This window comes from Anolis carolinensis, chromosome 1 (genome assembly GCF_035594765.1).
Source record: "Anolis carolinensis isolate JA03-04 chromosome 1, rAnoCar3.1.pri, whole genome shotgun sequence".
Taxonomy (NCBI): Eukaryota; Metazoa; Chordata; class Lepidosauria; order Squamata; family Dactyloidae; genus Anolis; species Anolis carolinensis.
Window position 1 is genome coordinate 280,195,232 of NC_085841.1, and position 144,179 is coordinate 280,339,410.

Below are 144,179 nucleotides of genomic sequence, written 5' to 3' on the forward strand. Positions count from 1 at the left end.
ATACAATCAGTACTACCATTCCACTTCAAATGTCATGGTAAAAGTTTATGGAATCCTGAGATAGGCAGTGTATTAATGGGTATTTGCAATTCTTAGCCAACAATCTCCAGTGTTTTACCAAACTACAAAAAACAGGATTTAGTAGGATGTAGCCATAGCAGTTAAAGTGAAATTAGAGTGTTATTATTATATAGTACTAGCTTGGGGACCCGGTGATACCAGGGTTATTTGAAAAAGGCATTATTTGTCTTTGAATGTTAGGTATTCTTAAAAGGTCCCAGGTTCAAATCCCGGGAGCGGAATGAGTGCCCGCTGTTAGCCAACTTAGCAGTTCAAAAACATGCAAATGTGAGTAGATCAATAGGTACTGCCCCGGCGGGAAGGTAACGGCGCTCCATGCAGTCATGCTGGCCACATGACCTTGGAGGTGTCTACGGACAACGCCGGCTCTTCGGCTTGGAAATGAGCACCAAACCCCCAGAGTCGGTCACGACTGGACTTGCAGTCAGGGGAAACCTTTACCTTTATTCTCAGTTTGGAGTGGATTAACTACAATTCCAAATATCGTCTGCCAGTATTCAAAGTTGGCCATTTTGGGTCTGTGTACCAAGTCTGGTCCAGATCTGTTGTTGGCTGGTCATCACCTCCTTGCTGCAGTGCTCTCTTGATGGGGGTGAACTACTATAACTCCCAGATTCCCAAGGCAATTGTCCCGAAACATCTGTCAGTATCTACAGCAGGCTATGTTGAGTCTGTATGCCAAGTTTGGTCCAGATCCGTCATTGGCTGGGTTCAGTGCTCTTTGGATGCAGGTGAATTACAACTCCCAAAATCAAGGCCCATTCCCACAAACCCCTGCAGTATGTTCAGTTGGTCATGTGGCTTCTCTGTGCCAAGTTTGGTCCTGGTCCATTGTTGGTGGGGGCCACTGTTTCTCTGGATGCAGGTGAACTATAACTCCCTTTTCCCCAACTTGTCCAATATGTTCTGTTGGTTATGGGGGCTCTGTGTGCCAAGTTTGGTCCTGGTCCATCATCAGTGGGGTTTGGAGTGCTCATTCATTGCAGTTGAACTATAAATCCCAGTACCTACTACTCCCAAATGTCCAGGCCAATTCCCCTCAAAACTCACCAGTATTCAAATTTGGGCATATCGGGTATGCATGGCAAGTTTGTTCCAGAGCCATCATGGTTTGGGTTCATAGCGTTCTGAGTGTAGATGAACTACAACTCCTCTAAATTCCCCAGTAGGAGTCACAGTGCTCTGACTTGATGCAGGATGAACTACTGGGCTGTGGCGCAGCTAGCTAGTAACCAGCTGCTATAAATCACTACTGACCGAGAGGTCATGAGTTCGAAGCCCGGGTCGGGTTAAGCCTCCGACCATTAAAAAAAAAAAAAAGCCCCGGCTTGCTGTTGACCTAGCAGCCCCGAAAGACAGTTGAATCTGTCAATTAGGGAAATTTAGGGACGCTTTATGCGGGAGGCTAATTTAACTAATCTACAACACCATAAAACTGCTCATGAGGAAAAGAAGAGGAAGAACAGCCACCAATGGACGGTGAAGCAACAGCTCCCCCTGTGGCCGGAAATCGTGAAGCTGGAAGATGTTAAAAAAAATGCCTCTGTGTCTGTCTAAAACTGAATGTTGTTTGTCTATTGGCATTGAATGTTTGCCATATATGTGTTCATTGTAATCCGCCCTGAGTCCCCTTCAGGGTGAGAAGGGCGGAATATAAATACTGTAAATAAATAAATAAATAAATAAATACAACTTCCACCATGTGGAGTCAATCCCCAAACTCCTCCAGTAAGTTTAGTTCCTGCTCAATTTTGCTCTGTTTGTTATGCAGACAGATTTGAAAAGGAAGGGCAGTGGGCAGGGTCATCCAAATTTCACACCAATGGAGAACCCTGGGATGCCTGCCTGTGGTGGAGGAAAATGCAAAATCTAGGATGAAATGGTTTCCAAATGAAAGCATTCCTTGGGTGGTGGGCCATAGTGTTTGGGAAGGACAATGGCAGGGGTTGGGCTACATGTTTATGGCACTTGCTGTAACCTGCAATGTCCTGGGAGGGAGTGATTTGGTGGCTCCTCAGCACTGGGAACTATAGCCTGTTTGTGGAGGCCGGAGGCTGTCTGTGTGAGCAGACACCCGTGCCACATACACACATGCAGGTTTTCACTTTTATTATGTGTATAGATGAAAGAGCACTTGACTGAAGTACTGGGAAACATAGGAGGAAAGATTGATGTGAGTTTCCATCTGCTGAGAATCCTACATAATATTTTCTGTAATCTAATGTTGGTAGATCTATATGATAGTTTACATATAGTGGTAGGCGGATGAGAAAAGATGTTCTAATTCACATTTTATGTGAAATTGTTAGTGTTCCCTCCTGGTAGGATAATCTTTCAGCTAGATCAGTGGTTCTCAACCTGTGGGTCCCCAGATGTTTTGGCCTTCAACTCCCAAAAATCCTAACAGCTGGTAAACTGGCTGGGATATCTGGGAGTTATAGGCTAAAACACCTGGGGACCCAAAGGTTGAGAACCACTGAGCTAGATGAACTGAAGGTAGATGTGCATCAGAACTCTTTTCCTCCTCTGCTTCTTCCTTCTTATTTTACCATTTCAGCATAGTGATCTCACACAGGTATTGATAAGGGATTTTGTGAAGGACCATTGAAAAGGAGGACTGCAAGATAATTGCATGAATTACAATGGTGGGGACAGTCTGGCCTGGCAACACTGTGGGTCAAATAATTACAGATAAGGAATGCAAACAATATTCAGAAAATATTGGACATGTTGTAACATGTTTTTGGAGTGTCAGGGAACCTTAATAAGGAGAATTTCAGACTAATGAAAGTCTTTGCAATTCAGGACTTAAAATGCACAACATTTGCACACAGTTATTTTAAACTCCCACTCACAGCATGTTCTGTGCAGAAAATAATGTGTGAGGCATGTTCTTTACAAAATGCTGTTTTCTGTGCAAAAGAGCCATGCGTGAACTCTGTGCAGAATAAGTGATGAATTGCTAATCATATTTGAAAACTGCAGTTTTCAAATACTTTCTTGCAATTGTAAGAAAATTGCTAAAATTACTCACTGCTTTCTTCAAGAACAAAATTAATAAATAATTACATAAGTAATCTGGAATTAACTGTGACCCAGAGATGTAACTAATGGCATTTTAGCAGACAGGTCAGTGTCCATAATACCATAAGGACATTTCTCTTCATGAATCCTGCTCCTTCTTGGTTGCTTTCCGCTTTCTGACCATTGTATCACAGGCTTGTATCCCTGCAGCACAAACCTGGAATACAACCCACAATGCTTGGATATGACTTGTTTGTTAAGACAGGACTTTTTCCCCTCTGGAAATTCATTGCAATGACCAATGATTCTTCATAGAGTTGGATAATAATTTTGAATCCCAACTGTTCATGTACAGTTAAAAAAAAAAAAAAGGACTCTGATACAAATGAGAGTCAGGTTCTTAATTTGAAATGAGGGGAGAATTCAGAAGGAGGCACTCATCTCTCTACATATATAAAATCAGATTGAATTTTTGGCAATGCTTTTTTTTGCCTTTGAGTTGACTGAATATTGAACAGGAAAGTGGAGGAACGGTGGAAGGAGTATTCTAATTCATACATACTTTTTACGGGGACTCCATTTCACTCGGTTTACATTGTTTTTTTTGCAAAGAAAAAGACTTGTGCTAACAGTGGGAGTGAATGCTGCACACAAGATGAAACTGAAGTTCAATATTATTAGTCTCACTCCACTCCTAAAAATAAGCACATTCTGGGAGACTGACATGGAGAGGCAAATAAACTTTCCCAATTTGTCCAGTAAAAATGTTTTATATGCTTTTCTGGTATTATAATGTGTGTAAGACAGACGTGCCACTACTCAAAGGTAACAAGAGGGCAGTATTGGAAACAATACATTTTCCTTTTATATTTTGGCATTTTCCCTTGTGCTTGTTATCCCTAAATGGCAGGGCAAGAGATCCTTGTGAGTTTAGAGGAGCTTTTGGGTAGGAGGTATCTGCTGAAATATTATTTAAGAGTGGTATCGGGTGGGTGGGGGAGTAGGACACATTAAAATGGCACTGAAAGGCTATTATAGATGGGATTTAACAAAAGAAAAGAAATGAACAGGTGCATCCAAGCACACACACAAACATCTTTTGAAAGATTGCTTTAAGGAATATTTAGATGGGAATATTCGTGAATTACAGAGGTAGAAACCATGTATCCCTCCAATTTTTGTTGGACTGCAACTTTTATCAGCCCTAGCCAGCATAGAAATGATGAAATCATTCTGGTGGGAGTTCCAGTCCTACAACAATTGGAGAATTCCATGGTACTCACCTGCATATACATGTTTTCCCTCCAAACAGTGTTACACCTCTTATACTTTTAAAATACTCACAAGTTCCTCCTTGATGTTGCAAGGAAACCTCCGTTTCAAAAAAAAAAAAAGACTGGCAAAGAGGTTTTTTACATTCTTTTTATACCTGAGCTCCATTACCTCCTTGTCCTTTGTCTAGCTAGACATTGTTAAGCATTGTCAGCATTGGGAGGACAGTGAAAGAATGCTGGAGAGACAGATTTTTGGTGTTGGGTTGTAACAGCATGTAGAAAAACTGTACAATAAAGCTAGAGCTGTGAAAGGCCAAGATGCCCCTCTGGCTGATATTACTGCAACTCCGTGTTCCTGCCTATAACAGGCAGGGTAAACAGGAGCTTTTTATCCAGAACCTCTTGATGATTATGAGTGATGAGTAATGCAGAAAGGAAAGGGAAAAGCAGGTAAGTCTGCCTCACAAGCTACCTCCATTATACTAAGGAAGCATAAATCTCTATGTCTGGTCACCAAAACTGAAACCGCAAGAAAAGGGGAGACTGGTAAAAGAAAAAAAAGAATCATTATTAGATACATTTTGGAATAATAGTTCACGCTTTACACTAAAAAAGTAACTTTTCCAAGCCCCGATGGAGATGTCAGCCAAAATAATTGATTATGTTTCTTTGATGGTCAATCAATTCATTTTTCTCTGATAGGCTCAATAGTCCAGCATAAGACTGGGAGACAATAGGCAGATGGAAAGTAGGTAAAATATGTGGGGTTGGACGTAATCCACTATCATGTTTAAAGAGCAATTTCAACCTAAGCCCCAATTCCTAAGTATGAAACACTCACGCATAGCTCAGTAACCCTATTGGCTTGCTCCTATATGAATAATGCATTATATGAACAAGAGCTGTTCTTCTCCATAGCAACATCCCTGAGACAGTCATCACCACCACTTGCTGCCTGGAGCAATTTGTTTTATTTATTACATTCATTCTACAAGCATCTTTAGCAGGATGAACAATTGAAGCATGGCTGTTTATACTATCTGTTTTTAATAATACTTCCATCTGGAATTGAAGATTATTTGCATGTGAAAGGTCCTTTCCCAGTCAGACAGATGAAGCAAAAAAATAATAACATAAAATCATGTGCCTTTGAAGTTTCTCATTTTATGTGTGCTACAGTGATAGTCATCAAGTAATCATCCTACAGTGGAAGATGGTTATGAATCCTGATAATTGTGAATGAATTCTGCTTTGGGTGGAAAACTGGTTTAGGGCCTTAAAAAGCATCCCTTCACTGGAAGTATTTGTCAGTTGTTCTAACAATAAACTCAGCTTATGAACGCCAACAGAAACATAGTCCAAACAGGGCTGTAATATTTTTTAAACATTCTAAAGGCATAAATGGATATCTCTGGATTTTCCTTTGAAAACAAGTTGCATGGACATTTGCCTGGAAACCTCCTTCAAAATGTGTGGCTTTGCTTTAAAAGATGGTGCCCTCCCCAAACACCATGATTTAAGGGATTATTATGTATGAACAATGACTACGACAGCATTGCTGGATTTTGATTATATATCAGTGGCAAGTTCAGTGTCTCCTAGAATTTGTTGGCCTATGCTTATGCAAGTAAGCCTAAACTTTTTAAAAAGACAGTCCAATGAAGATTTGGTGGGTTTAGTAACCACTGAATATTGAGTGTTACCGCTCGCCTCCACATTTGCAGATTTAACTTAACATTTAGGGATTTCCTTATTTGCAGACTTAAAGACCTAAAGATTCCTAGGGCTTTTCCACACAGCCATATAATTCAGAATATCAAGCCAGAAAATCCCACAATATCTACTTTGAATTGGATTATCTGAGTCCACACTGCCATATATTCCAGTTCAAGGCAGAAAATGTGGGATTTCATTCAGCGGTGTGGAAGGGGCCCTAGAGAGGTGTTCTCCACTTTTGTGGGAGTCCTGCGCCCTTAACCCCAGCAAATGTGGAGGGCCGATTGCAATTGGAAAAAAAACTGTAAAAATTTGTAGGGGCTTGGGAAATTCTGGAACTTGAAAGGGGACTCCTTCTATCAGCATGTTAGGAATTTTTGTTTATTTGTTCAGTCGCTTCCGACGCTTCGTGACCTCTTAGACCAGCCCATGCGAGAGCTCCCTGTTGGCCATGGCCACCCCTAGCTCCTTCAAGATCGAGCCAGTCCCTTCAAGGATACCATCCATCCATCTATCTTGCCCTTGGTCACCCCCTCTTCCTTTTTCCTTTCATTTTCTCCAGCATCATAGCCTTCTCCAAGCTTTCCTGTATTCTCATTATATGGCCAAAGTACTTCATCTTTTCCTCTAATATGCTTCCCTCTGGTGAGCAGTTGGGCATTATTTCCTGGAGTTTGGACTGGTTTGATCTTCTTGCAGTCCAAGGGACTCTCAGAATTTTCCTCCAACACCACAAGCGATCAAAAACGTCTATCTTCCTTCACTCAGCCTTCCTTATGGTCCAGCTCTCGCATCCATAGGTTTTTATGGGGGATACCGTTGCCAGTGTGATGCCTCTGCTCTTCACTATTTTATCAAGGTTGGCCATTACTCTCCTCCCAAGAAGTAAATGTCTTCTGATTTCCTAGCTGCAGTCTGTGTCTGCAGTAATCTTCGCACCTAGAAATACAAAGTCTGTTACTGCCTCCATGTTTTCTCTCTCCACTTGCCAGTTATCAATCAGTCTGGTTGCCATAATCTTGGTTTTCTTGATGTTTAACTGCAACCCAACTTTTGCACTTTCTTCTTTCACCTTGATTATAAGGCTCCTCCGCTCCTCCTCACTTTCAGCCATCAGAGTGGTCATCTGCATATCGAAGGTTGTTAATGTTTCTTCCAGAAATTTTAACTCCAGCCTTGGATTCATCAAGCCCCGCTGGCAGGCATGTAGCTGGGGGGGGGGGGGGAGGAGGAGGGGGGGTTGAGGGGCTTTAGCCCCCCTCCTGAAATTCTCAGGGTTCACCATGAGAAGGCCTTACTGGTATTATTTAAACTGTTATGTTTATTCATATCACGATCTGATCACCATGCTCAATATATCCCATATGCATGGGGTATTGGGATAAGGATACAAAAAGTTTGCCCCCCCCCCAAATCAAAATCCTGGCTATGGGCCTGAGCCCCACACATCGCATGATGTGTTCTGCATACAAGTTGAATAGGTAGGGTGAGAGTATACAGCCGTACTGTACTCCTTTCCCAATCTTGAACCACTTTGTTGTTCCGTGGTCTGTTCTGACTGTTGATACTTGGTAATTATACAGATTCCTCAGGAGACAGACAAGGCATTTTATAAACAAACTTTATTGTTGCTATACATGGGATAGGTAGAATAGTTTCAGGTTATAGCAAATATTGCTTCAAATTGAACTAATTTGGTATGACATGTGGTTGGGTCAGAGTACTTAAGAGTAAACCTAAGATAAAAGGAATGGGACCTGGTAGCAGTTTGAAGAAGACACATCTGAAGTGGTCACATTGATGTCTGTTGCTGTTTTTCTTTATAGAAAGAGAAAGGAATTTGGCTTTGTATCTACTGTGAAGTATTGGTCTTTCACTTACTGTTTCAATATGAAGTCAGGGCTAAGACAGATTTCCTGTGTTGTGCTCTGTGCACGTATTTTCCTTTTCAAAGAGATAATGGCAATGCTCATTATGTCTCCATTTGGAGAGGCAAGATGCTAGCAGAGTCAAAAATATGTAATGTAATGTATACAGTGCGGTGCACTGCCAGCCACGGTTCTTTAGTGTTTGGTTATCCTGTTTAAGTTGCACTGCAACATACATTTATCTGGAGTTGAGTAATTTTATAGATCCATAAAACCTACATTTTCTCCTGGGTTCCTTTCTCCCCCCGCCCTTCCTTTTAAAGTCAGACACTCAAAGCAAATCTAAAACCCTAAAATAAATCTTCAAATACATGGCTTTTATTACATATCTCTGCAATTAGAACTAATTTACTGCCTTGAGAGCTGGGGGTGGGGGTGGGCACTGGGCAACCAATTTCCTGGATAAATATACCTGTGTAGGACAAGCAGAGCCTCTCTTCGTGAATGTTATCTCCTTGTATTCAACAAGTACCAAGGTCATTCTTTCTGCTACATACCACAGAACATTAATTAATGGTCCTGCAGCTGGCCGTACCACCTTGGCTCCTTCATCGAAACTCTTATTCTATGTTTTTCTGGTTCCTGTGTGAACAGACTTGGATGACTTCCCATCGCTTGCTTCCCCCACAGCCCTCGCTCTCCCCCCGCCCCCTCCCCTCCCTTGCTTTTATGCTGCCTTGAAAGTACAAAACATACTTTCGTAGTCTCTGTTGGAAGAATGCCACGTGTTCACAGAAATTAGAGGAAAAGTTATGTCTATTTCTATTTATATCCATTTATAAAAAGTAACCTGTTGCACTGTCATATAGTGTAAACTAGTCAAGTTTTGTCTTCATAGGCAAAAGAGAAGGACAATGGGCAACTTTGGCCTCTTGATGCTTTTGGACTGCAACTCCTACAGTCTCTTGCTATTGGCTATGCTGGCTTTTGAAAATAATACACCAAAAATATCTCAAATGGCACAGTTGCCAAGATAATGAATTACCCTATTCAGAAGTTGGATCTTCTGTGTTCACTGCAACTGACTCTGATGTAAACACATAGGATTGCAGACTCAGTCACTCATCTCACATCATGGAGCTTTTAATCTCAGATCATGGAGCCACAACATGAGTTTTTGGTTCCAGCAACATTTTTGTAGTAAACAGTACAATAAAAACTTGAACTGGGAAATAATGGGATTCTGCTCTAGCTGAGCCTACTGTAAGTGCTTCTGCATGCCTATAGTGGGAAGCTTCCTCCAGAATCCCATTATTGAGCCTGTGGAATTGCCAACCAGCCTCATGAGCTACATCTAGTATGTTAATAAAAAGACACTGCTGCATAAATTTGGCTGTGAAAATGGAAATCATAAGAAAATTTGGTTAAAGAAAAAGTCATCCCTGGAGACATTTTGAAAGAAATTTTCAACTGGTCTCCAGATAATATGTTTTTTTATATTTATGAAAGGCTTATTCTATCAAAAGGGAAAAGGTGGTATATACAGGTAGTTCCTGAGTTACAAACATCCAGCTTACAAACAACTGACAGTTAAGGGCAGGGGTGAAACAATAGGATGGGAGAGAAATCTACCCCTTGAAAGGGAAATTCACTCCTGAAAGAGTTATCATGTGGAAAAGGTTTCTCCACTGAAGCTTTATCACTAGTCCTTGCTTCCACAACTATGACCTTGTCACATGGCTGCTCTCTTAAGTGTGAGGCATGGAGCCTTCGCCTCGCATCACCTCATCTTGACTCGATAGCCAACAGGGAAATCACAAATTTCAGTGGATTACCTGACATTGTTACCATTTGATGTACACAAACTAATGACCCCATAAAGATATAAAATAATATTTATTCTTGCATAAAAATAAACAAAAGCTCATTGAATACGATTTCACCAGTTATAGATCTATGCACATGGCATGAATAGTTTATTCCATTAATCAAACATAGTCAAACCAGAATCTAAAAAAAAACATTGCAATTGATCCCTATTTTATTAAAACTACAACTTAAATTCAGTCATATGATCACAGAACCACCATATGGTATTGGAACTGTATCAACTTTGGGGAGGGGGTTATAACAGCATGTTGTTGTTGTTGTTGTTGTTGTTGTTGTTGTTAATTGCATCAAGTGAACACTGACTGTTGGGTATCCTAGGAATGCGAATCCTCCAAGATATCCTGTTATTAACAATTCTATTAAGATCTCACAAAGTTATATTTTTTTCTAATCAGACATGTTATATCATCATACATCCAAAGTACGATATCCTTAATGTAGTCATTTTAGCTTCAAATGAGAACTCAGGGTTGATAAGCTCTAGGACCCATTTATTTTAATGTTCTTTGTCTATAGTATATTTAAAACTCTTGTCTAGCACCATAGCACAAGAGATATTTTTAGGAAAATTTCACTATTAAGTCTAAAAACATTTTCAATATTGCCAAATGTTCTTTTGAAAAAACATAATTCATTTCTATTTGGTATATGGATGTGTGCATAGTTTAAGATTTTATTTTTTGCACCCAAATCACATTCACTGTTTTTGTTGTTTCATAAGCTTAAGGTTACTTGGAGTGCCTTCATCTGAGCGACTTTTCAAGCAAAGCCAAACCAACAGATTAGAGATTTTTTTGTAGACAAAAATACATTAAAACAACCAAGGGAGCTATTATTCTTCCACATAATTATTTTTTATGTCTCCTCAGACATGTACAAAATGCCTTTTCCTTCCTTAGGGAGCAAAAGTAAAACAGGGAGAAGTATTTTTTGTTTTTACATTTCGCAGTATAGCCTTTGTTAAATTTGGATTTGTTTTTTCATTGTGCAATGTTCACCCCCCTCAAGACTTTAAAAACACTTTAGGGTTCTCATGTGTGGTGAAATGAGCCATTTTCTTTAGAGACTCATCACTTCTGCAAACTTTAAGGCTCATGCCTTGTTCTTTGGACTCCAAGACATGTGGCATATAAATCAGGTTTCTAAGAGCCATGAAATGAAATAGCCCCAAATAACCAGTCTGGGAATACTATGTCCCTTACCAGCAGGTACGAGAGAGAAAGAGAGAGCTTTCCAGTCCCAGCAGATTGAGAGCTAGAAGATGATGCAACCAAGAGTTGAAGTATACATATGGAAAACAAAAGAATAATCTGGGCAGGAATGTCAGCATGCAGGTGGCTTAAGCAGCCCTTTGATATGCATATCAGTACAGAGCAGAACCCTGGATTGTGGTGATGGAAAAAGAAGTGACCAAAGAATGGAAAGACTTCAAAGCACAATGGCACATAAGACATCTAAACCAATGGTTAAAAAAGAGTAACAGTGCAATGAATTTTCATACTACATACTATCAACTGTTGAAGAGGGAAAAAAATAATTTGGAAGACTGACCTGTCAACCCCCCCCCCCCCCCCACACACACACACACACTCCGGCTCCAATCAAGTCTTCTCTTCACACTCCCTAATTTGCTGTTAGAACAATGAGAGCTTTAGACATTGTAAGACTTTCTGTTCTATTCCACTGTCTCTCAACCTTTCCTAATTTGCTCAGCTATAAATTGTATTGCATGATCATCAGTGATGTATGCAGACAACCAAATCATGTGACCTCAGAAACACTCAGATAGCTATGATCACAGGATTCCTCCCTTCCCTTTATCTCTTCTTTCCTCCCCAATTTCTTCTAGGTAGTGAGTTCCGGCAATGCTGAGCTCTTTCTCTATCTAAAACTTTGATTTAGTTAGTTAGTTACTAAGCAGTTTCTCTCTCTATATAGATATCAATAAAATGGTTCAATGTCATGACTTATGAGTTGCATGCCAATCTTCATCTTTCTCAAAGAGGGGCTAATACACTGGGGTACTATGTTATTTCTGTGTTGCTTCAAGTAAGTTCTGACATAAGGAAACAAATAATAATAATAATAATAATAATAATAATAATAATTATTATTATTATTATTATTTTATTTCTTACCCCCCTCTCCTCGTGGCTCAAGGTGGGTGACTACATCACAACCCCTCCCCCCCAACATAATCATCATAAACATAAAATGCAAAATATTAAAATATATTTCTACAAAATACCTTTCATGGGGTTTTCTTGGCAAATTTTATGTAGGGGGGTTGCCTCTGAGGCTGAGAAAGTGTGACTTGACCAAGGCAAGTAGGTTTCCATGACTGAGCAGGAGTTTGAACACTGGTCTCTTAGGCCGCTTCTACCATGCCATATGAAATCCAAATTATCTGCTTGGAACTGGATTGTATGGCAATGTAGAATCAAATAATCCAGTTCAAAGCAGATGTGGATGATCTGATTTGATAATCTGGATTATATGGCAGTCTAGAAGGGTCCTCATCCAACATGTGAACCACAATGCCACACTGGCTGTCATGCACCGACATACTACCCTTAATCCAACAGGAACCATGCCGGTTCTTCAGCAGTTTATGTCTTGCTTATCCTGATTCTTGAATGCCAAGGCCATTGTTACATGTTGGTACATAATGGAGTCTTAAAAAAAATCTGTTTTCAGTCTTTTTGTGAAGGCAAAATGAATAATGGATGTAATTAAGGAAGGGAAAGGAGAGGAAGGAGCCTAAGCAAGGTGAAGATCTGTTAGATTGTGAACTCATTTCTTCATGAACTTGATAGAAGCCCCATAGTGTGGGAAACACAACATTAGGCTTGACAAAGAGTTGAAATGTGTGCCATGGGGAACAATCCTGCATTGTCACGTGGGACTTGACCTACATGGCCTGGCTGCTCTTTTCTACCTCTTTAATTATTGTGAATTTGGGATCAGGGAGCTTTATCCGACGTGATGTAGGAGTCTGGAGTTAAGGCCCCTTGACCACATTTCCATGACTGATGCTTCCTCAGTGACAGATATAAATAGACACATATTTTCAAATACATTTTGGTGTAGCTATTTGCTTTATGAAGGGTCAGTTAATTGCTGAGTTAATTTGCACTAGCAGATTCTTACACTATCTTCATATGGAAATTAAGAGAATGTTTGTGTGTGTGTACTGTTTAGGAGTAATGATGAAGATGCAGGTTATATTTGTTACATTATGTATGTATGTATGTATGTATGTATGTATGTATGTATTTGATACATGATCCTTCCTCATAAAGAACCTAGGCAAGCTAACAATTCTTTAGAAACACAATAACACTCATATCCAGGGATAGCACACAGCAAAATATACTATCCCAAACCCACAATACCTTTACTGGGCAAACCAAAAAATGTGCAAACTATATCATACAAGCTTTTTTTTAAAATGGTTTTTATTAAAAGAGTGTTTACAATACAATAAAACAAAACTTTGCAAGGAGGGGGAGGGAAGGAGAGAAAAGGGAGAAAAAGGTGGAAAAGAAATAAAAAGATAAAAAAAAGGAAAAATATAGATACCGGTATGTATATTGACTTCCATCTACTGTACTTCGTGTGTTCTATAAAACTTTCATAATTCTTATAAGTTCAGTAAAGTCTTATCCAAACATCCCCTTTCTCTAACATACAAGGTTTTGAAGGGCCACTGGCTTATCCATCCAGCAATGGAGTTAAAGATCTTACAGGAGAAAAAAATGATGAATGTAGTTACAGACCAAAATTTTGTCAAGATGTATTGCCTAATTATATAATTCACAGAGCCCCCAGTGGGTTAAACCTTTGTGCTGGTAGGACCGATGACTTTAAGGTTGGGGTGCTGACATGAAGGTTGCCAGTTCAAATCCAACCCGGGTAGAGTGTGGATGAGCTCCCTCTGTCAGCACCAGCTCTGAGAACATGAGAGAAGCCTCCCACAAGGATGGTAAAACATCAGTGCGTCCCCTGGGCAACGTCCTTGCAGACGGCCAATTCTCTCACACCAGAAGCGACTTGCAGTTTCTCAAGTTGCTCCTGACACGAAAAAACACGAAAACAAAGAGCCAAGGAAAGGAGTGATTTCTGCCTACATGGATATCCCATCCTGACAACAACAAATACATCTTTATAAATTGTCGGCTTGTGACACTACATTGTCATTTTTTTCCTTCCTGTGAGATTTCCAATACCTTTGCCTGACAAAGAAGTCAATGGAGCATCAAAAGCTTGCATAATGTATTTTGTGCATTTTTGGTTTACTCAATAAAGGTATTGCTGTTGTGTGGATTTTGAATATCATTGTGTAATACCACACACATGCAGGGTTACAATTATGATTCCAAATCACAAATTCATGTACATTTATTTTAAGTATTGGAGGTCTTTCTGTATTTAATGTTATATCTAATATTTTAATTGTGGGCTCTCAGTGAAGGAAGGTGGCTTTTAGTTTATTTATACAAAAACATTTTTGATTCCTAAAATCTTTCTTGTATGTGTGTGCTTACTTGTAACCTCATTTACCTCCATTCAGTATGTGGGATGGTCGGAAATTGGGTTTGCAAAAAATCAAGCAGCTGTATCCTTTTCTTCCAGGGACAGGACGGAGTAAAATCATAAATGTAATTTTAGATTTTTCTTCCAGTATATTTGTATTGCAGTAATATAATCTAAACCCAAACACCAACAAACTTAAATTAAGGTAATAAATGGACTTTTCTTTGATGTAAACACAATTAATATAATTTTGTAATATATTTAATTGCTTTTCAAAGTCAGAATTCATAAGCAGAATTTTGTGAGTAGGTCTTAAATCCCAGACTGGTTGCTGCTAGATACTTCAGGTCTTTGGACCCAGAGCTATTTAGTGAGCCATATTCTTCCCTTGTGGATTTTGATATTTTTCTCATTCCATAACAAGAGGTGTGATATTTCTGTTACATTACTTTCAATCTGCTCCTTTGTGCACGAGAATCCCTACCAGATTCTCCCTCCACCTGTATTGCCTGCATGATATCCCATACTTTTCTAAATGGTTTCCCCACACTCACGAATATTTTAATGTACATGCAAAATGAAGGATGAAGCAGAAAGCTCTGTTCCATGATTGTGAACTGTGTTCCACTCTAGGAATGACATGCAGAAATGAAACAAATATAAATAAGGGTATGCATTGCTCAATTCAGTTATGCTGAATGGGTTGTATTGGTAACATTACTTCATGGGACCATTATTTTGACTTTGCCACAAATATTATCTGAGTGCAAAAAAGTACTATGGCAAGATATGTGCTGAGCAAGAAGAAGATAACACAGAGGCTATTTGCAACATGGCGAAATTATTTAAAACTCTTGGAACTAATAAGCAAGGATGAGATAAAAATGTGGTTTCCAAAGTGCTGCAGTTATAAACATGGTTTTGGATTGTTTTCTTATAACTAGCAGAGTAATAAGAAGTGATGCCTGAAGTGATGTACAAGATGTCACATCACTGTGGAAACTGCTGCTTTGTGGCTATTTCCTTGCCCCACTCTGTTACCGGCTCCATGCCATGCTGGGAAGTGATGCCTCAACAAAGACAAAAGTCCACTTAGAGTTATGGAAAGTCATATAAATTACCCTATATCCTCATGTATAAATCGCAAACCTTTAATCAAAAATTAATCCAAATAACTTGGGCCAACTTATGCATGGGTTAATATGAATACTGTACATTAACCCACATCAAAAAAAAAAAAGAAGGAAAAAAAAAGAACTCTTTTCAATGAGTGGACTGGCAAAAAGTGAGAGCTTATTCTGTCTTGGGAAAACCTAAAAGAAGCACTGATGGCAGCAGCACTGACTCACTCTACCCTTTTTGGCCTTTTTGAATGCTTGGGTGGGGAAATGGCAGCAGGGCCCAGGGGCTATTAGCCCCATGAGGCAGCATTAGTACTTTCTCCTCTCCATAGAATCTATGGAGAGGTATAGACTAAACTTTGACTTATTCACAGGTCATATTAAAATCCATTATTTTGGCTCCAGAACTTTCTCTTCTTGAACATGAGGTTGACCTATGCATGAGTATATATTGTATGTGATGTAATGGTTAGACCAACCATCACCAACTTTCTGCCCTCCAAATGTAATAATGTATGACTTCCATTCATATGTAAACGTTCTCCCGCTAACACCAAACTCATAGCCTTATCACACGGGGCAAAAAAGCGTCCTAGGATGCTTCTGCCCCAGTTCACCCATGGAGCCTCACAACACCCATCAGATGGAGGGACGCTGCTGCCACCAACACAAAAGCTCCCCATGACCCATAAGGAATAACGGGGCTTCTGCAGGCATCAGCCGCATGACAACTCTTTCCCATATGTAATGGGGAGGTGTCAGCTGCTGGCTGAGGCACCGGGATTGCCCTGCTGCTGCCCCATTGATGCCCAGATTCACCACGAGGCTAGCAAATCCATGTGATGTAGTCCATGAAGACTGATTGTTGATATCACTGCTGGGAGGAAGGCATGTGCTCCAAGTCAAGTTAGAATGTAGCTTTTCCCAGCTATAGGTCTTCAGATATTGTCTGATTACAAATCCCTTCATTTCCATCCATGGTGATCAGTGATGGTAAGATCCTTAGTCCAACCTCAGCAATGACATTGGGAATTGATTTTTTCATCCTTTACTGCAGAGTCATTGGTGGACCGTGACACTTGGGGCCAGTTACTTGTTAGCCCTAAGATCATGAGTTTAAGGAAGCAACCCCAAAGAATGAAGCCCAGAGGTAGGGTTGCAAAGGACTGAAAACCACAGAAACTCACATCTGCTCTGTTACCGGGCATTAGAAAAAGAGCTCCTCTGACTTTTTGAAACCCATTAAACAGAAATATGAGTGGCTTTATATGAGCTAATTCATGAATAAATCAAACTGTCCACGTGATGCAAGTACTCAGACTTTCAATTATCTTCTTATTGGAATTTAATATTTTTGTATCTCGTGGGGTAGGTGATTAACTTGACATCAGTAGACACAGTCTTAGACTTCCTTCTAGGAGTCCAGCTTTTTGTCTGGATTAAAAAAAATCCAGCGAGGGAATCGCTTTATTCTGAAAGCAGGTTTACAATGGAAGGTTCTGTTGAGCAGAATTTATGGAAATCTAAAGTCAGCATTAAACTGAATAAATGCTGTATTGACCAAGATCACATTTCTGTTGGTTTTATCTCACTTTTTCCCCTAAGTGGTTTTTCAGAGGCTTTATGTATAATGACCAGCTAATTTATAGTGTCCTTTAAAATATGTTTCCAGAGCTCTCAATACTATTGTATTGCAGTGAGGAGTAACAAAAGAGAACAAAGAAGTTCTTCAGTGGGTTGATTTGCAGACAATAACAGCCTTTGGAGAACAATCCCATTGTGGAAGAAAGCTGGGGTATAAATCCAATAAATAAAAACAACCAACCGAAGGAGACTTAGCTTCTTTTTCTGATGCTTAAAACCAGAACTGAGAAGAGGAAATATTTTAAATCCATGCTCAAGTTGACATTGTTTTTTTGAACACTGTTTTCAGCTAAGGATAAAGAAGTAAATCAATCTGAAAAGTGCATTGCTGCTTTTGTGAAATATTTGTGTTTAAGTATTTATTTGTTTGTTTATTTAAAAGGTTTTATGTCCTTTCTTATTTCCCAAAATGCAAAAACCACATATTTAAAAGATTCTTATTAAAACTCTTATATTTACTGTTTTCACATTCTTTTAGTACGTTTTCCTGCCACTTTTCTTTGGATCCTTAAACAGTTCCAAATGCTCAGCTGAAGTTTTAACCACATTGTATGGCTAGAAATTTGGAACTGCATGAAAATTTCATGGGGCAGCAGAATACTTTTTTGGGGTGGCAGTGCCCTCATTTTGAGCCTTCTGATCAGACACCCTTTCACCTTAAGGATCCAACTCTCCTTGGATTATACAAATATTTTTCATTATCAAATGTCAATGCTAGAGATCTTTAAGAAGTGTTCACAGATTATATTCAACACAGGTGTAATCTACATGCACAGATTATTAGCATGTACACAGATTATTAGCCCATATTGGTTTTCAACAACGCTCAGCATATGAGAACTTCATTTTTCACTTTTAAGTGTTGACTGCCAACTGTAGAAAATTGCATGCTGTCATTACCATTTCCTTTCTTTCCCTTGCCTTGTTCTTCTTCTTGTTCAGCTTCACTGCAATGTGTGTATAAATGTCTATTGGTTGATACTAACTGAAGCTTTGCTCCATGCATCTGATGAAGTGGATGGAGTCAACAAAAGCTTGTTCCAAATACAATTTGTTCATTTTAAGGTATCACAAGAGTCCTCATTGTGTTTTCTCCAACAGTACCATCACCACAACCCCATTTAGGAGCTGTATTTTTGTCTTTCTCCCCTGGAGTTTAGCAGGATGAGCAGAGAGAATTCCTTTTCAGTCATTGATGTAACTCTTCTCTGACCTGAGCCAGAGAGACTCCAGTTTAACCAGCAGGTTTCACAGGAAAAATACCACAGCACATTGTACAGAATGCAGAGTTTGGCAAGAATTATGAATCAGCAGCTCAGAAAAGAAGAATATATCCTCTCCCACCTTCTCTGTCAATATTAGCGGTGCCAGGCTAACATCTCTTGAATTAAAGCTTAGTCCTTCTCTCTCTTAACCAGCCACCTCATCTGTGCTAGTAATAGAACCCTAAGAAGAGTATCTGCTAATGGTTTGAATGGCTGGCCAGTTCATTGGAAAGAAACTAGTACTAAAGATAGGCCATCCACGTATACAGAGAAAATTGAGATTCAGTTTTTGGATATTTATGTAGGTGTACATTTTAGTCTTAGACATCATTGTTGAATAAGAAGACAGCAAAAAAACAACAAACAAAAAACAAAAAACAAACAAATAAGATCAACATTTGCCTTGTGATCCTTTAAAGTAATACATACCAGTAAAACTCAGATCTTCTATACACGTTATGAGGTTTCTACACATACACCACATCTCACTTCTGGGTAATGTAATGTATTTAAAAACACAAACAAATTTAAAAACTTGATATACTAAATGTCCTTTGACCAGTAGCTGGCCACTTGGAGTGCTTCTGGTGTTGCCATAAGAAGGCCCTTCATTGTGCATGTAGCAGGACTCAAACTGCATTGTAATAGGTGGTCTGTGGTTTGCTCTTTGCCACACGCTAAAGTTAAACTCCAAGAAACTAGTATTTGGACAAGTTACATTACCTCAGCCTCAGAGGAAGGCAAGAGCAAACCCCTTTTCAACCAATTTTGCCAAGAAAACCCTATGGTAGGTTCTTTTTGGGGCTGCTGTAAATCAGAAATTACTTAAGCAGCAACAAACCACTTTTTCTAGAAGTCCTGAAAAGGTGTGATTTACATGTATCTAGGATTCAAACAAGTTATAATCTTTGTACATGTAGCACAAATTCTTGCAGAACTGACAATGCAATGCATTTTTTAAGATCTCTTATCACTGCTGAAGTAAAAGCTGAAACAGTAAAAAAAAATTCAGTGCACTGAATATTCACTGTATTCACTGCTTTTTGATTTCTGCACATTTTGTTTTTGTTACAACTTGAAACTGAAATGGATGTAAGTGACATTGCTATCACTTGATGGTAAGGTGCAAAACAGTTTTATTGTGACACACAAGTCATGTAAATAAAAACAATCTGGAGAAGTAATTTCACAGACACTATAATCCAGTTCGAAGCTGGCTTGGGGAGGGGATTGTCCACAAAACATAGACTTCAGTTGCTCGCTGTAGTACAGTCAGAAACAGTGCATTGAAGAACTCACCAGAAAGTCTGGAACAAGGCAGATTCTGCTCGGCTTGATTGATCAGGGCTCAAAACTGGGGTGATCCTGAAGGACATGGATATGTCCATCAGTGCACCTCAGCAGACTGGTTAAGGGAGGGGACCCTACATTTTCTGCAGCTGTGTAGCCATGGATAGTGAAGTTCCGGTGTTCGGTTCAGATTTCCAATCACCAGATACTGTGGCCACCACCTCAGCCTCAAACTGGATCCTAGAGTATTTATATAGGCATTCCACAAAGGAACCAGTTTGGCTTAATCCATTTCCTAACTTTATTTTAGTGTCTGACAGTTATTGGTTGCATGAGTATTCACTCCCTATGTCAATTCTTATCAAAAGCACACATGGTAGCAATTATAGCTGTGAGTCTTCTCAGTTAAGCTTCTATCAGTTTTGTCTGGTCTGGGGCATGAAACCCACTGGGTGAGCCGTAGGCTGGATCTACATTGCCCTATATCCCAGAATCGATCCCAGATTATCTGCTTTGAACTGGATTATATGAGTCTTTACTGCCAGATAATCTGGGATAGGAAAATAATCTGGAATCAGATCCTGGGATATAGGACAGTGTTGATCCACCCTCAGAGAAAGGCAAAGCAAACCCTCTTTGAGAAAATCTTGCCAGTCCTTTTGTGGATTCACCTTAGGGTCACTACAAATTTTTTAAATGACTGTAAGGCGTAGAATTACATAATGTGTTATTTGTTGTTGTTCCCTACCTCAATCTACAGGGATAGGTGGGTAAGAAATAAATCATCAGCATCATCTATCTGCCTTTGTTTACTTATCTTTTGTTTACTTACTTCACTTTTTACTGTGCATTACAATAAAAATATTTTGCATCTTTACTGTGTTGAGTATTTTGTGCATAGCAAGTGGCAACAGTGCTAATAAAAACCTTTTCAGTTCCTGGTTGTAATACAATGGAAAATGGAAAAAGATGAAAAAGTCAAAGGCGGGTGCATATTTCTGCAAGGCACTGTATATCATTACCGGGCTGACTTCTCAAAGATCATGTCCTGCACTAATAAATTTGAGAAGAGTTGGAGAAAAACACCAAATAAATGTCATCTTCTGAAAAAATATTAAGTATTCTTGATACTGAATCAGCCCTACTTTGGAAAGAAAAAGATTCTTTTCCTGACAGATCTGTGTCCAAGGATACTTGAAAAACATCATTCCTGTTGTTGCCATTGTCCCCATTCCATCCAAGTGGAGGAATCCGTCTCCTCTTACCAGAATTCTCCTCCTTAATAGAGATTTAGCATGCTGAATAATATAAGTGTGTGTGTGTTTGAGTCTCCAATCTCCCAGCATTTTGAGTGTTTCCACTTTAAAGATTTGTAGGGTTTCAGTAACCCTTACAGTTCCCCCAGGCATTCTGATAAGTACCTTTAGTTTCTCAGTGGTCTTGTATTTGGCATCATGGCCATTGGCATTCATCATTATAATCTGCTGTGAGAAGAAAGGTTGTGATGATGATAATTTGGATTTGCAGAACTGCTCATTCCATTTGTGGAAGGCTTGGCAGTCTAGTAGAGCCTCTCATACAGCATAAGAACTTAAGTAAAGTCATACTGGAGCTACGTTCTGCAACATTTTTTGCACATAATGGCTGACCAGATACTTATGGAAAGCACAGCAGAATGTTGTTAATCCTCCTGTGCTGTTCTAGAAGGCTTTCCAGTCCTCCAAAATAGCTTTTCGGGGATCTAGGGTGTGGGGAAATTACAGAATTTTGAGGAAGTTAATGAAAATGAAGAAGAACAGGAGGTGGTGATTATAATAAGAGTACTCAGTATTTGTGTGTGATAGATTTTTAGTTTCTGGGATATCTAAAATCTCCTTCCAGAATCACAATGAACCCCATCATTAATCATCTTCAGGTGCATCTTCACTATAGGGTTCATGCAGTTTGACATGACTTTAACTGCCATGGTTTATTGTTATGGAATTCTGTGATTTGTAGCATGATGAGGCACTGGTATTATTTGGCAGAAAAGGCCAAAGATCTTATAAAACGATACCTTCCATGATTCTGTACATTGGGCCATTGTAGTTAAGATAGTGTCAAACTGCATTAAATCTACAATCTATGGAGAAGACTTTTAGATCACGATGCTGGGGGAAAAGGAAGGGAAAAGGAAGAGAGGCCGACCAAGGGCGAGATGAATGGACGGTATCCTTGAAGTGACTGGCTTGACTTTGAAGGAACTGGGGGCTGTCAGGGAGCTCTGCCGTGGACTGGTTCATGAGGTCACGAAGAGTGGGAAACAACTATGCGACTGAGCAGCAGCAGCATGAAGAAGATTTATAGAGAGGGGGTTGGACAGATTTTTAGAAAAATCTCATTGTCCCATGAAGATAATATAATAATGTTTCATATTCTCTCTGTCTCAAAACGTATTCCAGTCTAGTTATGTCCTTAGCTATTGTGGAATGCATGCACCAGAGAACGGAAGAGCAGGGAGGCCTGAGTCTTCCAGGATTTTGAAACATCAAGGATCAGGGCTACCAAGACTTCTGTGTAGTTGGGTTCCTTGAGAAATTACTAGTCAAAAGTGTCTTGATTTATAGCATTCACCTAATAGGATTTTATATATTTTATTATTTTATTGACATATCAGTTTTATGCTGTAAACTATTTTACATCCTATCAGATACTTAAGGAGGACAAAATCATCCTCCTGGGTGAGTTGCACGAGATTTCAACCTGTGGCCAGGGACTATAGAGTATAGACTATAGACTATAGAGAAAGGTGGGGTTAGAAACAGCAACTCAAATAGCATCCTACAAGACAGCCCCAAGGAAAATGCAGGGAACAAAATCAACCACTCAATCAAAAGCATTCAACACAGTGAATCATAATGCTTTCTGGACCAGCCTCTGAAAAATTGGATGCCCTGATAAATTTGTGAACATCCTGTGGCTCTTCCATGATGCCATGATGATAACAGTCTTGGACAGCAATGGCTCCCAAAGTGACCCATTTAAGAATGAGGTCTCAAATAGGGATGTGTTATTGTTCCTACCTTATTTCCCATCTTCATAGTGATGATTCTGCACCTTGTTGATGAGAAGCTTCCCACTGGTGTAGATAATTTCCTATTGGACCGATGGCAAACTATTTAACCTCAGCAGGCTGAAAGCCAAAACAACGTCTGTTATAGAATTCCAATATGCTGATGATAATGTAGCCTGTGCTCATTCAGAAGAAGACCTACAAGCCACTTTAAACACCTTTGCAGAGGTAACAAAAAACTTGACCTTGCACTGAACATCGAGAAAACCAAAGTGCTCTATCAGCAGGCACCAGCCAATCCCTCTGCAATGCTATAAATACAGCTTAATGGTTAGAAAATTGTGACAATTTCTGCTACCTTAGCAGCTACCTCTTCACAAAAGTCAACATCAACACCAAAATACAACACCATCTGAATTCTTCCAGCACAGCATTTTTTAAAATGAAGCATAGAGTATTTGAGAATCAGGACATTCATAGAAATACCAAGATGCTTGTTTATAAAGCTATTTTCCTCCAAACTTTGTTATACACCTACGAAACACAGGCCATCTACAGATGTCACACTCAACTTCTGGAATGATTCCATCAGTGTTGCCTTTTCAAATCCTGCAAATCTCTTAAGAAGACAGGCGGACAAATGTCAGTGTTCTGGAAGAAGCAAAGACCATCAGCATTGAAGCAATGATCCTCCACCATCAATTTTGCTGGATTGGCCACATTGTCCGAATGCCCGATTGCAGTCTCCCAAAACAGTTTTCTGGTAGTCGTAGCTTCTTTTCTAAAGAGGGTCTCAGGGGTTGAAAAAAGTGGTGGGATAAGATGCATCACTGCAGGATGGGAAATATTTTCCCTGGAAAGGACAGTTTGGGGAGCTTAAGTTTTGATAGAGATATGTGTTGATGAGATACTGTATTTGTTAAAGAGAAAGAGCTTTAACAGTTTGAAAATAACCACTACCCTTTGGAGCACTTGTCCTAAAGGAGAAAAAAGCACAAGCACAAATAAGGACTAGCCAGTCTAGTATTTTATTCAGGACATACTCCCCCTTACACTCCTTTTCTTAATATTATAGTGAAGGAGCTACAGTTACAGGAATTAAGTTGTAAAATATCAAGGCATGTCAAATAGTCTTCTAAGACAACCCCAAGAACAAAGAATCTCACTGTTTTCCAGACTATTGGATACATTTTAGAGCGGTCTTTAATCTGTGCTTCACTTATGGCACAGACCTTTCCTGCCATAAAATTGAGAGTAGGGGAAGAGCATTATGATCTATCCTATATGATGGAAGATGACTTTTATTATAGTGGGTCCAGAAGATGAGGAGTAATTTGGGGTTTTGCTCCATTTTTTGGATAATTTTGCTCTTGTTCTTCTACGATCTTTTAGAAGAAGTGCTTATGAGAGTCTCGCTCACACTACTGTTTGTATTCATTGCCAGGCACAATCCTAAGCATATTTTCTAAAAATAAAATTCTGCTGGTTAATCTACATTAGGTACATTCAGTTAAATGGAACTTATTGGTGCAGACTTGAAATGCAGCCATTTCTTTTCAAGCAACTTCAATTTCTCAGCCACTAGCCCTTTAATTAATTGTTTCCTGTTCTTTGAAGCAGGACCATTTAATTGCTCATTTCTCTGCTGCTGCTAAAACAATTGCTCATGTACACATGTACTTTCAAAGTTCATTTGAAAACACACTCTTTGGGCTCATGAAATTAATTTTTGTTCAGCTCTTTATCTCTCTCTCGCCTGCCCCATTCATTTTATCCTGCCCATTCTTGTATTCTATTATTCATTGTTTCATTTGACTCTGTTTGGCTTTGGAGTTTGTCCTGGATCTGGTAAATTTCACTCCTGCATTGCAGTCACTTTGGTACTATTAGAGTTGTTCATGGTAATAGGAGCAGTAAATATGCTAATGGCACGCACAAGAGATTAATGTGCAATGTACTAACAAAAGGAAATCCAAGGAGACCAACCCAGTCAATGTGAATTGAACTACAGAGATTAGAAAGCCTCGGGTGAGAACAAAGGGATTCGCTCTTACAGCATACAAACCTGGTGCAAAACCCATACCCTAACACCCATGAAGAAGGGATTTGGGATTTCATTTCCCCTAAGCCAGTGGTTCTCAACCTTCCTAAAGCCGTGACCCCTTAATACAGTTCCTCATGTTATGGTGACCCCAACCATAACATTCTTTTAGTTGCTACTTCATAATTGTAATTTTTCTACTGTTATGAATTGTAATGTAAATACTGATATGATATCAAAAATCTGATATGAAGGATGTATTTTCATTCACTGGACCAAATTTGTCACAAACACTCAATATGCCCAAATTTGAATACTAGTGGGATTTGGGGGGGGGGGTGATTTTGTCATTTGAGAGTTGTAAGGATAAAGGTAAAAGTTTCTCCTGACATTAGGTCCAGTCATGTCCGACTCTGGGGGTTGGTGCTCATCTCCATTTCTAAGCCGAAGAGCCACCATTGTCCATAGACACCTCCAAGATCATGTAGCTGGCATGACTACATGGAGCGCCGTTACCTTCCAGCCAGAGCAGCACCTATTAATCTACTCACATTTTCATGTTTTTGAACTGCTAGGTTGGCAGGAGCTGGGTCTAACAGCGGGAGCTCACCCCACTCCCTGGATTTGAACCACCGACCTTTAGGTCAGCAAGTTCAGCAGCTCAGCGGTTAAACCCACTGTGCCACCAGGGGCTCCATTGGGAGTTGTAGTTGCCGGTATTTATAGTTAACCTACAATCAAAGAGCATTCACCAATGATGGAACTGAACCAAACTTGGCACACAGACCTCCTATGACCAACAGAAAATATTGGAAGCGTTTGGTGGGCATTGACCTTGAGTTTTGGAGTTGTAGTTCACCTACATCCAGAGAGCACTGTGGACTCCAAACAATGATGGATCTGGACCAAACTTGGCATGAATACTCAATATGCTCAAATTTGAACACTGGTGGAGTTTGGGGAGAATAGACCTTGACATTTGGGAGTTGTAGTTGCTGGAATTTATAGTTTGCCTACAACCAAAGAGCCCCTTGAACCCCATCAACAGGCCAAACTTCCCAAACAGAACCCTCATGACCAACAGAAAATACTGGAGGGATTTGGGTTCCTAAGACTATTAGAACTATGTGTTTTCCAATGGTTGAGAAACACTGCCCTGAGGAATAATCACAGTTGATATGAAATAAATATTTTAATTATTTTTATTTCTAAAACTATGCCTCCTTAGCTATTAACGGTCAGGGATACAATTCAGGTAATTTTGAACTCTGGATTTAGTGCTCTTTGGTTCTTCCCTCTCTCACTCCCCTGCCACCCAAAACATAAAGTGATTTATTTCACTTATTCCAAAATATGGTTAGCCCTGCTGCCATGAGGGGCTCTCCTTTCTGTTCTGCTCAGAGGGCCCCTGGACCTCTGCCCCATGTCTCACTGTTTACACATCCCGGTGCAGCCCGCTGCCCTCCTGACAAGATCAGAAATACGAGCCTGCTTTTTGTTGGAATTAGCTTTGTGACAAAAAGCTACAAAAGCCAGCCTGATCTTCAACTGGAGAAAAATTATTGGGTGCTTCTCTAATGAAGACAATGCAGGCCCATCTCGTGGGACACTCAAGGATAGTAAATTGATAAGAGGCTTGGCCTTGACTTGCTACAACAAATGTTTCTTCTTTGGGGAAATAAAAGAGAGGCAGACTAAGCCTCACATGAACAGGTGTTGGTCCTTAATCTGGGAATGTGTGCAGACAAGGAACATTTCCTCCTTTTCAGTGCATATTTGCTACAATGAAGCAGGCCTTGACTTTTCTTCTATCTCATCCTCTGTTTCAAATGGATTAAAATGACTCATCACAATTCTCTCTAAAACTCTAGTCTTGCCCATAGCTGACACTGACTCATCAAGTCTCTTGGGGTGCATTGACACTGTAGAATGAATGCAGTTTGATACCACTTTAATTGTCATGCCGCAATGCTATGGAATCTTTGAAGTTGTAGTTTTACAAAATCATTAGTCTTCTCCGTCAATGAGAACTGGTACTTCACATAACTAAAAATCCCATGATTCCATAGCAATGAAAGTATTGTCACACTGTATTAATTCTACAGTACAGGTGTACAGTGTTCCCTCACTATTTTGCGGTTCACTTTTTGCGGATTCGCTGATTTGCGGTTTTTCAATAAACTCTGAAAGAGTATTATAAATAATAAAAAATTACAATTTACAGCCTAAGGAAGGGAGGAAGGAGAAGCCAAACGGAGAGAAAAGGAGCCCAAGTGACAACAGGAGGAAAGGGAGACGATTTATCAACACACGATTGGTTGATAAGACTTAAAATAGTGTAAAACTACTAAAATAATGTAGAAATATTAAAATAAATATAGTATCCATACTTCACGGATTTTCACTTATTGCGGGTGGTCCTTGAACCTAACCCCAGCAATAAGTGAGGGAACACTGTACCCTATGGTAACTAGAGAAGCATTGTGTTGTTTAAGGGTTTCATGGCCGGAATCACTGCATTGCTGTGAGTTTTCCAGGCTGTATGGCCAAGTTCCAGAAGCATTCTCTGATGTTTCACCCACATCTATGGCAGGCATCCTCAGAGGTGTGAGTCAGTTGCAACATTCACACTTGCCTCAAACAGGCAAGAGTTCTTTCTCCTAACCTGGACTTTCCACAGATATAAAAACCCCACTTGCCTTAGTTCTCACACCTCTAAGGATGCCTGCCTACGGGTGAAAGTTCAGAACAGAATGCTTCTGGAACATGGCCATACAGCCCAGAAAACTCATAGTAACCTAGAGATGCATTTCTTTTCTATCACTGGAACCTTTAGGACTGCAATGTGATATGCCTACTTTGGGGTAAAACCCCTTAAATAAAAAAAAATATTTTCAAATTGCCCTTCCCAGTAACCTTCAGTCAGAGCATTCTGGGATCTCTAGTCCAAAAAGGTCACTTTCCTGAGATCTGGAGAAAATGTGTCTCAGGAGCCCTGTCAACAAAGCACAATTTTACTGCATTGAAGTTGCATTTTAACTGCAACAACAACAACAACAACAACAACAACAACAAACTTTATTTATACCCCGCCACCATCTCCTCATGGGGACTCGGGGCGGTTCACAATGTTACAAAAGTAACAGCGCAAATACTTTAACAATATACACAGTTTAAAACACAAGAAGATGATAAAACAGAAGTTGAAACAAAGGTTTATATAACAGTAATAATATCAAACAACCACCAATGCAATTCAGTCAACTTCAAAGGTGTGTGTGTGTGTGTGTGGGGGGGGGGGTTGCTATAGCAGTAATATAAGATAAAATCATTAGATTAAAATACCCTGATGAAAGGAACCTAATAGGATGTTGCAATGGCAACATCGTATGAAATACTGAGATTTGCAGTTTAGGGAGGGGTATTTAGAAAGCCAGAGAGCACTAGTACCACCACAAACTACAGATCTCAGGGTTTTATAGGATGCAGCCAAAGCAGTTAAACTACAGTCCTTGTGCCATAATTCTATGATTCTTGAATTGCACTGACATAGGTTTAAATTATCATATTATTAAAATTGACTTTAGGAGTACTGTTATGGATGTTGTAAATCAATCTAATCAGGGGAATAGGGAGAAACCACAACTGAATGGCAGAAGAGTGTTGCTACTTAGAAGCCAAATGCTATCAAAAAGACATAAAATAATACATTGAGGATGGATAGATTCTGCCCTAAAATTCTCAAGGAACACCTTTTCTCTGTTCATTTCAAACCTGTTAGTGATATAAAGGCTGGAATTAAATTGTGACTGGCTTAGGCTGCATCTACACTGTGATATTAGTGTAGTTTGGCACCATGACTCAGTGCTATGGAATATTGGAATTTGTAGTTTGGTGAGGTACCAGCCCTCTTTGGCAGAAAAGGCTAAAGACCTTGTAAAACTACCACTTCTGTGATTTCATAGCATTGAGTCATGGCATTTAAAGGATATATGCATTAATTCTACACTATATATGAGCGCCCATGGACCTATGCTTGCCTTGTCTAATGGAGAAGGCCAAACCACTAATACTAAGCTCAGTCACCTAGATCTGAAAGATGTTACTGATACCTTCTGCCTATGAACTCTCATTCCCCAGAATCTTAGCTGGGACAAACTGCAGAAGGGTATTTTATAGCCTCATGCAGCTGGGTGATTTACATGCCCTTTTGCCCTAGCAATATGCTAATAAATTTAACAAGATCCCTGTAGTACCCTTGTGCTTCCCTGAAAATGAAGCTCTGGTGCAAGGTGAAATGTCGGTGCATGTGTATGTGTGTGTGTGGGGGGGGGGGGGGGGATAGAGGAGTGAGAGGAAGCTGCTGAAAAAAACTGAAATTCAACTGAGAGCGCTTTACTGTGCGACCAACAAATACATTAGGTTGCATTTTCTGCTACTAATAATTGGTGTACAAATTGAGGAGGAGCTTCCATGCTTGGGTTGGATGTACACTGTTAAATAATACCATTTGAGCTGCATTGTATGGTCAGTGCCGTCTCATATAATTCAGTTTGAACTGCACTGAACTGCATTATATAGATCTATTATTTATTTTTATTTCCCATACTTATATCCCGTCCTTCTTACCCCAAATGGGACTCAGGGCGGCCTCACAATGGGCAGAAATTTGATGCCTGACATACAATTCCAAAAATCACAATTACAATTAAAACCAAACATTAAAGCATAAATTAATTAAAACAACAATTAAAATCACACAAGTTCCAAATCGTAGTCCAGGATAGGTTCATTAGTCTGTCACTTTAAAAGATCTCAATTATTGCACTGCTATAGTCTACACTGTGATGTGTATGTTGATTGTTGTTGTTTTATGTTATTGTTTCTGCACTTTTTGTATTTTGTGTGTTGTACCTTTGAGTGGTTTTGTGAGTCCCTCTGGGAGGTGGTAGCAGGGTATAAATAAAGGTTATTATTATTTATTATTATACAGACTATATAATGCAGTTCGGACTGCACTATTTGGCAGTGTGTTGTTGTTGTTGCTGTTGTTGTTGTTATATCCAGCCTTAATTATTTCTCTGAAACAGCCAAGAATGCTTTCCTAGGGTGCATCTGCACTGTAGAAATAAAGAATTAGAATTAAAGCACTTTAACAACACTTTAACTACCATGGCTCAATGCTAAGGAATCATTGCAATTGTAGATTTAGAAAGTGTTTTGTGTTTCTTGCAAAGAGTGCTAGTGCCTCACCAAACTGAACCAGGACTGAACCATAGTACTGAACCAGGACAGTTAAAGTGGTGTCAAACTGCATTAATTCTACAGTGTAGAGGCACTCTTAGAGGGAGGCAATAGCAAACCCCTGCAGAAATCTTGCTAAGGAAACATCATGACAGGGTTGCTGTGAGTTTTCCGGGTTATACGGCCATGTTCCAGAAGCATTCTTTCCTGACATTTCGCCTGCATCTATGGCAGGCATCCTCAGAGGCAATGAGGTCTGTTGAAACAAGTCAAGTGGGGTTTATATATCTGTGGAATGTTCAGGGTGAGAGAAAGATCTCTTGTCTGCTTAAGGCAGGTGTGAATGGTGCAATCGCTACTTCAAGGTCTGGCTGCTTCCTGGCTAGAGGAATCAATCAGGGCCAGTTCCCAACACCTCCCAACAAAGGATGTTTTGTACAGTAGATGTACCCTAAGATGGCTTCCTCAGTTGCTTCAGATAAACAACAACTGAGCAAGACAGTGTCCTTGCCCCCTCAGTTTGTTGTGGCCCTTCCCGAAGGCGTCTCTTTCCTACAGGTGCCAGGGCCCACCTCTTTCCCTCTCTGGCAGGAGCCTCCCTCCGCTCGTTTTCCTTCCTTCTCTCTCTCTTGCTCCCTCCTCCCGTCTCTCTCCCCGCCTTCCTTTCTTCCCCAAAGTTGAATCCGGGGTCAGGAGTGCTGCTGCGGGGCCCTCAGACTGGAATTCCAGATGGGCCGCGCGCCGTCGTCTCGGGGCGCGAAGTCTCAGTCCATCAATTTCATGGGCTCCGGCGGCGGCCCCGACTCCAGGCCCAACCCGGCGTTAAGGCAGAACAAATTGAGACATATCCTCTCCGTAATGAGTTCCAGGGCTTGCCCAAGATTTACGGGGAAAGAACGGTTTCCACCAAACAAAGCCGCCGGGAGAAATGGGCCGCAGGAGAGGCTTAGCTGGTGCGTCTGCACCAGGCATGAGCAAATTTGGGCCCTCCAGGTGTTTTGGACTTCAACTCCCCCCATTCCTAACAGCCTTAGGCCCTTTCCTTTCCCCCCTCAGCCGCTTAAGCTCTAAAATCAGGACAGTAAATAAAGAACAACATCTGAAAACAGGGGAATTCCAGACAGGAAACAATCAGGGCCAGCTAACACCCCTGAACACAGGATTCCCCCGGCAGGAATCAGCCAGGCTTTGAAACTGCAAGGCCATTCAATGCTAATTAAGCTGGCCAATCGCAACATTGCCTCAGGCAGACAAGAGTTCTTTCTCCCACCTTGGACCTTCCACAGATATATAAACCCCACTTGCCCAGTTTCCAACAGACCCCACAACCTCTGAGGATGCCTGCCATAGATGTGGGCGAAACGTCAGGAGAGAATGCTTCTGGGACATGGCCATACGGCTCGGAAAATTCACAGCAACCCACTGCATTTATACTAATAGCGTAGAGCTGAAATGCAAGTACAGCACTTACTATGGGATTTACCTTTATTAGGGATAGGGATTCTGTTTCCTATTTTGACACGACTTGGCTTAATGCTATGGAGTCCTGAGAATGGTATTTTGCTGAGGCTCCAGGACTCTGGCAGAGAGGGCGAAAGACCTTACAGGTCAGGCACTCTTCGGCCCTCCCGGTGTTTTGGACTTCAACTCCCACAGTTCCTGGCCTCAGGCCCCTTCCTTTCCTCCCTCAAACGCTTAAGGAAGGAAAAGGGAGAGAAGGAAATGGCCTGAGGCCAGGAATGGTGGGAGTTGAAGTCCAAAATACCTGGAGGGCCGAAGTTTGTCAATGCCTGTTACAGAACTACGACTCTCAGGGTCCCACCGCGCTGAGCCATGGCAGTGAAAATGTTGCCAAATGGTCCTCTCTCCCACTTCGCAGGTCTGGACTCTCCCGGCAGAGGGAGGAGCGTCGGTGTCTTAGTCCCACCTCTTCGCTCGGGCTCGCCTTCGCCATTGGCCGCCCAGGCTTGAGGGTTGCCCGGGGCTCCCTTTCGTCTTCCTCGCCTGGGGCCAGAGCCAGGTCAGCGCCGCTATTTCTTCCCTTGTTAAGCGTCCTCCGCCGAGGAGCCCCTGAATCTTGATGGATTGCCTTCGCCTCTTGTCTGTTTTTACAGTTGGACGCGGCTGGTTGAAGTTAAGAGAGGAAGTGGGGAGAAGGAGAAGAAGACGACGACGCTGTCAATCCCCTGAAGGGGATGAGCTCACAGCAAGGCCGCCCTCGGTTCCCCGCCCCCTTCCCCTTCCCAGGTCGGGACAAGATGCCAAAATCCGAGGGAAGGAGCCCGAGGGGATCTCCTCCCTGCTTCCGTTTGATCTTCCCAGACACAGAGACCGAAGGGATCAGCCTGAGCAGGGATTTCTATCGGGTTTTGACTTTCTCGGCGATCTTGTGCCCCTAACCTCACGCCCCAGTCACACTCCAAAAGACAGAGATTCTAGAGCAGGCGTGGGCAAAGTTCGGCCCTCCGGGTGTTTTGGACTTCAACTCCCACCATTCCTAACAGCCTCAGGCCCCTTCCTTTTCCTTACTGCGTCCAGGTTGGTTCATCAAGTGCTCTACGATGGGTGATCTCTCTGGTTGAGAAGTCAAGGAACACGAAAGGCACTGCAGACTAACACAGCATATTATTTGAGAACATAGAAATGCTGGACCACTGTGACAACCACTATGCCAGACTACACAGGGAAGCCATTGAAATCCACAAGCATGTGGACAATTTCAACAGAAAGGAGGAAACCATGAAAATGAACAAAATCTGGCTACCAGTATTTTTAAAAACTCTAATATCAGGACAGTAAATAAAGAACAGTAAATAAATAAAAGGGGAAATCCAGACATGAAACAATCAGGGCCAGCTAACACCTCCCAACAAAGGATTCCCCCAGGCAGGAATCAGTCAGGCTTTGAAACTGCAATGCTAATCAATGTGAGTAATTAAAACATTCACACTTGCTTCCATCAGACAAGAGTTCTTTCACCCATCCTGAACCTTCCACAGATATATAAACATCCCTTGCTTAGTCTTCAACAGACCTCAACCACCTCTGAGAATGCCTGCCATAGATGTGGGCAAAACGTCAGGAGAGAATGTTTCTGGAACATGGCCATACAGCCCGGAAAACTCACAGCAACCCAGTGATTCCAGTCATGAAAGTCTTGGCCAACACATTGATAATAATAATAATAATAATACCTCAGTTTTTCTCGCCACAAGGAGACTCAAATCGGTGTATAGTCTCTCTTATTTCTTTTAAGATTAAAATCTTAACTGGGGACTTTTTCTCAGGCTCCAATCTTACCTTGCTTTCCTCGAATCTCTTGAAAAACTAGAATAACAATTCTTGCGTCAAGAATCATTATCTTGGGTACAGGAAAAGCGACTTTTCTCCCAAGAGAAGCACAACACCCCAGAATCCCCCAATTAGCGAGGTCAATGATTTTGGATTCAAAGACAGAGCCGTGTTAATCTGGGTTAGTATGCAAACAGGTCTTTCGGGACCCTGGAGACGAACGGAAAGAAAGGTTGGGTTTCGGATGTTGTGGTCCCAAAGTTCTCCCCTTCTGCCTGCACCTTGCTCCAAAGTAAAGGAGATCGCTCATGATGTTGGTGGGGTGAGGTCAGAACAACACAGAGAAGAAGTAAATATGGAGAACAGTTAAAATTTGCTTTCAAATTCACTGTCGCTCTGCTATCCAAGAGCTGGCTTTACTTAGAGTGGCAGCTCTGGGTAGTCCTTGGATGGGACGCCAAAGAATACCAGGGCAAGCCACATCCTCTCAGCCTCAGAGAAGAGCCCCTTTGAACAAATCTTGTGAAGAAAGCTTTGGGTCACCAATGATTTGAAGGCGCAAAATGAAAGGCATTGTTTCAGAAAGAACTGGGGTCGCTATGAATCGACAGGACATTCGAAGGCACCTATAGAGATAGAAAATAATCCATCTGCTTCCTTAATTCGGAACTTTGAATTCAGCAGTTCAGGACAACGATATTGTCCAACACTGTGGTTTGATTGAATAAAAGGGATGAACGCAACACAGGAGTGAGATCCACCTTTTCTGATGGTCTCAATATTGCCTCTTTCCTTCGGAAGAAATCGGATGGCTACATCTTTCCTTCGCCACGCAAGCTGATCCCTCTTTCCTCGATGAGAAAAGCTGATTTCCCAAACCGGATTGACGCGGAAGGCAGTGCGTTGAGCGCCAAAGCACCTTCCTCACTCGAGGAGAGCAATGGATTTTTAAAAATAATCCTAGAAAATAGATGTTTTTGCTGTCGCGGTTGAAGTCTTCCTCTGGAATTCCTCTTTTGCAGAGTGTTAGCAGTTCTGTTAGCATTCCCATACCGACCTAAGGTGGATCTACAGGTAGAATTAATGCATTTTCACTCCACCTTATTTGTCATGGCTCAATGCTATGGAATCATGGAATTTGTAGTTCCAAAAAGTGCGGGTGCCTCACCAAACTACACCGCCTAGGACTCCATAGAACTGGGCAATGGCAGTTAAAGTGGTGTCAAATTGCATTAATTCTACAGTGTACATCAGGCATGGGCAAACTTGGGCCCTCCAGGTGTTTTGGACTTCAACTCCCACCATTCCTGAGGAAGGGGTCTGAGGCTGTTAGGAAGGGTGGGAGCGGAAGTCCAAAACACCTGGAGGGCACAAGTTCGCCCATGCCTGATGAAGATTTTGGAGTTTTAATTAAATGTCAAGAGTCTACAAATGCAATGTTTGGGATAGGGGGAAGGAGGGGGTTATGACCCACATGAAAACACAACAAAACATTAACAACGGCAATAACGACAATCCAGAATTTCCCTGTCAGAAGTTAAGTAGGCATCTACCAGTTGGTTGGAACAGCAGGAGAACACTTGTTTTACATTGGGAGAGTGGCAAAATGAGGCATTTCCACTCCCAAATAAAAACATTATCTCCCCCCACATGACATTTTCCCTCTGGCAGTAATTTAAAGCTTAGGGACAAACAAGCAAATTGACCTAGGGAATGCGAAAGCAGCAAATATAATAGTTGTGTTGCTGTGAGTTTTCCGGGCTGTATGGCCATGTTCCAGAAGCATTCTCTCCTGACGTTTCGCCCACATCTATGGCAGGCATCCTCAGCGGTTGTGAGGTTTGTTGGAAACTAGGCAAGTGAGGTTTGTATATGTGGAGTGTCCAGGGTGGGAGAAAGAACTCTTGTTTGTTGGAGGCAAGTGTGAATGTTGTAATTAATCACCTTGATTAGCGTTGAAAAGCTTTGCAGCTTCAAAGCTTGGCTATATCCTGCCTGGGGGGATCCTTTGTTGGGAGGTGTTAGCTGGCCCTGATTGTTTCATTTCTGGAATTCCCCTGTTTTCAGAGTGTTGTACTTTATTTACTGTCCTGATTTTGAGGGTTTTTTTTAGTACTGGTAGCCAACTTTGGTTCATTTTCATGGTTTCCTGTAAGTGTGGAAGATTTTCCTCCTTGCAATGGATAGTAATTTGGACTGGAATGTAACTAGAGACCTCAGAAGCTTATGTAGGTGGCAATGTCCTTATTGTGCTCCCCTCTCCATAGCTACATCCCTGCTTCTTTCACTAAAATGATTTATTTTCAGAACCATAGAACCATAGAATAACAGAGTTGGAAGAGACCTCATGGGCCATCCAGTCCAACCCCCTGCCAAGAAGCAGGAAATTATTTATTACCTTGGGAGCAATTAAAATTAAAAAGTAGGGTGCGTCTACACTGAAGAATGAATGCAGTTGGACACCACTTTCACACTACTTTCACTGCCATAGCTTTGGAAGCATGAGTTTTGTAGTTAGACAAAGTCTCTAGTCTTCTCTGCCAAAGAGTACTGAAATACAACTCCCGCTATTCCATAACATTCAGCCATGGCAGTTAAAGTGGTTTCAAATTGCATTCATTCCACAGTGTAGATGCACCCTTGGATATTATTATATAAACTCATCAGTCGAATTAAAAGTTCAGGGCATGCTGTGCTGGAAATTATTAACACACACACATGCATACACACACAATTTTTTAAAAATAAAAAGCGCAAAACATTTTTAAGTCCTAAAAAGTTATTAATCAGGAGATAAACTCACTCGGTTGACTAAGAAATGTCTTTAACTGAAAAACATAGCAGTGTTACACAGAGAAAGGCAATACCTGAGAATACCGTTCATTATATAACCCTTTACTGAAAATGGGAAGGAATAGAAGTACTATATCAACAAAGAAAGCGATGGCGAATACAGTATCTCACATATGCTTAAAACAAGCAAAGGAGAAATTCATACCAGACATTCTGCATACATATACTGTCAATGGTGCTCTTTTTTTTGTGAAAGAGTGAACATTTTGACATGAATTGTGGATGTTATTGTGGTGATAAGGTCAGCCTGAAATTTTAGACGCTGCCCTTTTGATGTACCAAGTAACCCGGTCCCCAAGAGAGTGCTGTGTTAACGAGGGGTCTTTAATACTCGCTGAAAAATTGTAAGTGACACAAGAAGAGTGATTTGCAACGTTTTGCTTCCTCTCCTGTAACATACACCAGTAAGTTTATGGCATTATTATTTTTTTCCTGCTCCAAGCTGTCATGGGAGCCAGATGCTGGAAACAGCCCAGTCTGCCATCTTCAGGCTCGCAATAGTCACAAGTGGGACTCACCCACTTCCACAGGCCTTTTCACAGGAAAATGTGTCTGTGAATGGCAAACTTGTCGCATCCACATCTACAATGCCGAATTAATGCAGTTTGACGCCACTTTAACTGCTATGACTCAATTCTTTGGAATCCTGGGTTTGTACTTTGGTGAGACACTTGAATTCTTTTGCTAATGATCTTGTAAAACTACAACTCCCGGGATTCCATAGCATCCAGCCATGGCAATTAAAAGTGGTGTCAAAATGCATTCATATTACAGTGAAAATGCACACATGGTCTATGTGTTGTTGAAAGCTTTCATGGCTGGAATCACTGGGTTGCTGTGAGCTTTCCTGGCTGTATGGCCATGTTCCAGAAGCCTTGTCTCCTGACGTTTAGCCCACATCTATGGCAGGCATCCTCAGAGGTTGTGAGATTTGTTGGAAACTAGGAAAGTGGGGTTTATATATCTGTGGAATAATGTGGGAGAAAGAACTCTTGTCTGCCTGAGGCAAGTTTGTCTGTTGCAATTGGCCAGCTTGATTAGCTCTAACCACCATGTCAGACTACACAGAGAAGCTATTGAAATCCACAAGCATGTGGACAATTTTAACAGGAAGGAAGAAACAATAAAAATAATGAAAATCAGGACAGTAAATAAAGAGCAACACTCAAAACCGGGAATTTCAGACAAGAAACAATCAGTACCGGTTAACACACGCCAACAAAGAATTCCCCCAGGCAGGAAGCAGGCAGGCTTTGAAGCTGCAAGGCTGTTCAATCAAGCTGGCCAGTTGCAACATTCACACCTGCCTCAGGAAGACAAGAGTTCTTTCTCCCACCCTGAACATCCCACAGATATGTAAGTCCACTTGCCTAGTGTCCAACACCTCACAACCTCAGAGGCTTTCTGCCATAGACATGGGCGAAACGTCAGGAGAGAATGCTTCTGGAACATGGTCATACAGCTTGGTAAATTCACAGCCACCCAGAGTGGACGTGGCCCACATGTTTTCTTAGCTAGATCAGAAATCTGGATCAGAAAAATACACGACTTTGTTTCTGGGTATGTGTAAGAAGAACATTAAATAAATGCATCTCAATGAGATCTGGATATGGGGTTATCTTCTTTACTGGAACCTCTCCCTCCTTCCTTCCTTCCTCTTCCTTCCTTCCTTCCGATAACCCAAGGACAGTCAACCTTAAATTAGTGTTGGTTTAGACACATTTAAATAACTGAATTCAACCCCTTCCCATCGAGGAACTTGCAGTAAATCTGTTGTCCAAATGTAAACCGCCCAGCTAAAGGCTCTCCCTGCTCATTACTTCCCAGGTTCTTGTATTTCAGTCCCTTTTAATCATAAATTCTTGTGTGAAACTGGTGTGGAAACTGAATCCTGCTTGCAAGCTTGGGCTCATCGCTTTAGAACTGATGGAGTCTGACTCTACTTGAATAGCCATTCCTCAATGCAACTCCAAAGATTCCATAGCACTGAGCCATGGCAGCTCAGGTGGCGTTGAACTGCATTAACTGTACATTGTAGATGCATCCCTAGAGCTCAAATGCAATTCCTTGCCGCCCAAATCCCAGATAACAACAGGGTCTTACAATGTTTTTCCAGGAGTTAGAGTAAGCATTGCAGCTTCAAAGCCTGGCTGCTTCCTGCCTGGGGGAATCCTTTGTTGGGAGGTGTTAGCTGGCCCTGGCTGTTTCATGTCTGGAATTCCAGATATGAGCGTTGTTCTTTATTTACTGTCCTAATTTTAGAGTTTTTAAAATACTGGTAGCCAGATTTTGTTCATTTTCATGATTTCCTCCTTTCTATTGAAATTGTCCACATGCTTCTGGATTTCAATGACTTTTCTGTGTAGTCTGACATAGTGGTTGTTAGAGTGGTCCAACATTTCTGTGTTCTCAAATAATATGCTGTGTCCAGGTTGGTTCATCAAATGCTCTGCTATGGCTGACTTCTGTGGCTGAATTAGTCTACAGTGCCTTTCATGTTGCTTGATTCGTGTTTGGGCAATGCTGCGTTTGGTGGTTCCTGTGTAGACTTATCCACAACCAGGCCTGTAGCGAGGGGGGTTGGTTTAGGGGTTCAAACCCCCCCCCCCCGAAATTTTTCAAGTTATAAAAAAAATCTCGTTTACTCATGAATTTTAACTGGTTAACCAAATCCCCATGCTAAGTCTATGAGATGCAAAACATTAAAAGTCCCTCCAGGCACTATCTCAAGCAGATATTGACAGGTTTGTAACGGGGAGGGGTATGTGCTAGGGGTTCAAACCCCCTCCCCCCCGAAATTTTCAAAACCCCTCCCGAAATTTTTTTCTGGCTACGGCCCTGTCCACAATCTTCTTTGAATCAATCTTGCCAAGAAAACCCTATGGCGGGGCTGTCCTAAATCGGAGATAACCTGAAGTCGCTTGAATCCCGATGGTTATTCTCCATTGGCGTCTTCCCCTGAAAGTAGTTGTATGGCGACCCAACGCTGTTCAAAGCATTATATGAGGCTCTTAGAATCATAGAGTTGGAAGAGACCTTATGGGCCATCCAGTCCAACTCCCTGTCAAGAAGCAGGAAATCGCATTCAATGCACCCCGACAGATGGCCATCCAGCCTCTGCTGTTGCCAGGGATGGACGGAATGGGGAAAAGACTTCCTGCCATTCTTTAAAAAGAGAGTTTTCCCACTGCTGGCTCCGGGCGAGATTCATTGAAGCTCAATCCTTTGAGCCCCACCAGCTCCTAAGATACCTATTCCGCCATTTATTGAGATCGGATCCACACCGACAGAACTGTGAAACGCTTCACTGGAAGCAGGATTTTTTTTTTTTTACTTGAAGGGATGGAGTAGGATTTGGGAAGAGGTCCGAGAGTAGGGCAGGCGGCCACCTTAATCCTTTTAGGCAGAAGGTGAAAATAATGGAGGCTTATTGAGACGTCGCTTCCCTCCTTTGCGCACCTCATAGCTAATGGCATACTATACACAACCATCTCATAGAGATCCACAACTACTTCATGATATATACAACCAGGCGTATAATTGGGATTAACCATCAGGATTCAGATCAGCGTTAGACGTTCTGGGTGCATCTACACACCAGGCACGGGCAAACGTGGGCCCTCCGGGTGTTTTGGACGTCAACTCCCACCATTCCTGACAGCCTCAGGCCCCTTCCTTAAGCTTAAGCGCTGAGGGGGAAAAGGAAGGGGCCTGAGGCTGTCAGGAATGGTGGGAGTTGGAGTCCAAAACACCCGGAGGGCCCACGTTTGCCCATGCCTGATCTACACTGTAGAATCAATGCAGTTCTTACAGTTTTTACAAGGTCTGCCCTTACCTGCGCCTCACCAACGACAACCCCCATAACAGTTAAAGGGGCGTCAAAGTGTATTAATCCTACAGTGAAGATGCACCTGAAGACCATTCCTGATGAGGTCCAACGTGATTCTGGAAAAAGACCTAAGATCTCCCAGAAACTGAACATCTATCACACACAAATGCGGAGACACCTTATTATAACTGCCACCCCCTATTCCTTTTCTCCAGTCTTTTTTTCGCCTTGAACTCAACTCTTGAAAGGAGAAGGCGCTGGCTTTTCATTTTCTAGCTACGATAGATATCCGTCAGGTTGGACGCGGAAAATCCAATCTGACGAAGACGCCGCCCATAAGTGCCAGTGTCGGGATTTCCACAAGTGGTTGGACAGAAAGGGGAGCCTTGGATGCTTCCCAAGAGGCATTTCCCCTGGCTGTAAGGTTTAACTCACCCTCCACGGAGGAAACCCCATTCCCACTTCCTCGTTCTCCTCTCCTTCCCTTCCTACACTAAACCTTTGGAGTCCATGGCCCCATCGACACTGCTAGATACAAACCAGATTATCGGCTTTGAACTGGAATATATGGCAGTACGATTAATACAATCCAGAGCAAAGCAGATAATCTGGAGTTGCTGTGAGTTTTCCGGGCTGTATGGCTCCTAAAGCTTCGCCCACATTTATGGCAGGCATCCTCGGAGATTGTGAGGTTTGTTGGAAACCAGGGAAGGGATGTTTATATATCTGTGGAAGGTCCAGGGTGGGAGAAAGAACTCCTGTCTGTTGGAGGCAAGTGTGAATGCTGCAATTAATTACCTTGATTAGCACTGAAAAGCTTTGCAGATTCAAAGCCTAGCTAATTCCTGCCTGGGGGAATGCTTTGTTGGGAGGTGTTACCTGGCCCTGGTAGTTTCATGTCTGGTATTCCCGCTTTCAGAGTGTGTTTCTTTATTTACGGTCCTGATTTTAGAGTTTTTAAAATACTGTTTGCCAGATTTTGTTCATTTTCATAGTTTTCTCCTTTCTGTTGAAATTGTCCACTTGCCTCCTCAAAGGTTGTGAGTTATATTGGAAACTAAACAAGTGAGGTTTATATATCTGTGGAAGGTCCAGGGTGCGAGAAAAAACTCTTTGTCTGTTGGGGACAAGTGTGAATGTTGCAGCTTCAATGGTTAGCTCTTTTGTATTGTAATTTACCTTAAATGTGCATTGATTTCTATTTATACACGGTGTATTAATATGGCAATGTGGCACTGAAGTGGCCAAACTGTAAGCCACGCTTCTGGGTGAGAAGAAGGGGGTAGAAATATAGTAAATAATTAATCAATGTGATTAATTGCAACATTCAAACTGGCCTCCAACAGACAAAGAGTTCTTTATCCCACCCTGGACCTTCCACAGATATATAAACCCCACTTGCCTAGTTTCCAACAGACCTCATAACCTCTGAGGATGCCTGCCATAGATGTGGGCGAAAAGTCAGGAGAGAATGCTTCTGGAACATGGCCATGTGGTTGTTTATTCGTTCAGTCGCTTCTGACTCTTTCTGACCTCATGGACCAGCCCACGCCAGAGCTCCCTGTCTGCCAAGGCCACCACCAGCTCCTTCAAGGTCAAGCCAGTCACTTCAAGGATACCATCCATCCACCTTGCCCTGGGTAGGCCCCTCTTCCTTTCTCCTTCCATTTTCCCCAGCATCATTCTCTTCTCCAAGCTTTCCTGTCTTCTTATGATGTGGCCAAGCTACTTCATCTTTGCCTCTAATATCCTTCCCTCCAGTGAGCAGCCGGGCATTATTTCCTGGAGGATGGACTGGTTGCATCTTCTTGTTGTCCAACATGGCTATACATCCCGGAAAACTCACAGCAACCCAATGATTCTGGCCGTGAAAGCCTTCCACAACACAAGAACCAGAATATCGGCTTTAAACTGGAATATACGGCAGTATGACTAATACAATCCAGTGCAAAACAGATAATCTAGATTTTCTCTGGCAGTGTAGGGGCTATTATCCTTCCCTTCAGCAACCTCCGGAGCCTGGGACTGTCACTTTCCCAGCAGGCCAGGCAGTGGCAACCTAGGCTCCGTTTGGGAAGCCCACCCACCCCAGTTCCGAAGGGGCCGAGCAGGAGAGACGTGTGTGTGTGTGTGTGTGTGTAGGGAAAGCAGTGGGTTTGGCGAGTGCGACGTCCCCGTGGTGGGCACCCTCAGCAAGTCCCTGGGCGAGAAAGCGCGCGGGGGGGAAGAGAGCGTGTCCCGTGGCGTGGCCGGGTGGCGGCCCTTGCGCCGGAGGGGAGGCCGTGTCACCGCCCACGCGCGAAGGAGGAGGGAGGGAGGGAGGGGGGAAGGGAGCGTGCCTGGGTCTGGCTCCTCCCCCGCCTCACTTGGGGACTCGGAGGGCAAAGCCGGCTCGGCGAGGAGAAGCCACTCTCCTCCTGCCTCCTGAGGTGGGCGCTTCCTTCCCTTCTTCCGTGTTTCCTCCGTTCCTTGCTTGCTTCCTTCCTTCCTTTGGACCCTGGAGGCCAACCTCGCCCGGGCGCTCTGGCCGCCCCCCGCAGCAGGGCTGGAGCCGGGGGCTGGGCTGCCCGTCCCGAAGGGGCTCCCGAGCAGCGCCGCCGCCTCCTCTTCCTCCTCCGCCTCTTCTTCCTCGGCTTGGTGCCTCCCTCCGGAGCCCCTCAGCGCCTGGGGCAAGTCTTCCTCCTCCTCCTGCGGCGGAGAGTGGTTCCCATCGCGGCGCAAAGCGGGCTCCTCGGCGGAGGCCATGGGCTCCGACGTGCGCGACCTCAACGCGCTCCTGCCGCCGCCTCCTCCTCCTCCGCCGGGCAACGGGGGCTGCCCCATGCCGGTGGGCGCGGCGCAGTGGGGCCCAGTGCTGGACTTCCCCTCGGGCGCCGCTTACGGCTCGCTGGCCGGCCCCCCGCAGCCCCCGCCCTCGGCCTTCATCAAGCAGGAGCCCAGCTGGAGCGCCTCGGACCCGCACGAGGAGCAGTGCCTCAGCGCCTTCACCGTCCACTTCTCGGGCCAGTTCACGGGCACGGCCGGCGCCTGCCGCTACGGGGCCTACGGGGCGCCCCCGCCCCCGCCGCCGCCCCCGCCGCCCCCGCCCTCCAGCCAGGCGCCCCCCGCCCAGACGCGCCTCTTCGCCCAGGGACCCTACCTGCCCAGCTGCCTCGAGGGACAGCAAGCCCTCCGCAACCAAGGTAAACACGCCGCCGCCGGGGAAGGAAAAAAAAAGAAACGGGGGGAGGATGTAACACATCTCGGAAGCTCAGCAGGGCCCGCCTTGGTTGGTATTTGGATGGGTGGCCGCCAAGGAATACCGAGTTCGGTTCCCTAGGCATGTTCTTGAGTTGGATTTGTATGTCTGTCTTAACAGGAACAGTTTTCAAGTGTAACTCCAGCCAAATGTATATGACCTGCTGTCTGTGCCTCTGTTCAGCAGAGTTCCCTGCACTTTCCGGAGCCCCCGGTGGTGTAGTGGGAGTGATGTAGTGGGTTAAACCCTTGTGCCGGCAAGACTGATGACTTGAAGGCTGGGTTGTTGACCTGCAGGTTGCCCCTTTCGAATCCAACCCCCGCCCCCCCCCCCCCCATGAGCTCCCTGTATCAACTCCAGCTCCATGCAGGGACATGAGAGAAGCCTCCTACAAGGATGGTAAAAACATTAAAACATCTGGGCGTCCCTTGGGTAACGTCCTTGCAGACGGCCAATTCTCTCACACCAGAAGTTACTTAAAATTTCTCAACTAGCGCCTGACACGGAAAAAAAACCCCCTGTATTTTCTGCGAGAGGGGGTGAGCTCCCGTCTGTCAGTTCTAGCTTGCCAGGGACATGAGAGAAGCCTCTCCCACAGCAGGATGGTAACACATCCGGGCGTTCCCTGGGCACCGTCTTTGTAGACGGCCAATTCTCCCACACCAGAAGCCACTTGCAGTATGTTCTCAAGTTGCTTCTGACAGATTTTTTTAAAAACTGCCCTTTTTGTCCCTGTGACAATTGCGTTTTGAAAAAATTGGATTGTTGTAGAAACAATGACGGGTTTTTTATCTTGTCAGAAGCGAATTGAGGCAAGTCGCTTCTGGTGTGAGAGAATTGGCCGTATTCAAGGAGGTTCCCCAGGAGACGCCTGGATGTGTTACCATCCTGTGAGGGGCTTCTCTTAAGGATTGGTGAGAGAGCTTCAGTGGAGACCCCATTCCCCCATGTTCACTCTTTCAGGAGGGAATTTCCCTTCCTAGAAGTAGTTTTCTCTCACTTCCTGTTGTCTTACGCCGTTCTTAACTATGAGTAGTTTGTAAATCGGATGTTTGTAACTGTAAGCTGTATTTCAGGGAAATCCACGGGGTCGCCATAAATGGGCAGGCAACTGGTAGGCACACATGCCCGCCGGGATCCATGGAGCCAATGGGTTGCATCAGCTTTGGCATAACTGGTCTTATTATTATGCTATGGAAGGCTTTCATGGTCGGAATCACTGGGTTGTTGTGAGTTTTCAGGGCTGTATGGCCATGCTCCAGAAAATAAAGAACAACAATCTGAAAACGGTGGAATTCCAGGGGTCAACTAACACCTCCCAACAAAGGATTCCTCCAGGCAGGAATCAGCCAAATCTTGAAGCTGCAAGCTTTTCAATGCTAATCAAGGCGATTAATTGCAATATTCACACTTGCCTCCAACAGACCAGAGTTCTTTCTCCCACCCTGGAGCTTCCACAGATATATAAACATCCCTTCCCTGGTTTCCAACAAACCTCAAAACCTTTGAGGATGCCTGCCATAGATGTGGGTGAAAGGTCAGGAGAGAATGCTTTTGGGACATGGCCTTACAGGCCGGAAAACTTACAGCAACCCGGTCTTATTATTCATTATTATTCATATTTATCATTATCATTATCATTATTCATTTATTCCAACTGGGAGGAGAGATGGGATTTTCCTCAGATCCTGTCTGTTATTGGAAGCTAAGCAGATCTTGGGAGCTGAGCAGACTTGGAGGGGAGACCGCCAATGAACACCAGGCGGGGAATGCACTGGCAAAACCATCTGTGACATGTCTTGCCTAAGAAAACCTTGTGAAATTCATGGGATGCCCTCCTCTCTCAAATCTGCTGGGGACTATTAGCAGTTGAAAAGGAGAAAAAGAATTTCAGGCAGTAATTGGATAAAGTGAGTGTGGAGGAAGACAAAAAAGAATGCTTTTTTAAACAAAAAAAGGTGGAAAGAGGAAGGAACTGGCCAAACCTTCTCTGACCATTCCTTGCCTAAGAAAACTCAATGAAATCAATGGAGTTGCCTTCAAGTCGCCTCTCCACGAACATCCTCAAACATAGATGATGGTGATGATGATTATGATTATATTATGATTATGATTATTATATTTACGAGTATTTATACCCCTCTTTATCTCACCTGAATTGGACTCAAAGCCACTCAACACAAACAGATTAATTGAACCCATGGGTTACATCTCAGTTTTCATCTATTTGGGACCAAAGAGTGGATTCAGCCCCCAATTTTTATGAGAACCCCCCTGCCCCACTGATTAAAAATAAAATTAAATTTATTGGTTGTGTAGCTTCGAGGGACAGACACAAGTGAAAAGGTTGCCACCCCCAATGAGGATTCTGCCCCATCAGATAAAATGTTTCTCCAGTCCCACATTTCTAGCATTCTGGTAACATCGGGTCATTAAAAGCATTTGGGAACACGGTTTAGGCGTGCAAAGAAAAACAAAATTACCCAGAGAATGCGAAGACAGCAAACTATAAGAGTTCTAAGAGTAAATGATGTTAAGTGTCTCTAGAAATCTGAGAAATGAAGGAAATAAAGTACAACAGCCAGAAGACAGGAGAATTCCAGACAAAAAACAATTAGGGCCAGCTAACACCTCCCAACAACGGATTCCCCCAGGCAGAAATCAGCCTGGCCTTGAAGCTGCAAGGCTATTAAATGCTAATCAAGCTGGCCAATTGCAACACTCACACCTGCCTCAGGCAGATAAGAGTTCTTTCTCCCACCCTGAACATTTTACAGATATATAAACCCTAGTTTCAAACAGACCTCACAACCTCTAAGGATTTATTTATTTATTTCGTGTCAAAAGCATTGGTACAGCAAATACATTTCAAATAATGGAAATAAAATAAAAAAGAAAAGAAATCACAAGCAACTAAATAGTTTTGGACCAAAAGCGGGCAACAGCAACCGCATTGTCTGTAGCTTTAAACAACTCCATGAGGCAGGGCATTGTGGGCAAGCATACATATGCTGAGTTGTTTGTTCAGCTCGACAGTCACACAAGGTGGAGGATTCCTCCAGGTAGTGCCACCTTGCCAAGTTGTCTTTAGATCTGCCCACTCCACTTCTGAGTCTGTTCAGGGACTTCCAAGTTGCCCATTCTTGGTTTGCCCCTGGAGGAAGACCTTCTTGGGGGGCCATCCAGTTAGAATTGCCAGGTTTAGCTGCCCAGAGGGACACCCTTGCTGCTGCTGGAGGAACATCAAGAGGAGTGGTGGTTCTCATAAAGCCCTTCCTTGATTTGAGTCTGGTGGGAGGAGGCTGATGGTCATGCAGTGGGTGGCTTTCACAGTGTTCGACCTTTTTTCTCTCACCGTTAGCAGCAACTTCCCGTCGCACATCAGGAGGGGCAATGCCAGCTAACTTGTAGAGTTTATCAACAGGTGTAGGTTTAAGGATGCCTGCCATAGATATGGGCAAAACGTCAGGAAATAATGCTTTTGGAACATGGCCATACAGTCCGGAAAACTCACAGCAACTGTAGTCATTCCAGCGGTGAAGGCCTTCGACAACACAATGAAGGAAAACTTCACAGGGGCAGACTTAATTCAGGGGAAAATGTGCTTAGAGAATGAGTGGCTAGAGGTGGGGATCTCCTTGTGGGCACCATCGCGGGTGGGTCTCTCCCCCTCTAATATAGGGAGACCCCCCTCCCAACATGGGGAACTCCTCCTCCTCCTCCGCCATCGTCTTCCACCAGATTAATAGACAGCAAAGGCTGGGATCAAACCTTGCCTTTGAATGAGACCATCCCTGATGCGAAATGTCCCTTGAAGGCTCCTCAGCGTTTATTAGCACGCACAAAGGTTGTGTGAGGCAAAATCTACATCTCTCAAAGAAAAACCGAAAACAAACCCTGTCGTCCCTGTCAATCTTTTAGATTTTTTTAAATTAGGGGTTTTAATAGTTATGAAAACAGTTGTGTATACTAGCGTATCTTACCACATGGCAAAGGGAACCGGGCTAAAAAGGCGGTGGGTGTAGCATCTGCACTGCAGAATGAAGGAAGGCCCTTGGACATCGCTTCAACCGCCACTACTCAATGTTATGGCATCCTGGGAGTTGTAATTCTACAAGGTCATTAGCCTACTCAGCCAGAGTACTGGTCTCTTATCAGACTACAACTCTGGTAAAGCAATGGGTCAAACCCTTGTGCTGGGGAAAGGTCGCGGTTTGGTTCCAGCGGGGTGAGCTCCGGTCTGTCAGCTCCAGCTTCCCATGTGGGGACATGAGAGAAGCCTCCCACAGGATAGTAAAAACATCTGGGTGTCCCCTTGGTAACGTCTTTGCAGACGGCCAATTCTCTCACACCAGAAGTACATGCAATTTCTCAAGTCCCTCCAGACACGAAAAAACCTATGATTCCATAGCATTGGCCAGTGGAGGTTAAAGTGGTGACCAATTGCATTCATTCTACCGTGTGGATGCAACCTGGACTGTGAGTGGTAGCTTTGCATTTAGCGTTTGGAAGAAGCCTGATTTAAAGGGTTGTGAATGTAGGGGTTTGAGGCATCGACAAGCAGACACAAGGCTCTTTTTTGGTGTATAGATATTTCCGTTTTTTCCACACACATACAAGGTGTAAAAGCCGGGTACAAAATCAAAATTGAAGATGAGGGTAGTGAAGTTCTTGTTAGTAAATTAAGTCTTTACCGACATCTAATATTTCGCAGGGGGAGGGGTTTTTTGTGTGTCAAGAGCGACTTGAGAAACTGCAAGTCGCTTCTGGTGTGAGAGAATTGACTGTCTGCAAGGATATTACCCAGAGGATGCCCGGATGTTTTGATGTTTTGCCATCCTTGTGGGAGGCTTCTCTCAGGTTCCCGCATGGGGAACTGGAGCTGACAGAGGGTGCTCACCCACTCTCCCGGATTTGAACCTCCGACCTGTCCCTCAGCAGTCCTGCCAACACAAGGGGGAGGGGGTGAGGAGAGAGGAGATCACAAAGCTCTTTAGAGGAAAGAGGATTGAGGCTGGATCTACATTGCCCTATATCCCTGGATTTGATCCCAGATTGTCTGCTTATCTCAGATTATCTGGCAGTGTAGATTCATATAATCCAGTTCAATGTCCGTAATACGGGATCATGTCCTGGGATATAGGACAGTGTAGATCCAGTCTCAGACTAATTTCCAACAGCCGGTTGTTTAGCATAGGTTTCAGTGGGTAGGGGATCACACTAGTAATTTTAATAATTCTTCTCAATTTTTCTTATTTTGTGTGTGTAGAAATATACATGTTTTTATTAGCATTGTTTAAACACGAGGACTGGTGTATAAATTCATAAAAGTCATCCCAAAAACAGTGTTGAATATTGTCCTCAATTTTTCTTGAAATTTTTTTTTGCTGTTTTGACTTACAGTTAGAAGGCTTATGTTTTTGTCCATGTTTCTCAAGAGGAAATGAAGTTTCAAGAGTTAGGTGTGTATGGCTAATGCCCCTTGTAGGCACACCCTTTGTTTTGAACCAGGTCGTGATTACAGTAGAGTCTCACTTATCCAACACTCGCTTATCCAACGTTCTGGATTATCCAACACAGTTTTGCAGTCAATGTTTTCAATACATCGTGATATTTTGGTTTTAAATTCGTAAATACAGTAATTACAACATAACATTACTGCGTATTGAACTACCTTTTCTGTCAAATTTGTTGTATAACATGAAGTTTTGGTGCTTAATTTGTAAAATCATAACCTAATTTGATGTTTAATAGGCTTTTCCTTAATGCCTCCTTATTATCCAACATATTCGCTTATCCAACATTCTGCCGGCCCCTTTATGTTGGATAAGTGAGACTCTACTGTATTTGTTTTTGCTTGCACTTAGCACCAAATCTAGGCTGCAGTTACTCTGCAGAATTAATGCAGTTTAACTGCATTATCTCAATGCTATGAAATAATGGTAGTTGTCCCATTGGTTAATTAACAATTAACAATGGGTTAAACCCTTGTGCTGGCATGACTGGTGAGCTCTGGTCTGTCAGCTCCAGCTTCCCATGTGGGGACATAAGAGAAGCCACAGAATTGTAAAACATCAAACATCCAGGCGTTCCCTAGGCAGCGTCTAACAATTGAGCACGCCATTGATTCAAGGGGTCTTCTGGACTCGGAACTAGCATTGGGGACCCCCACAACTAGCTTTGGGGACCCCCGGGGAGCCGGGACTGTGGAGTAAACTGGAGGCGGCGGCGGCGTCCGCACCTCCTTGAAGGCAACAGGTTGCAGTCGGTCCTTTTCCTTGAACACATTTTGGCAGATTGGTCACGGAACTCTGGATGACCCCGTGAAATATTTGGTGAAGGTTATGAAAAACGAAACCGCGGAAACGGCATTTGTCAGCAGGAATTTAGGATCGGTTTCCCTCCAACTCCAGAAACAAACTACGGTGTGAAACTCATAAGGGATGTCGCAACTTCGTTGCTATGAAGGATGCAAGGAGACATTGGATTCTCCGTGTGTTTAATAACACACCAAACCCCGCACAAAACCACCATTCGCCTAGCATGGATCACAGGCGCCTGGTCCTTATAAGAAACCAAACCTTCACTGGGTATATTACCTGATGTTTGCGGAAATGCAAGAGTTGATACTAGGCATGCTTACCCTACTACGTTGCAGAAGGAATGGCTAAAGCCGCTCCTTAAAGTGCAGGATACTAATGGTCATTGGGCGCTCAGACTCTGAAAGTATCAGTGTGTGGATGTGTGCCTTCAAACTCCACTTGTTTCATAGGGTTTTCTTAGGCAAAGAATACGCTGGTGGTTTGTCAATTTCCCCTCTGAATATAGGCTACAGCATTACCTGGTATTCAGTGGCGACCTCCCACCCAAGTCCTAACCAGGGCTGGCCCTGCTTAGCTTTCAAGATCAGACAGCATCTGTTTTTTTTTTTGGTGCCAGGAGCGACTTGAGAAACTGCAAGTCGCTTCTGGTGTGAGAGAATTGGCCGCCTGCAAGGATCTTGCTCAGGGGACGCCCAGATGTTTGGTATTTTAATATCCTGTGGGAGGCTTCTCTCATGTCCCCGCATAGGGAGCTAGAGCTGACAGACGGGAGCTCACCCCGCTCCCCGGATTCGGCACAAAGGTTTAACTCGTTGCCCCAGGGGGGGGGGCTCCTACAGGATCTGGTGCCTTTAGGGTATCTGAGTCTAGACCTCATTGAAATCGGTGAGACTAATCCACCAATATTATACACATGTAGTAGGAGTAATATCCACTCAACTCGGAGACTTAGTTCTGGGCAAATACACCTAAAATTGCACTCTTAAAGTCGCACGGATTTATAATATTTTACCTTAAGTGGGTGGTAAGAATAAAAGGTCTTCTATTTTGTTTTGTTTTGTTTTCACTGGGAGTCCGACTAGCGATTTCTGGAAGCAGCTTTCAGCAAAACCGCATCTACTGAAGGCGGTTTCATTTAGGTTTCTATATACGGAGGAGAAAGCAATGTGTGGGACTAAAAAGTCTGCAGCTAGAATGAACAACAAATATCACAGCCTTGAAAAAACCAGTTTCCAAATCATTCTGTAGGCAAACTTTCAGGTGGGGGACTCTCTCGTTGTCTTATTGGGGAATGCGTTTTTCCTAAATAATAACTTCGCCTCCCTCAGCAGATACAGGGAATTCCGGGAGGTAATTTGTTGTGAATGTCGGAGTTACTTGTGTTTATTTGGTAACCTGACCTGCTGCAGTTCATCCCTGAAGAAAATCTGAAATGGAACCCTTCGGATTCACTCACTCACTCACTTTCTAATTCATTTTGGAAAATGGAGTGGCTGGACTAAGTTAAAACGACAGCGAGAAGACATTACTGTAACAGAAATCTATGTCATTGCATTAACTCTCCTACCTGTAAATAGGGCAGAAGGAAGGAGAGGGCCTTTTTCATTATTCTAAAAGTTCAAAAACAAATGAGTGTTGTTAGAAACGCACAATGGTTCTACAGAAAGCTCTTACTATCCTTTATTATCATCTTACATTTTAAAGCTATCTCCCCACCGAGTTTCACAATTTTGACCTGTTTTATATGATCTGCTTCTATATTTGTCTTAATCTGTCATTTTTTATACTTTCCTGCATTTATACCCTTCGGGGAAACTGGAAAACCACCACTCCTTCGTGGTTAAGCCTTCTCTGGAATGACTAAACGATCAAGCAATAATAAAATAAAATATTAAGACAGCAGTTATCCTTGAGCAATCCCAGGAATAATGAAGCCTGCCTGTACAGATTTACTTGGGAATAGGTTACACTGAACAGAGAGGGGGAACGACTAAGTACACACACTCTTTGAATCTTCAAATTTAAAGATATTTTAGTGATGGTGGATTGGAAAAGCCATTTGCCTCCTGCCTGCAAATAGCTTCAAGTATACAAAATTAGCAATAAGGTGCCTGCCCGATCCACTTTAAAACAGTCACTATAAACAATCTTCCTGGTTTCAAGATCTTCCTCTGTTTTATATTCTCTAAATAATCGGGTTGGGAAGGCAATCCCCTTTATTATTTCAGGAAACCTTTTCTAAATAATTGTTCAACTGCTTTTATATGACTTAATGCAGTAATTATACTGACCAACGCATATTTTGGTGCTTCAAATGTTAGACCTGTTTCTGGATATATTTGACCTGCTGGTTCCAAAAATTGCACCCCTTTCTCCCGATCAGCTCTAGTTTTTGACATCCAGATCATCTGCTATCTACTGTGAAAGCCTTCGGCAGCACATTATCTACTAGTTGCCACCTGCTTGCCAATAGCAAACCATAATATCAAAGAAACTAGAACTGATGCTGTCTATCCAATGCAATTTTCTGAATCAGCGCCCCAAATAGCCCTAGAAACAGGTCTAAAAACAAAAGAATTTTATTTTTGGTTGGGCTGGGTTGTTGTGGCTGGTGCATGGCTTTTGGGTTTGGCAATCCCTAAGACCATTTATTCAGGTTTAGTTAATTTTATGGAGAAAGGGTTTCCATGACGAGGTCTCTATGTGGGGAAAACCAGGGATTTGACAAAATTGTCAGAATGAAACCTGAGACTCTCCTTCTTCAGAAGTCAGTGGTCAACCTCCAGTTTATTTTAATAGGTCAAGATCCTAGATGATGTCTATCAGTATCTTTGGCAGATTGTAACTGCCTGTAACCCTTTCTCTAAGAAGAGGCATATTTTGGGGAAACTGGCATCATTTCCAAAGAAAGAAAGAACAAATATGTCTATTTACTTCCAAGAATCTGCTTTGGGTAGCTGTTTGAACGTTGGTACACTGCCATGACTCAATGCTGTGGCATCCTGGGATTTGTAGTTTGGTGAGGCACCAGTACTCTTTGGCAGAGAAGACGAAACACCTTGTAAACTACACTTCCCATGATTCTACAACATTGGATCATGGGAGTTAAAGTTAATTCCATAATGTAGATGCAGCCCAAGAGACCTGTGGTGCAGTCTTGGTCAACCATGGTGAGCCACCATCTGACCCTGCCATTGGCACTCTCTCCTCAGAAGAAGGCAAGGGCCTCCTTAGAGTAAATCTTGCCGAATATTCTATATTAATATCGATTCAAATTCACTCATCTTCCCACATTTCTTTCTTTGTAACCTCGCTTTCCTCAAAAGCTGTACCACGTTCCTTGAGTGTTGTTTCTGGCTGCTGAAAAATAGCATTAATAGATTTGATAAATTTATTTATTTATTCTATTTATTTACTGTAAAGAGTTAGATACAAAGAAACAGAAGAGAGAAACCAAATGTGTATTTAGCAGAGAGTATGAAAACAATTTAGGAGAACCCGCCCACTTTATCTCCAATCTATAGTCGCCCCTTAAAAACAGCACTTACATTAAAACAAACAAACAAACTCACAGTTTATTTTTTTAAGGCACAACCTGAAACTTTCCTTTTGGGAAAATTACATTCCCAGTTCCTTTCATAATCCTTGTTGGTGAGAGGTACATTGGTCATTTTTACTGGAGTTGAAAGAAGATCCGTTTTCGTTGGCGATGGAAGCGCATTGGCACCAAGAAGATCTGTGTTTGCTGCCTGAATTCATATTATAAAAGTGCATTTGTGCTCTGCAACTTTTTCTAACCAGAAAAGAATGAAATTTACCCCCCCCCCCCTATTTATTTACACTTAAAAGCTTTGTTTCACTCCTGATATAACGGAAAATGGGAAATCTACAGAATTAATTCGTTTTGTCACCACTTTTACTGCCATGGCCCAACGCTATGGAATTCCGGGAGTTATAGTTTTGTAGGTTCTTTAGCCTTCTCTGTCAAAAAGTGCTAGTGCTACAAATCCTATGATTTCATAGAACTGAGCCAAGGCAGTTAAAGTGGCAGTTAATTCAGCTCCACCCTGAGCGCTATCCCAGGGCGCCTGTCACTCTTCTTGAGTGATGGCTCCCTCAAAATACCTTGGATTCAGACGGAGACCCATCTTTTCAGAGGTTGGTAAGCAAAGGAGGGAAGCAATAGAGAAAGTGTAGTAACGAAGGAAAGGTAAGGACGCACTTTTTGAGTCTTTTTATAGTCAGAGAGGAAAAAGAGATCTAAATATAATCCTGACAATACTGGTGAGAATAATACACATTCCTGGGTTGTTCCTGGGGATTTGTGTTATGTTGTGTTGTGTTTGGGCGGGTGAGTCTAATCCGGGGCAGCAGCTGGCACAGGGTGTTTGGGCGAATGGATAGAATGTTCTGGCTTGGAATCACTCAAGGTTGAAGCTGAGCTTTCAGGCGGGTTTTCCCGTCGTGGGAAAGCCGTTACCTTGAGGCTTGTGCCAAGTCTTGGGCGGAGAGGAGAGGGGAGGGGAGGAGGAAGGAGACGGGGAAAGAAGGAAGGGGGTAGCCTCACCCCACCCTCTCCCTCCCACTCTCGCAGCTGGCGGCCCTCCTCCCAAAGGGATCCCTTCAGAAGATCCGCTGCCTGAGCCAGATGTCCAGATTCCCCCATTTTTGTGCAGCCAGCTTTAATCAGGCCGGCCTCCGATAAAGGTCCGAATGAAAGAGAGCCAGCCTTATCGCCTTCCCGGAGCAGGGCAGCCCTGGCAAGCCCGGGGAGCCCCCAGATGGCGAAGGTCACGAAGCCCCAGCAGGTCGAGGCAGGGGCAGATCTACACGGCACACTTAATGAGGTTCAAAGACAGATTGGCAGCGGGGTGTTTAGAGTAGGCACGCCCGCAGCAGTAGGGCATCAAAGGCTTTCAACCAGGACGAGCAAAGTTGGGGGGATGCTATGAAATCAAGCCCTTACAGCACATCAGCCTGCAGTTGGCTGTAGCCCCATTGTGGTTTACACCATGCATGGGCAAACTTGGGCCCTCCAGGTGTTTTGGATTTCAACTCCCATCATTCCTGAGGAAGGGGCCTGAGGCTGTTAGGAAGGGTGGGAGCTGAAGTCCAAAACACCTGGAGGGCCCAAGTTTTCCCATGCCTGGTTTACACAACGAAGCTAAACTACATTATATGAACCTGCAATGAAGATTCAAAAGGCATTATATGACACTGTAGGTGGGATCTTAGGCTGGATCTACACTGCCATATAATGCAGTATGAATTGCGTTATACCAGTGTAGAGCCATATAATGCAGATTAGGCCAGTTCAAACTGCATTATATGGCAGTGTTGATCCAGCCTAATCTTAAACCGTGGTGACAAAACCGATCATGGGTATTTTGAAACATCTCTACTGTGTATATAGGCATGTAGGTACATGTAGGTATCTGCACAATTACATTGCTTTCTTTTTTGCCAGAAAACGCTGCTTGGGGAGAGGGTGTAGCTGAGAGCAAAGTGGGGGTATTGCCTTCCCCAAAATAAGAATTCTTCCCTCTCATGAAATTGTCTCCAGCCCCTAAATTTCTAGCATGGCGGGAATGTAAAGCTTCTGTGGAACCATTTAGAAATGGACTTTAGGCAGGCAAAGTGGCCAAGAGCATGCCAAGGAAGGAGAAGATATGGGCAGTTTTCATAGCCTTCTTCTCTGCCATGTTAGAGCCACAGCCCTGAAAGAGGCCAATGCCTTTCTCCCTCCCTATGCGGAAACTCTGCCTTTCCCTCTCTGACCCCTCTACATTTGCATTGTGTCTGCTTTGAACTGGATTATATGGCAATGTAGACTCATATAATCCATTTCCAAGTAGATAATGCGGTTTATCTGCTTTGATAATGTGGGTTATATGGCAGTGTAGAAGGGGCCTTCAAGAGTTAAAAAAATTCTGAGGCTGGGGTATTAAGTAAATGTATTTAGGATCAGAAGTCCTGGCTAGAAGGTGTGTGCATTCAAGTCCTTCCTGACTGATTGTGACCTAGGTGAAATTTTCTTAAAGCGGGTTGGTCTTTCCCTGCCTTTGAGGTTGAGAGAGAGTGACTTGCCCAAGGCCACCCAAGGAGTTTCTATAGCCAAGTAGGGATTCGATTCCAGAGTCCCAGGCCGCTTCTACACTGCCATATAATCCAGATTATCAAATCAGATAATCCACATTATCTGCTTTGAACTGGATTATATGTGTCTACGATGCCATATAATCCAGTTCAGAGCAGATAATCTGGATTTTATATGGCAGCGTAGAAAGGGCCACAGTCCAAGCTCAAACCACTATGCCACTACGCCATGGGTAGGCTAAAACCCAACTATTCTGCTGTGAAATAATGCAGTGTGGATTTTGGCGAGGACAACTTGGATTGAAAGCGCTCCCCTCCAAAATCTACACCACAATGAAAGCGTGACATGGGGTCGAAGGGAGCCCAGTTCAGATCCCCACAAACTCCTGAAACCGGGCATCAGCACCCGCTTTAGCCTGAGATGGCAAGGCAGTGAGCTCTCGTGGAGCAGGGCATTTTCTTCCAGGGCCATTGGCATTAATGCGGCACTAAAGTCCTGCACTTTAGGACAGCAGCTTTGAATTGCTATTTCAACCGTCTGGACGGGTGGCAACAACCCGACGAAAGTCTAAGCGGGTAGTTTTCAGGCAGGGTGGTGGTCGTATTAATTCTACTAAAGGCAACAAGGGGCAACTCTCTAATTTCCTAAATATGAAAATGCCCACATAAATTCAGAGAGATTTATTTTTAAGCGATGAAGAGCCCCTCCCCCCACGAATTTTTCCACCGATGGGTTTTATTTTCCAAGGAAAGTTACAAACAGGCGTTCTTACTAGAATGATCTTAGACTCACTCAGGTATATTTATTTGTACGCGAACCTGTCTCCCTCTATCTTTTGATATATATTTTTAAAGTCAAGCAAAATCTTTAAAATGTCTTTTCTGAAGGCTTCTACCTTTTTCTTTTAATTCCAGCAGAAAGTTAACTGATAACAATAACTCTAACTCTAGACATGCATTTGAATAGAGCAAGTTTAAGCCGGGCTCAGTCCCTAATCTGAGGGCGAATCTATAGGAATCCAAAGAGGCTGGTTCTACACTGCCATATAATGAAGTTTGAAGGGCATTATATGGTCAGTGTAGAACCATATAATGCAGTTTGGTCTGCATTGAACTGTAGTATATGATTCTGCACACTGACCACATAATGCAGTTCAGTGTATAGAACCATATAATGCAGTTCGATGCAGTTCAAACTGCATTATATGGCAGTGTAGAACTAACTTAAAAGGCCGACAGTTCAGAAGAGTCTCTAAATATGGGGCCAGAATTCGGAATATCCTTAACTTTGGTTGATGTGGGGCAAGTCTAAGGTGGCACTTGCTCCTCTTGGCTGCCAGGAGGGTCCCATCCGACCTAAGTGGTCAGTGTAGATGTCTCTTAAATCCTACCATGATCCTTTCTTCTGTTTCGAAGCAGCTGATGGATCGGGTGGCAGGGTAGGAGTGTTGGTGGAAATTCTTCTTGGCTAGAAATTTCCCCACTTTGTTCCTTCTCCAACCTGTCCCTGCCAGAATAGGCAACCATCCTCGCCTGCTTCATATATGACACTTAGGCCACTTCCACACAGCTGAATAAAATCCCACATTATTTGCTTTGATCTGAATTATATGGCCGCGTGGATTCAGATATCCCAGTTCAAAGCAGATATTGTGGGATTTTCTGCCTTGATATTCTGGGTTATGTGGCTGTGTGGAAGGGCCCTTAGGCTGGCTCTGCACTGTCCTGTATCCCAGGATCTAATCCCAGATTATCTGCTTTGAACTGGATTATGTGTGTCTACACTGTCAGATAATCTGGGATAAACAGATAACCTGGGGCCAGATCTTGTGATATAGGGCAGTGTACATCCAGCCTTAATTAAAATATGTGGATGTAGATATTAAAATAAATAGGTCAAAATATCCTCTAAAATCATTTGCAATCTGCGTCCTTAATTATATAGGATTATTGCATAACCTGGACCTTCTGTTCTTAATGTTTCGAATTTCTGATCTTAATGTTTTTCTTTTTAAACCCTCTGATTTTAATATTTTAAACTCCTGGTCTGTGACTGTATAATGAAATCCATTCGCTCTATCCCTCCGCAGTCTGTGGGTGATCTATTGATCCTCTATTTCTAGCCTGGTCCTGCTGTGTGCAAAGAAGGAGGTGCTTGGTGTCGGGTGTTAGTGAAAGATCAAGAAAGGTGCCTAGGGCGTAGAGAGAGCTTCCCACTCCGTGGCCAGGGCTGGGGCGTGTGGCTGGGCGAAGCAAACCTGTAGCCAGCCTCCTCCTCCCAGGGACGGCTTTCCCAATCTTCCTTCCCGCGTTGTGCCTGCTTTCCAAAGTTTGGGGAGCCGGGGCAGCAGCTCAGGCTCAGGCCCACATTCCTCGGGTCTGGGCCGAAACGCTGATGAGCCGAGAAGCTTCCGAGATAATATTACTTTGTAATTACTTTCTAGCCGAAGTTGTTTAACTGGCTCCAAGTAATTAATGAAAGTGGGTGTCTAAACGCCTGATTTACGAGTCGGTGTCACCTTCGGGTCAAGAGAGACGATTCTTTTCCATCAGGATCTGCTCCGTTCCTTTTCTTTTTTTGTTTGTTATTGTTCGAGGGAGCAATTTTCACTTAAAGGAGGAGGTTATTTTTCATTTAACGGCGTGCCATTTTTATTGCAGACGCTTCGGAAAACTGATCTTATAAAACCAGTGAGGAGTTCGGGAGCGAGAGATTAAAGGACAGCTTTTACGTGTGAAACTGCAGGCGGGTTGGCTCAACACTGGGGAGGGGGTTGTTCTCAACTCAGGGGGCGATTCAGGAAAACAGCCCCGCGTTCCTGGCTTGTACCTACCCTGCCTAGACTCATAGAGAGTCAGCCCTCCACCTTCACTGGGGTTAGGGGCGCAAGACCCCCACAAAAGTGGGGAAAACACACAAATAAATAAACGCTAGGAATCTCTATGTCCTGCAGTGCAACTCTAGAAATGGAAGACCTTGAAATTCCTAGAGATAACATATTAAGCCAATCCGAAAAAAATAAATCCATCAGTACTCAGATGTGGAGCCAGTCCCAGTTTAGTTGTGGGGTGAGGTTTAAAACTTGCAGCCTATATAACTCTCCTCCAAAGTCCCAAAATCCTCTCCAGGCTATCCCACTATCATGAAGAGACATATAATGATATCTAATGTAAGCAGGTCAATGGATACTCCACCACAGACATCAGAAGAGCTGCAAGGCTAAAAACATGCCATGAGAGTAAAGACAAAGATCCACCCGGAGGAAAAGGGTTCTAACCATACACCAACTGACCACATAGGGAAGCTGATGAAGAAACACAACCTAGAAACTATCTACAGACCCACGAAGACGTTCAGCAAAGGACAAGAGGGATCCTCTCACCTCTGCAGAAGTCTACCATATACCATGCAGCTGTGGACAAGCCTACCACCAAACGCAGCAATGCCGAAACAGGAATCAAGGAACATGAAATGCACTGCAGACTAACTCAACTAGAGAAGTTAGCCATGGCAGAGCACTTGATGATCCAACTTGATGGAAACAGCATATTATTTGAGAACACAGAAATGCTGGACCACTGTAACTACCACCATGTCAGACTACACAGAGAAGCCATTGAAATCCACAAGCATGCGGACAATTTCAACAGAAAGGAGAAAATCATGAGAATGAACAAAATCTGACTACCAGTATTTTTTTTAAAATCTAAACTCAGGACAGTAAATAAAGAACCAACACTCTGAAAACAGAAGAGCCATGAAACAATCAGGGCCAGCTAACACCTCCCAACAAAGAATTCCCCCAGGTAGGAATCAGCCAGGCTTTGAAGCTGCAAGGCTTTTCATTGCTAATCAAGGTGATTAATTGCAACATTCACACTTGCCTCCAACAGACAAGAGTTCTTTCTCCCACCCTGGACCTTCCCCAGATATACAAACCTCTCTTGCTTTAGTTTCCAACAGACCTCACAACCTCTGAGGATGCCTGCCATAGATGTGGGCGAAACGTCAGGAGAGACTGCTTCTGGAACATGGCCATACAGCCCGGAAAACTCACAGCAACCCTATCATTCTATTATTTGGCTATATAATGAGAAGACACATTAGAAAAGGCAATAATGCATGGTAAGGTGGAACACATTGCAGGTGAGTGAACTCAAGCAAATAAGGATGCAAGACCTGATGACAGGTTGACAAGGAGGTCTCTCATTCATAGGGGCGCCATAAGGGGACAACAACTAACTTTCCCCCTGATCTCCGATATGTAGCCTCGCCCTATAATAGGCTCATGGTGTTACGTCTCCTCCTTTGCCTGAACATCTGCTATTCTTTCCCTGCTTCATATTCCCAAAGAGACAGAGAAGTAGATTTAGTTTTACTGTCAGGACGCTCTACCAAAATAAAGAGGCCGAAACTGGATTCATTTTGAGAGAAGTAGACGGAGTTGGTGTCTTGCAGGATAAGTCATTCGCCTTATAGGCCTCCAGTTGCAAGGGGTTTCTCTTAACCACAAGGTCGTGTCCTTTTACGGGGGGGGGGGGGGGAACTAAAGTGTGGTTTTGTGGTGAGAAAGAGGAACAGAGCCTGTGAACATTCCCTTCGACTCCTTTTCTTACTGGGTTGCTGTGAGTTTTCCTTGCTCACATCTATGGCATCCATCCTCAGAAGTTGTGAGGTGTTGGAAACTAGGCAAGTGGGGTTTATATATCTGTGGAGAGTGGGAGAAAGAACTCTTGTCTGCCTGAGGCAAGTGAGAATATTTCCAGTTGGCCAGCTTGATTAGCACTGAATAGCCTGGCAATTTCAAAGCCTGGCTGTTTCCTGCCTGGGGGAATATTTTTGGGAGGTATTAGCTGGCCCTGATAGATTCATGTCTGGAATTCCCCTGTTTTCCGAGTGGCTTGACCTTGAAGGAACTGGGGGCGGTGACGCCGACAGGGAGCTCTGGCGTGGACTGGTCCATGAGGTCAGGAAGAGTCTGAGAGGACTAAACGACTGAGCAGCAGCAGTTTTTATCTACTGTCCTGATTTTAGAGGTTGTTTTTTTTAAATACTGATAGCCAGATTTTGTTCATTTTTATGGTTTCTTCCTTTCTGTTGAAATGCTTATGCTTTTCCACATGCTTGTGCTTTTCTTACCGTTTTAGAATGAATGCAGCATGACACCACTTTAATTGCTATGGCTCGATGTCAAAGAGGGAGTTGTAGTTTTATAAGGTCTTCAGCTTTCTGGCCAAAGAGTACTGGTGCCTCACCAAACTGCAAATCCCAGGATTACCTAGAACTGAGCCATGGCTGTGAAAGTGGTATCAAACTGCATTCATTCTCCAGAGCAGACGCACCCTACAACTCCCATGCCTGCTGGGGAAAATTCTGGGAGTGATACTGAAAACATTTGGCCATGTTTTCAAAGGTGGGGAAAAGGGCTGCCTTCCGGCAGACTGACTTGGAAAGCCACGAAAGGGGCGCCAGAAGCACGAAAGTGCGCAAAGCCAGGCTCCCGCCGCAAGGCGCTATTTCGGTCCTTCCTCTCGCTCTCTTTGGGACTATTTGGGTTCATTGCTCTGGGCAGCAGAAAGAAAAAGGGCGCGGGGGGGGGGGGGGGGTTCAGGTATCCCACGCCTGCTCGCAGTCCTGCCTTGAAGAGGAGGCTTTTTTGTTGTCGCAGGAAGCCCAGAGAGGCAGGGCGAGTTCAAGGGCAGTCGCTTCAACTCCCGATTCCTGACCATCTTTGCTCTCTTGGCAGGTTACGGCACAGTGGCCTTTGATGGGACTCCAAGCTATGGACACACTCCCTCGCACCACGCTGCGCAGTTCACGAACCACTCTTTCAAACATGAGGATCCCCTTTCCATCGGCCAGCAGACCTCTCTAGGTAAGGGCATCAGGGCACAGGAGAAGTCCCTTGGCACCAGCTGGGGAGGGAGCGGCTTTCCTCCCCAGGAAAAGAGGCCTAGCTTAGCAATGAACATGCACACACATGTCGCTCAGGTTGCATGGACACCAAGCATGGGCAAACTTTGGCCCTCCAGGTGTTTTGGACTTTAACTACCACCTACCGGCTGTTAGGAATTGTAGTATTTTATTTATTTATTACAACATTTATATCTTGCCCTTCTCACCCGAGAGGGGTCTCAGGACGGCTTACAATAAACACACATAAAAAAATTATACAATACACTATAAATCAAATTAAAAATTATTAACTTACATCAACATTCATAAAAACATTCTAAAATACAAATGGACATGTTCAAGTTCAAAAGACTGGGTCGGTCAATTGAGTTCTGGAGTACATAATAATAATTGGCGCTGCTGATTCTTATTCGAAAGCCTGGAACATGGTAGTTAAAGTCCAAAACACCTGGAGGGCCAAAGTTTGCCCATGCCTGTAGAAGTAATGCAGTGCCTGCATTCTATTGTTATTCCTAGCAGAACCACTGGATCCATTTATGTGCTTGTTCCTTTTTCAACAATTGATTCAATTGTTTCCTCTAACCAACTACTATACCTTGCCAGCCCAAGTGTTACAATTATGGAAGGGAAAACCGATTTGAATACTCAAGGCCTGTTGTCCTATCTGCATGATGTCAGGGGTTGTCATTGAAGAAGAAAGGTCTGTGGAAGATATCTCAGGAAGCTGGAGGGCGAAGAATTGTGCACATAAAAAGTACAGTTTAGGGCTTCAGATTATATGGGGTTTCTAATTTTTTTAAATTACAAAATTATGTTAGAATAGTTTTTTTTAAAGAAAAAGGTAATAATAATATAGGTCCTGTTTCATGCTTAGTGTTCCTTAGTCCACTTCTCCTATCATGCAACCTAACTTAAGGTTTGAGAAGGGATAGGCTTCTAGTTCTTAGGATGGCTCAGGATTGCAGAGTCAGAACTTTTGTTCAAAAATATTTATTTGAAGTTAAAAGAAATACATTCTTGATAGAAAAGGTCTTGGAACTAACTACTAACTAGCTTACTAAATATCATCTTCTAAAGAAGGTAAAAGGTAACAATATCCATGCAGCTACAATTTGCTTATGGTAAAGGTTTTCCCCTGACATTAAGTCCAGTCCTGTCCGAAGAGCCGGCATCTCCAGGTCGTGGCATCTCCAGGTCGTGGCTGGCATGACTCCATGGAGCGCCGTTACCTTCCCGTCAGAGCCGTACCTATTGATCTACTCACATTTGCATGTTTTCGAACTGCTAGGTTCCTTAGAGAGAGGCAAAATGTGCGTCCTCACAGGGAGAAAGGAAAAGCAGAAGACCTCAAAATGCTGGAGACTGCCTGGCATGGCCAACCCAGGGCAGTTTAAACTTAAAAGAGGAAGTTCCCTCACAGAAATTCCATTACTAGGTTGTCAAAGGGAGAGGAGACAGTGGCTAGCAGGAATGACAAAGACAAAGTCCTTTAGGGAAACATGCATAGGAAGGTGGGGGAAAAGGAATCCGTCATCTTAGCCCTGTCTCTAGTCTAGCTATTCATTGAGGACTAGAAACTTGATTACACAAAAACTTGTGCAGTCCAGGGATGAAACCCAACAGACTTCAAAAGCAAGGTTCTATATATGTTACAGTTAATGGGATTTCTTCCCGGTAAAGTGTTTGTGATACACTATGTAGGCGCACACTGACCTTTAACCAGTTTTCATTAAGACACTGCTCTTTCTTTAGAGTTGGAAAGCAACCTTGAGGGGGGTTAGTGAGTGATTTTTTTTCTGGTTTGTCTGCAGGTGACCAGCAGTATTCAGTGCCTCCTCCTGTCTACGGCTGCCACACCCCCACAGACAGTTGCACAGGGAGCCAGGCTCTGCTCCTCAGGAACCCCTACAACAGGTAAGAAGCCTTTCCTCAGTCATCTTTCCTCCAACCGTCTGGCCTACATTCCACCTTTCTAGCCTTGGCACAACAGCAAAAAGGCCTCATCTACACTGCCACATAAAATCCAGATTATCTGCTTTGAACTGGGTTATGGGGCAGTGTAGACTCATATAATCCAGTTCAAAGCAGATAATGCGGATTGTCTACTTTGATAATCTGGATTATATGGCAGTGTAGAAGGGACCTAAAACAGTGATATGAATGTGCTCTAATCACACCTAATCACACCCCATAACTTCCTTAATTACAGGAAAATATCTCGGTGTCATAGGAAACGCTTGCTTTCAAGTTACAATGGCTTTGTTCATTTGGTGGGAGAGAAATGGATTGGGGGAAATTATTTTGTAATTTTTCAAAGTTATAATATTTGTGGTGTTAAAGAAACCTGTTGGCAGGTTTATAACCTGGTAAAAGTGTAATTTGGAAAATTCTGTTTATTGGAAGAGTAATAGATACTCTGCTTGTGGGCTTCCTACAGGGAGCAGCATACCTTGCTAGAGGACCTCTTTTTAAGTTTGTCTCTTTGGTATTCAGATGACAGTACAGATATATGTATATAGCCCTGCAGATATGAGAGGTTTTGTTTGGCCTGTGTTAGATAAATGTTTTAGGTAATGATTCCTATAATCCATTGTACCACTTGGCCATGGTGACTGGGGCTGACTGGTATTGTAGTCCAAAACATTTGGAGGACAGGGTCAGCAGGCTGCTAGTCCCTTGCTTCTGATCTCTCCCTTACTCTGCAATGGGACCTCTCTTTGTTGAAAAAAATCTTTTTCAGAGGAGCAACTGTGCTGGACTAAATCCAGCAAAAACAATCAAGAGGAGACACTTCAAACTTGCAAGTCACAAACAGCCAGTAGATTGGCCTTAAAGATTCGCTACTGATACAAATGGGCTGCATGGAATAGGAATTTATTCTCCAGCCGGCCTCTTTGGTGCTTAAGCACATCCGCTGGAGTCGGGAATAATTAGGGCCCCTTCTACACTACCATATCATGCAGATATCAGATAAGATAATCTACATTATCTTCTTTGAACTGGATTATATGAGTCTACACTGCCATATAATCCGGTTTAAAGCAGATAATCTGGATTTTATATGGCAGTGTAGATAGGGGTAGGTCTGGAGAGCACAGTTTTGCCGACTTTGCCTATGGCGAAGCCTTGGCTGTCTTGTCCTCTTGTCCAAGAGTCCATCTGAACTGCACAAATTATTATTGTTGTTGTTGTTTATGTATACCCCACTTTTTCTCTTCACGAGGAGACTCAAAATTTGCCTCTCCCTTTCTTGACTTTATTGGATATGAAGCTCAGACTAGTCTCCCATTAAATTGATGGGGAGCTTGAGGCTAAAATATTTTAGACCCCTTCCACAGTGCCCTATATCCCATCTGGCAGTGGAAACTCATATAATTCATTTTAGATAATCTGGGATAAGACAATAATCTAGGATCAGATCCCGGGGATATAGGGGCAGTGTGGAAGAAGCCTTAGACACAATCATCCCAGAGATCTCTGACCTGGCAGGGAGATGGAAAACTAGGGAGACTTTTGAATTAGGAATCCTAAGGAAACAATGACAATATGGCATGTTCTCGTTCAGTGCCTCATGCTCCCCCCTCCCAATCCTGCTCGGTGGCAAACGTCCATCTCCCTGACAGGGAGCAGAAGGGAGTTGACGGGTGGGTTCCTTTCCTTCGACACAGAATGACAGGGGGAAAACATGGCCCTTGAAAAGGGCCTGCGCGTCTCTGGGAGCGAGACAACATTCAGGCTCTTAAATGTATCCCTGTAAACGGCTTCTTCCTGGAAACAATAAGAGCAACTGTGAGAACAGACCACACTACTGTTTTAAGTCTGTATTTCAAACAACCGGCAGTGTTTTTGTTTTGTCCAAATGCAGTTGTAGATGGCAGAACCGTGGTTGTGGCAAAATCCTGGCTTGCTTAGATCAGAACCAATGGGGACCCCCCTCCCTGCCCCTGATTCCTGTCGGATGCGGGGTGGGATTCCCCATAAATCACTTTCGGCAGGAGATGTTGGTCCTGCGGATGAACTTTCCCTCTTTTTTCCCTACTGACCAGGGAAGCCAGGCTGGGAATGTGACTTGCCCCAAAGTGCCTCCACCACCTTGTTCCTAAATAAACAAACAAACACACTTCAGAGCTTTGTGGGCTGCCGACCTGTTTGTTGACCTGCTTGGGGGGGGGGGGGGGGGGGGAGAGAGAGAGAGAGAGAGAGAGAGAGAGAGAGAGAGAGAGAGAGAGAGTGGGAGGCTGTCCCAGTTTATTTCTGAGTTTGTTTAAGAGCCAGAACCAAATCCGTCTCCCCTCCGCCTCCCCCCCCCCCCCCCCACCTATGATTCAACTTTTGGTGAACTTGGAACCAAGCCACCTCTCCGGAGCTGCAAAGAAAATGCATGTACACACAACACACACTCACACACTGCGCTTCCTTTCTTTCACAGCCTTGCTCCTACCACAGCCCATTTGGCCCAGTTGTTTTGTGCTTTCAAGTCCTCCGATTTATGGCCACCCTTTCATATCACTTTCTCAGCAACATTTCTCCAGCTCGCCTTCCCCTAAGGCTGAATCTACACTGCCCTGTATCCCAGGATCGAATCCCAGATTATCTTCTTATCCCAGATTATCTGCAATCCAGTTCAAAGCAGATAATCTGGGATCAGATCCTGGGATAGAGGGCAGTGTAGATCTAGTTTGTGTGGCTTCTCAGGTCCCTTCCACACAGCTGTACAAAACCCACATTGGACTGGATTATATGGCCCCTTCCACACAGCTGGAAAAAATCCCACATTTTCTGCTTTGAACTGGAATATATGGCAGTGTGGACTCAGATATACCAGTTCAAAGTAGATATTGTGAATTATCTGCCTTGATATTCTGGGTTATATGGCTGTGTGGAAGGGCCCTCAGGGACTCCCTAATACAACTCCAGGCTCCTGACGATGAAGACAACCAAAATCCTTGATCTTAACCCGCTTTAAAAAAAAGTACAGCTATATTTGAAGGTAACAGGAATGTGTGCATTTTAGGCTCTTTCTACACTGCCATATAATCCAGATTATCCAATCAGATAATCCACATTATCTGCTTTGAACTGGATTTTCTGAGTCTACACTGCTGTATAATCCAGTTCAAATCAGATAATCTGGATTTTATATGGCAGTGTAGAAGGGGCCATAAAGGGACAGAAAAAGACACATGTTCTTGATGGAGATCACTTACTTTTTCTTAGAAGAAACTTGTGAGAACAACAGGACATCCCCTTGTCTAAAGGGAACTGGAAGGAGTTGGTTTGCGTATGTGTGTGTGTGTGTATGTGTGTCTATGACTTACCCGAACCCCGCAGGCTTTGCTTCATTAACTTTGATTAATTAAGCGAAGTGAGAAACAGCCTTTAGGCTCCACTCCTAGTTCACACCTCAATAGTGCCCAAAGCAATGGCGCATTCAAGAGAGGCTGTGATAGCCTTTTGTCTCTCTCTGTCCTCTCTTAATGTCGCTGGATGCTCCTTCCTTAGCTCTCCTTGCCCTGTTTGGCCTCGTTCGTATATTTTGACTGAAGATTTCCTGACTGCGGGCACTTCCCTTGCCGGTCTTCTCTGTGCAAACTACTTTTTTTTAGTAGCTGCTCTTAGGGCGTTTTCAGTGCCTTTTCTATACCTGATCCTATTCAACTTAATTCGCGCTTGTCGCCCCACTCTGCCGGTTTTAAAAATGTTTTGAGAGCTGGTTTAAATTCATTCTAATTCAATGGCCGAAGAAACCCAACAGATTAGAAACACTGCGAAGCCTTGCTGGAGAGTTTCAATGCTGTGCTGGCCGGCCTTCCCTCTCCTTTGCTTTGTGTGTCTTGAGACTGCGAGAGAAAACAGAACCAGGAGTGTAGGAAACGCAGTAACCATTCTCTTCCCCATTCACACCTAAACCCCTTTCAGGCGCCTTCCACACTGCCCTTATATCCCAAGATCTGATCCCAGATTATCTTCTTATCCCAGATTATCTGGCTGTGTAGACTCCTCATATAATTGATTTTAAAGCAGATAATCTGGGATCAGATCCTGGATATCAAGGCAGATAATCCACAATATCTGCTTTGAACTTGATTATCTGAGTGCACACTGCCATATAATCCAGTTCAATGTGGATTGTATACAACTGTGTGGAAGAGGCCTTATCCCCATTTGCAGTGAAGATCCATCTTCCCACTGCTTCAGCCTGTCACTTCTGACATTATTTAACCCCTCATATATCTTTCCATTTTAGCTGCCTATTTATAGTTTCTTAACCAAGGAATACTCAGGCCCCTTCTACACTGCCATATAAAATCCAGATTATCTGCTTTGAACTAGATTGTCTGGCAGCGTAGACCAGGGCCACACCCCTCCCCCGCTACAAACCTGTCAATATCTGCTTGAGATAGTGCCTGGAGGGACTCTTAATGTTTTGTGTCTCATAGACTTAGCATGGGGATTTGGTTAACCAGTTAAAATTCACGAGTAAACCAGTTTTTTTTTATAACCTGAAAAATTTCGGGGGGGGGGGGGTTTGAACCCCTAAAACCGCCCCCTCGCTACAGGCCTGGTGTAGACTCAGATAATCCAGTTCAAAGCAGATAATGTGGAGAATCTGCTTTGATAATCTGGATTATATGGCAGTGTAGAGGGGACTTTAGTGCATCCAACCATAATGCTGTTTTGCAACATACACTGCCATATAATCCATTTCAAAAGAGATAATCCAGATTTTATATGGGAGTGTAATAGCGGCCTCATATAATCCAGTTCAAAGCAGGTAATGTGGATTATTTTCTTTGATAATATGGATTATATGTCAGTGTAGAAGGGGCCTCTGAAATAGTTTTGCCAGTTCCTTCCTCTTAAATCTAGTTTACCAAACCTGCTATCACTAATCAGTCTCTCATACAAATATTAAACAAGGCTGAGTCTGCTTAGTTTTCAAGATCAGACAGGATCTGGTGCCTTTATAGTATGTATAGGATGTTATATTTATTTAATGTTTAATTTTTGGTTAGTTTTATAATTTTATACTGAGTTTGTTTGATTTGTTATTTGTCTGCTTTTAGCATTGAATGTTTGCCAATTGAAACTTTGTTGGGGAGATAGGGTGGGTTATAAATAAATAATAATAATAATAATAATTATTATTATTATTGGCTAGTGTGTGTGTTTATATATGCCTTGAAGTTACCTGTTAACTTATGGTGTGGTGACCCCCTGAATTTCATAGGGTTTTCTTAGGGCAAAGAATGCAATTGAGGTGGTTTGCCATTTCCTTCCTTTAAAATATAGTTTTGTATTTATTGGTAATCTCATTTAAGTAATAACCAGGACTGACACTATTTGGCTTCCAGGGTCACTCTATAATTGCTCCTGAATTAATGTTAGCTCTCTTGCCAGTGACTGCATCACTTTGCCCTGTCTCTGTCTCTTGTCCATCTCTTTCTGTCTCACACACAACCCTTTTTATGCTTACCTGAGAGTAAATCTCACTGACCTAAGATTGATCCTGAGTGTAAACAGGAAGCAACAGGTATTTTTAATAATCTGTCAAAATTCTCCACTTGCGGAATAGAATAATATGTACCTGTAATCTGGATATGAAAAGAGAGGGCAATGTTTCTCTTACTCCCATCAGCATGTTGTAGTTTGGCAGAGATGCATTAGTTGATTTTGGGACTGAACAGAAGAAGAGCATTTTAGAATAATTTCTTCTTCAGAAGGGGACTAAAAGCTAAAGGAAGGATTAGTACTATTTGGCTAAAAGTACAGGCAGGTGAGCACGGATAGCACTGGTGAGTGACTTCTCTTGCAACATCTGAAAGAGCAACTGTTAGATTGCTGTAGAGAAATTATACCTTCAGACTCAACGTATATGTTGTAGCACTAGTCTGCTCATTTTTCTAATGATTAACAGTTCTGTTCCCAGGGGGACAGTTCTCAGTTCTTTAACACAAATATAACCCTTGTTTTAAAGTAATAATGTTGCTCAGATAAAAACAATACACTTGAATGTAGTCTTAGCTCCATTGAACTGCAGCAAGAAATCTGTAGTACTGAACTATCATATCTAGTTTCTTCACACCATAAGCAGAAGGAAGATAATATAGGTTGAGTATTTCTTTTTTCAAATACTTGGAACCAGAAGTGTTTTGGATTTCCCCCCAGATTTTGGAACACTTGTATTTGCATACACATACATAATGAGATGTCTTGGAGAGGAGACCCAAGTCTGTTAATTTGTTTCATCTATCTATCTATCTATCTATCTATCTATCTATCTATCTATCTATCTATCTATCTATCTATCTATCTATCTATCTTAGCTTGAAGGTAATTTTATGCATGATATATTTATTTTGCATGAAACAAAATTTGTGTGCACTGAACTATTACAAAAGCAAAGTTATCACTCTCTCAGCCATCTGTGTGGACAATTTCAGATTTTGGAGTATTCTGGATTTCTGGATAAGGGATGTTCAACCTGTACCAACCAGAGGAGTAAATCTGAGAAACAGGATGAATGTCTGGCTGGAAAGCAGTGAAATGGCAAAGCCTTATTTTTCAGGGACTGTGTCTCAAAATTTGTCATTTTGTCTAACAGGATGAGGAACTCAGCAGCCCTCCTGATATTTGTTGAATTATGATTCCCCAACTTCCTCACTGTTGGCTGTTCTCACCCTGATCTAATAACAGGTCAATAGCTAGGATATCAAACAGATGAGGAGATGTGTTTTATTATTTGCCATGCAAGCGGCATGTGGATGAGGTAAAGCAGCCAACCTTTTCAGTTACACAGTATTCTACAAAGAGGAAGAATTCCTGGATGGTACTGCGTTTTGCCATTTTCCAACAAAAAGCCCACATCACTAATCCTAGCTGTGGTAGGTTTGGTTTATGTGCAAAAAACTGGTGATGATAAATTATGCATCATTTATTTTACTTCATCTGCTCCAGATTTCATAAATTAAAAGAAAACTGAGCAGCAGAACTATCAAAAGAGAATACTTGGGGCTTCTGTGGTCCTTATCAAGCACAACACGGTAATATTCAGTTTGACTAGGACACCAAAGTGGAAGCTTGCAAAGCATGGCCTTTACCTACTTTGTGACTTTTCTGCAAAACCTCTGGCTCATGCCTTGTTTATTTCTTACCTACATTACTGTGTGCTTGTCCTCCTTGTTGTTTCTCTATGTTGTTCTAATGTCTACTCAACATGCAAGTGCCAAGATGTTTAACCTTTTTTTTGTGCTTATATGACATTCTTCCTTAAATCTTCACACCGGCTTTCTATTAGCCCACATATCCATCACATGCACCTTGCCTTCAAAGCATGGCCTTGTTTTTGCCTTACCAGCTCATATCCCAGGGCATCTTTTCTTATCCTGCTTCACCAGGACTTTCTCTTTCAGAAGATTCTGTTTTCCCTCTTTTACTGATCTTCATGCTTGGAGCTGCCTTACAGAATTAAGTCTGTACCCAAGAAATTTGATTTGACTTGCCTTCAGTTTAATAAGAGAAGCCCAGCTAGTTCAATGAAAAAATAGTTAAAGTACAGTACTTGCAAAGACATTATTAAATAAATTCTTAATTCTCCATCAGGAAATAAATATGCAGACAGATCAATGGTCAGTCCATCCATTGGAGGAGAAGTCAAAGGAACTTTGGCCCATTCTACACTGCTGTAAAATCTAGATTATCGAATCATATAATCCACATTATCTGCTTTGAACTGGATTATTTGAGTCTATACTGCCATATAATCCAGTTCAAAGCAGATAACCTGGATTTTAGATGGCAATGTACTAGGGGCCTTTGTCTGAGGACTCCCATTACTTTTCCTATGACTATGGACTAATTGAAAACATTTATATCATTCTATAATTCTTTTAAAATTCAGATTTCCTCCTTAAAACTTTCCTTTCCCACCAAGCCTTGATTCGCTTCCCTAGTTTTCATCTCCACTGTTATTCAACCTATAAGCCCATGTACATGCAGCTGAAATGACCTCACATCATTTTCTTGTTTATTCCTGTTTATTCTGCTTTTCTGATGTTTTTCTTGTTTAAATCATAGAATGCAAACTTTCTAGTTACCGGAATCCATTATATTTTACACTGAATCCCTCTTGCTAGTCCTTTTCCATCATCATCTGGTGACATGTCATTGATTTCTAGGACCATTTATGGTCCAGAGCTGCAGTCAGTAAAACTCTGAAACCAAAAAACAACAATAACATGAACACCATAATCCATCATATATCCCCCAGAGTGTGTGTGAGTATAAAGACAGAAGAGTTTCAATAAGACAGAATTGGGAAAGCATATGTGCCTTCAGAATCCTACCATGAACCAATCACTTCTAATAATTGGAAGTAGTCATTTGTAGATCTTTTGAAATCAATTCCATGGAAATTATAATTTAAAGTAAATACAGGTAAAACAAGATATATGAAAATGAAATATGGGGCAAGTATTCCACGATGTTTTCTGTTTCACACTCTTACTTATGGGTCTTCAGACCCTTTTTTTGTCTTGAAAGTAGAAAATATCAGAGATATAAGAGAATACAGAAAATGGATACTGCTGCTAATTACTCGTATTATGAAATCAGTTTGCGATCTCTTTTTTGTTAACAAGTGGTGGTCTCCTGTTGTGAATATAGTTAACTTATAATAATATAATAACTTTATTCTTATATCCCACCCCATTTGCCCGAGGGGACTCGGGGTGGCTCACATGGGAACCAAGCCCAACAAGATACAGTAAAATACAACCATATAAAATACATACCAATCACAGCAAATTAAATACATCAGAGTTAAAAACACAACTTCTTTACATTTAAGGCAACCGTAAGTTAAATTGTTGCTTCTATTGAAGCAAACTGATCTGAAGAACTCCAATAAGGTTGATGGTGCATTAGTAATATAGAAATCTGTCACATTTATCACTTCCATGAGAAATAAATACGAATGCCGTGCTTGGCAGAGCGTTTTCTCTTTCTTTAAAGAGGAAGAATAGCCAAAGATTATGTATAGTAATATGCTAGAAAATCTTAATTGCAATAGCATGCATGGTCATTATTAATATTGTATTCAAGTATGATGGCCCAGTAGAGAAAGTGAAGGGATGCTAACATAAAGTTCATTACTTGTTGCTCAGTTAAATGAAACTTTTGTGAACTTTTCTGCATTGTGCAGTTAGATCTAGTCAACATGAAAATTTACTATGAGTCACACTTACAAAGAGTTTAAGAGTGGACGAGTTGTGGCTCTGATTATAGCTCTTTCTGCACCAAGGTCAAGTACTCATAGGCTGCAATGCAGGCCAAAACAAACGCTCTATGATCTACTACTGGTTTCCTTTTAAGTCCCCTTCCTTAACATCCTTTCATTTCACTCCAGCGGACATTAATGTCTTTCCTCACCCCTCTTCATTTTACAAACATCTCTTAAAAGAAGGAAGGAATTTTGTAGTTTTTTTTGTTGCTGCTGTAATTCCAGTTTCTTTAAGATTCTATTTAAAAGAATTGGAATCATTTTATCTCTAGTTAGAGCTATTGGTTCCAATACTTTGTGTGCAAACACATCCATTAGCATATCACACTAACATCCATCAGGATTTCACATACATTTCTCCCAGAATTGCACAGCCGTACTTCACAAGAAACACAGATTGTAGTGGTTTTCCTTACTTCATTTTTCTCTTTCAATGCTGCAGGCTCCTTGCTCCTGCAACAGCAATTTTATTTTGGGAAGCAAGCCCCATAAGGGATTCTTCCCACTACTAAACAGACATGAGCCATAAGCCTTCCTCTCTGAAAAATGATTGATTGAAATCTCACATCTTAAGGAAAACAGATTTTTATAAAACCAGGAAGAGGCATGTCCATGAAGTATCTAAGCTACCAACAGATATATTTTGAAAGTCACACAATCACCGCAAACAATATGGTCATAGTTATAACATGGATCAAACTTTTTGAATCACTTAACTATTAATTACCAGCATTTTTGAAATTTGATCAGATTACACCACTGACCAAGTAGAGTTTCAATGCCAAATCCCATATTGATGGGACATCGTTTTGATTGTATAATGGGTTACATTATTTACTTACATTTAATTAGTTAGATTTATATCCTGCATCTCCTTCATTGAACTCATGGCAGAGTAACTGTGGTCTGTCTGAGAGGACTGGCCCAAGGTAATAATAATAATTTTATTTTTATACCCTGCCTCCATCTCCCCGAAGGGAATATGTTATGATTGAGCCTCATGGCTCTGTTACTGACAGACGTGGGCGTAAGACTCCTCGAGAGTCAGATACTCTCGAGGAGCGAGAGAGAAAAAGACTGCGAGACATATTTGCAGCACCATCTGACGAAGAGTCTTTCGAAGGGTTTACGGAGAGAATGGAGGAGGGGCTGGTTAGCTCAGAGGAGGATGAGATGGATTGGACTCGGGTAAGGGAGGAATTGGGTGCCACTGGCCATGATGGGACAGAAGATGAATGGGGACCTTCAGGATTAGACCCATGGCTTAGCTGGAGGGATGGGACGGGATCCACAGCTGGAGATGCTGTTGGGCGTAGTCAGAGGTGTTCCAGCTCTGACGAGGAAAGTGATGAGGAAACGCCCGGGTTAAGGAGGACAGCTGACAGTGATGAAGATTTGTAACTGGCATAAAATGGGGCTTGGGAGCAATTGCAAATTGCGTCGGGCAAGGTAATCTGGGCAAACGCTTGGGATCCGTGTGTGTGTGGGACGCTTCCCTGAAGACTTGTGTGCTTTCCTGTGCTGTGACGTAAGTTGATTGAAATCCAGGGTCAGACGGCGGGAGGGATTGTGTGGGCATTTGTTTGTGCAAACCTGTGCTTACTCTTATTAGCTTGACCTTCCGTCGTCTTTCTGACGGATGCCATCTCCTGCTTTGAGAACCCGGACTGAACTGACCACGGCTTGTCTTCCCCCCTTCTTGGACTTGGAAAAACTACAAACGTCTGCTTCTGGCTTTGATTTACGGAACGGAACTGGTCTACTCTACTTCTACAATCCTTGGCTGAATTGCTCGTGTTGGAGATCCTGTCTACTGTGTGTGTGTGGGAGCGACGCAAGTTACTCTAAGCACAGTGCTGGCAGCAGAGAGGAATCTGCTGCCAATTAGTTGCATTCTTTGTATCTTTTGTTCCTTGGCTTTCGTTCTGTTAATACCTAGGCTGAAGCAAGCAGTTTGTTTTTACCCGGATTAAACTCCGGTTTAATCCGGTTTATCTTTTGAACATTTACTTTTGTCCCTTTTTGCTCCTAAAGGCAAAAACTGCCTGGCCCTTGTGTTTTTACGGGCATTTTTGAGTTCTGTAATCTAATAAACTCTGTTACTTTGAATCTTGTGGCATTCTGTCCTTGACAGATTGCCCGACGCCCATAAAAAGTTTATTGCAGCAATAAACCCGTCAGGAAGACGATGGATGAGTTAAGAGCCAAAGTAGACCAATTGCAAACGGCCTTAAGCCAAACAGCTTTTGCTGTGAAAGGACATGTTTTGACTCCTGAACGCTTTGACGGAACCAGGTGCAAGTTGCCAACCTTTTTGGCACAAGTGGAGCTTTATTTTTCTCAGCTCAGTGCTCATGCTTTTCCTACTGACACTAGCAAGGTGGCTTTTATTTTGAGTTTGTTGACCGGTCCCGCAGGACAATGGGCCACTAATTTAATTTTGGGAAATGACCCAGTCAAGGACAATTTGAATAATTTCAAAAGGTTGTTAACTGATACTTTTGGGGATCCTCTCCGCACGGAGAACGCTGGGTGGGCTCTGTATCGGTTGAAACAGGGAAAGGGGACTGTTTTGGATTACTTAAATAAGTTTAACCTGTATCGCCACCAGCTGGATTGGGGGGAAAATGCATTCATGCTTTTATTTACTGCCGGGTTAAGTGATATGCTCCAGGATGAATTAGCACGCTTGGAGCCGGCTGAAAGCTGGGACGCCTTAGTAGCTAAGGTGTTGCGTTTAGACGCAAGGTTCGAGGCTCGTAAACACTCAAAAGCAATGTGTGCGCCACCTATGCATGTAACCAGGGCACCTGTGGTGATGGGGGAAGAGCCCATGGAGCTTGGGGTCTTTAAAAAACTGTCTACAGAGGAAAAGAGCCGTAGGAGGCAGCTGGGCTTGTGTTTGTACTGTGGGAATGCTGGGCATTTTGCCAAAAATTGTAATGTGAAACCTTCCCAGCTTTCGGGAAAAGGCCAGCCCTAGTGCGACGTGAGTCCAACGCACTAGGGCTCCTCAAGCAGTCAACTGAGGGGAGGAAGCATGTTTTCGTACCCATTACATTATCTGTTGGGGGAAGGGAACTTGTTTCTACTCTGGCACTGCTGGACTCAGGAGCTACGGTCTCCTATGTAGATATTGAGTTTGCTAAGAAGCATGGCATTCCTAGAGTGCGCAAGGCATGCGACGTGTGGGTGGAGGGAGCAGATGGGAGACTGCTGGAGACTGGGGTGGTTAACCAGGAAACCTCAGCAGTAACGTGGGAGGTGCAGGGAGTAACGGGAACGTTTGTGTGGGATATTACGAGCTTGCCTAGATATGATGTGATCCTGGGGATGGATTGGCTAGCTGTAGTAAACCCACAAGTGGATTGGGCAACACGTAAAGTGATCTTAAAGAGGCAGGATTGTTGCACTCTAAACGTTACTCATGCTGATATGGAGGGAGTGCCTGCTGAGTATGGGGAGTTCTCTGATGTATTTTGTAAAAGAGAAGCGGACAAATTACCACCGCACAGGCCATATGATTGCGCCATCAAGTTGGCAGAAGGTGCGAAACTGCCAGCAGGGAGGCTGTATGCCTTGACTGTACCGGAAAGGCAAGCTTTGCGGGAGTTTTTAGATGACAATTTAGCCAAGGGGTTTATTCGCCCATCTAGTTCTCCAACTGCGGCACCAGTATTCTTTGTAGCCAAAAAGACTGGGGAACTTAGGCTGGTCTGCGACTATCGGATCCTAAACAAATACACCATTCGGGATAGGTACCCGCTCCCTTTAATCTCGGAACTGTTATCAAGGGTGCAAGGGGCTAAGGTCTTTACCAAGCTTGACCTGCGGGGGGCCTATAACTTAATCCGTATACGGGAAGGGGATGAATGGAAGACGGCATTTAACACGTGTTTCGGATGCCACGAGTTCCGAGTCATGCCTTTTGGGCTTTGTAATGCTCCTGCGGTCTTCCAGAGGTTCATGAACGATGTGTTCAGGGACCTAATTGACCAATTTTTAGTGATTTATTTGGATGATATCTTGATTTTTTCTAAGGACGAGAAAGAACATCGTCAACATGTCAAGCAGGTTCTGCACCGACTGCGGGCTAATGGGCTTTTCGCCAAGGCTTCCAAATGCGTTTTTCATGTGCCTGAAGTGGAGTTCCTAGGTCATGTAGTGTCAGGTAGGGAACTTAAAATGGACCCACATAAGGTTGACGCCGTCAACTCATGGCAGGAGCTGAAAACTAAGAAGGATGTACAAAGGTTCTTAGGTTTTGCTAATTACTACCGGGAGTTTATTCCGAATTTTGCAAAGCTCACGGTACCTTTGACGCAGCTTCTGCGCAAGAAACAGCCATTTGTGTGGGGGCGGGAAGCTCACGAGGCGTTTCTACAACTTAAGTCTAGTTTTCAATCAGACAACATACTAACCCATCCTGATGTTGACAAACCGTTCGTGGTAGAAGCGGACGCTTCTAGCTACGCGTTGGGGGCTGTATTGTCTCAGAAAGATTCCTCAGGGACCTTGCGTCCCTGTGGATTTTACTCGCGGCAACTAACACCCTTCGAGCAGAACTATACCATATGGGAGAAGGAGTTGTTGGCGATTAAGGTGGCGTTTGAGGTGTGGCGGCACTGGCTTGAAGGGGCACGGCACCAGATCGTGGTCAGATCTGATCACAAGAATTTAGAGCACTTGCAAACAGCAAAGAAGTTAAACCAGCGTCAAATCCGATGGGCTTTGTTTTTCTCCAGGTTTAACTTCAAGGTGCAGTTCGTAGAGGGGAAGGCAAACTTGCGGGCCGATGCTTTATCCCGCAAGCCGGAGTTTAAGACCAATGAGCAGGTTGTATGTCAGACCATCTTGCCTACTGCCTCTCTGTGTGTTGTAGATAATGAGCTCGGGTTACATGACCAGATCCTTGAGGCTCAGAGGGATGATGTGTGGACACAGGAGCAACTGATGCTGCTCTCAGCAGGTAATCGTACCATACTGCCGCATCTACAAGATCAAGACGGAGTATTGGTACGCAGGGGGCAGGTCTACGTACCAGTGGGGGCCCTCAGGTTGGAGGTGATTAGAGCCCACCATGACGAACCCATGGCTGGGCACTTTGGCAGATTCAAGACCGTGCAGCTCATTACCAGGAGCTATTGGTGGCCAAAGATGCGGCAAGACATTCTGCGCTTTTGTGACAGCTGCGCCGTTTGCCAGCAGAGTAAGACGCCTGTTGGGCGCCCTAGAGGGTTGTTGTCGTCTTTACCTGTTCCGGACAGGCCATGGCAAATCATTTCCATGGATTTCATTTCAGATTTGCCTAAGTCTGGGGGTTATACTTGTATTTGGGTGGTGGTGGATTTATTTAGTAAACTGGCTCATTTTATTCCTTGTTCAACCATTCCGGCGGCCCCTACGTTGGCCTTACTATTTACTAAGCACATCTATCGTTTGCACGGAGCACCCGAGGTGATTATTTCAGATAGGGCTCCGCAATTTGTGTCACGCTTTTGGAAACATTTCCATGAGTGCTTGGGGACTAAGTTAAACGTTTCTTCAGCCTTTCATCCGCAAACGGATGGACAGTCGGAACGGGTTAATGGGCTCTTAGAGCAATATCTGCGTTGTTTTTGTTTAGATCAACCCACGGCTTGGGTGAAGTGGCTACCGGTGGCGGAATTTGCTTACAACAATGCGGTGCACACATCTAGTCAGCATACGCCGTTTGAGCTAACTTATGGTTTTCACCCACGGGGAGGTGTGGCGCCGTCGACCAATGTGGTCTCTTCGGACCCTGTGTACCGCTCTACGGAAATGGCTGCATTGCATGATGTTGCCCGTCGCTTACTGCTGGAAGCTAAGGCAACGCAGAAGACTCAGGCTGACCGCCACAGGCAGGCAGGGGAGGAGTTGGAAGAAGGGGATTTGGTGTGGTTATCTTCCAAACATATTAAACAGGCTGGGGGAAAGTTTGCGCCTCGGTATTTGGGTCCCTTTCCTATCGTTAAAAAGATTTCTTCCGTTGCGTTTCGTTTGCGTTTACCGTCTAGTTTAAAGGTCCATCCAGTCTTTCATCGTTCGCTGTTGAAACTTGATACCTCTAGTCGTCGTGGTGCTATAGCGGAGGGTATCACTGCCACTTCTCCGCCATCGGGGGAGGAGGCCTTTGTGAGAGGGGATAGTGTTATGATTGAGCCTCATGGCTCTGTTACTGACAGACGTGGGCGTAAGACTCCTCGAGAGTCAGATACTCTCGAGGAGCGAGAGAGAAAAAGACTGCGAGACATATTTGCAGCACCATCTGACGAAGAGTCTTTCGAAGGGTTTACGGAGAGAATGGAGGAGGGGCTGGTTAGCTCAGAGGAGGATGAGATGGATTGGACTCGGGTAAGGGAGGAATTGGGTGCCACTGGCCATGATGGGACAGAAGATGAATGGGGACCTTCAGGATTAGACCCATGGCTTAGCTGGAGGGATGGGACGGGATCCACAGCTGGAGATGCTGTTGGGCGTAGTCAGAGGTGTTCCAGCTCTGACGAGGAAAGTGATGAGGAAACGCCCGGGTTAAGGAGGACAGCTGACAGTGATGAAGATTTGTAACTGGCATAAAATGGGGCTTGGGAGCAATTGCAAATTGCGTCGGGCAAGGTAATCTGGGCAAACGCTTGGGATCCGTGTGTGTGTGGGACGCTTCCCTGAAGACTTGTGTGCTTTCCTGTGCTGTGACGTAAGTTGATTGAAATCCAGGGTCAGACGGCGGGAGGGATTGTGTGGGCATTTGTTTGTGCAAACCTGTGCTTACTCTTATTAGCTTGACCTTCCGTCGTCTTTCTGACGGATGCCATCTCCTGCTTTGAGAACCCGGACTGAACTGACCACGGCTTGTCTTCCCCCCTTCTTGGACTTGGAAAAACTACAAACGTCTGCTTCTGGCTTTGATTTACGGAACGGAACTGGTCTACTCTACTTCTACAATCCTTGGCTGAATTGCTCGTGTTGGAGATCCTGTCTACTGTGTGTGTGTGGGAGCGACGCAAGTTACTCTAAGCACAGTGCTGGCAGCAGAGAGGAATCTGCTGCCAATTAGTTGCATTCTTTGTATCTTTTGTTCCTTGGCTTTCGTTCTGTTAATACCTAGGCTGAAGCAAGCAGTTTGTTTTTACCCGGATTAAACTCCGGTTTAATCCGGTTTATCTTTTGAACATTTACTTTTGTCCCTTTTTGCTCCTAAAGGCAAAAACTGCCTGGCCCTTGTGTTTTTACGGGCATTTTTGAGTTCTGTAATCTAATAAACTCTGTTACTTTGAATCTTGTGGCGTTCTGTCCTTGACAGAATAGGGTGGCTTACATGCGGCCAAGCCCAGGTGATTACAGTCATCAAAAGATAAAAACACATCCAAAATAAAATGCTGTTATACATATTAAATACAGTAAAATAACACAATGTCACAGTAAGACAAACATGATATAAAAACCAGAAGGTCAACTGGTGAGTTGCAGGGTGGAATGGGGAATATAACCTGGACTTCCCAATTCCCAGTGTAACACACAAACAAGTAGGCAACTATTTTTTGTTTAAGTAAGGTAGTTAATTTGTAGGCTTTATAATGATAGAATGCTGAAAACATCACTCTCTTTAACTACAGAGGCACTGCCATGCCTGTATAATATTTCAGCATGAGGGAAGGTGAAGAAAAGGGCAGCCAAAAGGATCAGGGAATTGGAACAAGTTCTCTGTGAGAAAAGGCCAAAAATTCCATTTATAAATACAGCTAAGTGCAAACATGATAGTGGTTTAGCAAACTATGAAAAGTAGATTTAAAAGAAAATAAGAAATGTCCCCCGCTCCTTCATAATAATAATAGAATTTGAGGTTATTCAGTCAGACAGATTGTTCACAGCCTGTTCATGAATGCATCATTAAATTTATGAATGTGCAGATTTATTATAGTCATTAACAATTTTACAAAAAATGTTTTAAAGACACATAATACTTGAAACTTTCTAAATAAATAAGCAGCTGTATCTAATCAAAGGAAACCACTGACACGAAATTAAACTAGAACTGTAAGTTTAACAAATATACAGTAACTGAAGGTTGTATCTAGGTGATGTTTTCCTGTTAATGGAAGGTTTTTTGAACCAGTGACTTTGTAGCCCATGTAGACATGCTCTAGGTTAGACAGGAGGAAGATTATAAAATTGATCAGTGGCTATTTGTTGTGATGTCCATGGATAACCTCTATGTTCAGAAGCAATGTATCCAATGCTTTTCTGTCTTACTTGGGGACTTCCCAAAGACCATCTGATCAATCCCCGTTGGAAGCAGGAATCTGGATTAGCTTTAATCCTGGGTTCATAAATAGTGCAAATGTTTCCAGAGTCAAAAAGTGCCTTGATACTAACTTACTGTACTTTGTTTATTCAGGAGTCCCCCACAAGCTCACAGTGTTTTGGTTTATTTTTTTTCTTTAGACAAGGGAAAAATTACCCCGGGCACAGCTTCTGTTGTAATTTTAGAACCACATAAAGAAAAAGCTGCCTCCAGCAAAATTACTCACACTGTACAATTATTAAAAACCTTACAACTAATAAAATTATGGGAGTCCTTTCAGGGTTTAGTCCTGGCAACCTGAGTGGCTTCTTGCTGATGACAAGATGAGTAAGTGAATTACTTGATGAAAAAAGTAAATGAAGAGAAAAAAAGGGATCTTGTGGAGGAGGCTCTTATAAATGAACTGTCAAATGAAATAAAGTTAAAGGGAAATCTCCTGCTGTAAATGCATAGGTCTGGCACTTCTAATAAAAATCAGAACCCTAGAGGAATTAATTACATCAACATTACAGAAAGAATTCATGGAATTGCAAAATGTAGTGGCACAGACCAGCACGAACTGCTGTTGCAAGTGGGCGAACCTGCAGGAGAGTCTTAGCAATTTCTGTGCTGATATGCAGGACATTGTAGTCACATAATAGCCGCTCAGACACACCGATGAATAATAACATTCTGGGGTAATGACAAATGATATTACACATACTTTGCAACTGAAGTCATGTAACTTTGTTTCTTAGTTTATATATTTGCATGTGTATACTCACTCCTGCGTGCATGTAAATGTTAAAAATATTCTAAGAGGCAATGATTTCCAAATAGAAAACACTAAAATGAATTTTAATTACATTTTAATTACATTTGGAAAATAAGTTAAATGATTTCTGGACAATTGGTAATACTGGTAGCAAGGGCACTCAATTATTCGCAGGCAATAGCAGGCACCCCAGGGTTTCTCCAAGAAAGATCTTTAGTCTGAGCAAAGAATAGAGAAAAACTCTGGTACATCATAGCACAATAGGATTATGGGCAATCTGGAAGAAATCCTTGATAGCTATTTGTACTACAGGGTTCTCTATCTAAAGGGTCAGCATACTATAATGGTGTGAGCCAGGATTTGGATCCCTGCTCAGCTGTCACCCCCCCCCCCCCCTCCACAAGTGTTTTGTATAGGTTCACCTTAGGGTCGCCATAAGTTGGAAATGACTTGAAGGCACAGAGTAACAACAAACTCTCTTTCTGACATCTCTAATTAAATTAGTCTTTTTGGACGATAATTTGGCCACCCTTATGATCTGACTGGTTGAGGCCTGTGAGTATCTATTCTCTCAGTAATCTGGACATCACATATAGACATGTATCAAAGTGACTAAAATGCATTTATGACTGGGAGAATTATTCTGCTAACGTTTGCTACGCATAAGAAGTTCTATTCCCAGCCAATTTTTAGAGGGCAACCTAGCAGCTTGCAACTAATTTCTTTATAAAGAATATTTGCCGGTTTCTTAAAAGCAAATATGTATACCATATTACAATTAAGAGTATGTTGTTTTTAAATGTTTTACTACTACTGCATTTGAGTCTGCAGAGTTCAGAGCTTGTTCACACATGGCCGAGCCTCCTTGAAAGTTCAGGCTCTCAACCCCCCCCACCCCCTTTCTTTTTGTCAGGTTACTTTATGTAACACCATTAATCACCTATGCCTAGAGCTGTTTCAGTTAATTAACTGTGTAATGCTGTCTTCATTAAAGAGTAAAAAATTATCTGCCCCCATAGCAATAAGTTGTTATTATGGGTCTATAAATAATTGAATTGCATATAATAATATTTTTCTTCATTATAAAAATCAGTTTAGAGTTCAGTAAAATGTAACACCAGCTACAAATGTACAATAAGTGAGATTGTTCAACCTTAATTTTCCTGCAATTTTTACAGAAACAAACAGCAAAGCTAGTATAAGCAACATTTGGCAGAATGAACCCAAGACTAGTGAAAACACATTTGCATATCTTGCACAATGACTTCTGGAAGCAGAATGTGACATGCTTGATAACAACAACAACAACAACAAATGTTCAAACTGACTGGATAATCTAAATTATATGAATCATAATATTGGGCACACTCATCTGTCTAATGTTTTGAGGATGATTTTGTAATATTTTATGGACATATTATATTTTCCTCTGACATTTTCTTCTAATATTTTCCTCTAAGATTTTCTTTCTTCAGTTTAGCCTTGAATATTAGGCATATGAGTTAGTAAAATAATACATTATTCTGGACTGGTTTGCATTTTTTCTGATTTTGAAAAAATATTGTTTTTCTGTAAAACAAATTGTTTGCACTGGGTCACTTAATTTTAGTTCTAATTTTAAATATTTTCATAACAGTGACAATTTATACCAAATGACCTCACAGCTTGAATGCATGACTTGGAATCAAATGAACTTGGGATCCACACTTAAAGGGTAAGGTGCTATTTTTTGTTCAGTTTCCTCCCAAATGTTTACACTGTTGCATTATGAAGTGATCACAAATAAAATCTAGAAAATGTTGTAAAAAATTAAGCATATTAGCATGCGGATATTTGTCACTGAACATATCAGACATTTTTAAGTCTGAGAGAACACTATTGCTAAATAAAATGCTAAATAAAATTTTGTTTATAATTTTAGGTATGTGGTTAAAGTACATAAGAAAGCATTACTTCTGTTTTTCTTCTGTCCAAAAAAGTTCATTCTAGGTGTGGATTGTATTTGTTTTACAATGCCTGAACAAGCATTCTGGTGCCATAAGTATTTCTAATAATTGAGCATTTACACATAGTGGTTTTATAGTAGCACCCTAGAGTGCTTTTGTGAGCAGCCCTAAGTCCCTTCGGGGAGATGGTGGTGGGGTATAAATAAAATTTATTATTTGTTATTTTATTATTTATACTATAGATTTCAAATACCCATTGAGTTATTGTGTAGCCTTATGCCATTTCACACCTAAAACCCCATTGGGTTCAGTGGAACTTATCTTAAGCCAACTAAGACCGCTACTTGAAATGCTCAAATATTTTACTGATGACAAATCATCTTTCTTCAATTGTAAGATGCCATCAATTGCAAGATGCACCATCATTTCAGTACTAATACCAAAAATACATATGATACAGCGTGATTCTAAGACACACCCCATTTTTAGAGATGTTTATAGGAAAAAGTAAATGTTGAAATTGAAGAAATACAGTAGTTTAACTGAAATGAATGGGATACTGCTGAAACAGGCTAGGGATGTTGCTAATAATACAGAAATAAAGTGGTCTGCTTATTTGGGGGTTTGGGATAGTGGTGGCAGCTTCCACAGAATTATCCTTCTCAGCTCTTGTACTAAACTCTGCCTTTGGACCTGCTCCAAATCATTGTGCCATGAACCCATCTCACCCTTAAACTACCAGATTAAGCCCCAGAACCACAGGCAACGATGCTTCTTCATCAGACTTCAATATTTATCTCAACTTTTTTTAAATGAACAGATATTAGTATTCATTTAGTATAGTATTAATACTAGCCGCCACAGTACCACTACTACTACCAGCAATCATAATTTGGATTCAGACTTAGTCTTGTGTACAGCAAATGCATTAAAACCTATATAAATTAGGTAAATCATGACTAACATCCCATTTATTTCAATGCTTCTAATATAAGTTTGACTTCAACCTGGATCCCACATAATATATGAACTATTTATTGTGCAATACTTGGTAATAATAACAATAACAATAATAAATATTATTTCTACCATTACTAAAATGTGCTACCACCAGAAATTAAAATTAAGTACTGCACAGCAGTTTATAATAAAAAGGCCAACAACATGGTTACTTACTTTTTTACACTTAATTCCCAATACAAAGTAATTCATCTGATATTTCTGTCCTTCAGTATATTTGATATCTATTTATCTGTTTCCCAAACCCAGACAACTCTGCTGGTCCTTCCAAAGTGGCTCCTTATGTGGTGGCCTCCATAGATGGAAGCCTTCATTATATAGCAAAGTCACTCATCTGATATTTTCTCTCCCTCAGCATATTTGATATCTGTTTCCCAAACCCAGACAGAGAATCTGCTGGCCCTTCCAAAGTGGCTCCTTATATGATGGCCTCCATAGATGGAAGCCTTTATTATATAGCAAACTTTGTCTCCAGTTGAACCATGCTGCTCAAAATATGATGCAAGACCAAACAGTTGAATAAAATGCAAAATTAGCAGGACTGCTCAGATAACAACACATGAAGATAATTTACTAAAGCGAAGAAAGACAGTTGTAGTTGGTGGGTCCCATATCAGTGGGGTAATGACTTCTCTTCAGTTTTTAATCCAAACTTAAATGAGCTATGACCTATTCAAGAGACTGAACTTATTTTGGGGATTGATTTTTAATGATCTAAAACTTGGAACACATCCATCATACCACTAAGATGGAAGCCACCAAGAGCTACTGGGGAATGGCAGATTTGTGAAGGAAAGAATCAGAAAGGAAGGCTAAGAAGCGTATTTATGGAATTAAGAAGGAAACAACATTTTTTCAATCACTCTAACTCTCAAATTCAGAGATGATTTAATAACAGAATACTAAACTATTTGTATTTCAATGCTCTGGCTAATTTCAGAGGCACAGTGTAAGAGGAAGGAAGTGATTATTTGCTGCCACCACCCAACCAAAGCAAAACCAAAGCAACACATTTGTACGTTATAGTGTTGGGAAGTATGCAAATTAACATTTTCCCCTGAAAACAGATTATCATAATTTCTGGTGCATTCTGACCCTAAGGAGGAAGGAGGAAGAAGTAGGTAGCGTTCCAATAAAGACTCTCCCTCCCGTCTTCCCTGCAATCTGCTTTCGCCACCATTTCATGAACTTCCCTTCCATTCTTTAAAGACTGCATTCATGTGCATATTTAAAGGGATTTTAAAAATGCATATAACAGAACGACTCTCTGGAATATGGCAAGGCACCCTAGTCTTGAGTTATTTTTTTAATATATATATCAGCTGTAGCTCACAATGACGAAGAGAGGAAAATCAAAACTTCCACAGTGGTTGTAGCTAATGTGGCTCCTATTAAGCTATATGCCACGTTTTCACTTTCCTTCATCCATTTACACAAATTTTGTTTTGTGTATTCTGTTTTTTCCTCTTTTGTTAGCCTCCAACCTTTGCATTTCCACCATCCCTCCCATTTTCCTGAGCTTCCTCCCTGAAGAAAGTTGTCTTCTCCCACCTGTGGGGAGTTGTGTCTGGTCTGATCACAGCTTGTTCCAAAATCTTTTCCTGTTTCCCTGGATGCAGGAAGTCCTTCTTGAAGAAGGAGCAAGCTATTAAAGATATTAGATGAAGCTGCAGACAGGATATGGGGGCTGTCATGGACACAGTTCTACGTCTTTCCTGGAGCTTGGACCAAGTGGAAAGATGAAGGTCATTGCAAATATGGTTGTCAGAAAAGCACTGACAACCCTATTTAGATAGATCAAATCTTAGAACAATGAGAGCAATAGATGATCATTTATGAGCTATCTCTCTATCTCATTCATTGATATCTATATATATTTATATTAACAAGGAGCCCCCGGTGGTGCAGTGGATTAAACCACTAAGCTGCTGAACTTTCTGACCAAAAGGTTGGTGGTTTGAATCCGGGGAATGGGGTGAGCTCCTGCTGTTAGCCCCAGCTTCTGCCAACTTAGCAGTTCGAAAACATGCAAATGTGAGTAGATCAAGATGTACCGCTCCGGCGGGAAGGAATCATGCCAGCCATATGACCTTGGAGGTGTCTATGGACAGCTCCAGCTCTTCGGCTTGGAAATGGAGATGAGCATCAACCCCCAGAGTCGGACAAGACTAGACTTAATGTCAGGGGAACTTTTACCTTTACTATAAACAAGAGTGAGCATCTAGCTTATTCATCTGAGATTGAGTGACTAGATAAAGATATAAAACCAATTCATTTTAAATATACTTTTTGTTGCTGCTATGCTATTTATGTTGCAGTTTTTCTTAGAATGATAGCATTACAGTGTTTAGATGCAAAGATGTTATTTTGTTATTTTACTATAATGTCATAACTGTTTTAAAAAGTGAAAAGAACAAAATGAGAGAAAAGGATGAAAAAAGATTTGTCTTTGATAATCTTGTTCCATCTTGAAACTATTCAGTATGAAAACACTAAGCCTAATTTACAATATATGTTATTGGGGGAATGGCCAAACAAATCCAGCATGAACCACAGCAGCAGAAGCACTTTTTGGATGTATATTTTCATAAGTTAAAAAAACCAACAACAACTGGAGAGTGGGAAAAAAGGTGCCGCTGTTGCAGGTCATGGATACCAAATAGTCCAGGATCACAAAATCATTGTTTGGAAACTGTAAAAGTCATGTGAACTTCAGCTAAAATACTGAAAACTGAAGAAATTTTTCACCTTTTTTTCACCCTCTCCCTTCCTCTTGTTCTGTTCCTTCACGTTGTTTCTGAATTATGGCAATCCTAACATGAACCTATCATGAAATTATTTTGGCAAGATTTGTTCAGAGTGGGTTTGCCTTCTCCTGACATTGAAAGAGTGATTCACCTAAGATCACCCAGGGGTTTTATACGATTAAGTGGGGATTTAAACTCGGATTTTCAATGCTCAAACTAGTATACCACACTGGTTCTCTTGCACTGAAAGTTAAACCCCTTCTATTTTGAGCCACATTAAATTCACATTGGACATTGCTTTTTATTGAGTTCTGCTCATCACGAAGCTTTGGTACAACTTGAACCTGCCTTGTGAGATTTCCATCCTTGAAAGACAGTGGGAAATTTTAAACATTGTCTAGCTGTTTTGAACTTCATTTCCCCCTACCTAGTCCCAAAGGATTAAAAAAAGGTAAAGGTTTTCCCCTGATATTAAGTCTAGTCGTGTCCAATTCCGGGGGTTGGTGCTTATCTCCATTTCTCAGCCGAAGAGCCGGCGTTGTCTGGAGACACCTTCTAGGTCATATAGCCGGCATGACTGCATGGAGCGCTGTTATCTTCCTGCCGGAGCGGCACCTGTTGATCTACAGTGTTCCCTCACTACTTCGCATTTCACTTTTTGCGGATTCGCTGTTTTGCGGTTTTTCAATAAACTCTAAAAGACTATTATAAATCATAAAAAATAGAATTTACAGCCTAAGGAAGGGAGGAAGGAGAAGCCAAAGGGAGAGAAAAGGAGCCCAAGTGGGAACGGGAGGAGAAGGAGGTGATTTATCAACACACGATTGGTTGATAAAAACTTAAAATAGTGTATAACTATTAAAATAATGTATAAATATTAAAATAAATATAGCATCCCTACTTCACAGTTTTTCACTTATTGCAAGTGGTCCTGGAACCTAATCCCAGCGATAAGTGAGGGAACACTGTACTCACATTTGCATGTTTTCAAACTGCTAGGTTGGCAGAAACCCAAAGGATAAGGATAGTCCAAATACCAGAAGAGCATATTCTCTGTTGCATGGTTTATAGTGCTTCATCAGATTGAGAAAGGTAAAACATAACCTTGTTTGAATAAACATTACCAAAATACCTTATGACTGGATCACCATAAGTCAAAATTTTGCCTGGCTTTATGAGGGTGGTGGGAGTTACAAAACTGGAATGGCCTGTGGGAAGGTTATTGTGTAACATTTATAATATGATTGCCTTTACATCCTATTCAAAAATGGCAACTAAAGTGTCACACTAAAGCCATTGTGTCTGGGTAAAGCATATGCTAAAAAGTCAACAGGAAAGTGGTAACAAACAGAGGTCAGTCTGAAAAGGAATTCAGGAGTTCCTTAAAACCACAGCATAGCAATTAAAAAAGTTTTTTTTAAAAATGAAAAAGTTCTCCCACTTCCACAACAATTGTTTCCATAACATGATTTTTATTTCATTTCAGTCCAAACACTCCTTATTGGCTTTTCTGAGGCCATTTCTGACTTTATCTTTCATTGTCTGCCACTTCCTCTTTAGAGTCTCAACTCAGAATACATTGCTCATTGCAATATTAGACATTGTTGGTCTCTCCTGGTAAAAAAATCTCCCAAAAAATGAAGAAACACATTCAAGAAATCAAAGCAAGGAAGAGATTATTCTTTAGGGATCAGGATGAAGTGGGAGGGGAAACCTCCTGGATTAAATAGACATATGAAAAGTGGAAAGAACAATATAAATAATCTTCTAGGCACTGTAAGTTCTGACCATTAGGCTTGCAAGGAAAAAGCAAACATAAGAGGAAGACACTCAATTTGTAGTACACAGCTCATTTAATTTGGGGCTGGGGTTAAGTCAAAGACTAGAATCTGTGGAACATCTTAGCTAGACATAGTCTCATCCCTGATAATATGAGCCAAAATAGTTATCTCTCTTCTCTGGCTGAGAGAGTTACAATACACAGTGTCTTCAGTTTCAGTTGCTATGGATATAAGTGACTCTTCCTAAGATTTACATTTCTAAAATATGTGAAGAGTTCATAAAGGATTCCCATGAGTTTAGTGTTTCAGATATTTTCTACTTCTTGAAGTATTTAATGAACATTTTCATCTTGCTTTATATTACATTGAAAAGTGTAGTTCCCTTACTTTAAACTGTGAAAGAAAATCAGTTTGTTAGCACTGAAATATTAAGAGAGCATTGTACAGTATTTTTTTTTCTAAAAGAGTACTACACGGTTAATTTAAGAAATATATTATTACAGTTCACTAGTCATGAATTGCCTCATTAAAACATTTATTTTAAATTTAGAAAAACACTATTTTATTAAGAATGACCAGTAATGTGGAAGGTTGGTACGAAACATTTGGAATTTGCTAGGAAGTTTAAAAAGCATATAAAATCAATAAAAATTAAAATCTACCAAATAAATACTTTAAATCCATAATTTAAAGCTGATCTAGATAGGCCTGGTTTTTACCACTGATTTAAATACAGACAGTATCTTGAACCGTAAGTCATTCCACAATCTGGGATCATCTGTAGGAAATGTCTTCTGTGTATCAGTCAATCTAGATCTGGCTGACTGAAGTAGATGTCTCCCAGAAGACCTGAGTGTATCCTATAGAAGGGTTGCTGTAAACTGGAGTCAACACCAAGGCTCGTAACAGCAAACGTATGCTCCATAGGTGGCTGATATAGTTTTGTGTGTGTTCTGCCATCCTTCTTAACAATCCTTTACTGCACATTGTGGCAGAACACTGGAGCCCAGCAGGTATCAGGTACCTGCCATAATTACATTTTCTAAGAACTGACTGATCACTAGGTGAATATTCAGGATTATCTATAAGCCTAAAAGAAAAGACCACTGCAATGGACAGTAGCATAGATCTTTAGAAACATAAGCCAAACTTTGTACATACAATGGTCTTTCTAATTTCTTCCACCTTCTTCCCATTGTGTCACCCTTCACCTAAAAGCATCTCTTGAGAGTCCGAGATGGCATGGCTTGGAGAAGGGATGAAAAGGGAGAAACACCAGAAAGTAGAAATGGAAACAACATATGAAGGGATTTGAACAATCTGCTTGAGAACATATTTGAGTCAATCTCAGTAAAGAGTTAGGCCCATTTAAGAGTACTGAAAACAACTGGCTTAAGTAAACATCATATTGTTTTGGTGGGCTGACGATTGACTTTGACCGATGGGACTGTTTCAACAATTATCTATATATATAAAAGAGTGATGGCATCACAGCAATTCACAAAACAACAAAAGTACAGGCCCCCAACCTCAAAATTTGACAACACAACCCATCATCCATGCCTCAAGGTTGATACAACAAAAAGAAAAGAAAAATAAAGTCCTAATTAGAGGGAGAGCAATAATTTTTTTTATCCAATTGCTGCCAGTTTAGAGGGCTAATCTCTGCCCACTTGGTTGCCTAGCAACCAAGGGACAGCCAGGTTTCAGTTAGGGGACAGGCCGATTTAGGCCTCACTTAGACTTCTTCCACAGATTATCTAATTTGCACTGGATTATATGGCAGTGTAGACTCAAGGCCCTTCCACACAGCTATATAACCCATTTATAATCTTATATTATCTGCTTTGCACTGGATTATCTTGACTCCACACTGCCATATAATCCACTTCAGTGTGCATTTTATACAACTGTGAAGAAGGGGCCTCATATAATCCAGTTCTAAGCAGATAATTTAAGATTATCAATATACAGTAGACTCTCACTTATCCAACATAAACAGGCCGGCAGGATAAGTGAATATGTTGGATAATAAGAAGGGATTCAGGAAAAGCCAATTAAACATCAAATTAGGTAATCGTTATACAAATTAAGCACCAAAACATCATATTATACAACAAATTTGACAGAAAAAGTAGTTCCATGCGCAGTAATGCTATGTAGTATTTACAGTAGAGTCTCACTTATCCAACACTCGCTTATCCAACGTTCTGGATTATCCAACGCATTTTTGTAGTCAATGCTTTCAATATATCATGATATTTTGGTGCTAAATTCATAAATCCAGTAATTTCTACATAGAATTACTGCGTATTGAACTACTTTTTCTTCCAAATTTGTTGTCTAACATGATGTTTTGGTCCTTAATTTGTGAAATCATAACTTAATTTGATGTTTAATAGGCTTATCCTTAATCCCTCCTTATTATCCAACATATTCGCTTATCCAACATTCTGCCGGCCCGTTTATGTTGGATAAGTGAGACTCTACTGTACTGTATTTACAAATTTACCACTAAAATATCACAAGGAATTTAAAACACTGACTACAAAAACATTGATTATGAAAAGGCAGACTGCGTTGGATAATCCAGAACATTGTATAAGCGAATGTTGGATAAATGAGATTCTTCTTTAATATGAAATAATTACTGGGATAGAATAATGCAGAACAATATAATCTCTAAAACCAGGACAGTAAATAAACAGGGGAATTCCACACAGGAAACAATCAGGGCCAGCTAACACCTCCCAACAAAGTATTCCCATCATCAAAGTCTGGCAAATCCTCTGTTTTCTCAGGGCCACAGACAGTAGAAGCACATAAAATATCGCAAACAACACCACTCTGAAAACAAGGGAATTCCGGACAGGAAACAATCAGGGCCAGCTAACACCTCCCAACAAAAAATTCACTCAGGGAGGAAACAGCCAGGCTTTAAAGCTGCAAGGCCATTACATCCTAATCATTTTTCCTAATTGCAGCATTCATACTTGCCTCCAACAAACAAAAAAAACCAATCAGAAATATTGTATATTCACAACCTTTAAGAAATAATATCCCCTGATGGCGCAGCGTGTTAAAGCGCTGAGCTGCTGAACTTCTGGACCGAAAGGCCGCAGGTTTGAATTGGGGGAGTGGAGAGAGCCCCCACTGTTAGCTCCAGCTTCTACCAACCCAGAAGTTCGAAAACATGCAAATGTGAGTGCATCAATAGGTACTGCTCCGGCGGGAAGGTAACGCCACTCCATGTAGTCATCCCACATGACTTTGGAGGAGTCTACGGACAACGCCGGCTCTTCGGCGTAGAAATGGAGATGAGCACCAACCTCCAGAGTAATACACGACTGGACTTAATGTCAGGGGAAAACCTTTACCCTTGACCTTAACTACCACCAATTCCTCAAGACTTTATTTCTCATACCATCAGACTTCGCCACAGCAACGCGTGGCCGGGCACAGCTAGTTTTTAATAAAAAGAAAACAATCTTCATAGAATCATTATTTCCAGAGATAACAGTACAGTATATTTTTCAGTGTTGTTATAGCAACTTTAAAAATGAACCACTCATATTACATTTTTCATTTTTTGGGTATAAAAGTGGTGTATTTCCTGTATCTCAAATTTTTAGTTGCCTTTTTATGTTAAAACTTCAGTTTCTTGCTTCAAGTGGTATAAAAGTACTATGGTGTCTTTCCAGTCTATTCTCCTTTATTTCTGACTTCAATATTGATGATGATCGATCACTGAATATTTAATATTTAATGTTGATTTGTGCTAATTGCTTAAGAAACTCCTAGAAAAAGTTTATACCACCTTAACTAATTTGAGACTATAATTTTATGTGTGTGAGTTGTGGAACTGCCTGTGGCCCATGGGCCACATTTATCCTATGCCTGATTAAAAGTTGTGACTCTAGTTAAGCTTCCTAAACCTGATGTCCTCCACATATTTTTGGATAAACATTGAACAGGCATTGAACAAGGTTTATGGAAGTTGTAGTCCAAAATGTCTTGGATAGCATCAGGTTGGGGTTATTGGTGTGGTGTAGTGGTTTGAGCACTGGACTCTGACTCTGGAGAAGAGCTAGGGCTTTTATCCCCAGTCAGTCAGGCAAACCAATATGTGACTTTGGCATGTGACACACTCTAAGGACATCATCAGATGGATATAGGGCTCTGTTTCCATGCACTGCAGAATTTGAGCCCCACGGAGGCCATCACATGACATAAGAGCACTTCCCGTGGGACTCCTTGGGACTCTGTTTCCGCAGTGCATGGAAATAGAGTCATATATCTGTTTTCAGAAGCAGGGTGTTACCTGACTCCAAACAGCCTAAAGATGGAAGAAAACGGGGGATGGCTGGCTATCCATCAAGATGGGGAAATATGTGAGGGAACGGCGTAAGATGGTTCCTTCCATTTTCCTTGATTTCCCCCGCTTCCTTTGATGAAGTCCTTAACCTCAGGAAACCCCATTATAGGGTCACTTTGCACTCACCATAAGTCAAAAATGACTTGAAGGTACAAATGACAACAACAACAACAACAACTATTTTCACCCTAGTCATAGAAGTAGTTACTGGAGCGTGCAAGTACAAAAGAGATGCTACATTCATGTTCTGCCTTAATGAGCTTCCCATAGGCAACTGGTTGGCCGCTATGTGAATGGAATGATTGACTAGATATACCTGTGCTCTGTTCCAGCAGGTCTCCTCTTATGAAAGACAAGAACCTTATCAGACACATAAATAGGGGTATAGCATCTAGATCCAGGGAAGTCATGCTCCCCCTCTATTCTGCCTTGGTCAGACCACACCTGGAATACTGTGTCCAATTTTGGGCACCGCAGTTGAAGGGAGATGTTGACAAGCTGGAAAGCGTCCAGAGGAGGGCGACTAAAATGATTAAGGGTCTGGAGAACAAGCCCTATGAGGAGCGGCTTAAAGAACTGGGCATATTTAGCCTGCAGAAGAGAAGGGTGAGAGGAGACATGATAGCCATGTACAAATACGTGAAGGGAAGTCATAGGGAGGAGGGAGCAAGCTTGTTTTCTGCTGCCCTGCAGACTAGGACACGGAACAATGGCTTCAAACTACAGGAAAGGAGATTCCACCTGAACATCAGGAAGAACTTCCTCACTGTGAAGGCTGTTCGGCAGTGGAACTCTCTCCCCCGGACTGTGGTGGAGGCTCCTTCTTTGGAGGCTTTTAAGCAGAGGCTGGATGGCCATCTGTCGGGGGTAATTTGAATGCGATTTCCTGCTTCTTAGTGGGGGGTTGGACTAGATGGCCCATGAGGTCTCTTCCAACTCTATTATTCTATGATTCTATGACTCTCTGCGTCTTCTCTCTGTTTTCAGGCATTGGCGAAATAGAGTCAAATGGGGGTCATTCCACAATGCACAGCTACTTCTAGTGGCTGTCCATGGGAATCTGTCTTGCCAGCACCTGATAACGGAGAGAAAACTGGACTCCTAATTGGAGAACATGGGGGAGGGGGAAACAACGGGGTGGGAGACTATTCCAGAAGATGGTGGAAGATGGTAGGGACTGAAGGAGAACGGTTCACTCAGCTTTCCTCCATTCCCCCCTACTGAGGTAACCAGCCCATCTGATGAGGTCCTTACTGTAGTCATACTTATCTGAAGGCACAATCTTGTAAAATTAATTGCACTAACCCTCAGAATGTATGTTTAGGACCAAGATGGTAGAGGACAACTAGTTGCTAAATATATGCACAATCTAACTTCATGCCACAAATAGTATTATCTAAGGGAATTTAGCCCTCCACATTTGGAGGTTCAACTTTTATGGATTTGATCTTTCACAGACCATAGAGTCACACCAGAAGAAATAGAGGTTTCTTTAGTAAATAAAAAAGTGTTTTTTTTAATTTGCAGTAGTCCTGTGTCCCTAACTCCAGTGAATGTGGAGGACTGATTGTAAAGGATTATATTGCTGTCCAATGCACAGCTATCTTGAGTGAGTTCTGCTGAAAATCTATAGGACTTCTAATAAAGAAACACACTGAAATCAATGACTGATGGAAGTGAGGATGATGGCTCATGTCTAAGCAGAGAATTTTCAAGAGCAAGATTAAAATGAGACTTCAGTTTTAATTCCGATAAGTGTTCCCCACATCCATTCAAAATCTGGAAGCCAAAAAGTGTCCCCCACATCCATTCAAAATCTGGAAGGCAAATACTTATGTACAGAAAAAGTTAAGTGCTACGGAATATACTTTTAATAAACCCCAAGATTCCTAGCCTTAAATTTAAAAGCCCTAAATATTTCAGAGGAGAAAATCTTGTTGCTCTGAAAGTAAAAGAGACCAGAGGTTTTGTTAGGGTAACGGTTTCACTGTTTGTTGACTTTACAGAAGGTTAAGCTTTGGTGCATCTTCTAAATTGATGTGTGGGTTAAATAGGTTAGGACACTGATTTGTAATCCTATCCTGTGGCTGCACCACGGCTGTTCTTGTAAATGTCATCACTTTCTCAGCCCTATCTGGTTATATCTGAGTCATGAGGTGCTGACAAAAATCCACTGCACTTAATGTGAAATCTGAAGCATTTTGGTCATTCCAAAGATATTAGCAATAGCCAACTTGGCATTTAGCTGATAAATAACTTTCGTATAGGCAAAGCATAAACTTTTGTTCCTCTGTGTTTTTCCCCATCCTTATTATTCACTAATCACATTTTACTGCAAAACAGGCAAATCTTGTTTTCTCCACTTTGAACCCATGTTTTAAACAGAATTGGAGTGTCTTCTTCCATTGTTTCACTTGATGTTTGGATGTATCTGTTTTGGCATTTATTGAAAAAGCCCTGCAAATACACTTTTCTTGCAGAGATTTAAGGACCAAGTATAAAGTCTTCTCTCTCTTCTTTGCACAGTCACGCAACAGGATATGAAAGTGATAACCATGCAGGTCCCTTGTTATATAGCTGTGGAGCCCAATACAGAATACACACCCATGGAGTTTTTAGAGGAATACAAGTGAGTATATGCATGTGTTTTAGGAGGAAATGTATGATTTTAGCTGATTATGGGGCCAACATTAATAATAACTGTTGCTCTTAAGTTCCATTTTGTCAGTAATAAATTCCAATACAAACATATTTATTGTGTGGAAAATCTATAGAAATGCATTGTTTCACAAAGTAAAGAAAAGGAAGGGTAAGATTTCCTTTTCATTAGAATAGATTTGAAAGTACATTGCTAACCAATCAGTAGCCACCCCTAATTTTAAGAGTCAAATGCCAACTGGGCCCTCTTCTACATTGCCATATAATCCAAATTATCAAGGCAGATAATCCACATTTTCTGCTTTGAACTGGATTATCTTAGTCTACACTGCCATAGAATCCAGTTCAAAGCAGACAATCTGGATTTTATATGGCAGTGTAGAAGATGCTGAAATAACATGGTCTTTGCTATCTACTGTAAAGTCAAATGGGAGCTGACTGACTTTCCTTGGAGGGAGTTCTATAGTTGAGAGGCTACTACAAAGAAGGCCCTGTCACATTACACACCATACTCACCTCATGGGTTGCTGGGACATACAACAGAACCTGGGCTGAAGGTCTTAGATGTATGGCAAGCTGATAAGAGAGTCTGCCATATGTCCCTGTCCCCAAGCTTCTTATTTATTTATTTACCCTACTTACACCCCGCCTTTCTCTACCCCGAAGGGGACTCAAAGTAGCTTACATATGGCAATTATTCAAGGATATTATGGGTCAAGACCAGCACTTTAAACTGAGTTCAGTACAATGTGCTTGATGAAATAAATAAAATGATCCAGATGTGACATAGTGTGTTTTTGTGGGAGGGCATTTAAAGTAGCTGAACAGTTCTTGCGTACATTACACTTCTTCGCATTATTCATTTGCCCAAATAATATATTGAATCTCCCCCACTTTATTTATGCCATTATAGGATGTGCGGCGAGTGCCTGGAGTAGCTCCTACAATTGTCAGATCAACCAGTGAGGCAAATGAGAAACGGCCTTTCATGTGTGTATACCCTGGCTGTAACAAACGATATTTTAAGCTGTCTCATCTGCAAATGCATGGTAGAAAGCACACCGGTAAGTTTTTTTTTATTGATTCCAAATATTTTTCATAACTAGTCCTGGGTCTCGGTGCCTTTGTCCTCTCTCTGGTAAAATAACTCTTTCATAGACTCCTTAAAGAGAGGCATTCTTTGTACTTTTGATGATTCATCACAGATGAGTATAATTCTCTACCGTTGTTAGTTGTGCCTTCAAGTTGTTTCTGACTTATGGTAAATCTAAGGCAATCCTACCATGAAGTTTTAATGGCAAGATTTAGTCAGAGGAAGTTTGCCTTTCTCTGAGACTGACAAAATGTGATTTGTCCAAGGTCACCCATTGGGTGCTGACTCCTATGTAGCAACTTGCCACACAACAATTGATGAATTGATCTAATCTGGTTGAGAGTAATCAGTAGGATCCCAGAGTAAATGTGTAGTAGTTTTCTAGATGCCACAACACTGCTAATCTTCTATGACTGAAGTGCTTATTCTAAATAAGTGAATCCAATTTAATTTTTCTCCTGCCCCATGAATGGTGCTTGAAATGGAGCATACTGAAGTAGAAATTCATATTTTTGGAGGTATGAGAGTGAGACGGCTATTTGCTTATCAAAAGAGAAAAGAAAAAGGGATTGTAAGATTGCCCTTTGTCATCACTTAGACATTTAGAGGCAGCTGACTCGTTATATTTTTTGCAGACTCTTGTTTTAGATAGTGTTACTATCTGTAGAACACTGTTACACAAAACTGCAATTTATATCAGTGTTTATCAATGATTCAACACAGTTTTTGCTGACATGTTGTGCCCCCTGTGTCTGTTTACTGTGTGCCTTCCTAGTATTAACAATGCCATTAATGAAATTGATATAGTCATAAAGATACTGCTGTCTTGGAGCATCATGTAGTTTCTAAATATAATGAAAAAGACTATTAACAAACGGGCTATCGTGGTGATAAGATTTTCTGGAGTTTCCATCTGGCATCAGTATAATCTAAAAACAATGAATCATGCATTTGAAGATTTTCTGGAACTTGATGTACGGTTTGGGTAATTGTTTTTATCACCAAAAAGTGATGCAGTTTTCCAGAGAAATTTTTTTTCTTAGCAAAACTGTCAATATGGAGTGAATAGAATTGCTCATTATCATAATCATACTGAAGAACATTTCTTATATATGAGTTTCTGGGTTTGAAAATTAAAATCATATTAAGTAAAAAGGTTTATATCAATTACTATAATTGAGAAGCCATAACACTTCATAAAGTGAAGAGAAAAGAAAGGAAGGAGCATGAGTCATGTAACTTAAACAATCTTAATTCTTCAGGCTTTTGTCATGTTCCACTGCCACAAACTTGCTAAGGTAAGACTGCTAATTCCATGTTACATGGGCCCCACTTGATTTTGAATGGAATTTCCTTCCTGAACAGATTCAGTGGGGTAGGTCTCTATGGACACTCTCCATTTTGTGTTGGACACAAAATCCACATGATGTCCAACCAGCATAGCTTATGGTTACGCTGGCTGGGGATGATAGGAGTCATAGACTTCATCACATTGATGAGGTCCCCTACATTGATTCATCAGTTTCTGTGGCAAATTGGCACAATAGCGGCGCAATCCCTGCACCCCACCTCACCGGCAGCAACGCTTTCCCAGCACATGTGGGGAAGTTTTACCTCGCAGCTTCCCCCTGCGTTAGGCCCTTTGTTCTTAATGGAACAAGGGGAGGCTCCAGTGTTGTCAGCAAAGTGTCATCAGACACTGCCGCCCCATTTGAGCCCCGGGACCCTGCCAGAAGTGAGGCTATGTCATCTGATGGATGGTGAAGGGCTCTGTGGCTCAACTGAGGCAGAAATGTCCTATGAAGCTGAAAACGAATTGTGTGATGAAGTCCATAGTCTGATATACAGGGAGGATGCCAAGGTAGGGAGGGCAGCTATACTGTGATTCTCCCCTTAGGAAAAGGTCTCTTTCAGAGAGTATATAATATTAGGTTAATTCCCACACATGGTTTTCTTGATCGATTCAAGAATTATTTGGAGGAAGTTTGCCATTGCGTGTGTGTGTGTGTGTGTGTGTGTGTGTGTGAAATAGAGACTTGCTGAAACTCACCTAGTGAGTTTCTGAAGTTAAGTGAATTCAACACAAAAGAAGTGAGTTCAACACTAAAGGCAGTACACTACACTGGCTGACGACTAGTGTCAATATATTTCTTGATATTTTATTGAAAGCAAGAAGTGAGCTGTAACATGGTGTCTTCAGATGCAGTTGGATGGCAATTCCAATAATCCTGTGGAGAGAGGAAAATTAACTTTATTTTGTAAAGTTTTAAAAGTTACAATAAAAGTAAAAAAGTGAATCAAGAAAAATATATAGTAGAAACACAAAAATTCCAAAAAAAAGAAAAGAAAAGAAAAAGAAAGAAGAAAAGAAAAAGTAGATAATGTCTGATCTATCCTGACATGCAGAGTGGCAAGGATATCAATATATAGAGGCAGTTCTCCAAGAGAAAACTATCTTCTCCACTTTGGCTTTACTTTCATGCAAATTGCTGATTTTCTCCCAATCTTAAATTAATCAGACCCTTCAATGACATGAAAAACTGCAACACCTCAAGTATTTTTGATTGGTTCACCTCCATATAATTATACAGTATTTCTTTTTTAAAAAAATAATGCTTCTGAAATTTCCCTGTGTACATGCATTGCTTTACATGCATTGCTTTACAATGGGTTCCTAGTCATACTTGGGACAGAGGATTTGAGCTCACTTTGGATTTGATTCTGGGCAATGGAGAGATGAGTAGTGAATCTGACCTTTCAGAAGTTTGATACTTATTGAAAGAAAAAGAGGGAAAAGAGGATTACTGATATTCAGGAAGGGGATGCCCTTAAACTCCAATTACCAAGCAGTTGTCAGCCTGCAGCCACAACAGGTTTCTATGAAATCATTTTGGTTTGAAGATAAAATGAGTGGGAGACAGCTGCCCGGGAACATCTGGCTATTTCCTGTTAGTTTAAATGTATAGATAATCTGCATATATATAGTCTTCCAAATGGGATTTTCTGCATATCCATTCTTTCTTCCTGCATGGGCATTACTCTCACTTTCCTCAATGAGGGTATTTCCACAAGTAGAAATGTACTGCATTTTCAGTAATAATGGTTTGAAATCTTTTTCCCTTTTGGAAGTAACAATTACATTGCTTGGCACTGATGTTTGCATTTTTTGTGTGCATTATTAAAATATCTTAGTTGTAAAAACTTAGGGTATGTGAAAGGAACCTGAGTTATAGCAGTTGACTCACATAGTAGATTAATTTAAGACTCAATAAGGATGTTAAAACCTAATGTAATCTCTTTTCTCAGTGGTTGATGTTTCTAATCAGAAGTGCCTCAAGAGATGTGGGAAGATACTAACAATCTGAAGAATGTGAATGACACATTATGTTTGAACACATTTGTCTATAAACAAGTAACAAGTATGTGTTCCAAACTGAGAGAAATAAAATAAAATAAATAAATGGTAACAGCAGTTTGAGCAGATCTCAGCTATGCTTTGGCCTCAAAAACATATAGAAGTTCCAGAATGGCTAATAATAACAAAGAGCTGTTGTTTGCAATGTGAAAGAAAGAAGCCTATCTCACTGCTCCGTGTAAATAAATGTGCGTTCGCCCTGTTTTGCACTGCATTTTGGACACTATCATTTACTCGGTGCATTCTGTTCCATCAACATTCCCACTCTTTTGCTAAATCTGCCAAGGTTTAAGACTGTTTCCGAGTCACTTTTAAGAGCTTGTGGTCAGATTGGAAAGGAATCGTTTTTAAAAACATGTGACAAATATAGCTTTTTGCAGAAAAATAAATTAAATTGAATAGACACGGAAATAACTCTTTTGGAAGTTTAACAGCCAACATTCTTCTTTGGGTACAGGAAGTTATAAAGATTGTCAATGGAAATCCAACAGTGACATTTAGATTTTGATCTCATTGCCTACAATGTATATCAAAAAATCTGTTAATATTTGAGGTATCAGTTGCTGCTTGGAATAAGTTTTACAGGATCTTAAAGTATGTAGGTTGTGCCATATTAGCAAGATGTTCAATCTAGTATACAAAAAAGCAGAATAACAAGAAAAATTGATCGAGATGTTCTTCAGAACTTAGGAAATGCAGCAGAACACGGCACCCTTTTCTTCTTGGCAAAATGAGGGTCTGACATTGATTTGTTTTACAAATAATATTTTTGAGCTGTTGAATCCATGGATGCAGAACATGTGGATATGGAGGTCTGGTTGTATTTATTTTAATAATATGTATTGGCTTATTACTTAAAAGCAATTTTTGCACCCCCTCTTAACTTGACAAGAAAATATGTGAGATATTACTAATAACTCATAGCTATGACAATTCTGCCCCACAAGTTCGATGGCAAGTATAAATGGAAGAAAATTATAGTACCAGATTTAGAGGTATTTTTCTAGGCTTCTAAGCTTCCAGTAGATTATGGTGAATCCAGGCATTTACCACTATCTCAGGGAATGCCATATATATGAACAAAATCAATCTAATATCTTGGAATGAAACCACAGTCTGTAGAAGGGGTCTGAGTCTCAGCCTGAACTTCAAAGAAAACATTCAAAGTGCTCCAACTACATGTAGTTTGGAGTCAGAGTCCAGAACTTTGAGCTCTGTTCCTTTAAAATTTGATCCAAAACTTGGATCAGGTTTACCACCTTACAGACAGGGAAAATTCTAGCTGCCACTGATGATAACTCTGAAACAGAATATGATCAAGGAAGAAAAAGCAAATAGGAATGTCATACCTCATGACAATATGACAGAGAAAATTCTTCTAACAATCTTGTGTGCAGGAAGGCAATTGAGGGCATTTAGATATAAGCAGGTTAAAATGACTTGCTTTGAGAAATCAATCCATTTCTGTCCCAGCATGTAGCAAAGTCCCATTGCTTCACACAAATATGTATGCCTATCTTCCTACCTCTATTCTTTGTTTGTAAGTGGAGGTGGTAAAGCCATTGCATATGAAATCTACACATCGAAAAAAGAATGTGAGGTTTCTTGTAATATAGAAACAAATATCTTATTGGAGTTCATATTGCAAAATGTTTTTAAGAGTTGTGGTATCTGCTATCTTTAAATTCAAAGGAGGGAGAAAAACTACTCAAACATTCATGTGATAATGCATTTACTCCAAGATACTACATAAATTTTATAAGATGTATATTATTAATTAAACCATTACTTTTTGACTGTAGACCTATACGTACAGTTGCCCTTTGATATCTCAAAATGTTAGAAAATCTATGCTGTTACTATAATGCCACTACCAACTTCATTAAACAGGCTACACACTGAAAACAAATATTTACCATGAAGTACAGATCCTTACATGGAGATAATCCTCATGTAAGAAAGATATAGTATGAGTGTTAGACTTACTTAGGCCATAATGCTAAGTTTAGTGGTCAGACTTTATTACGATGCAAATGTGTTTGATGAGATTTTACTATGTTTTAAAATTAATTATTTTGTTTTCATTTACTTACTTTTGGTTAGTTATTATTAGTTTATGTTGATGTTGTTTCATTGGTTTGATTTGGTTTTTGTTTTCATTATGGCATTGAATGTTTGCCACATTTTATTTGGAAACCGTCTTGAGTCCCTTCGGGGTGATAGGGCAGGTTATAAATAAAGTTTTTATTATATTATTATATTATTATATACCTTGGGAAACTGCTTTTGAAATCAATTACCCTATTTGTGTAGTGGGGGTGGCAAAATGCACTCTTTTTTGTCACTCTGTAAATCTGTTGACAGTTAACTGGAAAAATCTGGCCTAAAATGTCTGTGCTAAAGAACACTTATGGCAATTTTTTAAAACTGTTTTTCTTTGCTTAAAACTACATTGTATATATACTGGTAGTTGTGAAATGCTGTATAAGTGAGAACTGTTGTAGTTTGAATGTTCATGTCATGACTTTGTTCAGCCACCTTACACTTTTCAAATGTACTTGTTTCCGTCTAAGGTGAAAAACCCTACCAGTGTGACTTTAAAGACTGTGAACGAAGATTCTCTCGTTCGGATCAGCTGAAACGACACCAAAGGCGACATACAGGTTTGTTGGATATCTTAGGTTTGGAAATTTTTCGTAATTTGTAATTTCCCAGATCTGGAGTGTGTGAGACAGAATTTTATTTTAAAAAAAAGGATTATGGCTCATACAAAATTAAATTGTAAAAAAAAGCAGTATTGACTTTCCATTTTCATTGTTATTAAATCTCAGAAAATGGATAGCATTACAGGTCAACCACCCCATGATTGGCGAGAAACAAAAAGATTTGTGCCTTTTAGATTCTAGTTAGATTCTGGACAGTGTAACTGTTTGTAACAATAGCGGAAGCCTGGAAGAATGTTGTCTGTTGACTTATGTGCTCCTGACAAGTAATCCTGTCACTTGAAGCACTTGGTCGAGGGCTTGCCCTCTGTCCTCCATAAATAATCAGCTTGGGAAGAAAAAGATTCACTGCTGATTGTACTCTTTAGTGGCTTAGAAATGAGCTAGCCAACAAAGCTGAGAGAGCACTAGGAGTGTGCAAAAAAAGAAAAGGAAAAAAAAAGAAAAAAAGAATGACCCAATTGTTCAGCTATCAGACCTCACTAAATAGAAACACCCTTTTAGGGGCCATGACACACACTGCACATGTAGTTTATATATGTAATTTAGAACACAGAATTAAAATAAACATGATGTCCTGGAACTGTGATATCTTTAATTTGAAATTGTTCAATCATTTAGGTAAAATTGCATCTCTTAATTTATTTATTGGTAGCATTTATATTACACCTTTAAGCTCCAAGTAGGAGCCCCCAGTGGCACAGTGGGTTAAACTCTTATGCTGGCAGGACTGATTATTTGAAGGTTGCCGGCTCGAATCTCACCAGGGAGAGCATGGATGAGCTCCCTCTATCAGCTCCAGCTCCATACGGGGACATGAGAGAAGCCTCCCACAAGGATGGTAAAAATATCAAACATCCGTGCACCCCCTGGGCTACGTCCTTGGCAGATGGTCAATTCTCTCACATCAGAAGTGACTTGCAGTTTCTCAAGTCGCTCCTGACACGAAAAAAGAGAAGCTCAAAGTGGCACACATAGCATCAAGGCAGTTTAAAGTAAGAGTTGTGTACCCAGTTCTAGCTTTTAGACATCCCGTGGAGACAAATAACACATAATGTTTAATCAATGAATCCAGAACATAGGTTCAGATTGAAAGTTATGCTTTCGAAAGCTTACATGTGCAAATATATTTGCATATCTATTTACTCATTTAGAAAGCATTTTCTCTTCAATCTGAATGTCAAGACTGTGTGTAGCTGAGAGGTTCCCACAGATCACCAATAGGAATAGTTTACAAAATATGTTGTCCTCTTCCCACTTCACAATGAGCATTTTTGGTAGGTCAAAGTGACCAGCACAAAAGCTTACCAAGCAAATGTTGTGGTTTTGTGGCGACTAGAATGTCACTGCTCCAGTTCCCAGTTCAAGTAGTGTTGTAGGTAATATCGTCCTTTTGTTTTCTGTAATTTAAAAATCTGTCACTCACTAAGATTGGAGGACCGGCTGTCCATACATTTTCCGTCTCTTCTTAATAACAGGGACCATATACACCCCTATTTTCATGGGAGATGCAAAAGAATATATACAGAGGATTGTATATGGTGACATGACACCTACTAAATGTTATCGAACCCCATATTTTCTCAGTGTCCTGATGCAGCAAAGTCCCTGTGTATGTTTTCATAAAATATTCCAATCTATTTTAATGCTTTATAGAAATGGAATTGTACAGAGCAACAAAAGATTGTGATTAGAAAAATATACCTAAATATGTGCTAATGGCTTTAAAAAGTGTTATGTTAATTGAGAAGAAATAATGGCAACATTTTTATTAAAAATAGGTTGTGTGGACTCCAACACAATGTAATCACAATTTTTGGAATTAAAATATCTAAACCAATGCCTTAAAACTGAACAGTTTTGTTTGTTTGTATTACAAAGATTCCCACATGGCTTGATGGATCTGGTCCAAACTTAAAATAACCCTGGGGCTTGAACTAAAAAAAACCTTCTACCCCTTTGGGGCACATACCCTGTTTCCCCTAAAATAAGACATCTCCAGAAAATAAGACCTAGTAGAGGTTTTGCTGAATTGCTAAATATAAGGCCTCCCCTGAAAGTAAGACCTAGCAAAGTTTTTGTTTGGAAGCATGCCCGCTGAACAGAACACCAGAGCATGCAGGATCAGTAAATGTACATACCATAGACTGTTGTACATGGAAATAATGGTAGTAACAAGAAATTCTTGATAAGATTCACAGTTTGTCTGGTTATGCTGGTTTGTGATGACAACTACTGTACAGTATATAATAAATGTTCATTTTTTTGTTCAACAATAAATGTGAATTTTTCTTCATGGAAAAATAAGACATCCCCTGAAAATAAGACCTAGCGCATCTTTGGGAGCAAAAATTAATATAAGACACTGTCTTATTTTCGGGGAAACACAGTAGGTTTCTTTTTCATGTCAGGAGCTCAAGTTGCTTCTGGTGTGAGAGAATTGGCCATTTGCAAGGACCTTGCTGAGGGGATGCCCGGATGATTGATATTTTACCATCCTTGTGGGAGGCTGTTCTCATGTCTGCACATGGGGAGCTGGAGCAGACAGAGGGACTCACCCACTCTCTCCGGATTTGAAGCTCCGACCTGTCGGTCAGCAGTCCTGCTGGCACAAGGGTTTAACCTGTTGCACCAAGAAAACCCTCTACCCCTTTGGGGCCCATAGTTGAGGGAAAGAAAAGGAACAAAGCAGACTGGCTATTGCTAGGTGATAGGTGTATGTGGGGAACGGAGGAAGGAAAGAAAGAGAAGAAGAAGGGAAAGAAAAAAAAGGGAGAAGGGAGGGAGGGAGGGGGAGAAAGAAAAAGGAAGGGAAGTGAGGAAGGAGAAAGAAGGGGGAAGATATGAGGGAAACAAAGAAAAAGGAGGGAAGAGAACTGAAGGAAAGAAAGAAGGGACAAAAGGAAGTTAGGGAAGACAGAAAAAGAAGGGAAGACAAGGGAAGGAAGTGAAAGAGAGGGAAGAATGGAGAAGAAGAAGAGGAGGAGGAGGAGGAGGAGTAGGAAAGTATATGAGGGATTACAAGGGAAGAAGGAAAGAAGGGAAAGGGAGAGGGAGAAGGTGTTTGAGGGAAATAGAAGAATAAAAGAAAAGGCCACAAAGACATTTCATGACTGAACAATACTGAGCTGAAGTAAATATCAAATCTACATGAAATAGTGCTCAAGACTCTGGGGGTTGTGGCTCATCTCTGTTTCTAAGCCAAAGAGCCAGCGTTGTCCAAGGCCATGTGGCTGGAATGACTGCATGGAGCGGTATTACCTTCCCGCCAGAGCGGTACCTATTGATCTATTCACATTTGCATGTTTTCATGTCACATTTGCTAGGTTGACAGAAGCTGGGGCTAACAGCGGGAGCTTACCCTGCTCCCCGGATTTGAACCAATATATAAATATATATAATGGCAACCAATATCCCAGGGTGTTCCTTATTTGCAACATTTCAAGTCATTTTTTTTTTGCTAAGAACAAATTTACTATGAAAATATGAATGGAAATTAAAGAGGACCACAGGGTTGTGGTTTTATTTATTTATTTATTTATTTATTTTTACCCCATTTTATCTCTCCAGGCAGAGGACTCAAAGCAGCTCACAATTATTTTTTTAAAAAAATTGTCCACTGGGTTGTATACGTATGTAGCTAGAAAAATAGTAGGCAGTAAATCTGGAAATTCAGAAATGACAATGTCCCCTACTCTTCTCAAATGGCATTAGAATATAGGAATAGACTTGTTTTATCTATTTAGGTGTGAAACCCTTCCAGTGTAAAACCTGTCAGAGAAAATTCTCCAGATCTGATCACCTGAAGACTCACACCAGGACTCATACAGGTAAAACAAGTGCGTATACTTTTTTCCAATTTATATTTTTTACTTTACTTTACTAAACTGATTTTGGGCACATCTACACTGACATTATAATGCGACTTCAAGAGGATGTGAAAGTGTGGCTGCCAGTGTGCACTGCACACATTTAAAGTTATACAATGCATTAAAGAAAGTCTTGGGAACATCTCAGTTGAGCCCTTTAATGCAATGCAGCAGATTCCAACATAGCCTACATCCCAGGGCAAAATTGGCTCAGCAGAAGGTGGAGCACATTGTAGACACCCACTCTTGCTAATGTACTTTATACAATTTGGAAAAAGAGGTTAGGGGGCTGCCGAGAAATGCCCTGGCTAGCAGGGGGCTAACTGAATCCTTGGGAGGGGTAATCCATTGCCTCTACTCCTGTCACTTTCCCCTTTCCCCAGATCCTATGCTATTGGAGCACTGATGTGCATCTCTCCCAGAAATGGAAAGACTCTGCAGAGCAGTTTGAGGTCAGGTTCTATGGTTAATATAATCACTCACCTGACCCCAAACCAGTTCCAGATCTGTTAATCTAATCACTTGTGCTGCAAAACTGGTTCCAAGATATCCTATAGTGTCAGTGTAGACGGGACCTTTGCTGTGATTTAAATCCTTAGAGCATTTGTGGTACATTGCTGAATGACACCTGAAGATATTGCTTAGAGGTGAGCTAGCTAATTTGTGGACTGGAAAATACTGTTGACCTTTACCTTCTATCATTTCTCACTGGCTTTGTTGACCTCAGGTGGGATTTTCAATCCAACTCTTAGAGGATCATAGGTTCGGTATTTTAGATTAAAGGAATAGAGATTATTATCGCCATCTAGTGGAAAATTAAAGCAATGTACAATTGCTCATGTATTTACAGCTTTTCTTGGAGATTAAAATCTCTATTGGAGATTAAAATACCTCTAGTTCTGCAGTATTCAGTCCAATGTACCAGATGAGTAATAAGGGAGCTGTATTGTACTCCTTGTTTTAGAAGAAAAATCATGTTTTAAATTAGGAGAAGTTCACTACATGTGAGACCTTCCTGTTCTTTCATGTGAACTTTGAGTATCTGAAGATAGAAGTCATTGAGATAGGCTCATATTTCGATAAGAATGTAATGACTGATTGTGCTGCTTTAAGTATGAGGATGATGTTTATTGATACCCCACTTCTTTTTCTCCACAAAGGAGACTCAAAGGGGATCACTCACCAAACCCTTCAGCAGTTTAGAGTAGTTAGTAGTCTTACTACACAAAATCTATTCGACCCCCGCCCCAGTATGTCAGTCACCAAAGGTCAAATTGCATGTGATATTAAAAGCATGCTTGAATTCAGTGCTTCAAATCACACACTTCTTTATAAAAACAGAGACATGAGTGGAGAGGTGGTACTGATGTGAATCAGGATCACAGCTTGGTGAGTTTTCAACTTTCCCATTGTCTCACAGAAAACTGACCTCCTATCTGAGTTGAATACAGGAAAAAAACACAGGGATCAGAGCATCAATTTGCCCCCAGAGCTGCTAACTTTGCAGATGGGGGCAAAAATGTCCAATCTGAAAACAATTTTCAGTGGGATAGTGACGCTGTGTCATCTGAAGGACAAGGATCTTTTGCAGGTGCATTTTAAGGTAGAAAGATGGAGGAATACCAGGCAAAAAATTTAAACAGATATTTAATATAATATGTACAGTAATCTGATCCCGAGAACTTTGCTCTGAAGAGTACTTATTTTAAAGGATTGATCTTAGATTGATCTGCTTTCTTGGGCATCTTTTTATTTTTTAGCACTGTGATGTTATCACGACATAGTGCTCATTGCTGTTAGTGCAGGTATGGGCAAGCCCAGGCCTGGGGGGCAGACGTGGCCCCTTGGGCTCTTTTCTCAGGCCTCTCTCTCACCATTCTATCCTTCCTTCCTTCTCTTTCCTTCCTCCTTCCCGCCCTACATTCCCTCCCTCCCTTTCTTCCCTTTTTCCTTCCTCCTTTCCTCCTGGGGAAGCTGGGAGAAGAGAAGGTCAAGAGGGAACACAAGAACCATGTGTCAAGATTTCAAAGGGTGCCCCACTGAGGAGGAGAAAGGAGAGGGAAAACTGACTTTCTGCTGCGCTAGAGACCAGGGCACAAGGGAGCAATGGGAGTGGGATTCGACTGAAAAGATGAGGAAGAACTTCCTAGGCTGCCTGTGTGTTGGAGTCTTCTTCTCTGGAGGCCTTTCTGCAGAGGTTGTCTATTGGGAGTGCTTTGATTGTGCATTCCTGTAAGACAGGGGTTTGGATTGGATGGCCCTTGTGGGTCTCGTCCAGCTCTAGGATTCCATATCAGGAGTAGGCAATACGGGGTCTAATGGATGCACCTTTTCTCACCTGTCCACCATCTCATCCTGGCCAAGGCAAACCCCTTTGGGATCCAAACATCCTCATCTTTTCTTCACTTTCTGCCTCCAAAAGAGAAGAGGATGGGGAGGAAAGGGAAGGGAGGGGGCTTGGGGAAAACTCCCTCCCTCCCAGCCTTCCCACCTTGTTCCAGCCCACCATGTGACCCACAAATTAGAAGGTTTGCCCATGCCTGTGATAGTGGTTGGGGGAAAATGTCAATCATTGGTTGCCTTCCAGCATGAAATACAAAGGCTGACATAGCCATTTGTAGCAGTTTCTTATCCTTGAGTTATTCTATTGGCAAACTATAGCAGCAAAACTTACTGTTGGTTTTGGTGCTTTTGGGGCAATTATCATTAAGGAATTTTCTGAGAATTCTCCCTTCCCTTTAAAAGTAGGATATAAATATGCAAATTAATACTTTACATGGCAAACTAAAAGGAGAATACCCTTTCAAAAGGTTCGGTAAAAATAACCAAAGCCATCCCTCAAGGCAGCAAGTCAGTGTGGTTTCAGTAATTGGCCCGGGTTCAAATCCCCACTCATTCATAAACCCGCCCTGAGTGATTTTGGGCAAGTCAGATACTCTCAGCCTCAGAGGAAGGTAAATGCAAACATCCTCTGAACAAATCTTACCAAGAAAACACCATAGTTAGAAATGACTTGAAGGCACACACAAACAATAATCACCCAGAGAGTGATTGATTGAAGGTACATATATGTCTCTGAATGCTAGCTGGGTGGGAAGACTTCTGCAATGGGTCTGAGTTCTTTAGACTAAAAGTATGAAACAGGCAAAATTTTAAAAGAAGAAGTAACGGCAGTGAAGAGTGCAGTGATACTTGTATTTGAGCGTTGGCTGGCCTCCTATAACCACAACGAAGCACCAGCTATCATGGGTTGTGTACATGCTTTGATAAGTATTCTAAGAGGTTAGGGAACTTGATGGTAAAGTTTCAACCTATGCTAGCTTAATAATTGTGTGTTTTGTTGACAGGTGAAAAGCCTTTCAGTTGCCGGTGGCCCAGTTGTCAAAAAAAGTTTGCTCGGTCTGATGAATTGGTCCGTCACCATAATATGCACAACAGGAACATGACTAAACTTCAGCTTACTCTTTAGATGTTTCATATTTACTGTACAAAAGTAGACTCATGGACCATTATAAGAATTTCATCATCTCTCAATTCTGTAAGGGAAATTAGGATTCGGATCAGATCAGGCTTCTGCTTGGACTCTCGAATCTTCCTGTTGAAAGACCTCAAATGGTTTCATTTTGTAATATTATTATATAATTCCAAGTTGATTATGTTATTCTTTAAATATTACTATAAACTCTAGCTGTGTATATTTGTTCTTCTGGTCAGAAGTTTTGTACTTTTACTTGAAATTTGCAAGTGCAAGCTAGTGACGATACTGTCATGTTCGTATGTGATGACTGATATGTGTGAAAGTCCCTTCATGCATCATGTTGAAAACACGGAGGTTTCCAAAGACCACTGTAGTCCTGTACAAATACCACATTAATTTTGGTAACCTTTATAACAGTCAAGGGGAACAGTTTTTTATTCTGTGAAGCTTTGGTGTCAACAATTTCAAATATTTTGCTTGTAATTCTCAAAACTGTGCATGTTCGGGTTTCCTATATGCATATGCAGTTTGTATGTGTGTGTTTGTATGTGTGTGTGGGAAAGAGAGATCTTCATCAGAGTTCTCCTGTCCACCCAGGGTTTGCCCTAAGCTTACACTGTTTCCACATTTCTCTGTGTTGAAGACAGGAAAACCACAGGGACTAGTGCATCTGATGCAAATCTCTTTCATAAGTTAATTGCAAATTTTTGTGGCTATTTCTGTGGGATTGCGCATGCTCCTATACCCCCTACACCTGTCCACACTCCAACCATGCTCTATCAAGAGTATGCAGTTAAATGAAGTCTATGAGCACATCACAATTAGTATTTAAGTATAGGACTCTCCCTGCACAACCAGAGAATTTGCTTTTTCAAGATTCCTCATCATGTGAAGCGTTGTCTATGCACAAACAGTTGTACATTATCTATATATATAAAAGACAAATGGTGTCGCCCCCTGCCGCTAAACAACAAAACTACAAGCCCCAGAACCTAGACATTTTTCAGCACAATTCACCATCTTTGCCTCTAGGTTCCTCCAACAAAATTAAAAATCTGGACCCGAACCACGACCCACAAAACCCAAAATACAGAAAATAACACTTTGCGCATGCGCCACACACAGACAGGCGCGTGCCCAACACATCCCACACCTCCTCTCTTCAACCGTCGCTTCCACGAGCTCTTTTAGTCAAACTCATCTCACTTCAATCTATGTAGAACTTTACCTTCAATCAGAACCTGGGTAGCTATCTGCCGAAAGAACTTTGGCGGTGCCCTCCTGCCTCATAAAAAGGGGTCAGGCTGGATGGCCTCTGGGGAAGGCACCCCTTCAAGGAGTGCTGACGAGTCCCAAGGCCTTGATGGGCATGCCTAGGGGCGTGGCTTCCTCGCCTGGGCACCCTTTCCCTTTCCTTCCTGTCCAACCAAGCAGGCTGCCGGCTTCTGCCCTTCTTCTGCCCAGCCTGGCCCTCAGCGCCGCTTCCTTCCTCTGTGGGGTCATCTCTGCCTCCGCCCTCATGGTCACACTGGTAAGTCCATGGCTCCTGGACATGGGCAAAGTGCCTCTCACCATGCACACAGCGCCCCTACCCTGTCTCAGTTTGCTCACCACACACGTGCCTTTTTACAAACTGAGGCGTTTATCCAGTAATGGCGGTGTAGCTTTTTCAAACCTGGCTCTTCCACCCTCCCTCCTCCCTCCTCCTTCTCTCAAAGTCCCTGACTGATTTCTAAGAAAATAAGTTTTTAAAACCAGCAATAGGGAGGCGAGAGAGGGCCAGTTAACTGACAGAGGTCTGGAGACAATTCACCATGATTTATAGGAGTTTTAGACACTGAGATATATAGTTCTCCTGCAATCAAACATCACTCTAAACCCCACCAATAGTGGACATGGAACTCACTTCCCACACAGATCCAGCATGGCCAAATTTATATACTGGTGGGGTTTCGGGACAATTGACCTTTATATCCAGGAGTTATAGTTCACCCGTACTCAGACAACACTGACCCCATTTGGACCAAACCTGCCACACAAATTTAACATAGCCAACTGGAAATAATGTTGGACTTAGGTGGTCATTGACCTTTATCTTCGCGAGTTATAGTTCACCTGTATTCCGTGAGCGACCAAAAACACATCTAGACCAGACTTTCCACACAGATCCAACACGACTACTTGGTATAGTAGCAGAGTTTAGAGGTGCTTCAATTTCCTATCTGGGAGTTGTAGTTCACCCATATCCACAGACCACTGAAGGTAGCCAACGTCACATCACGACCAAACTTGCCGCACAGACTCAACATGCCCAACTGTAAATACTGGCATGGTTTTGGGGTCTGGGAATTGTAGTTCACCTGTATTCAAAGAACACTGAACCCAGCAAGTCACAGGCGAGCAGAACGTTGGATAAGTGAATATGTTGGATAATTACAAGGCATTCAGGAAAACCTGATTAAACATCAAATTAGGTAATCATTATACAAATTAAACACCAAAACATCATGTTATACAACAAAGTTGACAGAAAAAGTAGTTCCATGCTCACTAATGCTATGTAGTAATTACTATATTTACAAATTTACTACCAAAACATCACAATTAATTTAAAACACTGACTAGAAAAAACATTGACTACTAAAAGGCAGACTGCGTTGGATAATCCAGAACATTGCATAAACGAATGTTGGATAAATGAGACTCCACTGTAATATGAAATAATTACTGTGGTAGAATAATACACAACAATATAATCTCTAAAACCAGGACAGTAATTAAAGAACAACATTCTGGAAACAGGAAAATTGGGAATTGCACAAAGGAAACAATCAGGGCCAGCTAACACCTCCCAAGAAAGGATTCTTCCAGAAAGGAAGCTAAGAATGGAGTAAAGCAGTGTGTATTACCAAAGTGAATACAATCTGGCTCCAAGTATTCAAAAACACTAAAATCACAATATATAAAAATTACTGTGGTATAATAAAACAAAACAATACCATCTCTAAAATCAGAACACTAAATAAAGAACAACACTCTGAAAACAGGGGAATTCCATACAGGAAACAATCAGGGCCAGCTAACACCTCCCAACAAAGTATTCCCATCACCAAAGTCTGGCAAATCCTCTATTTTCTCAGGGCCACAGACAGTAGAAGCACATAAAATATCGCAAAGAACACCACTCTGAAAACAAGGGAATTCCAGAAAGGAAACAATCAGGGCCAGCTAACACCTCCCAACAAAACATTCACTCAGACAGGAAGCAGCCAGGCTTTAAAGCTGCAAGGCCATTACATGTTAATCATTTCCCCTAATTGCAGCATTCATACTTCCCTCCAACAGACCAAAAAAAAAAAACCAATCAGAAATATTGTATATTCACAAGCTTTAGGAAATAATATCCCCTGCTGGTGCAGCATGTTAAAGTGCTGAGATGCTGAACTTCTGGACCGAAAGGTCGCAGGTTTGAATTGGAAGAGCGGAGTGAGCCCCCACTGTTAGCCCCAGCTTCTGCCAACCCTAAAGTTCAAAAACATGCAAATGACAGTAGATGAATAGGTACTACTCCAGCGGGAAGGTAACAGTGCTCCATTCAGTCATGCCACATGACCTTTGAGGAGTCTATGGACAACGCCAGTTCTTCGGCTTAGAAATGGAGATGAGCACCAACCCCCAGAGTCAGACACAACTGGACTTCATGTCAGGAGAAAGCCTTTACCCTTTACCTTAACTACCAAGGATTCCTCAATACTATATTTCCCATACCACCATACTTCGCCACTGCAACGCATGGCCGGGCACAGCTAGTATACTCTATAAAGATTTTCAATGAGCATTGGTCAAGAACCTGTTACAGTTACAGTGACTCTACTTTGTACCTGTGTGTATTAAATCTAATGATCTGAAAGGGCTTCAGCCTGCATGATGACAAGACTGATTATAGAATAATTAGTGACATTTTTCTTTACAAAATCAAGGATTCCACGAGGTTTACTAGATCTCTAATTGACAAGGGTGGAGGCCTGGTTGGCTACATCACTGAAAGAAGAGTGTCCTATTTCTTTCCCCTGCTTTTCCTATCCTTGCTTCCTCTGCTGTATGCTTTTTATGAAATTAATGATCAAGAGATGCTTCCTATTATTTTAAACAACCAAAATACCAGGCACCAAGTCCATCACTGGGTACCTTGATTTTTCATCACAGCATCTGGATGTCCCATCACAGGATGGGCACATTATAAGCTATTCAGCACCCAATTTCTCTCTCTTTTTATCCCTGTGACAGGAAACAGGAGGAATTGCTGGTGTATTTGCAGTCTTAAAGGGACATGACAGTCCATTACATACTTTTCTGGAATTAGGTTCCATTGTCCACAACTGAACTTACTCTGAACTGACACAAAATAGGATTCTGCTGTATAGCAATGCCTTGTCTAGAGATGCCCTTTTCTGTAGGTGTCTATGGGAGAGAAACTCAAAAGTAATACAATCTAAAAATTGGTTATCTTTGTTTCTGAAGATAATAATGTTAGTGGAGATAGTATTTAGTATCTACATTGCAAATGAAAATCTGGTGTTGAACCTGACTTGTTTGTGCCAACAACGTTTGTGTACAGAAACTGTATATTGTTTTGTTTGGTATTCTGAAACTGGTTTAAATTTATTCCATTTTAAGACACAAGTTCTTGCACAAAATCAAATCAATATTATTGTAGATGTTGAGAATTTGTTTAACATGCAGCCATGCTGGTTATATGGCTGGCAAGTTGTATAAAATAAAAATTAAAGTTGAATTTAAGAAGAGGCTGGTCCAGAATTTCCATTAACATATGACTCTTAAGCTAAACAAATGGCTCTTAAGTGACTTGAACGTGTCTACATATACAATTATATGTACAAAAAGAGATGCCCAATGTGAGGAAATATATTATTTCAGGGTGTATTATTTGCTATTAACTGTTTGGAGTGGTGTACATATATCTATAAATATATATCTAATAATGTATTGCTCTTAAACAATTCAAATTAGAAAGTGAATAAATATTAGATGCATCATGGTTCAGATGTTGCTGCAAGCTACTGATGCCACAAAGATTGTAACCTGCATTTTTCACTGAGCTATCAATTAAAGGCCATTTAAAGAGAAACAAATAAGAGTCCACCAGATGTCTTGTTTCATGGCTGGTCTTAGGTTTTAAATTTCTTCTCCAAAAGTGTTGACCTCTTTATGTATATAAAGGTACCACCAGAATGGGTGACCACTAGTTAACCTGTCCAGGTCTTGACCACAATTTATCCTTCTCACTGGGGAAATGTACTGACAAGAGTATCACATTTCATATTATGTTGCAGAGAGTGTTTCACTCTGCTTCCTGGACACTTATTGTCCTTCTCTTCTACGAAAATGATCTATAGGCCACTGGCTTCAACGAATTACCTTTTATTTTGCTGCACCAGAACAAAGATTAGAATCTCACTGTTTCTAAAATCACAAAATCATGCCTCAGTCCTGACACAATTCTGAATGTGTACAACTGCTGCCTCCATATCCTTTTATCCAATATTTTCCTACAATGAGTTTAAGAAGGTATACATAGATGAGGGTGCAATTTATGCTCACAACACTCTGGTGAAATATGTTAGGTTCAGAAAGAATGAATATAGGACCATCCAGTCAGCTTCATGGCTGGCTAGGCTACTGAACCCTGATTTTCATGGATATAAAACAATGCTCTAATGCACTACTGGCATTTTGTTTTCATGATAATAATGTTAAAAATAATATTTATTTTTTACCCACCTCTCCCTATGGATCTGAGGTGGGTAACAACAACAAATTAGAAATACAGACAGTCTCCGAGTTACAAACATCTGACTTATAAAAGACTCATAGTTTCAAATGGGGGTGAGACACCAGGAAGTGAGAAAAATCAACCCCTCAAAAGGGAAGTTTACTCCTGAAAGAGTTGTCATGTGGGAAAGGTGTCTCCACTAAAGCTTTAGCACCAAGCCTTCTTTCCACAACAAGCCAAATTTTTCAAAATCAAATTATTACATGGACAGACAGCGAGGTGAAATCTTCTGAAAAAGGGCACAGATAGCAAAACAAACACCACAGGGCTGTTAACCCTTTCCTAAGTGCATATAAAATGAATACTGTACATATTAAAACCAACCATCCATTAAAAATCATAATTTTAAAATAATCTGGACAAGTTTGCTAGAATGGATTGTCGTTGTTTTAAAACCAGAGACCGTATCTAGCTGATGAATCTCCTCTGGCAGGTCATTCTACTAAGACAGCCAAATAAAATATCCTCTGGGTAACAGTTGTTAGTAACAACTGTTATATACTAACAATTGCCAAGTAAGTTGTACATAGTAGTTATTACCATTATTTGTTCAGATCATAAGCCTGGATATGTATTAAATTGGGAAGTCACAACATTTGTTGTACAGCAGTGGTATGCATTTCACAAGATTAGTTCAACACTGCTACCAAGCAATTGCCACTCAGTTGGGCCATCTATCAATTTATTTCTGTTCACTGTATGGTAGACTTTTAAGATATGAAAATAAAATATTCCTAGTGGACACCTAAAATTATAGATAGGGGGACTGTGGCATGATACATCAAGTATTCTGCTGGTCATGGGGTGACTTTAGATAACCAGTAGTGTCAGGATCCCAAAGAGTCTCTCTACCTGCCTGTTCTTGATATGTGCTGCAATAAGGAGACTGCTGCAGGTGTCATTTTCATGTGCCCCAATCTGCTGTGCTTTGCAAACTTTTCAACTGAAGTGCTGTAAACTGAAAAATAGGTTTTTGCAGGGTGGTGGTTATGCCATCAGACATAATTATCATAATACAGGTCACACACTATCATGGCAATTATGTTTTTATGATGTAGCCACTTGTTTTTACAAAGTAAAAGTCAACTTCTAGGGGCTTTAAGACATTTTGGAAGCTACCAGTCTGTCTCTGTAGCCCTCAGAGAGTCCCAGGGGAGAAAAATAGCTCATGGATCAATCATGGTGGCCCATACCTGCCACAAAACATCACCTTTGCAACCCATAGGATTTTACTGCTTTGGTTGTTGCGATATGCCTTCATATCATTTCTGATTTATAGCAACCTCAAGGCTATAGATCTATCTTTTTGTCAAGATTTGTTCCTTACCTTCCTTTGAGAATGAGAGAATGTGACTTGGGACCTCATCACATTTCCCCATCATAGGACACTATCTCCATTTCAAGGATGAAGATGCATGGAGCCCATCATACATAACATTCAGTGACGTGGGTCCTCACCACTCTGCATTTACTGCATTTCCTCCTTAATAGTAATCTAGGCTCAAAATTGTGCTCTTGCTAACTTTTTAACATAACAGTGGTCTAATGGAGGGAAAGAAAGCTTAACAGGAGGGGATCATGGCAAAGTGGTTTAAAATTACATTGGTATAATGAAAGAAAACAATGTATTGCAAGAGGCGATCATGGAAAAAGGGTTTAAAATCCCCCCCCCCCCAAATAAGATGAGGTCCATAGTAATCTTCGTTTTCGGATACTGAAGTTTTCCCTGATTTTTTTAAAAAAGTAATCCGGTGAGGGTGAACAAAAGGATTCCCTGTGTTAAGGTTTCAAATGTGAGCAACAACGGGGGAAAAACTGAAGAGAGAAATGTGTGATGGGAAGACAGAATTTGAAACGGGATGATTGGGTATCTAACGGTATGATTCCCTTTGCTAGCTAGACTGTCCCCAACACTTCTCAAAGTCCATGCGATGGGGTCCTTGCTCAAGGTAACCCAGTGGGTTTCCATAACCAAGCAGGGATTGAAAACCTGATCTCCAGACTTTTAATCCAACACTCAAACAACTATAGTTCTTTGTTGTAGTGACTAGTATTTAATCTGTGTTATATGGTTAGGTTTTTTTTAACAATTGACATATATACATTTCTTAAATTTATAGCTATTCTTTTTTCCTTCTCACCCTTCCACAATATCGTAGAGTTCATGCGTAGTCATGTGTGCATTTTAGTTAGCTGGGTGATGCTTTTCTTAATTGAGTATAGTTAATTCTTTACAGTTTTATAAAGGAATTGAATAACTCTATTTTAAGGGAACTGTGATTTATTCGTATCTGTCAGATTTATATTTTTCTGTCAGAAAGTAGTGTCTGGAGAAGCTCATAACAAAAACAACAAGCAAGCAACAACAACAACAAGGATATGAAAAAGCAGTGTGTTTATATATAAATACACCTACACATGCAAATGACTAAATGACATACTCTCATTAACAAGGTCCACAAAGGAGACACACAGCTTTAGTACAAAGTATTTTGTCCTGGTTTGATCCCACTAATGTCATACTCACTTGTTTTAATCAGAACTCAAATTGGTCTTGGTCTTGAGAGCCACACAGCCCGCGACCCCAAGTCATCTTGGTGCAAAATAGCATTTTTGTATTTTAGGTCACACAAAGTTGCTGGGTTCTTTTTCTTCCTTGCATACAGTACTGGATTTACCATTGTGCTTAGTTATGCTTAAGCACAGGGCCCCGTTGACCAGAGGGACTCCTTTTCCTGCCATTTTTTTTACAATGGATGTTACAATTTTAAATTTGAAGGTGTTGTTTCAGAGCGATTCCACACATAATGGCAGAGTTGATAGTCTATCAGAATCTGCCACAAAGCAGACATTGTAGACCTACGAGGCCTACCTCCTTGGGCCTCATAATTTAACTTGTTTTCCTGGCACTCTTTCCCATACTCCATTGGATGGCTCTTTCTCCTTCTCCTTCTGTGAGTGAATGAGCAAATGTGGGAATTTTAAATGTCGGTCTAATTAAATGAAGTGTTCAATTATCCCGATGGACAGTCAGACACAGAGATGGTGTCAAGGACAGAACGCCACAAGATCAAAGATAACAGAGTTTATTGGATTTACAGAACTCTTTCTTTCTCGCTCCTCGAGAGTATCTGACTCTCGAGGAGTCTTACGTCCACGTCTGCCAGAAGCAGAGCCATGAGGCTCAATCATAACAGATGGAGAAAAGGTTGTATGTGGCTATGAGATGGACAGAATCAGCAGGATAGGGGAAGGGGACAAAGGTACTATTCTCCCCTTCACTTGTCTCCCTCATTGAGCCACTTGTCTTTTGCAGCTTTGAACCTCTTTAACTTGAGTTTCTTAAAAATATGTTCCTTTACAAGGGAATGTAAACAGGCTTTTAAAATCTTTGAGTCCTCTCTTCCAGAGGCTCCTTACACAAGCACTCTAACCCTTAGAGGCTCGCTACAATTCTTAGCACTTCTCCCTGAAGGCTAATTTAACTTTTCCCTCAAAGAGGTTTCTCAGTAACAGTTCCCAAAACTCTTCCTTCCTTTCCCTTCAAAACTCCACTCCCTAACTCTTCAAACTCTAAGTTCAAACACCAAACCCTAACTGACTAACTCTGGCCGAATAGCTCTTACTGTCTCTCTGGCCCCGCCTACCTACTGTTGCTAAGCAATTCCCTCCAATTTCATCAACCAATCTCTTCCATTCATGAAGCTGCCTGATCAATCCTCCTGCTGCTTTGCTTTTCCTTTCTAAGCAAGGCCTTGAACTGCCTTTACACACCAACCCTGCAAGATAGGCCAATCGGTTACACCCAACATCACCTAATGGGTTTCTAAGGTCCATCGGGGATTTTAACCCTCATTTTTAGAGTCCAACATTTAAGCCATTTGGCTCAGGAAAGATAGAGTTACCAGTATATCCTTCGTGCAGCACCCAGATAAGCTACTGGGTGAGTGGCATTAAATGATGAAAAAACTACACATGAAAAGGTTTTGTAGTATTATTTGCTTACTACTCAAGATTGCTCTTATATGATTTGTTTTCAATTGAAAGAGGAGTGAGAAAAAATGGGGAGGAAATTAAATACTTGTAACTGCTCATGAATAATCTGTGCCTGAGATTAGGGTGCTTTTATTTATATGAATAATGCAGAATAGTTAGAAAAGGGAAAAGCATGGAGGTAGACATTGCAGGCCAGATGGCTCTTTAAAATTTGGGAGAGTGCCTGTTGTTTGGGTGGATTTTATAAAGTAGCTGCGAGAGCTCTCTGGCTTTTACTTTACAAGTTAATGAAGACATGTGAGGAGCAAAGTAAACTGTCTAAATGTTCTGCAATAGAGGTGAGTCTGACAGATTGGAACCTGTCTATTGTCACCCACACTGTTCTGTGCTGTTTCTTGCAGTTTTGCTGGGGTGAATGAGGAACAAAAATCCTCATAACTGAGAGATGTGTTCAGCAGAGTTAGAATTAAATCACGAAAATTACCTTTGCTGTCGAAATACTTAAGCAAGGGATATTATGGATAAAGATTAGTCATAGCTGTAGTTTGATGGCGCATTAGACATAGTTTAAAACCAGAGTTTGGATGTTCCTTTTTTTACTGTTAGCCCACGACCAGTAGCACTGGTCAGAGGGATTTTGAGAACTGTTACCCAAAAATGTAATTTGCCTAAATTTGGTAGTCTAATCCCACTTAGCCATATAATTCCTCCATGTTGCCCTTGTGAGGATATAGATCAGTGATTCCCAAAGTGGGCGCTACCGCCCCCCGGTGGACGCTGGAGCGATCCAGGGGGGCAGTGATGGCACCTATTAGGACACAGGGCCAGGGCCAGAGGAGGCCTCTTCCCGAGTGCCGGAGACAGGGCTGAACACCCGAGGCACCTGTTAGGACACACAGGGGTCAGAGCTAGAGGAGTGGGAGCGACTTCTTCCCAAGACCCCGAGACAGGGCTGAGAATCTATACCTCTCCTGAGGCGCTTGTTGCGACTAAAGGGTGGGGGTAGGGGTGGGGGCGGGGCCTCTTCCCAAGACAGGGCTGAGTCTCTGTATACCTCCCCTGAGGTGCTTGTTAGAACACGGGAGTGGGGTATAGAGGTTCAGCCCCATCAGGCACTTGGTAAGAAGCCCTGCCCCTCCTCTAGCCCAGCCTCCTTTGTCCTGGCAGGCACCGCAGGACAGGGATAGAAGCTCAACCCTGCCTCAGAGCTCGTAACTCCGCCTATCCCAGTCCTGGCTGCCCATTTGTGGCCCTGCCCACCTCCCCTCGCTGCCTTGCATCTTGGACTAGGGGAGAAGCTCAGCCCTGCCCTCTAAGCCATGCCCCCTTTTCAGGGGGGGGGGGTGCTGAGTCATATTTTTTTCTGGAAAGGGTTCGGCAGGCCAAATAAGTTTGGGAACCACTGATATAGATGGTTGGATTTCCCGTGGGCTTCTCTGTAGCCTGCCTTAAAGAAAGCAGTCTGTCAGTAAGGTATTTGATTCAACTTACATAAATGTTTAGTAAAACTCACGGGATGATTGTAGACTGGACAGCCCTGCGATATTTTGCCAACTAAGATAGTTTCAGCTGCCTTCTTCCAAAATTTAAAGTACATAGTTACAAAGACCTGTCAAGTTAATTTGTCACTAGAGATAGGAGCTCTCCATAATTGCTTCTCCCATCTTGGCATGAAATACTACTACTGCTGCTGCTAATAACAAAATTGTAGTTTTTGTCATATACTGAGTAAATTGGAAAGTGTATACACTGTAGAATTAATACAGTTCAGCACCACTTTGGACCATATCATATGGATGTTTTTCGCTGTCTCTGAGTGTTGCTGGCCTGTTGACAGCATGGAGTCTGCCAAACCCCATCAAATGATGCAGGGCTACTTCCAGCAGGAATCCTTTGGGCTCTGTACTGGCAGCACAGAGAAACGGAGCCCAGAGATGTTGGGTGACTAGCTGACTCCTCAAAGAAGAAGCTGAGGACAGCATGGGAGGAAGCCAGGGACAGCACGGAAACGTTGTGGGATGGGAGCCCACGACCAACCATGGTAAGGGGATGAAGTGGTACTCTGCCCCATGGTTTCCCCTGCTGTCCCCCAGCTTTTTGACCTCCATATGATGAGGTCCTTTAACTGCCATGGCTCAATGTTATGGAATCATGGGAGGTGTAGTTTTACAAGATTTTTTGCCTTTGCTTTAGGGTGCTATTGCCTCACTAAACTACAACTCTAAAAAACTCACAAACTTTCAAAATTCCCATGGTTTGTTTTTAGGTGAGAAGATTTCACAATTCTTCCTCTTTTCCTGTAAAATTAAGGATTTATTTGGCCTCACAAAAAAATCTTGCCTAAGATACGATTGCCCAAGCATGTTAATCTATTTAGTATTTACTCCCCGTAACTAATTTCCTTAGATCATCTTTGCTGGAACTCACTTAACGTGACACAGGGTGTTTTCCCATGTTGCAACATCAGGGCTGGGCTTGCTTTGAATAAATGGTATGGGAGAGCCATCCAAAAGACCAAAGAGCTGGGTCAATCAAAATAGGAAAGCTCAATGAGAACCTAAGTTCCTCTTTCCTAAAACATCTCATCTAATTAGTCTTTGTAAATGATTCCCTGGAAGAATATAGCTGTGCAGTAACTAACCATGCTGATGTCCTGTCCTGTTTTGACTGGGATGCTGGAGGTCATCTCAAGTCTTTGGCTAACTTCGCTTCTGGGAAGATAGTCTGGACAGAAAAAGCTGTGGTCTGTGACACAGCAGGGTCAACAGAGAGAACAAATAACATAACAACAACTGTCTAATATTTATACGATCTATAAATTCTTGATGTCTGCCTCAGGCAAGATCCAACACGCTTGTGTCAATTTTGCAGCATGTGCCAAATGGCTAGAAACTATGTACATAGAAGCATAGTTATCGGAGACAAGAATTCATCTGGACAAGATGTGATCTGGTGCTGAAAAAGAATGATTGGTTGGGGGGTGGATTGGGAGGGGGTGCAGTTTGGGATTTCTTGGCCAGAGATGAGGAAGTCTAGTCCCTGTTGAACTTTTACAACTGATAAAGAGGACGTCTGCTGGCAGTATTCATTTTTTACTGGGCCATCTGCATCCAGTCAAGGATAACTTGACTTTTGGCAAAAGCCATTCATCAGAATTAGCCCTGCACAACTTTCTCCTGAAGAGTAAAACAACACAAAAGACACTGGGATGGTTAATATACTTCTCCCAGTGCAGAAGGTCAATGCTGGCATAAACAAACCAGTGTCATAGTAACACACAGAAGCATTGAAGTTCCCCCAAGTGTTTATTTAGCTGATGCCCCTTTTCTTTTTATCAGTGGTTGTTATCATTTATTTAGCTCTGCTTTAGCTGCTCCATAAATCTTTATAACAGTGTTTTTTATTTTTGTAATTTTTGTCATCTTTCTTATCTGTTTTTATCACCTGTTTATGTACAGCACATTTGCTGCTACTCTTCTGCCTGTCGCTGATTAAAATTGTGTTAATTCTTGGTCCCTTTGTGACTCACACAACCTTCATTTGGCAACCCTGGCCCTACTGAATGATACTTGGGATGTCTTTTTGATTTTGCACATGAAAACTGTTTGAAAAAAAATAATTAAAATGGATCCAACAGTGATAAAAGATGTTATATGAGCAATTATGACCATATGGTTTTCTGATCAGCTGTGCTATGACCAGAAATTGAAAGGCACATGTGGATAAAATTAGGCATATTTTTGGGCAAAACCCAGAAAATCTGATTCTAAAATCTATAGGAATACTAATGTTTCCAAATTCAGGGTTTTGCTCTCATTTAAACACCAACACAGCCTGTGACAAAATATTACAATGAAGAATGGTCCTTCTGGTCAGTCAGGCTTGCTTACCTACCTAGTCTATTCTATTCTTCCTCCCAATCAGTCCCTTGGCCCTATAATCAGAATTTTAGCCCTGACAATCTTATTTCTGTAAGACAAGGAATGTCACTGTATATGACAAAATACTAATTTGATGTTAATATGAATGAATAATGCAACTTTGAGTAACAGAATTATGTTCCAAAAGGATAAATGCTATTTTTGTTGTTGTTTATTCATTCAGTCACTTCCAACTCTCCATGACCTCATGGACCAGCCCACGCCAGAGCTCCCTGTCATCCGCCACCCCCAGCTTCTTCAAGATCAAGCCAATCCCTTGAAGGATACCATCAATCCATCTTGCCCTTGGTTGCCCTTGCCCTCTTCTGTTTTCCTTCCATTTTCCCCAGCATCATTGTCTTCTCCAAGCTTTCCTATCTTCTCATTATGTGGCCAAAGTACTCCATCTTTGCCTCTAATATCCTTTCCTCCAGTGAGCAGCCGGGCATTATTTCCTAGAGTATAGACTGGTTTGATTTTCTTGCAGTCCAAGGCACTCTCAGAATTTCCCTCTAACACCACAGTTCAAAAGCGTCTTCCTTCGCTCAGCTTTCCTTATGGTCCAGCTCTCACATCCGTAGGTTATTACGGGAAATAATATTGCTTTAACTATATGGACCTTCATTGCCAGTGTGATGTCTCTACTCTTCACTATTTTATGCTATTTATAGATCTGTAAATCAAACTGTAAAAGTCAATGAGTTTTACATCTTCCATTCCATAGGAAATATATGAACTTATGAGGGAATAAAGTACAGTTAGAAAATAACTCAACATTCAAGGCCAAGATCACACTGAGAATTGAATGAAAAAATGTGGATAGGCAAAGAAAAAGAAACAATGGCTGTCTTTAACAGGTAGTCATTGAGAGAGAAAGATAAACTGTTAAGAAAAGGTAAGATGTTCATCACATAATTGGTAGTGATGATGGAAAGTGTGTAGGGCTGAAGCCGAGATCATTCCATTGATAGGTTGCATAAAACAACCAAACCAGACAAAACATCATCACTGAGTTGATTCCATTGATACATTGCCAAAAAACAAACAAGCCAAAGAAAACATCCATGATAAGAGAATGTCTGCTTTTTGTTCTGCACTATATTCTGCTGATGTTGAGCACACTTCAAGGCATGGTGACTTAGAAGGATGTCCCACTACAGCCAATGGGGCTTACCGCTTTGTTAATGTATCTCGAACGACACTAATAGAAGTTTAATTTAATACTTTTTCAAACATCTGTCCTAAGAAAAAGTATCCTTCAAATATAGTGCATTTGTGAGAACTGTTGGTAGTTAACCAACTTTTTCCATTTAGGAGCTAATAAACTTTTAAAAACCACACACCTCTATATCAATGATTTTAATCAACAGACATTTCACTGACAGAGAGCCAAGTACCTTTTCAAGACTTAATTGTCGAGAGCAACTGCGAATTCTCACTTGATCAAGATTCTATTGACTTAGCAGCTGTCTGGAGAAGGACAAATTTATGATTCAATAGCCCTTCCCCCACTTCCTTGGAACTGAACGGCAATTTGTGGGAATTAGCCTCTCGATAAGATAACAAGGGTGGGCAACGTGCAAGTAATTCCACAAGTACAATTTGCTGTATTGTTGAATTCTTTGAGAAGTGTTACAAAGACACAAATGACCATTAAGGGATTAGACTTTTACTGGCTGAGTGGCTGCATAGAACTGCAGCTTACTAAATCACTGGAATACGAGGTCATTATCACAGCGTCCTGGAGACAGCCAACATCTGTGTCCAAAACCATCGCCAGTAAATTGAAAGGAAGAGAATTTGATGCCAGAGAAGAACAAAATTAAACACTGAGGCAGTGATCTCCGAGTTCACAAACTTCCAGGTCATACTACATACTACGATTCCCTTTTCCCCAGCCCATTTTGCTATGAAAACATTTTCCTTGCTGTTATGTTTTGGTCTTTGTAAGCTATTCCCAGATCCCTTTTTGCTTGAAAACTACTAAATTTGTATTGATTTGGAAAGCAAAATAGGATCTGTAAACTGATTTAAACACCCCTTACGCACAAAACTCACTGTGTTAGAAGGTTATTCTTTTTAGCGTGAGGAACTTGTACACAACTGCACATTAGTCATAGCTTTAGAGAAATATTTAGTTTATCTACATTTGTCAAATTTGCTTCATATAGCTGCTATTGTAAATCTTTTTGTTTGGAAAGAGCTACACTTCATTGAAGGCGTTCTCGAAGGGATGGCATGAGCTCACAAAAAAAAGGCACATTTACTCTAATCTTGGATATTTATTTCATCAAAAAGCACATCTCTCTTAATGTAGCCTTTCAAAACATCAGAGATCTTCAGTTTGATTTACTTGTTAAAACCCCTAATTAATTCAAGAACCCTAGGAGAGTCACACATCTCACTGCATATTTTTAAAAAAGGTCCCCAAATACTGCCTAACTAAATTATTTAAGGCTAATTTTTGCAGGAAAAATAGCCCCAGAGCATGCCTGCTGTCTCTAGATTTCTTTTGTCCATATGTTATTTAAGGAAAGTATAACAAAAAGGAAATGGGGGGGAGGGACTACAGGAATTCTTCCTTACATGCAGAATGTTTATTCCTGGCTGCATGATCCTGGGTAGCCAGATATTAATTGTAAGCTTGGGCCTACAGTTGAGAAAAGGACAAGAATTCTTTGTAAGGAAAATAACTTCCTTACCTTTGTAGCAGTATTTGTACATTGATTCCAGAGTCGGAGAACATTGGATTTTCTTTACTACAGCTTCCAGAAGCCCCCAAAGCAACTAGGGGTGCTTTCAGACTAAAATTAATCCTGCTCCAAAATGAGTTTAAGTATCCACTCCCTCCCAAAAAAAGGGCTTTGCCCGTTGGCTACCCTCATGTGCTCCCAGTAACCTTCAGGAGGGCATGGGGCCACCAATTCCCCACCTCCCAATTCCCGAAAATAAATTAAAACTTACTGGGCCGCCATGAGGCCTCTCCTACAAGCCTCCTGGAGCATAGAAATGATGCGGCAGGAAGCGGGGGGGGGGGGGGGCAAATCGTTCCTGGCCTCCTGCCTCCTGACATGTCATTTCTATGTGTCAGGAGGCTTGCAGGAGAGGCCCGGTAAGTTTTCATTTCTTTTCAGGGCTTCCCGGGGGTTGGGGACGGGGTGTCTGCCCTCCTCTTCGCTGTGCCCATGGAGCCCAAATAATCGAGATGGGCTGTGTGGATGGACCTCTGTGTAGTCATGAGACTATCCATGAGTCAGTCTTCACAGGATCTATACTGTTGCAGTTTGTGTATGTATACAGGCCAGTGAGCAGACCAGCAGAAGACTTAATCCAGAAGAAAATTGAACAACACAAAATAGATGAATGAAGAACTTAAAAATTTACTATTGAGTATCAGAGTCCGAAAATATGAATACAGCAACTTCAACATAAACAGTTACAATCTTCCTGTAGACACTTACACATTGTCTTTTGCATCACTTCGTGCATATGCTGTCCATCACAAGAGTATACAGTGTGCTCTCACTTTTCGCGGAGGTTAGGTTCCAGGCCTGCCCACGAAAAGTGAAAAACCGAAGCGGCACTCCATTTATTTCAATAAATATAGTTCCCCTCCCTTCCTCTTTTCCTCTTTTAACATACTGTACTATATTTCTTGTTGTTCCTGAAGCGATGAGGCCCTGCCTGCAGGCGGCTGAGGAGGAAGCGCGGGCCAGGTCACGTGCCTCAAACTGAGTCCTTTTGTGCCTGTCTAGAGTATTCTGTAATTTTCAAAGCTATGATTAATTCAGACAACTAATTCTTTTGTTTCTTCTGCTATAGAGTTCTTTACTGCAAGCATTAGCTTTAACTAGCTAAGATGACGTATTTTGAGAGAATTCTTGGCTAAGGATTCCTGCCCCTTGCACCAGCCTGATTTGATTATGGGAATGGGTTAGGCAGTAAATTTAGTAGAAGGATTAATATGACACAACAAGTGTGTGTGTGTGTGTGTGTGGAGAGAAGGTGATTCTGTATTTTAAAATAGTGTGAGCTTTCCCTCCCTTCTTGTTTACACCACTTCCACTTCTGGAATGAAAAATGCACCAGCAAGTACCATGCAATGATTTCACCCCTTGACAGAAACCAAAGGGATTGAAGGGAGACACGATACATCTGCTTTACGACTTTTAATTGCCTCGGTGACCCAGTTCATACCAAGCCCTGCTCTCAAGGCAGAGGCCCTCAGTATGCCCTGCAAGAATAAATCTCGATCAGAGATGCACTGCTTAAGAAAACACCACCACCTAAAATAGCAACATGATTTCTTCTCTGCATAAATCTTGAGATGCTTATGGGTGACCTGAGAAAGTGAGATGCTGAGAAATTCAGCTGTCTGGTCAATGGCTTGTTAAAGGTTTTTTTTTTTTTGGGGGGGGGGGGGAAGGAAACCTATTACTAAAATGCCTGAGGTAATAAATTACTAGAACTTCCATCCTCAAATAACTCTGATGGCAGGACTCCCATCCACTTTGGTGGATTCCTGGAGCATAAGTACATTGCAAGATAGAGTTGCATGAGGCTGTTTATTGCAATCTGCTGGATTTGTGCACAGAATGTATATATCCTGATAAACTTGGAATTTTAATGTTGTCTCTAGTGGTTTGTTAAACAGAAGAGGCTGTCTTTCAACCAATAAAATCTGTGTGTATGTCTCCCGGATTTAAACCAGTACAATGTGATATCCAAAGTTCACATATTATATTGAGTTTTTGGTGGTGGTGTCTTGCCAAGAGACTGAATTTCACTAGTTTGTAAGTGTAGAAAACATTTGGGATTTGATGGAATCTGATGAGTTAATTAACTAGCAGATGATAACACTGATATTGTTTGCTCCAAAATGCTACTACACTACTACTACTTAATAGTAAAATGCAAAATTAGAATTTATGGCATTTTTTTGTTCATGGGGATTAGTGGTGCAAGAATCCTGGAAAGTAGAAAAAAAATGAATAACCAATCAACTTATTTTTTAACTTGAGATAATCTCTAGGTCTTGCAGGGTGATTCTATAGTCGGCTTTCACCAGAATCATGCTGAAGTACCAAGAGATTCCAAGAGAGAACGTATTAATCAAATATGCAAAAGTTAAGTCTGCAAATGGCCAATCGTAGATTGCATTGTTAAAGCAATATCCCAATTATTAAAGCAATATTCTTGTTATCAAAGATTTCTATTGTACAAAATTTTCAAGTTTTGAGCATAAAATGTGATTACTTTTTAATGATCCAATGTTTTATTTTGGTCAGTAAGCAAAGACAAAAGACCTATTTTTCAACTAATATGATACGATTGTGGTTACAAACAGTAAAGATAAAAGGGCTACCTGGAGTGTTCTCAAGACAAAATTGAACTTTTGGACTGGATCCCAATAGTAGACCAATTGAGAGGCCTAGGCTATAAGGCCTTTTGGACCCTTCCAACCCTATGCATCTACAAATCAATTATTCAATGACGTATCAATCATATTGATTCAATTTGTCTATTGTAGCTTGAAGCACCAATAGGATACAAGCTTTTGATATTTTCCCATGCTGTCACTTTTGAACAGATACTATGATCTGCTTTTGAAAATACCCACGTTCTCAAAAGCAGATTGACATTTGTGAAGAAGGGGTGCTATTAAGGAAATCCAAGTCCAAATTCTGCTCAAATAGCACATTCTGCTAGACAACATTGGGGGAAAAGAGAGATAAATTCCATAAATATGGTAAAATTGAAACAAGATGAGTCCAGTGGTTCTATGTAAGAATTTTAGACAACATCTCACATGGAATCACTTACTGAATTTATATCTCGCCTTTCCCCCAAGATATGGTCCAAGGCAGCAGATGTATTTGATTCTCACTAAGTATCCCTTAATTTCAGTTATATTGAAAATTACTTTTTAGTAAATTCTAAAGTGGGCATTTTAAATCCACCAAGTAAGTGAACTTTTTTTGATGAGGAGACTTTAATTCCCAGTAGCCATGCTGACTGGATGATTCAGGAAAGTATAGTAAAAAAGTTTGCATTTCATTCCTGGAACAAACATGGATATGATGCTACAGGATTTAGTCCTGGGATAGCAGAAGCAATCAGCTCTGATCTGATATTGGTCTTGTCAAATAGGTTTTACAATACAGATGTAACACTTTGCTAACTTTGTTCTTAAAGGAAGCAAAATGTAAGTTCAGCAATGTTCTTTGTGCTGTGAGCATATTTTCAAAAACTGTGCAGATTTTGAAGATTATTCACAATTCAGCTCAAAATTTGTACAAGGCTTTTTGTGCACAGAGAACAGCATTTTCTGTGAAGAATATTATTTTCCATGTACAAATAAACCCTGCACTTGGAGGATTATTCTTTGTTAAGAATAAATGACTGGATTTTTAGGTGGTTAGTTTCAACTAGATTAGACAAATTGAATTAATTGCCTCATAACTAGTCATCACTTAGGCTGGATCTAAAGGTAAAGGTTTTCCCTGACATTAAGTCTAATCATGTCCAACTCTGGGGGTTGGTGCTCATCTCCATTTCTAAGCTGAAGAGCCGGCGTTGTCCATAAACACTTCCTAGGTCATGTGGCCAGCATGACTGCATGGAACACCATTACCTTCCCGCAGAAGCGGGTACCTATTGATCTATTCACATTTGCATGTTTTTGAACTGCCAGGTTGGCAGAAGCTGGGGGTGATAGCAGGAGCTCATTCCGCTCCCCGGGTTCGGACTGCCAACTTTTTGGTCAGCAAGTTCAGCAGCTCAGTGGTTTAACCCGCTGCACCATCAGGGGCTCCAAGCTGGATCTACACTGCCATATAATGCAGTTTCAGAATCCAGTTTAACTCCATTGAACTGTATTATATAAATTAAACTGCATTCTCAAATTACATTGTATGGCAGTGTAGATCCAGCCACAGATAACTCCAATTGATTCAACAGATCTACTGTTGTCAGGTGTTAACAAAATGGATCCAAGTCATTATTTTATTAATTTCAGTGAATTTTAAATCTATTTAAGATACAGCCAACCAATTTAAATGTATTTTTCATTTAAAAATCCATACATATCCCCCTCCAAATTTTAAAATGTAGAGGCCTTGAGAATGTGGTTAGCTGAAAAGTGGTCCGCAGCCCTCCAGCAGTTGCCCAAACACATCCTATCTTAAGGACAATTCATTAAAGTAACATTTCCAAGCTCTGAAATAAATTATCTGTTCTAAGCATTCTTTGCTTCTGCTTGGCTCTGCTTGTATATTTGTGAATGAAGAGACAGTACAAAGATACCACAAGATGCTTCCGAATTATTCTCATCCAAAGGAAACCAGACCCTTGAACGCTGCCCCTTGACCTCTTCATGAGTTTATGAAAGAATACAGAGTTGGCAGCTATCAAGGGATTCTTATTAAAGCAAATGAAGATGGGGATTAGCAATCTAATCCTACTATGTTTTGCAGCTCTACTGAATAAAAGAGCTAACAGCCCTTTAGTCATTTGAGTCTCAGTTTAGATGGAAAATAAAGAAAATTATAATCAGCACGAGCCACTGTGGCCCCATCTACACTGCCATATTTGAAGCTGCCAGTTCCAAACTGCATTATATGGTCAGTGTAGATTCATATAATGAAGTTCAATGCAGTTAAACTGCATTATATGAGTGTACAATGAGAGGTTTATTCTGGGTTAACTTGCATTAGCCTAGAGTGTCGTCTGGATGCCTCAGAGTAATGCAATTATATGGCAGTGTAGATGGGACCCGTATCTATTCCCTTTCTGTGTGTGCACATATATTTTTTTCCCCTAAAGAATCAACCAAACACGACATCCTGGATTGTAAAGAATTTATATCCTAAGATGAATTAATGCAGTTTGACACCACTTTAACTATTTAATGCTATGGAATCATGGGAATTGTAGTTTGGTGAAGCACAGAGAAGCTTAACAATCTTATAAAACTACAACTCCCAAGATTCTGTAGCATTGTGCCATGGCAGTTGAAATAGTGTCAAACTGTATTAATTCTACAGTAGAGATACACCCTTAGTATTAACTGAAGGAAGACTCATAACCTTATCACACAGCCACTGGAGGTGCTCTGTTTCATTGGGGTGCATGGGGAATCTGGCGCCCCATGCCCCGCATCACCCAGCTCCAGCTGAGGGCAATCACATGGAAGGAAGCACGGAGTGTGCGGCTTTCCACCATCGAGTCTAATGGCAACACAGGAAGACTCTATTTACCTACGGAGCTGTGTCGGCGTCATTTGATGGCAGCCGGCAGACTCCGTGGGTGACCTGGAGTAAACTGGCGCATGCCGCTGATTTTAGCCCCGTGTGAAGAGGCTATAAAGCAAATAACAGTACTGACACACCATTTAATGCAATATAAAAAGCCCCTTTAAGAAGTTATGGCCACTTTTAAGCCAATATGTTCTCAGTGAGACCTTTACTCATACTGTACAAGAAGTACAGTATGACATTTCAATCCATGGGGGATATGTTCCCATACTATGCAAAATTATGGATAACACTGAACCTTATTGAAATAAAGGACCTCTGGTCTAGGAACACCATGAAATGATACTGAAGGGCCTAGAAAATGCTTAGAAAGGACATATTTTGTCAGATGTGGTTAAATGAAACAATGGACACCAGTCATGAATGTGTGTGTGGGGCATACCAATCTATCAGTCTGGAACAAAAATACAAATCATAAAAAATGTGGAGGCTAGTGAAAGAAAAAAAATCTCTGTAGGCAGGTTCTAAGACACATTCAAATGTTTTCTAGAAAGTTCAGATGTTTATTTGTAAGGCTTATATGTATCATTTGGTTGTTTTTATAGGATTATTTTAGTTTTTCAATCTTGTATATGTCTCTAAAATGTTTGCATACTGTTTTACTTATTGTGGATTTTAAAAATTGTTTTGGAAGCCACCGATTCCCACTCCAGGGAAAAAGTGGCATGCAAATCATTTAACACGTGTATGCCAAAGCTGCTCTTCATTGTTGTGATTTAGGAGCTTACCCCTATTATTTCCAGATTTGTTCTGCCTCTGCTACCAAGTTATAATAGTAATGCAAAGATACACATCTGCTTCATTAACTGAGGCATACCTGTCCAGGAGGTTTTACACCATCCTCTTATGGGGAGTTTCCTCTAAACACCACAAAAGACATTTTCTCTGTGATACTACAAACAATGAATAAAACAATGTGCCATGTACTATATTTTTACCCAGATTATACCCACAAATACTTTCCCAATCTATCAAATGAACACTGTTTTCAATGAAGCTGATACAGCAGAGAGAAATATGCAATGCTTTTGATGACAGAATATTAGCCAATACTCAAAATAGTATCCTATTTTTATTTATTATTTTACTAGCAGAAACAGCCACCACTCCAGAAAGAACGGACTATTGTTTGTAACTAGTCACTGAAAAGCATATGCAGTGAACAGCAAACTGAGTTTGTTGAAGCATACTGTACAATGCAAACTTGAGTGCCACTGACTGAAATTTTTCCTGGCAGGTTGACTGACTGATTGATTCATTCATTTATGCTCTCTTTCTCTTTTTTTCTCCCAAACATAGAGAAACATATAATTTCACAACAGGACCTAGGACAACTTGCAAACTTAAAACAGATGCCAGTAAAAAAAAAAAGCACAGATAAACATATACAAAAAGTTACAGTTGAAATGTAATTAAATCGCAATATAGCCCCTGTATTCATGGAAATGATACCCATAATTTCATTTATCTATGTCTGAGAAAATATGTACTCTAGCACAACTCTGTGGTAGTCTCAACGCATTTCAACAGGGTTCAATATTATTTATGGCTTTGCATACCCAAGAATAATATTGAATAATGTGATAAGTCAAATGCACATTATTTTATTAGTTAGGGACAGGAGAGAAGTGTGTGAGATGGGATGCTCCAGTCCTTATCTAGCATTCTTAAACAATAGGTTGTCTACTTAAAATGTGTTTTCTGAGGTATGAAATGTCGTAGGTCCTCAGGCAATTCTATTGAAACTTCTGGCATAAGTCATTCACGTCAATGACGTTTGCTATTATATATCGTTTCCTGTTTCCATGATAAGTTCAGGAAAATAACCCCCGTGAAAATGGAGGTTGTATTGTATTTGTCTTACACAAACGCATTTACACACAAACACAATACTATTCTCTGTGCTCATTTTGTTACTCTTCAAGGTCTTGAGAGGCATATTTGCACTAGTGTCATAGCCATACACCTGAAGCCTCTTATGGGGGCACACTGCTGGACCTGTCTGGCTGCTTCACTGTTGGAAAGCAGATGCTGCAGTTGTGCAAGGCACCTGGTGTGACTATTTCATTCGTGCATTTCTGGATGGAGGGTCAAGCTAGGGGTTTAAGCCCTTTTCTCTTGCCGTGTTCTGAGAGTGAGCTCATATCTTATCTCTAGCTTGAAAATGAACATCCTTCTGTTCTTATCATAATGTTTCTGTTTTGTAAAACATTTTTGATCCTCAGCCATATCCCTCTTGGCAGTTACAGTGGAGTTGTTCCTTTTCGCTTATTTGCCACAATGGATTACCTTCGGACTTTTCTCTCTTTCCATGACTGCATTGCAGAGGATCTCTGAAATAGTTTGCCTGTCTGTTTAATCCTTTCGTGGGGAGCCTGGCATATTGTCTGACAGCACAAAACTGATAGCTAAGTGAAATTCTGGCAAGCCAGCTTTAATAATGAAGAAAAACCAGATGAAGAAGGCAGGTTAGTACTTAAGGGGTGTAACATTGTCTGACTAGCAGAAAAGGAAATCAGGTCCAACACAGAACCTATGTTGACTAACTGATCAAGCTATGTTCGAGGATATTTAGCTCTGTTCCTTAACAAACTGCTGACTATTACTGCCTTTGCCTATTTCTTTCACAATAATTCCATAATAATGGGAAAAATATGTAGTAGGTTCTCCACACTTGTGAGCTTAATTTTTTTCTTTGCAGATTTGATTAATGCACTTTCTCTACAAATCTCTAGGTCCTCCACAGAGAGTCTATGGTCAGTCTCCAGTTGACCACAGAACCTCCCTAGAGGACCTAGAGATTTCTAGAGAGGTGTTGTTTGAAGTTTTAAAAAGTGTTTTCATTTGTAGTTTTTCCACTTTTGCAGGAGTACTGCAATCCTAATCCCCTCAAATGTGGAATGCCTACTACATATGTTTCATCATCCATTCTTATAAATTGTTGAGGTGAGTTTGTAAAACAGCACAAACCACTCTGATGTCTTGGCAAGGACAGGAAGTAAATAAGCTGACCATAGAAATGCACTGGAGGACCTAGATATTCTTAGAGAGAACATTTTAAAGAAATACATAAATAATCAAATCTGTAAAAGTCAAATCTGCAAATGTGGAAGACCTAAATGTACATATATTTAGGGTCTAGTATTACAAAAGAGTGGTGTGACTACTCTTCTGTATTAGGTAGATGCTACTTTTTTATTTTCCAGACATGAGCTCTGGTCTCTAGTGATGTTAACATGAGCTGTGTCCATCTGGCAGCGGGAAGACACTGACCTTAGCAATTCAGAATGATCTCTACATTTGTGATGGTTTCCAAGGGTTGAGGTCAGAGTTCTTTGTGAAACATGTTTTGTTTATGTTGGACACCAAACACAGAAATGGGGAAATGGAGCCAATTGAAGCAGAAGTAAGGTTTATCTGAGTTGGATGAAATGAGTTTGCCGGCTTATTAGTGGAAAGTGTACTTCTTGGCAAGCTGGTGCTTCTCAAAGCTTTGCTCAAAAACGGATAGTTAAGTACTGAAGGTCTTTAAATCTTCCATCCTTTTTATAAGAGGCATGTTGAAATATTTTTTTTAAAAAAAGAAAGGGAAGGAAAGACAAAACATTTATCATGGAAGGTGGCAAAAACAGTAACCCAGAATGAGAGAAGCCAAATACATTTGTGGAGCATATTTCCTTGGCCTAAAACTAATGCTGCACCAGGACCCAAAAGATATTGCAATATACCCACCAACACTTCAAAAATGAAAACCAGGATATGAAACATGTGGCTAAGAAACATCAGAGTGTGTTAATTTTGCAAAAGTTATTGACAAGGATGCATGCCCAGCTAGGAGATATGGCAGTAGTATGTTTTCTCTTGAGTCTACAGCAGTGGTCCCCAACCCGTGGTCTGTGGACCTCCAGTGGTCTCCAAGAACTAAAATATGGTCTGTGGCCTCACTGTTACTACATAGTCGCAACAAGAGCGACTGGTCTTGCAAAACCCTCTTATAGTGCCGAGGCAACAGGGATGTTGGGAAGGGAGAGGCTGACTACCCACATAGTGAGTGGGAGCTCACCCCGTTCCCCAGATTCGAACCGCCGACCTTTCGGTCAACAAATTCAGCAGCTCAGCGGTTTAACCCACTGCGCCACCAGGGTTAAAATAGACCTGGAGCCAATAATATTTGGTTGTGGCCCTGGCTGCTTTACACTTGGATAGAATTGCTCAGGCAGCTATTGTTTCTTTAAATGCCGAGAAGACCCTTGATAACATTTTCTTGCACCATACCGACTTGTTAATTTTGGGTTTCCTAAAATATTTCTAAAACTTATGATAGTGCCAAGGGCACAGAATATGACCACTGACATTTTTTCATCCTTTTCATCTCCTAAAAGATTATTTGGAGATGATCTTTTGCCATTTATTTCTAAACCCCAGCAGACGTGAATTGAGGCTGACCTTTTTTGTTATCTCTAAATAAATATGACACACAAGCTTTACAACAGAGATGCAATAGGGAATTGAGGTGCCCAATTCTTGCTAATAAATGGTCAACAAGTATAGCTATAAATCTCCAACTACATAGGAGAAATTGGTCTTGGAGTATATTAGTTGCTACAATGTCTTCTTAAAAAGAGGTATTTAAATTGGCAAATTGTTGGAGATTTAATATTACTAACTCTTCCCTAATGAATATGCAGTGCAGCTGTCCCCCAATGCTTTATTTTAGGTGGAAGCAATTACATGAATAAACTTGGTATTGAAAAGCTCATTGATATTTAAGTGTATGCATGTTCTTTTGAATAATCTCCCGTATCTTGGAAATAAACAAATGGCTGGCAGAAGTGGTTTTCCTGTGCTCTGTGAAAATACTGATTCTTCAATATTGGAAAGGTAATTTCCCTTCACTTGTGATCCAATGGATAGGTGAACTAATAACATTTGAAAGAATAATGTACAGATGAAAATTTACAAATGGATTACTATTTGGACATTTGCTCTGCCTTTACAGGAACTTACAATTAACATGGTCGTGTTTCTCTCATGTTTTTATTTTCCTGCTTTTGTTACACTGGAATATGATAGTATGTAAATTGGGTAGAAATCGGAGCAACCTGCAACTTTGGTTGATGTAGGTGAAGGCTTACAAGCAGTGAGCACACAAAAAGGAGGGAGTAATGGGTGATGAAATAAGTACAAAATATAAACACAAGGGATATTCTCTGAGTGAAGTCTCTAGAACTGCAAAATACTAGGTGCTGGATTGATTTTTTCTCCAAATATCTTCATGGGGGGGAGGTGGTAACTGTACTTTTACTACTCATAGTATCCTGTAATAGTGCCAAACTTGAGGGCATCATAGGGAACAAAAATGTTATCCTACTGACTTTCAGAGGGAGGAAAAAAACCTTGCTCACAAAGTCCCCGAATGCAACCCATCTTCAAGGAGTTTCCTGATGATGCTATCCATTTTAGTGCTGTAGAGTCTTTTTTCCAAAACAATGTGTCCTTCTGTCCTCTTCAGATTTTTTTAAAAAAACTGTCAGAGTTGTAACTCACTGGGGCCTAGGTAGTGATAGAAAATGGAGAGGCGAAAGAGCTCTATAGCCACTGAACTCTATAGAGTTTCTCTACCCTGCTTTTGGGCTAATCCTGCCCACAATACACTGCTGAAGAATTGCTTTCCAGAAAAAAAAATCAGTGTAATTTTCATCCCAGTTTCTCTACCCACAGATAGGATGGAGGGTTTCAAAGGACCATTTCTATGTAGTCTGTCTACTTGTTTTCCATGAAGAATCCTGAGAGCTTCACAGAAGACATTGTGGGAGTATGTTGCAGTCATACTGATTTTCCAAATATCTCTTTACTTTGCACGTGCATTTGAACCAAATGCATAGAAGTTTGCATAACATTTCACCACGGGACACTCCTGTTACGGGTGAAAGATGAGTGCAATTTCAGCAGATGAACAATAATGAATTCTTTTAAAAAGAAAGGCATTTGGTGCCATTACAACATAAGAGAGAAGAAGAAAGGTTGTTAAAACCTGAAGCTCTTTTATATTATCTTGGTAAAATATCCTGGCAGTCAAACCCTATTAATTTTAATGAAGCAGCTTTGATGGCAGGGAAAAAAACAGCCAATACGATACTTCCCTAATAATAAACCACACTGACAGGTAAAAACAAACATACTGAAGACAACGTACTGTATACTATTTCAGAGAACTTGGCCAGTAACTAATATAAACTGATGTGATCTTTGCTGCTCTTTAAAACTTGCTCTTTATGTTGTGGTTACTTCTAAGAGGTAGAAGAATGCAATCCCATTTCTTGGGGCAGGTTATTACCAAAAGGATTAAAAGCAGCCAAATCACTAGAACTGGCCTGCTCCCAGAAAAAGAAAACAAAGATTTTATAGAAGCAAGGCATTATGGGAGTTGTAATCCAAAGGGAATTTTCTAAGCTTGTTAGGGAACCCTAGGAACAAGTAGATATGAAGATATCCATCATTATTGCTTAAAAGCTTGGCGATATCCCCGTTCCAGCTTCCATACTGAGACCAGTATGCAGAAATTTTGCTTGGGGAACTTTTGCCTGAGAAAACATTCAAACCTAACCTCAAATCAATGAACAAACCTAACTAGCCATTCTAAAGCTTGGCATGGGCTTAAGCTGCAACTCTTCACTATTGTAAGCCCATGATCATGAGATCATCCTGGAAAGGCACTTACCTACATTTGAAATAAACATGCTCCTAAATTACCATATTTCTGGAGTATCCCTAAAAAAGGATTTCCTCTTCCTTGCCCTTTATCAGCTATGGAATGTCTCAAAGCAACATTGTGTCCCCCCCACCCCACCCCAGATGTAATCCTCTGCGTTTCCCACTCCCAGCTTTGTGTTTTCTTTATTTCTAGAGAGATGTATAAGCAAAACCAGAATGCCTCCAAGCTTGCTTGCATGGAGACAGATTTCACAGGGACTACTAGTTTTGGCTTATAACACCATAAAATATTCCAGCTAGTCACTATGGAATAAACAAAGACAAAAACACACAAAAGTTGGAGATAAGCATGAAAAGCAGTTCCAGCTACCTGGAAAAGAAAAAAGATAAAAAGAATATGGGAAGAGGAAGTGAGAGATCGTCATATTTAAATGCATCTGTAGTAATATATAAAATATTAAACAATATATGAAATATTGTAATACAGTAGAGTCTCACTTATCCAACACTCACTTATTCAACGTTCTGGATTATCCAATGCATTTTTGTAGTCAATGTTTTCAATGCATTGTGATATTTTGGTGCTAAATTCGTAAATACAGTAATTACTACATAGCATTAATGTGTAATGAACTCCTTTTTTCCGTCAAATTTGTTGTATAACATGATGTTTTGGTGCTTAATTTGTAAAATCATAACTTATTTTGATGTTTAATAGGCTTTTTCTTAATCTCTCCTTATTATCCAACATATTCGCTTATCCAACGTTCTGCCGGCCCATTTATGTTGGATAAGCGAGACTCTACTGTATATGTAATATATTAAATATTAAATAAGTACTATAGCACATTGAACAAAGAATCAACTATTTCTTATAGTCACAGGTGCTACCTCTTGGTCAGCTTGGTTTTTTTTTGTCTCTATCTTGCTAAAATACCTCTATATTTGGCTTGTGAAGTGGTCTGGAATTTTGTGACCTTTCTTGCTACATTATACCTATGCTACAATGTAGAAACGATGCTCTCTCCCCAGTGAGATTAGATCAGCACTCTCCCTCTTGACCTTCAGAAAGAAAAAAAGACATGGTTATGGGACCTAGCTTTTGGCCAGTAAAGCAATGCAGTACAAGAAATAAATATTAAATATGTGCTATTGACAATTGGAATGGCTCCAGTCGATGATTTTGGATCATGTGATTTTAATGTTTATATTAGTTTTAATTCTATGTCCTCATGTCTAAATGTTGTTTTATCTAATGTTTAATTGTCTTATTGATTTTAATGCATAGTTATATGTTTCTTACTTAGATTTCATGATTTGATTATATATGTATGTTAGGCAATGAATTTTGCCATTATTATGTTGTAAACTGCTTTGAGTTCCCCCTGGGGTGAGAAAAGTGGTATATAAATGCAGTAAATACAATAAATAGTAAATCTTGGTGAGGGGAAAATAATTTTACCTAGTTTAAGTCTGGTAATTTAAACTCCTCTATGGGGACACTGGAACATAAAATCTCTGAGCACTTTCCAGCTCCTATGGTTTAGTTGAATTATCTCAAGGCTGTATTACACTTTCTAAAATAAAAATATGAAACTCCCACTTGGAAAACATATTTCAATGAAAGAAGGGTCATTCCCTCCTTTTAAAATTATCCTTTTTATTCTGCAGAAAATATATTCCTAACTAGAGTTGCCAGAGTAAAAAATAGAGAAGGCTCCTGTAATTTTAAAGAAAGGGCAATTTCAGCAAGTTTTGCTTATAACTGGCTTGCAACACCTGCTGAATTTCACCCCTCTACACAGTCCTTAAAGGGGTAGGAGCCCTCTTCAGTTTGTCATCTGGTAACATTAACTCCCACTCTAAAACATCTGGAAGAAATGATTTTGAGCAGGAAAATTATTGGGAGAAGGGACCTCCTCCTGCCTTCTGTGGCCTTGGAGACTGGCAGTGCCTGACGGGGGCCTTGGTTCTCACCCTTTGCCACAACAACAATTTGAACTAGTTTATGATAGACAACCATTTTTGCCAGTATGTCACTTTTCTCCTGACTGAAATGAATTTTAAACAGAAACCTCACATCATTCTATGTCCACACATTTACATTAAGTGACTATTTTCTTTACTGGCTTCAAGGTTTTTGGGTAGTTCTGATGATATTTTATTATTACTTGATTATTCTATTTTTAGTTTTGCACTGGGAAAAATTGTATCTTTAAAAGGCAGAAAATTCAGGCTATACTTTATAACAGTGAAAAGACAGAGAGTTTAGGTTGTTTTCCTTCTCTTCAGAGTCTCAAGTATTAAAAATCCTGGATACTAAAGCTACTAAGGGCTCTTCCACACAGCCATATAACCCAGAATATCAAGGCAGATAATTCACAATATCTGCTTTGAGCTCAGTTATCTGAGTCCACACTGCCAGATAATCCAATTCAATGTGGATTTTATACAGCTGTGTGGAAGGAGCCTAAAAGAACCAGTGTGATGTAGCGGTTTGAGAATTAGACCACAACTCTGCAGAACAGGGTCTGAACCCCTTCTCATACATACAGATTGTGTTGGGAGATTTAAATTTATGCACAGTGTATCAGGAGTTACACTGAGTCATACAATTTTCTGGACTATTTAAATTTGACCCACATTAAAGCTCACTGGGTGAACTCAAGCGATTCACACACTCTCAGGGTGGATCTACACTGCCAAATAATCTGGTTTCTGAATCCAGGTTATCTGCTTTGAACTAGATTATATGAGTCTACACTGCCATATAATCCAGTTCAAAACAGATAATCTGGATTCAGAAACTGGATTATATAGCAGTGTAGAAGGGGCCTCAGCCCCAGAAAACAGCAATAGATTAACCTTAGGGTCACAATAATAAAGATTCTGGAGACTAGGCTTTGATTCTTCTCTTGGACATCAAAACCCACTGGGCTCTGGGTGAATCACACACTCTCAGCGCAGGAAAACCCATGAAAGCTTTGCCTTAGGGTTGCCTAAGTCAGAAATGCCCCAAGGAACTAAACAACAGCATTAGCAGCAACAGCACCAATTGGCTACTGTTGCAAACAGTTTCTCTTTTACAAAGAATCTGGATTAACTAGCCAGTGTAGAGCAGGTCTAAACCTATGGAAGTTAATGCTACCAACATTATTCTCTTAGTTTCTAAGGTGTCACAAGATCCCTTTGCATGTGTACACTGGCATTGGCACAAGTGAAGATCTGTGTTGGGAGATTTAAAATTATGCACAGTGCATCAGGAGTTACACTGAGTCGTACATCTTTCTGGACTATTGAAATTTGACCCACATTGAATGGAAAATCTTCTCAGTAAAGGCAATTTAACTCAAGGTGTAGAGAAGTGTGCCCTCTTGTGTTCATTTGGGAAAACAACCTAAAATGATTTCTATTCCATATGTTATTTTATAGTGGAAAAACAAATTGTCTTTCCAGTATATGGCTATTCTATCATAATGTTTCCTGGCAAAATTCATATTGAGGAGATTTATCATTACCTTATTTTAAGGTAAGAGCATATGAACTGCCCAAGATAAATGAGTGGCTAATTTTTCCCCTTTCGTCGTTGGAGGAATATTTAGCAAATTGTTTCTCTTGACCAAAAGAATCTTTGCCGTTTCAGAATGATTTGCTGTACAATAGTAACATGTAAAGGCCGGGCTGTGGTGCAGGCTGTTGAGCAGCTGCAATAAATCACTTTGACCATGAGGTCATGAGTTCGAGGCCAGCCCGTGGCGGGGTGAGCACCCATCAATTAAAAAAAAAAATAGCCCCTGCTCGTTGCTGACCTAGCAACCCAAAAGATAGTTGCATCTATCAAGTAGGAAATAAGGTACCACTTATAAAAAAAGTGGGGAGGCAAGTTTAACTAATTTACGACCTGGAATGAGGAAGTGCTGTCAGAGTGGATGATGAAGCAGCTGTTCCCCCCTGTGGCCAGAATCGAACATCCCCTCAGGAAAAAGTTAAAAATTGCCTCTGCGTCTGTCTGTCTTGGTCTCTCTCTGATGTGTTTATTGGCATTGAATGTTTTCCCTATGTGTGTATAATGTGATCCGCCCTGAGTCCCCTTCGAGGTGAGAAGGGCGGAATATAAATACTGTAAATAAAGTAAAAGTTCTGTGACCGCTTATCCTGGAGTTCTTTATGGATTTAACATTTATTCTGTAGAGGTGTGTGGAGAAGGTGAATCTTTGCAGACCAAACTGCTACTTACTATGCCCTGGTAGCAATAGACCAACAGAATGAAAAAATGTGTAGGGAGCAATTTCTTTTTGGGGGGAGTATTTTACTGCCTTAAGAA

The 144,179-nt window shown here is 41.2% G+C and overlaps 1 protein-coding gene across 3 annotated transcripts; it reads left to right on the forward strand.

The window, feature by feature from the left end:
- The first annotated feature begins 42,448 nt into the window (after window positions 1-42,448).
- Window positions 42,449-115,859, forward strand: wt1 (WT1 transcription factor). 3 transcript variants are annotated; one of them, XM_062967764.1, is made up of 9 exons: window positions 42,449-43,201; window positions 61,424-61,552; window positions 63,405-63,507; window positions 83,588-83,665; window positions 96,347-96,449; window positions 97,392-97,542; window positions 103,560-103,649; window positions 107,456-107,548; window positions 110,926-115,859. In XM_062967764.1, the coding sequence occupies exons 1-9, from the start codon at window positions 42,763-42,765 to the stop codon at window positions 111,045-111,047; spliced, it is 1,308 nt and encodes a 435-aa protein (XP_062823834.1). In that variant the 5' UTR covers window positions 42,449-42,762; the 3' UTR covers window positions 111,048-115,859. The 3 variants fall into 3 exon arrangements, with proteins under 3 accessions (XP_062823834.1, XP_062823835.1, XP_062823833.1); XM_062967765.1 differs by having other exon boundaries at window positions 107,456-107,539; XM_062967763.1 differs by lacking the exon at window positions 83,588-83,665 and having other exon boundaries at window positions 42,669-43,201.
- The last annotated feature ends 28,320 nt before the right edge of the window (window positions 115,860-144,179 follow it).

Coding starts and splice junctions, on each gene's coding strand:
- wt1 (XM_062967764.1), top strand. CDS start 42,763: ATGGGCTCCGACGTGCGCGACCTCAACGCGCTCCTGCCGCCGCCTCCT. Junction 83,666..96,346: donor TTGGGATCCACACTTAAAGG/GTAAGGTGCTAT, acceptor TTCTTTGCACAG/TCACGCAACAGGATATGAAA. Junction 107,549..110,925: donor GACTCATACAGGTAAAACAA/GTGCGTATACTT, acceptor TTTTGTTGACAG/GTGAAAAGCCTTTCAGTTGC.